At 48.7% G+C, this 142,858-nt stretch overlaps 2 protein-coding genes and 2 long non-coding RNA genes across 7 annotated transcripts in view; 2 read left to right on the plus strand and 2 right to left on the minus strand.

Moving 5' to 3' along the window:
- LOC140696730 (uncharacterized) overlaps positions 1-894 on the minus strand; it is a 4,226-nt gene extending 3,332 nt beyond the window's left edge. Inside the window, exon 1 of the long non-coding RNA XR_012073215.1 lies at positions 728-894. This is a non-coding gene — a long non-coding RNA (uncharacterized lncRNA). The remainder of the gene's footprint in view (positions 1-727) is intronic.
- EPHB3 (EPH receptor B3) overlaps positions 1-2,871 on the plus strand; it is a 19,818-nt gene extending 16,947 nt beyond the window's left edge. Inside the window, exons 10-16 of the mRNA XM_031682395.2 lie at positions 1-37; positions 150-397; positions 875-1,090; positions 1,202-1,351; positions 1,444-1,637; positions 1,731-1,886; positions 1,995-2,871. The exon at positions 1-37 is cut by the window's left edge and continues 86 nt beyond it. Coding sequence (XP_031538255.2) covers positions 1-37; positions 150-397; positions 875-1,090; positions 1,202-1,351; positions 1,444-1,637; positions 1,731-1,886; positions 1,995-2,103 — 1,110 coding nt within the window. The 3' untranslated portion in view covers positions 2,104-2,871. The remainder of the gene's footprint in view (positions 38-149; positions 398-874; positions 1,091-1,201; positions 1,352-1,443; positions 1,638-1,730; positions 1,887-1,994) is intronic.
- A 12,201-nt stretch (positions 2,872-15,072) lies between these two features.
- Positions 15,073-76,608, plus strand: LOC116282414 (uncharacterized). 4 transcript variants are annotated; one of them, XR_004191914.2, is made up of 3 exons: positions 15,073-15,200; positions 47,540-47,712; positions 76,478-76,608. It is a non-coding gene; the product is annotated as an uncharacterized lncRNA (long non-coding RNA). The 4 variants fall into 4 exon arrangements; XR_012073734.1 differs by having other exon boundaries at positions 15,132-15,200; positions 47,529-47,712; XR_012073722.1 differs by lacking the exon at positions 15,073-15,200 and adding an exon at positions 35,070-35,231.
- Positions 76,609-105,939: 29,331 nt separating this feature from the next.
- Positions 105,940-107,711, minus strand: MAGEF1 (MAGE family member F1). Its single transcript, XM_015236516.3, is given in 3 exon segments — positions 105,940-106,708; positions 106,710-107,279; positions 107,282-107,711. Coding segments are annotated over 3 exon segments (1,095 nt in total). The 5' UTR covers positions 107,567-107,711; the 3' UTR covers positions 105,940-106,468.
- Between the last annotated feature and the right edge of the window lie 35,147 nt (positions 107,712-142,858).

Here is a 142,858-nt window from a genome sequence, read left to right on the forward strand (position 1 = left end):
GTGTCCTGCGTCAAGATTGAGGAGGTGATTGGAGCTGGTAAGTACCCCTCGGGCACAGTGGGGAGGAGAGCCAGTGGTTATCCTTGGGGAGGGCCAAGGTCAGTTGGGTACAGAAGTTGCTTATTACCTGTGTGCCCTGTGCCCTGCAGGGGAGTTTGGGGAAGTGTGCCGGGGGCGGCTGAAACAGCCTGGCCGCCGGGAGGTGTTTGTGGCCATCAAGACACTGAAGGTGGGCTACACGGAGAGGCAGCGGCGGGACTTTCTAAGCGAGGCCTCCATCATGGGTCAGTTTGACCACCCCAACATAATCCGGCTGGAGGGTGTGGTCACCAAGAGTCGGCCAGTCATGATCCTCACTGAGTTCATGGAGAACTGTGCCCTGGACTCCTTCCTCCGGGTAAGAGCCAACCCCCAGCTCCTTCCCCTCCCCTAGAGAGCTGGGTTGGGCAACCTACCTTCTCCCATAAGTCAGACAGACCCTGTTCAAGTCCAAATATTTCCTTAGGTGGCATGGTGCAGGGAAACAGCCAGGCCTTCAGAGCCAGAAAAACCAGTGTTCTCATCCTGACTCTGCCCCCTGCTGCGTGTGTGACCTCAGGCTTTACTTAACCTCTCTGAGTCTCAGTTGCCTTGGCTGTAAAATGGGAGTGGAAGAGCTATTTGGGTCCTGGGGTTAGTTGGGATGATGTACACAGATGCCTGCCACACAAGAGGGCATCTTGCTTACTCTTGGTGCACTCTGCACATGGTAGATGAGTCATGATCTTGGAGGACTTGAAGAGGGTGGGCAGGTGAGCAGGAACGAAGTTCTTGGACAGGCCCTGGGCCAGGCAAGAGGTGATGGACACCCCCTGAGGCTTCTCATTGCCTCTAGCTCAACGATGGACAGTTCACAGTCATCCAGCTGGTGGGCATGTTGCGGGGCATTGCTGCCGGCATGAAGTACCTGTCTGAGATGAACTACGTGCACCGTGACCTGGCTGCCCGCAACATCCTTGTCAACAGCAACCTGGTCTGCAAAGTCTCGGACTTCGGCCTCTCCCGCTTCCTGGAGGATGATCCCTCTGATCCTACCTACACCAGCTCCCTGGTACAGGAAGCAGCTGGGAGGGAGACTGGGGGAGGGACCAAACAGGTAGGGGCTCAGGGCTGGGAACCAGCCCGGAGACATAAGGTGAAGGGCGTGTGCCCCCCTCACCAGGGCGGGAAGATCCCCATCCGCTGGACCGCCCCAGAGGCCATAGCCTATCGGAAGTTCACCTCTGCTAGTGACGTCTGGAGCTATGGAATCGTCATGTGGGAGGTCATGAGCTATGGCGAGCGGCCATACTGGGACATGAGCAACCAGGATGTGAGTAGGGTCAGCCAGAGCGCTTGGGTGGGTGGGAGATGGCTGGGGAGCAGAGTAGTGGCTCACTCCAGGTTTCCCTGCTGTTGGCTCAGGTCATCAATGCCGTGGAGCAGGATTACCGGCTGCCCCCACCCATGGACTGCCCCACAGCACTGCACCAGCTCATGCTAGATTGCTGGGTGCGGGACCGGAACCTTAGGCCCAAATTCTCCCAGATTGTGAACACCCTGGACAAGCTCATCCGCAATGCCGCCAGCCTTAAGGTCATCGCCAGTGCCCAGTCTGGGTCAGTACCTCTGCTCCTATTCTGCTCTCAAGCCAGCAGCCCTACCCCTTCCCTGACATCAGGACTCAACAAGTCCCTCTCTTCTCCCCACAGCATGTCACAGCCCCTCCTGGACCGCACAGTACCAGACTATACAACCTTCACGACAGTTGGTGACTGGCTGGATGCCATCAAGATGGGTCGGTACAAGGAGAGTTTTGTCAGCGCAGGGTTTGCATCCTTTGACCTGGTGGCCCAGATGACCGCAGAGTGAGTGTGCCTCACATTTGGAGGGGCAGGACAGGAGGGGGCTCTGAGCTGGGCTCAGAGTGGTGGGTAGGAGGGGAGGGACTGATCCTGCCCTTGGCCCATTTGCAGAGACCTGCTCCGGATCGGGGTCACCTTGGCTGGCCACCAGAAGAAGATCCTCAGCAGTATCCAGGACATGCGGCTGCAGATGAACCAGACACTGCCGGTGCAGGTCTGACACCCAGCTCCCACTGGGTGGGTGCCCCCTCAAGGACTGTGCAGGGACTTTGACCAGCCGGCTGGACTCTTGGACTTTTGGATGCCTGGCCTTAGGCTGTGGCCCAGAAGATGGAAGTTTGGGGAGAGCCCAAGCTGGGACTTCTCCTCCAGGCCTATGCTCCCTCCCCAGGAAGTGTGCCCCAAACCTCTTCATATTGAAGATGGATTAGGAGAGGGGGTGATGACCCCCCAAGCCCCTCGGGGCCTTCCTGCTCTCCAGTGGGGGACCCCCACCACCTCAGACTTGGCTGTTCTTCAGTGCCAGAGGTCTTGGCACGGTCAGGTGGGGGATCAGCCTGGGTTCCATAGGGCCCAGCCCTGGCAGGGGTCTGGCCCCCCAGGTAGGCAGAGAACAGTCCCTCCCTCAGGAACTGGAGGAGGGGACTCCAGGAATGGGAAAATGTGATACCCCCATCCTGAAGCCAGCTGGCACCTCCAGTTTGCACAGGGACTTGTTCTGGGGGCTGAGGGCCCTGCCCCACCCCCGCCCTTGGTGCTGTCATAAAAGGGCAGGCAGGGGCAGGCTGAGGAGCAGCCCCTTGCCCCCAGAGACTGACTCTCAGAGCCAGAGGTCCGATGTGTGTGTGAGTGAGTGTGTGTGTTTGTGTGTGTGTGTGTGTGCACGCACTGGCCTGCACAGAGAGCATGGGTGAGTGTGTAAAAGCTTGGCCTTGTGCCCTACAGTGGGGCCAGCTGGGCCATCAGTGAAATAAAGGCAATAAGACGATTCTCTTGCCCCATCTTATTCCACCTCCCAAGGCAGGATTCCCTGATACCTTCAAGTTCACAGTTCCTCAGCGCTGGCCCTTCAGAATTCCCAGGAGTCATTGGGAGGCCAGATCCAGGCCTCTCCAGGCTCAACTTCCCTTCTGTGCTTCGGCCTTGTTGCATCTAACTTCTTGAAAGTGGGGCAGTAACGATAAGAGAGGAAACTACCCCAGAGCTCCTTCCTTCTAAGGCTCAGGTGTTCCCTGGGGCAGACACTTGAGTCTGGATGGTGTTTTGCAAACAGAGTCCTTTCACACCCATTGCCTCTGAGAGAGCTGGGGGTAGAGGGAGTTGGTCAGCTCCCAGGGTCACATGGCCTAGGACCAAGGGGATGAGGGCCCCATGGGGTTCAGATGCAGAGGCCAGCTCCTTTCAGCAAGTGTCAGACTGGAAGTGTGGCTACTCTTTACTGAACTGTTACTGTGCTCTGAGTGCTGGGCTAAAATGCTCCGTTTATACATGGATCTTACTTAATCTCACACCAACCCAGCCAGGGAAGGAAGTATTTTTATCTTTTACAGAGGAGGAAAGGGAGAGGTTAAGTAAAACTTGCCCAAAGTCGCTGATCCAGTAAGTGAGGCCCGAGGCTGGGATTCCCACCCAGAGACTGCCTGCACACATGAAAGGTTCAGAGGATAAATAACCAGAATGAGGGAGAGGGTTAGGAAAACAGCTTCTGGAAATGTCGAAGGAGAAAGGGGGCAGGGTAGAGGGGCTCAGAGGTCCCTTAGATGCAGAAACATGTGGGTAGCGGGTAAGGGAGAATGTGCACTTTCCCAGTGTCAGGAGGAGGGAACCTTAGGCGGTAAACCTTTGCCGGGCTTGGAATAGGTTTCCAAGGAACCCGCACAACCTAAGTTAGAGTCTGGCTGGACCTGGGAAGGGGAGGGGCATGGACAAAGCCTCAGAGATCTCTGGGTTCACGGGTCGCAGCCCCGCACACCTTTCCAGGCAGGGCAGAGCTCCGTAGGGGAAATCAAGTAGGGGCGGTAGCAAGGGGTTGGCGATGCTGCAGGTCTTGAAAGCACCGGGCAGCTATTTCAGGTGCAGGGGACCAGGGCCCTAGAGGCAGGCCAGGCCGGCGAGGGGAGTTGGGCCAAGGCAGAGGCTGAGGGTTTCAGCCCGCCGGCAGAAGCGGCAGCTGCCCGGAGAGGAGAAGGGGCAGGGGTGCTTTGGTCTCGCAGCGCTCGGCTCCCGAGCCGCTCCTGCCTCTCTGCCTCTGGCCGCTCCTTAGTATTCTCCCGCTGCGGTGCAGTGGCTGCCCCGGGAAGGCCGCCCCGGAAGAATCGGGGTCTTGGCGTCCCTGGGGATCCCCGGGTGGGATGGAGCTCCTTCACGAGCCCTCCTTCCTTCCCTGGTTGAGGATTCTGCCGAGGGCGGGAGCTGAAGAGAATGATGCAGAGGCCTGAGGCCCCTTTGGACCTAGGCGCCGCGGCTGTCAACTGCACGAGGTGTTGCTGGCGGCCGAGGGAGGGGACGCGGTACTGAGTGGCGTCCTGCACACTCCGCGCCGCATTCGCGGGCTAAGGGCTCAGATGAAGAGGAGAGGGCATTCCAAACTCCTGCTCAAGTGCTCACTTCCTACTCCTGAGGCTCCGGGACTGGGGAGGGTCCGTGGCCTGCATCTCCTGTGGTGATCCCCCTCACCTATCCCTTACTCTTTTCTTAGCGGGAGTCTTGGATGGGGGCTTCGCCCGAAGAGTTAAGGCTTCGCCCCCTACTGGGTCGACAGAAAGGGTGGGATAGTGAACTTTCAGCGCTGGGGGAAGGATGGGGGTTGGCAGCCACACAGTTGAGGGGACACTTGGTGAGTGCGCTCCAAGCCGAAGATTTCAAGGGACGTCTGGAACCCAGAAATCCGAGGTACATAAGTTACTCTGTTAGATGTGCCCTGTGCAGCACACCGCACATACCTCCTTTCTCCTGTGTCCAAATTTGTACTCTCCTGCATGCACACCCTGTCCCAAGTCACCTCCCTTACTCAGGTTCTCACGTCTTGTTACAAGACCCTTCCTGGCCCCACCTCCCAACCCACACACCCTAAGAGCTTCCCACGACTGAGAAGAAGTGGGGGAAGGGATGCAAAGAAGGAAGGACAAAAGCCATTCCTTTCCTTGAAGGCTCCTCCCCAGTGCATTCCTACCTGGGCCGCCTAACCCTGCTAACCTGCGTCTTATTAGGGGCTAGGATGAGTCCTGAGATCCCAAGCAGGGTTATAAACAGGGAGGAGGCGTGGTTAGGGCATTAGAAGAATGAGGGTACTCAGAAGGGGGTCTGGCTTTCCTGGGGGTAGATGAAGAATAAGAGGTAGTGATTTCTTAATCTGGTTAGAGTCTTGGTTAATTAACTACACACTCCTGGGGGCAGAAAATTAGATTTCCCAAGTTAGTGCTTAAAAAAAGAAGCCAGTGGGATGTGGGAAGGGGAGCATGTTTAGCCTAGGGGAGGGGCAGCTTCCCCTCCTCTCTCATCCCATCTGAGGGCAGTTGCAGCCCCAAATAATACTCTGTGCTGAACTCAGGGAGTAGGGACAGGTAGAGAGAGTAAGCTGTTCTACGCAGTACTCAGCCCCTGACAGTATCCCCCTCCTCCAGAATTGCCCCAGGGATAGGGCACTGGACAGCAGCTGTTAGATCTAAGCCTGGCTAGCTAGACCCTGGTCTAGAACCTGGAAATCGGGCAGCTGGGGTAGTGCAGTGGGAAGCCCCTAGGAAAGCCAGACCTCCCTTGCAGCCTTAGAGTATAGGCAGACCTGGAGTCAAAGTCCAGCTTCCTAGTCTTGACCTAGGGCAGGTTGTTCTCTCTCTGCCTTGATTGCCTCATCTATAAAAAGGTGTGTAGTAATCATTCCTACCTCATGAGATTGTTACAAAAGTTAGTTAATACATGTAAAGTATGTGCGGAGATCATAGTAAGTACTCAAAAATGTCAGGTACTATTTTTATTAGTATGATGTTTGAATAAAATATAGGAACACACAGGAAAATGCTGAGTAGTGCTTGGTGCAGAGCAGGGGTCAAAGAAACCAAGGCACTGGGGGAAATCACCAACCCTATTTCACCCACAGGGATGCTGGGCATTTTGCTGCTGGCTTAAGCCAGGTGCTGGCCCACTTCCTGAGATAGGGCTGGTGGGGCCTGGATGGTTTGGAGACAATAAGGGTGAGGGCCCTGAAGCTCATTAAGGGGTAGAAAATGCACCAAGTCGCTGAGGGACCGTGATTCCTGCATTTCCTCCTTAAGTGCACTGTTCCTGGGTCTGTTTGGGGGCAGGGGAGTATTGGATATCTGCTACGTGTCAGGCACTGTGCTGGGCACTAGGGATCTTGTAATGAATAAGCTCAGAGACAGATGCTACTTCAAAGAACTTAGTCTAATAGAGATATAGATGCCTTCAAATAATCATATAAAAATGTATATAATTATAAGTCAAGGTAAATGTTACAGGTGTCAGATCAAATCACAGCTCCAGTGACCTCAGCTTGTCTAGGGGCAAGGCCAGGGGTCCTCTAGCCAGTTATCTGATGCCCAGCAGAGGGAGCTGGGGCCCCCATTACTATCCAGGTCTCTTTATTTAGCCTTTTGGTGTCTGACCCTAAGTATATCTTCATTCCCTCCCTCCCTCCCTCATTCATTTATTCAACATACCTTCATTGGATCTTCTATGTGCCAATCCCAGTGTATGGAGCTGACGATATGGGGATGAACTGGTTACAGCTCCCACTCCCTGGAGGTGCACATAGCTCAGAGGGGGACACTGATATGTAAATCGGCTCATACAATGTAATAAGTGCTACAGCTCAATAAGCACCAGGTGCTGTAAGGAAAGGACTCAGGCTGGGAATTACATCAAAGAAGGTTGCTGCAGAAGGTGACTTGAATTAAGCCTTGTAGGCTGCTTGCAGTTAGCAAGAGGGGAGAAGGGAGCAGTATATGCAAATGTCCTGGGCCAGGTGAGAGCAGAGCAGTCTAAGGGCACACAGGCCATTCCAGCTCAGAATGAAGAAGGAACAGGATCATGGACAAATGACATCGACCAAGTCTTCTTCTTTCTAATAATTCATCCCCAGCTGGGCCATCCACTTCTCACAGCCTGGAGGGAGAGTCTTGGGCACCTGGTCTCAGCAGTTCTACAACTCCACTTGGGCACCCTCTCCATTGCTACTTCTGTAGCCCTCTGCTCTACCTGTACCCTGCTGCAAGGCACATTTGACTACAGGCATTTCTGAGCACACGATACCTTCTATCCCTATTTCTACAAAAGAGCTCAGAGAAATGACATGGCTTGCCTGAGGTCACAGAGCCAGCCAATGGCAAAGCCAAGATCTGAATCAGACCTAATTCATCCATGATTCTGTGTTCTTCCCACTACATCAGGATGCCTTGGAAGGGGAACTGAGGGGACCTGAGGGGACGTAGAAGTGCTGCACCTGGGCTACTTCAGAGTGACACTCTCCCCACTAGGAGGGGCCTCTGCACACATAGGCAAGGCTACCTCAGCTTTCCTTTTTTAGAGAAGAGCCGGACCCCCAGGTGCTGAAGGCCCTGTTAGGAGTACAGTCCAGGAATGGTATACGGTTCCCATTGGGGCGGGGGGCGGGGGCACAGGTCTGACAGGCAAGCAACTCTGTCCTTCCATTTGCCTTCCTGCCCTTCTCTGTTTCTCATTAATTATTCCCATCTCATGGAGCAGGAATGAAAACAGACTCGGGATCTGGCTGGAGGCCTGCTGTGACATCAGCCCAGAGGTGGCTGCCCTGACCCTGACTATAGGGGGCTGGGGAAGACCCCCTTCCGCACTTTGTCTTGGCCTGACAGGGAGAAGCAGAAAGGAAGGAGCATCTCTCCCTAAACCCCTCTCCCTTCCCCGGGCATTGAACTTGGGGAACGTGACAGACGTGGCCCTTGCCTGAGGGGACCAGGAAGGGCGTGTCTGCAGGAATGTGGGGGGTACTGAAACCTGCTTTCCTCAGACACCACCGCCCTGCCACTCCTTCCCCTCAGCCACCCCCAGCACTGCTCCCAGGCACCATTCTCCCACTATCCTCTCCATGTACTTTTGAAGCCACCATTAAACTATTCACTTGCTCTCCCTTCCTCTGAGCCTCAAGCTCACAGTCAGGCTTCTTCTGGGACTTGGTAGCTGGCCAACCAGAGCTTCTGGGCTCCAGCCTCTTTTCTTTAACACCCACATGCTGACCTCTCACCTCCAGTGACCTCCTCCTTCATTCCTAATTGGCCTCCATTTAGTGCAGCACATTGGGCTACACTTTGATCCTGGTTATCACTTAGCCATCTCCTCTAAGATTGCAAATCTGATATCCCAGGCTCCCCTCCCACCACTTCCTCTTGTCTGCCCAGTTTCAAAATCTCTGGTCCCCAAACCCCTTTTTCTCTCCACCTGGAGGCCTTCCAGGGTACACTTCTCTTCCTGCCCAACCTGGACAATTCCCACTCCCAAAAGGGGAATACCATGATCTCTCTGAGCAACCCTTTTCTTGTTTTGCTATTTTTTAATAAAATTCTCTCTGCAGCAGCTGATGCAGACTTTTCTACATGACTCGAGCCTCCACTTGCACCTTATTCCATTCTCACCTTCTACTTCACTAAAATAACACATCCTTTCCACAAGCACATGCTGAGACCTCCTCTTTGCCAGAAACTAGCCTCAGGCAATGGAGATATGTGAGCTGTCCTCAAGAAGCCTCCAGTCCACTGGAGGAGAAAGACAAGTGACAGGGTGATATTGGAATATCTTAGGTGTCACTGATGGATTCTGAAGAGGAGAGTGACATTATGAGACCAGTATTTTGGAAGTAGAGTGAGGCAGGTATGGGATGGATTGGAGGACATAAAGATGGTGGCTGGAAGACACAGTCTAGGTGAAGGGTAATAAGCTCCTGGATAAAGATGGGGTGAGGAGGAGGTGTTGTAGAAAGGGCAAGGAAAAAACAGGTGTGAGTGATTTTGCAAAAGTAAGTAGCAACATGCTTAGTGACTGACTGGATGTGGGAGAGGAGAGATAGTAAACGTCTGAGCCTGGGTGATTCTGGGGACTGGGCATTTGGGTGTACTTTGGCACCATTTATGGATTCAGAAGGTACAGGAAGAAGAACAGGATGTGTGAAGGAGAACAATGGGCTCAGTTTGAAGCTTTCAAGGAGAGATGTCCAGTAAGGCATCGGATACATGGATCCAGAGCACAGGAGTGAGGTCTGAGTTGGAGTATCAGACACAGCATGGAGACCAGGGATGAAGTTCAGATAGTGAGTAAGATTGCTCATGAGAGTTGTAGAGAGAAGAGAAGAGGCTGAGGTGGGTAGGTGGGGAATGCCCCCTCACTACTCCCACAGGCATCCTTCATACCTCTCTGAGAGTTTAGCACATGCATTATAAGTGTTCCTCTTTGTCATCTCTGCCTGAAGCTGTGCTCCTTGAAGAAGGCACCACACCTTTATGATGCATATTTCCTAGGAAGATATATGTGGGTCTGGCACAAGATAGGAAGCTCAGTAATGCCTGAGGGATGGATGGATGATAATAGTAAACTGTTGAGGGCTTATTTTGTGCCAGGCACAACTCTAAGTACTTTATGTTTAGTAATTCATCTACCTTCAGGATAACTCTACATTTCCAACTCTCAATGGAAATGTACTCTTGCCATTTCCATTTTACATACGGGAAAACTTGGCTAACAGAAGTTAAGTAACTTGTCCAAGGTCACTGAAATAGTAAGCAGAGGAGCCAAGATTTGAATTCAGAGTTGATGCTTTTTACTCCCACCCTATTCTGCTTCTCAAATAAAATCTTGGAATAAAATCAACTAATATGATTACCATTACTGAATGCTTACTGTGCCAGGTACTAGGCTAGAACTTTATTAGATTATTTAATTTAATTCTGTATAAACGAATTAATAGATAAATGTACTGATGGATGGAGTAAAATATGTATGTATGTATGGACAAGTGGATAAATGATGGATGAATGAATGAATAGGTAGATGAAAAAGTAAATGGCAGAATGGATAGAGGGATAAAGGGACAGACAAGTGAATGTATGTATGAATGATTATAGTTGAATAACTGGATGACAGGTAGGTGAATGTATAGATGAATGGATACATGGATGGATGAATAGTAGGATGGATGAAAGAATAGGCAAGTAGGTGTATAGAAGAGAGAATGCATGGACAGATGGATGGATGGATGGATAAATAGGTGAAGAGATGAAAGAATAGGTGAATGGATGAGTGGATAGAAGGATGGATGGAGGGATGGAAATGAGTGGCTACACATAAACAAATGAGAAGATAGTTAAGTAGATGAATGAGTGAATGGATGAATGAGTAGATACATGGATGTGGATAGAAAGATGGATGAATGGTAGGGTGGATGAATGAATAAAACAATGGGTATATGGATGAAAGGATAAATGAAAGGACGGATAATTAGATAATTAGATCTGATAATTAGATAGCTGGATGATTGGGTTAGTGGATGGTTGAATGGATGAGTGGATGTTTAGATAGTTGGCTGGATAAAGAAATGAATTCCTATATTTAGGGCTGTAAAAGAGAATAAGAAAACCCACAAATTATAGTTTCTATCCTTTCCCCCAGATATATCTATGACTTCTCTTGGCCATTTCTTCCACATTGGTATATAGAATCTGTCCTGCCCTACCTACCCCCCACAAACCCACAACCAGGCACCAAAGCTTGTTCCTAAACACCTCCCCACCCTCAAGTACACAGACATCCTGGAATAGATTCCAGCCATCCTGATTCCTTTCCTGCTCTCCTGCCCTGATGTCCAGGGAAACCACCTTCCAAACAACCAGCCTAGGAATCAGGTGAGTGGTGACTGGGGGGACTCCTCCCTCTGTCCCCTGGGTGGTCTGTTTAATAGGCCTAACCCTGGAGCACCAGGACACAAGCAGCTACAGGGTTGGAAGACTGTGATTAGAGTGGGAAACTAATAGGCATCATAGATGATGTCAGGGGCACAGTGTCGAGGGAGAGGGGTGTTCTCTGGGGCTGGCAGGGCAGCCATATCTATTCTCAGGTAGAGAAGGGGTTTTAGGAAGTAGCAGTCAGGCAGACTGGAAGGAATGAGACCTTGCTCAGTTAGAAGACAGGATCCATCTCTGAAGTTATCCAATTATAAGTCCTCAGCTCTACTGCATGGGAGCTATGTGGCTTTGGACAATTCACTTAACTTTTCTGAGTTTTCTTAGCTGTAAAATGAACTAATGGCATCACCTGGTTACCAAAAAAATGAAACAAGAGAATGCAAAGGAAGTGTGTGGCACGTAGTAGGCCATTAACAAATGCTTTCAAGAAGCAATAAAGTATATAGGTTTCATTTTTTTTCTGGGAGGAGATAAGCTAAGGACTCTCTGCTATGTGTCTGTTAAGGAAGAAGTGTAAGTGATCATGTTATGGGTCTAGGGTCCCCATGGCATCTGGGGACCAGCACATCCTCATGGGAATCTCCTGGAGAAGCCTTCTCCTGCTTTCAGTTCCCCCAGCATCAGGTCCTTGGGACTCTCCCAGGGTGTGAGGGTTCAAGTGGGAGTGGGTTCCTAGCTATGGAGCCTCTGAGGAGGCCAGACCCTCGCCACAGCCGCTGACCCTCCCTCTTTGGGCCAGGCACCAGCAGGCAGGACAGCCCACTCCATGCTAAACAAAAAAGAGCTGCTTGTTGTGGAGGATGAATCAGGAAGACCAAAGAACGGCCCTGGGAGGAAAGAGGAGAGGGTTCCTCCTCGGACCCAGGAACAGGCCTTCTTCCACAGTGTGAGCGTGTGTGGAGCATGTGGGTTAAAGGAAGCCAGAAACTGGGATTTGTACCTTTTCCCCTTTCCCACTGCTCTTATTTTTACCTCTCTTGTCTCATCTTATCTCCACCATGTTGATATGTTTTCGAGGTGGAAGAACGGAGGCTAGGCATCTTGCCCCGGGTTTCACAGATATCTCTAATACTGGGTAGCGGGACTTTTGACTCTGCTGGAGGCACTTTCTCTTCCTAAACGGCTTACACTGGGCTTGAACACAGGATATATGAAGGGAGGAGAAGGGAATGACTGTCTTGTCCTAGACTTTTTATGTAGCTTCATCTCCACAGAACTCTATGAGGTTGTGAGGAAGATGTTATTACTCCATTTTACAGATAAGGAAATTGAGGCACAGGGAAATGACTTACCCAAGGTCACACGCCCAGTGAAGGTTATAGCCTGTATTTGAACCCAGGTTATCTGACACTTGACAAGAGTGGTAACTTAGAGAGGGGGCCTTGAAGCAGGGAACCCACAGGGTCTGGAAGAGGAGACAAGAGGCTTTAGTGGCATGGGGAAGACTAGGGTGATGTTCTGTTTGACTCAGCCCCAGGGCTTCTGGCTTCACATGCTGCTCTATGCTGGAAGCCTAGATCTGCGTGTGCAAAATGAAGATGCTGAATCAGTGCTAACAGGGCCATGTCCAACCCCAGCCCCAACTCGAGGGCTCAGGAAATGACACACCTGAACTGTAGAACAGATTGTTGGACCTGTCTCTATGATCACCTCCCAGAAGAGGGGTTTGCAGTTGGTTGCTCAGCAGCCCCTAAGAGGGAGGAGGACCAAGCGTCCTGAGCTGAAGAGTGCCCTCCAGGCTGACCCAGACCCAGCAGCAGTAGGGATGGTGGACACCTCAGCCTGTGGGTCAGGTGGCCAGGGCTCAGGTTCTGCTGTGTGATCTTAGACAATTTATAGAGATCTCTGGGCCCCATATTCCTTTTTTTGTAAACAAAGGTAGAAATTTTTTTCTACCTACCTTCTGGGCGTAGATTCTGGAGAAAGCGACCTTCTACCCCATGGATCTGACTCTGGGTCAGAACAGTCTTGGGAAGGAGGTGGGAGAATGGGACCTCTGCCCGATCTTTCTGTTGGTATGAAGTGTTAGGAAGCATGAATCAACACCCTGGGGGGTGCCTGTAATTTTTTCACAAGTCTGGCTGTGCACAGGGGCAGTACCCTTGTTATGGTATCTGAAACAGAGATTTTCTTGCTCCTGGGAACTAGAGAATGTGTTCAGGGGCGGGGGCAGGGTGGCTAGCACACGATGGGGATTTGCTCCAGTTTGACAGCTAAACTCTACTGTGGGAAGAGCTGGGCTCTTGGCTCAGCTCTAGAATATCATCTGCTCCCAGCACAGGTAGGGCCACTGAGGCCCCAGAAGGGACAGCCAGCGGAGCCCAAGATTCCACCTTCTCAGGCCTGAGACAGAGCTTGGAGTGGCCAGCCTGCAGGGCTTCCCCTTTAGGGTGCAAGCTGTGTGGAGGCCCCACTCAGAGATGGGGGATGGCCCCTCTCGCATGTCAGCATCATGTCGAGTGTTTATGGGGAGTGGTCATCCCTTCTCCTTCCACACCAGCCTTGGCTGAGGCAGCAGCTCTGGCAGAAGGGAGGCTGGGGGAGGGGAAGGCAGAGCTTTGCAAAGGAGGAGGCAGGAATTCTGCTTGGAAATAATTCAAATGAGGCTATGAAACCAGAACCCTGTCTCAGAACAAATTGGCCAGATTTGGCCTGGGGGAAAGGGGGGTTATAAGGGGAGTGGAGGAGGTTGGGCCCTGGCTGAGGGGGGAGGGGCTGGATAGGACTTTGATGAGCGTTTCCAAGAGGAGCCCAGGCCTGAACTGCCTTAGGTAGAAGGGGGCAGCAGTCCCCTGGGCTGCCTTCTGTGACACAGGAGGGAGAAGTCAGGTGCCCCAAGCACCCATCTGGCCTTCCTGAAGGGAACAGGGCTAGACCATCATTGACACTCTAAGACTGCCCAGCTGTGACCCTGCCACATCCCTCCCCCGTCCCTGTTCCTGTTCGACTTCTGAAGCAAAGCAGCCCCTGTGTCTCTCCATCTTACCAAGAATTCATTCATAATTTCTGTTTCCCTTTTAAGTCTCCTGCTCTGTGCTGAGCCTGAGGGTACAAGGATGAACTTGGTCAGCCAAGGGCCCAGGGCCGGGTGGGGAGTAATCCATTGCTAAGGCTTTGAGGTATGACTTAAAAAATGAATTCTCATTCCTTGTCCTAACGGGGGAGGTGTCTGGAGGGGCCCGTCACAGAGCAGAGCTGACCTGGGCAGCCTGGGGAATGCCTCTCCTCCTCAGTCAGAGCCAGGGCTGGGCTTGGGTCTGAAAGGAGGGGAGGGGTGGGCAGTGGGGGGTTCACTGCGGGGCCAGGCAGGGGCACACAGCGGAGGAAAACCAAGGCCTTCAGAGACTCATCAAAGGAGCTGCTGTGTGAAAGAGGCAACCTTGGAGGGGTCACCCGGGTTCACACCGCCTGGAGAGGCATGTAGGCCTCGTCTGATGGGGGTGGGGGTGGGGTGGAGCGGCTAGGGGACGGGCTGAGGGAGGGACTGGCCGGGCGGGACAGCAGGCTGCTCTTCTAGCGCCGGCTTCCTGTCCCGCTGGCCGGCCCGCCGGCCGCAGGCGGAGCTCCAGGGAGCTCTTTTCTAAGGAGAAGTTCTGTCAGTCCGCCTGCCGTGGTCTGGGTCTCCCTCTCAGGGAGGAAGCAAGTTTCCTCAGCCACCTCACTTCCATACCTCCCGGACTAGATTCAGGGGCCAAAATCAAGTCTGAGGACCGGATGGAAGGAGGACTCAGACACAAGCCACGACCCCGCCCCCTTTCTGACCTGACCCTCCCCTACCCGGGTCTCCGCGCGGGGGTCTGCCTGGCTTGCAGCTCCTTCGACACCGCCCCCATCACGCAGGATTCTGCCCTGTCCTACTTACTGCCCCTGCCTACTTTCTCCCTGGAGAGGGAACCAGAGACTGATTGGGACCCCCTTGCTCACTCCTTCCTAAGCCCACTAACCCTCTGGAGCCCTTGCTCCCCACCCCCTCCAGTGTGAGGGTCTCAGAAGCCTCTGCTCGTCCCTCTCGCAGAGCCAATAGAGGCTCCCAGGATCCTTTCTGCTTTGCCCCTAATGTAGATTTCCCGGGCTTCACTGACCTGCTCCCTCAGAGTGTGGGTCTCGAGACTTGTTCACCGCTCTTGACAACCCCCACCCCACTTCAGCGAGCTCTCAGAATTCTGTTTTCCCCCACCCGTGTGGACTTCCAGAGTCCTCTGTGCACTCGCCAGCGCGAGCCCTGGAAGAAAGGCACTTCTGAGGGAATGAAGCGGAGGGCAGCCATGGCTCAAGATGGGAGGGGCCTCGGCTTCTGGCCCCTCCTCGGGGCTCAGGCTGGGCCCGGACCTCTCCTCTCAACCCCTCCTCTCAACTGAGGGGGCCGCTGTGGCGGGTGAGTGAGCTGGAGGGGGATGGGAGGGGCAGGGGAGGTGGGGGAACCGGTCTTGTGTTGTTCTTGGCTTGGAGCCCCCAGCCCCAGGGAAATCCTGACTCTGTGGAAAACTGAGCAGGCAGTCAGGCAGGGGAGGAGGAGTTGGAAGAGGAAGAGGAGGAGAAGGAGGAGGAGGACCAAGGGCTCAGGGTGAGGTGGGGGTAGGGGCTCCTCTCATAAATCAATCCCACCAACTCTCAGACCTGACAAAAACCAGAGACCCAGGGTCCCTTGGGGGCTGAGGCCAGGGAGGGGGAGGTGTGCAAGCCATCCGATGGGCTGTGAGGGGAGGAAGGTCTGAAATGAGGGGGCAGCATCCTGTTCAAAGGGCCCTGCCTCAAGACCCCCAAAACAACAGGTGTGTTTGGGGGAGGGGGTCTGAGAAAACAACTTACAACTACAGGAGCTGAATCAGGGTGGCTATGACAGATTGATGGGGGCGGGGGCGGGGGTGTGCAGAGTTTCCATCTGGTCAGCAATTCAGAACATTTTTATTGTCCTGAATTCTGCCCTGGTTCAACTCCTGAGGAACTGTGTGATTTCAGACAAGCTGCTTCACCTCTCTAGGTACCTCAGGCTCCTCAGATGTAAGGGGGTGTGTGTGTAATGGGCGAGGGAGGTGGTCCAGCTCCAATCTGGCAACCCCTGAACATTCTATCCCTCAGTGCTGTACTGCAGGGGAAAGAATATTGCCCTGGAGTGGGCATGACAACAGTTAAGAGTCTAGGTTCTGCTACTTAATAGTAGTAGCAGAACTGTAGTCTTGGGCTGGACACATAGTCTCTCAGATCCTCAGTTTCTGCATCTCTCAAATGGGCATAATAATGCCTCCCTGGCAGGGCTGGTATGCCAGTGAGTGAGACAGTGTATGTTAAGCGCTCTGCATGGCAGGTTCTTAGGCAAAGGCTGTTGTTTATTTTGTATCTACCTCTTGGATGTCTGCAAGTTTTAGCCTTCCAAAGATCACCTTTTTCCTTTAATACTTAAGTGTTAATAATAATAAAGTTGCCCTAGTGACACACAAACCCTCACAGACCTCAGTATTTCCAAGGACTCTCAACATGTGTGTGCTTCTCCTCACCCTTCCACCTGGGACACAGGAACTCTGGTCTGTACCTTATAGGCCATCACCAAAGGTCTGGGCTGTGGCAGGAGGATGCCGCCTACCACGTGAACTTGAACATCAGCTGTCCTAAGCCCTAGTCTTGCCCACCACTGGCCTCTTCCTGCAAAAGTCCAACAGCACTGTTTCTCAGCCCTTCCCTTCTAGGTGTTCTTCCCAAGGCCCTGTTCCTGTCCCTTGCTCCAACCCCATTCAGATTCCTGGGGCTACTGACAGAGCGCCTCAGGACCTCTTTGGGCTGCTGTCCAGTCCCTGCTGGACCTGGGCCTCACCTGGTTCAACCAGATACTCATTATGATACATGGAGATATTTCAACCAGCAAAAGGGGCTTGGCTGATTTTTGAGATGCAGTCTGTACCTCTGTGAGAATGCTGACAGGCAGCAGTGTGTTTATTTCCTAGAAAATAGTATTTTCTTTGCAACTACATTATATGATAATTTAAAAAAAAAACCCAAAACAAAAACTGACCAACCCATCCTCTGCCCTCAGCTCCCCTCCCCACCCTCAGGCTCACCTTCTTCTCTAGGTGTCAGGACACTTTCTTTGAGGGGAACCTGTAGAGTGTATATGTGGGTGGTTAGGGAATGGGGAGGCATTGGCCCAGGTCACTCCAGGTCCCTACTCTTGAGCTAGAACAGACCTACTGGGCTGGGCCATGCTGAGGGCATAGCTTGGGGAGAATTGGGATGGGGTTGGGGTTCCCCTTTTCCAGAAGGCATTGTTTTCCTCTGGGATCTCATACCCTGATAACAGCCTCAAGGGTCTGTGCCCCAAGATGCAGGGGACAATGGAATCAGAGGCCTAAGAAGGCCTGGACTTCTTTGGGTGGCTCCTGTGGGGACCTCTGACAAAACCTCTGTTGTCTGAAGATGTGGGCTCCCTGTGGTGAAGGAAGCATGAGAAGCCTGGAGGCCAGGGGGTGGCTTATAGGGTCTCAGAGAGAACCTTTACGAATCTTTCTTCTCCCCTCGTGGGAGGATGGACGGGGTCAGTATGCACATGCTGTGGTGGCTCTTTGGCCCTCTGGCCTACTGTTCTTGGGAGGCTCTTCTTCTCTTAGGTTGTCCCAGGGTTGTGAGGAGTCTAGGCGTGTCAGCTGGGAACGTCTAGAGAGACCGTTTTTCAGACAGCAGGATCCCCACTTGGCAACTTCCATGACAAGCAGGCAACTAGCCACTGCTTGACCACTCCCACGGACTGGGCAATCCCCGCCTCACAAGACAGCGCCTTCCAGGTTGGGTAGCTGAGATGACTGAAAAGATAGACATGGAGGGTCCAACCATAATGCTGGTCCCTCTGTGGAAGTGAAGAGGGGGTCAGAGAGCACAGCTGTGGATGTCTCCAGGAAGGAGGGAGGGAGGTAAGGCAGGCTGCCTGTTTAGGGTGAGGCCCAGATCCTGGGGAAAAGGTTTAGGCCTCAGAAGCAATGGTCTGGGTTTTTGCTCTGCCATTAACTCACTGTGTGGCCTTGAGGGAGTCCTTCCTTTCCCTGGGCCTCAGTTTCCTTAACTGTAAACTTTATGGGCTGGGCCTGGGGACGTCTAAGGGCCCTGCCCCTGGCAACGGATGCTCTTCCGTGAGTCTATGAATAGCTGGCGAAGAGGGATCAGGTCCCTCCATGGGGGCTGGGCTGGCTCGAGATGCTCAGAGAATGGGCCCTGTGTGGGACTGGACAAGGTTCCCTTTCATTTCGTGAGGCCTTGGCAGCAGCCCAGGGCCCACAAACTCTCCCTCCTGCCAAGGTCAACCTGACCGTGACCTGGGGGGCACAACTGCCTGGGGCAGTTGAGGTCAGGAGCTGGCAACTTGGGAGAAGGAGCCCAGTGCAGAGGTTCAGACTCCTGTCCTTTGGCGGGGGTGAGGGTCTCAGCAACTGTACTTGTGTGTGTCTCGAGTTCCTGACAGTGACACAGGGCTCTGCCCCACCCCACTGCAGTCTTGATGGTCCCTGGAAAGACCTCCACTGGCCTTGGCATCAGACAAGCTTGGTATGGAATCCAGATCTGCCACACACTAGCCCAGTGACCTTGGGCAAGTCACTGCCTCTCCTCATCCAGAAGTCAGGGACTCTTAATTTTTACCCTGCATGGTTGCTGGGAGGTAGGACACATATGTAAGCATCATGCCCACAGCATGCACTCCATGGAGTGTGGCTGTGATGATCCTCACCCAGCTAAGCAGTCAGTGACAAGTAACCGGAACCAGACTGGACTCTTCCTGCTGCCTCAGCCCTCTGTCTTCTTAGTCTGTTTGTCCATCAGGGCATTGGGGGCTTCCAATTCTCAGGCCCTAAAATCTGCACAATTTAAAGTAGTCAAAACAAACCCTTCACTCTATTTATGCTGAGAGGGAACAAGCTCCTGGCCAGGCCTAATGGGTTCCAGGTGTGCACTGTGCCCTGCAGCGGCTGGAGCAGGCGCGGTGGCCATGGCTGGGACTCTGCCTGGCTGGCTGGGAAGGCTCATCTAGGCCAGACCTCTCCAGCCTGGTGCTTTGCCTATGAAGAGTGTAGAGCTGGGCCAGGCGCTACCCAGTATGGTGGGGCAGCCCGCCTGGGGCTCAGAGAGCCTGGGGTTTGGAGCCAGGAGGCACTGCCCCTAGCAGCATACTTGTGCGTCTCCCAGACTCTAACTTCCCACCTCTTCCCAACTACCCAGTCAATGCTGAGCACCTACTGTGTGTCCTGCCTTGACCTCAAGAGGTTCTGCAGTTGCTAAGATGATTTTCATGGAGCTGTAAAACTCTTTCTCACAGGAGGTTGACTGTGGGAGTGACCTCCCAGAGGGGCTCAGGGAACCAGGTGGGAGCCCAGAGGGCATGAGTGAGGTTTCTTTTATTATCATTATATATTAATTATCCTGTTATATAATCAGAGCGACAGCTGTCATTTATTAATGGTGAACCATGGGGCCAGACACTATATTTGGTGCTTTCCATGCCTGAGCTCATCAATTCCTCACAGCCATACATGGCCAGGCTCTTTTTCTCTCTCTCCAAGAACAGAGAAGGGACAGGAAGCTCAAGGACACCAAGAGCTTGCTGGAGGTCACACAGTCAGGAACTGGCTGAAGTGGGGTTTGAGCCCAAGGTTGCCTGACCTCAAGGCAGGGCCTGTCTAGCTCTATTACACTTTTCACAGTCTTGTCCAGCTCTTCCCTAAAGAGCGGAGGAGAGTGCCAGAGTAAGTGTTAGTGCCAATAGAAGGCAGAGCAGGGAGGGGTTTCTCCCTGGAGTGATGTCAGAGGCTCACACACCCATCAGCTGGGCACATGGTCTGTTCCTCCAGACCCAGCCCAGAGGTGCCCCCAGCCTCCTCACCACCTCTGAACTGGGCACCGCTTCATCCCAAGCTGGGTAGCAGAGGGGACTGTCAGCATTGGGGCCACCATCTAATCATCTCACTCTCACCCATGTCAGCTGGGCCCTCCGGGACAGACTGGGTTGTGACCTACCCTAGAATTGCAGGTGGTATGTGGACATGATTGCCTCAGCCCTCCAGTTTGGGTAATTATAAGTAATAATAATCTTTAGTCTCTATTGTCTCAATAATCATCTCATACATACAGACCTCTTATTGTTATAACTTCTCAAAACTCCTGGTACTTTGCTTCCTAACACCAATTTGCAATTATATATTTATTTACATATTTGTTTGATTAATTCTGCATTCTTGCTAGACTGCAAGCGCCAAAAGGGCAGTCTACTTCCTGCTGTATCCCCAGTGCTTGGCCTAGTGCCTTGACACATAGTCCATACATGACAAATTTTTGTGGAATGTATTTATGGATGAATGAGTGAAATGGAGTCAGTGAGAAGCTAAGAAGAGGTGGGGCAGGGCCATAGAAGGAAGCTGAGAAGGGGGAGAGGTATCAGGATGAAGCTTTTGGAGTCTGTCTATGGAGCTGGGGTGAGATGGCATTGATGGTGCCCCTTGAGAAGCCAGGTGTGGGTTGGGGATGAAACAGCCAAGCTGTAGGGCCTAGACCTGAATGGCAGCCTCCCCTAGGCAGGAAATCAGAGGGAGCCTGTAAATTTAAGCCTCTCCTGCAACTCCATACCCTCACAATCCAGAAGGGTCACGAGCCAATTCTACCCTCCCCACCACTGACACACAAAAGGGAATTCTGGAAGCACCTCAGTATTTGGTCCACTCAGGGAAGCCATGGAGGGTCAATCTAAAGTTGCAGGAAAGGACTTTTCCCAGCCTGTGTCCTCTTTCCCTTGTGTCTCCAGAGCTGTTGAGCTCATGATACCCTCTCCATCCCTCAATCCCTACTCCTTAGCCCCAGTATCCTGGGGGCATGGAAAGGGAAGTTTTTAGGACGGTCTGGGTTCGAAACCAGCTCTATCACGTTCTAAATGGGAGACCTGGGGTACCCTTAGCTTCTCCACACTTTAGTTTCCTCATGTCTAGAACACAGATGATAATCTTCACCTTGTAGTGTTGCTGAAGGGCTAAACAAGATCAGGTGTGCAGAGCTATTTCCGTGTGAGACACCAAGGCACTCAGTCAAGGGCACTTCTTGGGCTGTTATTCCTGCTCTGCCACCAACTAGCTGTGTGATCTTGGGGAGGACACATCACCTCTCTGGGGCTCAGCTTTATCTGTCAAACAAGAGGGCTGGATCAGTTCATCTCCAAGGCCCCTTCCAGCTCTGACTTGCTCAGTTCTATTCTGAGCAGGGAGCTCCACCTCTGGGGCAGGGGCAGCATGAACATTCTTTCAGCTCAGATTCAACCCAGGCACATGTTTGCCCAGCCCCATCCCGCACATTTAGCCTGTAGGTGTTGCCACATTGGCCGCGCCCTTGGCACAAGCTGTACCCCCACTCCACCCCACTTGTCAGGGCCACAGGTGGGTGGCTCCCTTCTTGGGGGCTGAAGGATTCTGGGAGGACAGTGCAGGAGGATAGGATGGGAGAGAAGAGGTAAGGATAGAAGGGCTAGAGGAGAGTAGTGAGGGGTAAGGGCAAGGCAGGGCCTTGAGCCCTGTGGAATTAATTTTTGCCCTGCCACTTCCTAAAGATGTGTGTCCTTGGGCAAGTGGCTTTAACCTCTCGACGCCTATTTCCTCACTTATGAACCAATAATAATAATTTTTAAAACCCCATTAGATTATTGTGATAAGTAAGTGAAAGAATATATGTCAAGTGTCTGGCATTCTGGAGTTTTGTTCTCTGGAGGTGGGAAGGACACACACCCTTCCCTCAGCCCCCGGGGAGGGGGAAGTTCCAAGAAGGCACTGTGGGGGCGCTTGGCCGGCTTTCCCGTGGGCCTGCGGTCCTCACCCTGCAGCCGGAGCCCCTTCCCCCTGGGCTGGCAGCCTGGGGTCCTGGGCCAGGAGACCCAGCCCATGGGGTTGAGGGGAGGGCTGCGGCCAGAGCCAGCTCCCGCCCCCCACCCGCACCGCCTCTGCTTCTGCGCTAGCGCCTTTGATCTGCAACCTTCAGGGGGATTAAGCCTGAGAGCCCCTCTCCCCGGGGTCCCCCGCTCCCCGCCGCCCTCCCTCCGGGCTGACCTCCCAGTCGGCGGCCCCGACTGGGGGCTGGCTCCGCCGCCGGTGGTCCCGGCTCCTGCCCGCCGCGCCTCCGAGCAGGCCACTGGGATTACAGGGGCAGCGGCCGCGGCTGGCGGCTTCCGGGAGCCCGGGGGCCTGGGGCCCTGGGGAGTGGGACGGGGGGAGTGGGCTGGGGGTGGGGTGGGTGCGGGCCCCGGCGCCTCCCGGCCATTTTGGCTGGGGAATCTGTGTAAAGTGTTTAAAAAGAAAAACTCTCCGGAGGAGGACGTAACCTTTTCTTAACATCTGGGGCTCAATTAGCTAATGACAGCAAAGCCTTCTCCGGTGTCGCTGACCCCTAGGCAGCAGCCCCACTCTCCCACCCTCGATATTTATACAGCTGCGGCCCCTCGCTGGGACGCGGGGCAGGGGGCTTGGCTGGGTTATCTCGGCAGAGATCCGCCGCCCACCCCCAAAAAGAGAAAGAAAAAGCTTAGCACACGGTCCCACCCTCCGGCCCCACAGCCCTCCTCGTCGCCGCTAGCTCTATCCCCTCCCTCTCCCAGTTCTTGTCACTGCCTCTTCCCTCCTCCCCCTGGTCCTCTCGGCTCTCCCCCTTTTCCTCCTCTACCCTCCTTCTCTCCTTCCTTTCTTCTCCTCTCCTCTTCTCTTTCCTTCGTGCCTCTCCCTTTCTCGCTACTCTGCTTTGCCTCTTCTCCACTCTCTCCCTCTCTGCTCTGTCTCCCCTCCTCCCGCTCCCCCCCCCGCCCCTTGCCTGATTGTTTCTTTTTTCTCCCCTTTTCCTCTGTCTTTTCTTTCTCTCCCCAGCGGCCTCCCCTCTCTAACTCTGAATAGCTCCCTTGTTCCCCTCTGGGTTCCTGTCTCTCCTTCTTATTCTAGTGCTTCCTCCCCACCTTTTCTCTCCTGTCTCAATCTCTGAATGCCTCTCTGTCTGTCCTCCCAGAGGTGTGTACTGCCCTGGCTGCCAGGAAGCTACCCCCGAGGCAAGCAGCCTAGTGCTGGGCCACCTCTGGGCCAAGCATCCTTCTTACCACAGAGCTGGGCAGGCCTGGGGCCGGGCACTTACAGCCCTACCTGGATCCCTAGTGTGGGAAGCGTGGGAGGACTGTTTTTCAGGCACCAACTCTTCATGGTTAGAACCAGAGGGGCTCCTTAGGGGCTTCCCAAGATGCCCTGCTGCTCCAGCTCCTGGAATCTCACCATCCCTGCCACTTGATCACTGCCACCCCACCCCAACACCCTGCTTGGTATTTTGAATCTGGAAGCAAGTGCAAACACACACTTTCCTCTTTGTCTTCCTTCAGTGCAGTTAAAACAGGCTGGAATCTTTAAAAAAAAAATCACCAATACTAAGAAAAAAAGTGATAAATGCAGAAACTATAAACAGTACAAAATAGTATTGTCCAAAGGCAGTGTGGGGTAGCAAAGAAGAGAACAGGATTTGGAATTGGAGAAGCTGGGTTCAACTTGGAACCTTGCTGTTTAAACAATTCTGCAATCCTTGAGGAATCACTTGAGCTACAGTTCCCTTGTCTGTGAAATGGGGATAATAATAGTTATTAAACAATAACGAAATTCATAGCCTACATGACTGCAGTCAGTGTTAGGCCAAGTTCTTGCGTTAGGACATTTGCTTTTTATTTTCCTGGAGTCTATGATTTTTCCAGGATAGCGTCATGTTCCAGAATTCTACCTCTTGCTCTTCCAAATATACTTGAAACTCTTGTACCCCTTGCAGACTTCTCTAAGAGTGAAAGCTTCAGATCGTTTTCACAGAAAAACGAAGGTGGAAACGTTTGCAAACAATAGGGTGGGAGGAGTTCCCAGAGTTCCTGAAGCTCTAGGGTCATGCTGGGTAGGACCTTTGGCTTACTGTGTCTTGGGAACCTGTGGCGGGTTCTTGGCATATAGGATCATGAATGCCCACGAGAGCCAACCAAAAAGTACTGTCACCCCCTTTTAACACCTGGAGAAACAGAGAAGCAATCGTCCAAGTACCCTGCTGTCTCGAGGCAGAAACTGGATTGGACCCCAGGGGTCTCTCCTCTAGGGCCCAGGAGGGTGTCTCCCCACCGGTAAGCGGTAGAAGGGGGAGAGGTGCGTGGCCACTTTGGGCAGCCCGAGTCGGGCAGAGGGGCACGCCTGGCACTCTCTCTGGGAGGCCTTGGTAGTTGGGCTCTACCCTCCGACCCTGAGCCGGCCAACCATGGGTGCAGGCGGGAAGGATGGGGACACAGGGAGGGGTGCTGAGCCCTCTCTGCCGCTGCTGCGCCCGCGCTGCCCCCAGGACTGGCTCCCCGAGCGCCGGGCTCGCCGCCGGCACCGGATGAAGAGTCCCGAGAAGGCTTAATTTGCAGGAAGACATTCTCATCAGATCTCGTCTCCGGCAGCGGAGCGCTGCTGCCGAGGGTCGAAGTGGGCTCCTGCCAGCTCCCCTCCCCCGGGCCCCGGCCAGGCGAGAAACAGAGATGGTGGGGGCAGAAACTGGAGCCCCGGCGCCGAGCGGCCGCAAGGGGCCGAGGCCTTTGAGAGCTTGGCTGCCTCTTGCCAAGGTCAATCAAACCCTCCCACGCTCGGGAGGCGCGCGCTGCGTGCGCCGGGCGGCGAAGGAAAAAGGACCGTAGCTGGGGTCCCTGGAGGGCTGGCCAGGGTGGGGCAGGGGCCCGGCCTCAGCGTACGCTTCCTGCCCCGTCTCGGGGCAGGTGCCCGGGATGCCCGCGGCCGAGGAATAAGGGGGTGGGGGTGCGCGGGCCAGAGGCTGGGACCCAGGCAGCGGTGTATGACCCACCCGGCGGAAATGGAGACTAATTACGGACGTCTTTATGCTAACATGCACCTGGCTGGGCTTTTCTAGGGCGGAGAAAGTGTGCAGAGTAGAAAGGAAGAAGTTCCGGAGAGCGGGAAAGTTCCGGAAGCACTTGATTCCGTGATAAAAAAAAAACTGCAGGCCTCTGCTCACGCGCTGTGTGGCCTTGGGGAAGTTACTTGAGGATGTTATTGGGCTTAAGTGTTCTACTCTGAAGAAGAGAGAACACGGGTCAAGTTTTCTTCCCAAGCTCGGTCACTCTGTCAGCAACAAGATGGAAGTCTGACCCTCAGGTTGATCTCAGAAGATAGAGAGGGGCCAGGTTGCGGGAGGTGTGAGGGGTGTGTCACAGGGCAGAATCCTGGGCGTTGCAGAGCATCCAAGTCGCAAAAACCAGGAGCGCGATTCCAAGGGCCTGTGGCTGTCTCCACTGTTGCCCAGAAGTCAAAGTGAGGGCCCCAAGGAAGGAGGCCAAACAAAGGTCCCCGGATTTGTGGCAGGAAGGTAGGAAGGAGGTGGTTTGGTGGTAAAAGAAGATGGGAGATGGGGTGGGCAGCAGGTTGGAAAAGTGGGTGTTTTACCATGGGACCCATCTGAGCTTTATTATAAGGTTGGGGGTGGAGGGCAGGGATGGGTTGAAGATGCCAAGGAGAGAAAGGGGAGATGACTGATGGGATTATGTCCTGAAGAAGGCCTAAGGGTGGGAGCTAGAGCACAGGTGGGAAGGAAAAGGAAATACACTGGGGAGGTGGGTGGGGCGAGGAGGAGAGGATGTTTTTACCCAGAGAGAACTCTCTTCATGAGTCTTACTCAACTCAGTGGTGGAGGAGATCTCAGTGTGGTCACCTAGTGAGGAGTGAAAATGGACCTGGGAAGAAACCACCATGGAGACCAAATCAGGGTTAGGGTGGGGAGGATGGAAGGGCTGATGAGTAGGAGTGCTGTTGAGGTTGAATTACAGGAATTTGAAAGCAAAGTAAAAGAAATCTTTGAGGGGCTGTGAGAGGCTGGCATTTATGAGATTGTCTTGTACCCTTCCATACATTGTCTCTTTTAATTCCCCACCAGTAGGTATTATTAATCCCATTTTATCGTTGGGGAAATGGAGGCTCAGAGTGCTGAGGAACTTTGTCCAAGGTCACTCAGCTGGTAAGAGATGAAGTCCTGATTCGAACCCACGTCTGTCTGCCTCAGAATGGAGGCTGCTACCATTTTGTTCCACTGGGCAGGAGTCCTGACCCTGGGGCCTCAATAGTCCTTCCTTCCCCAGGTGTGGCCATCCTGGGGTGCTGACCCACTTGGCTGGAAGGAAGGGGCTGGGCTTTCGACCCAGTGCAGGCTGTCCTGAGCCAGCCTGAACTTGCAGGAAGCCTCCACCCAGCTGAGATGTGGGGGGAAAGAGTGGGCTTTTTTTCCCTAAATGAGATCAAAACATATATATTTTTCTGCAACGTACCATTTTTAGCTTAATATTTCCATATATGTGTGTGTATACACACACACGCACGCACCTTTTAAAGTTGTGTTGTCCTCCTTTGTATAGTTATTCTGTTTATTATTTACTTTTTCCCCTACAAGTTTTGCAGTCATAGTGCTTTAGTGCACATCCATCTTTGTGAGAATATCTTTGAGCAGATAGAGATACTTCTACATGATAGAGTCCTAGAAGTGGCATCAGTGGGTCAAGGATATGCTTATTTTCAGTTCTTATGGATAGTCCTAAACCTTCCTCCAAAGAGGCTGTTCCCTCCATCAAAGTATGAGTGTACCCATTCTTTCACAGCCTGGCCTCTGGGTATCATACAATGTATACATATTGTCCAATCTATATGGCCAAAAAAGAGTTTTTCACTTTTGTTTTGTAAAGACTTGAAAAAGAGTTCAAGAATGAGAAGCAGAAATTTAGGGCAGCTCTGAGGAAGAACTTAAGGTCAGTGAATGCTATCAGGACCTAGATAAGAGAGGCAGCATAATTCCTTTCTCTGAGCACATTGCGATGCTTGTAGTGGATCAGACAGCCCCGGAGCTCTGCGTAAGGGCTGACTACCTTGGCACATACAGGCTGTGTGCAGTCTAGCTCCGCAGAGGTTACAGGAACAAGCTAACAGGCTGCAGGGGGCAGAGGAGGGCAGTTTCAGGGAGGGCATAGGAATGAGTTGGGCTTCCTGAAAGAGCCAGGGAAGATGAGGGTCACCAGGCTCTGAGTGCTAGATGAAAACTGGTCGGTCCATAGGCTGTGGAGGTGAATGATGGAAAGAGAATAGGACTTCAGATTCAGCTTAGCAAAAGTGGAGGTGGGAGAAGATGGAGAGTGGTGAGAGCACCCCCACCCACACACCCACCCACAAACCTCCCCCTAGGCTATTCATGACACAGTTGATATTTTTGAGTACTTATTATATGACATTGCCTCAAGTGTTTGATTTATTGAATAATTTTGCCCTTGCAGCAATTCTATGAGATAAGTATAATGATTATTCCCATTTTAGAGATGAGGACATGGAAGTATAGAGTTAAGTTGCTTATGCAAGGTGACAACGATAGAACGTGGCCAAACTAGAATTCAGACTCAGGCTGTGGGACTTCCAGGTCCCTGCTTTCAGCCACTACACACATGGCTTTTCACAGCTTTCCTTAGCCAATATACTAATAACTACCATTAACTGAGAGCAAACTAGGCACACTATGTTTTTTGTCTCTAATGCTTTCAACAAGTCTATGTAATAGAAGATATTATCCTTAATTTAAATTTGAGAAAAGTGAAGTTCAGAGAAGCTGGGTACCTTGGCTAAGATGACCCAGCTAAAAAGAACTTGAGTAGAATTTGCACGCACATTTGTATGAATCAGAAGCCCCTGCCACTTCCACATCACCACAGGACCTTTCGTGACATAAGGAGAGGAGAACTAGCATAGCAGAGTGGTCAGGGCTGGAAGTGACCTCTGAAACCGTCTAATCCAAATTTCTTGTTATAGACGAAGAAAGGAAGGTACAGAGAAGGTACATGCCCAACGTTACACAGCAAGTCTCAGAACCAGGCACATCTCCTGGGTTCCTGGTCTTCTATGGGAATTGAATGCTTTACCTCATCTCTGCAGAGAAGAGAGTGTGTGAGAGCAGCCTAGAGGAAGAATCTATGTGTATCTGGGGTGGGGGGGGGTGGGGGAGGGTGGGGAGCCTGTCTGCATCGCTGGGGAGAGCCCAGCCTCATCAGCAGGGCTGACTAGGAAGCAGACTGACAATTTGGAAGGGAAATCTGGGGAAGCCATCCTTTTTCTGGAACAGAGACCTGGAACCTCCCCGCTCCAACCCTCCCTTACACGCCTCCTGCCCTGGCCTTCCGAGTGTGTGCAGTCTACTCCCATCTTAAGCACAGCATGAGCTGATGTCCTGGACAGAGCTTCTTTTGAAGGGTTTCAAGAGTCTCTCACCATCCTGGGTGACCCAAGGACTGCCATTTCATCTTATAATGCGTCCTGGTAAGTTATGCATGGTCCTTTCCAAGGGTACATTTAAAAATGCAAATTACCCTGGGACCTAGCAACACAGTGAAAAGCAGATATCAGTCATTCACGCCTTCCTGTGAATTCGTTTGTGAGCTAGGATGGTACCTATTCTCAGAGTTCCTGGATTCTCTGAATACTTTAAAAATTTGGATTCAAATTTCAATAGTATTAAAATAGTTATAAAGACAGAAGTCTCTGCAGTTAAACATTTTCATGTACTAAGACTTCAGTTCCTTAAGTTGGTATTGGACAAATCGGGTCTGTGAACTGCTCAGAGCTCACAGATAGGAGCTATGAGAATTGCTTTTCTTTCAAAAGGTCCATTCATGCACAAGTCTGGGAGACTTTAAGTAAGGATGACACAGGTGCAAAGTCTGTTACAATAGGTCTTTCCGGCCCTGGCACCATGCGCCAATGCATAGGGGGCCCAGAGATCTGGGCTCTAGTCTTAGCCTCTTGACTACTTGGGGCCTCAGTTTCTCCAGGTGTAAAATTCACTCCCACTTCACTTCACCTCTGCCAGGCCTATGTCGATTGCCAAGAGGGATAAGATGTGAATGAGATTCAAGCCTATGAGGTCCAAACAAAGTGATGAGGGCACCGAATCTGGCACCTTCCTGTCTGACAGTTCAATCCAGAGGGTAGACAAAGGCTATGGGAGTCTAGTGGAGGAAGAAGTCACTTCTGCCTGCCAAGCACAGGTGGGCTTTGTAGCTGAACTAGCTTTGAGACTGGGCCTTGAACCAAGGCCATTGCAGGTGAGGGTGCTGGTCCTATAGGCAGAGAGGATGGTTGAAGCGGGCTGGGTGTGGTGGGCTTATGGACAGAGCTGGGGTGTGAAGTACTTTGACGAGACTGGACCTATAGCTGGAGGACCTCAGAGACTGTCTCATCCAACTCTCTAGGATGCAAGGGAACATCATGAGGCCCAAATTGGTTTAAGAACCTCTCCCCTAGTCACACAGCCAGTTGGGACTGTGCAGACAGCAAGGAAGTGGGCAAGAATTCTTCAACTTGGAGCTGAGTTCCCAGCCTCAGGAATGTTTTCAGCCCAAGCTGGCAACCCCCTCTTCTACCACACACTTCACAAAGCCTACTGCGGGCTCCAGCAACCCACCTCTCTCCCACCCTTAGAGCTCCTGAGACGCACTGGCCCACACACCTGGGGGGCGTTTTAGTTTTATGTCCGCTCAACAAAACAGCCACATCCTGGCGGAAACCAAGGTGGAGGGAAGCTTTTAGCCCACCCTTCCCTTCCCCTCGTCCTTGGGCTGCAGTAACAGAACCCAGGCTGGAGAGAGGTGTAAAAACCAGAACCCGCAAAAGGCCTCCCCAGGTCCCAGCCTGCATAACTGCCCAAGCTGGGAATAGCCTTCAGCTAACAGGGGCTCTTGAGCACGGACAGCCTGTCTCCACTTGGCTCTGGGAGCCTTTCCCTCTCCTTGGCTGGGGAGACTCTCAGACTGTGCCCACCCCTTTGGACTGGGAGATATCCTCCCCTCACACAGGTCTCTTGGGGTTCACAGCCACCCAGCCCATCTGGGCAGAGAAGGGGTTCATTGCCCCAGAACTAACAGGATAGTGGTGAGGTGGTCAGAAATGGCCCCAAATGGCTTAAAGTCTTTTGCCCACTTCTCTCAGCAAAGATGTGGAAAGAAGAAGCTAGTGTGGGTGTCCATCATAGATGTCCAAAAGGATGGCTGTGAAACCTAGATTTACCATGTCTAAGTCTATGACCGCCATGACCACCACATCTGTCACTGTTTCCATTTCTACCACTATCACTGTTTATGTTTTCACCATCACTGGTACCAACACCTCTATCACAACCACCACCTCTACCTCCACCATTACCGCTGTCTCCATTTCTACCACTGTCACCACCTCCATCTCCAACACAACCACCACCTCTGTCTCTACCACTATAACCACCACCACCTCCACACCCACCATTTTCAACATCTCTGTCACTCATCCCCATCATCTCCACCTTGATCATGACCTCCATCTCCACCACTGTTGTCACCTCTACCATCACCACCTCCACTAGTATCACTACCTTTATCACCAGTACCATCTCTATCATTATCACTGTCTCCATCTCCACCACAGCCACCACCTCTATCTTTATCACCATAACCACAACCACCGTCACACCCATCACTATCAACATCTCCATCACACATCACCATCATCTCCACTATAACCACCAACTCCACCTCTACCACTATTAACATTTCCATCACCATCTCAACATGACCGCCACCTCCACCACCATCCCTACATTCATAGCCACCACATCTACCACAGCCATCACTTCCATCTCCACTGCCATCATCAACTCCAACTCCTCTACCATTACCATCATCACCTTCACAGGATCACTACTTTTATCACTAGTACCACCACCATCACCATTTCCACCACTGCCATCACCACCTCCACCACCACTACCACTACCCCTCTCATCTCCCCTAACACTTCTGTTACCTGCTTCCACCAACACATTATGCTGCCCACCCCTACCTCTGCCCATTTGAAACCATCCACACTACATAGAATGTAAAGAACTGCTCTTTGGGTTAATCTTTCAACCTCTTTATTTGCCCAACCTGAGAAAGGCCAACCATAGACCCCATTTCCCTAGTTTTTCTTCTGAGACTTCTCATGGAAGATGAAATTAAATGCTGTGCTCTTTAAGTTAAGGAAGATTATGTGTCTCTTGCCGTTCCTGATTTACCAGGCCCATCATTTTGTCCTGGAAGGAAATTGGATTACTCTGACAGAATGTGTTCTTTGGAAAGCAGTACTAGTTATTACCTAATTCCCTATGACCTAGTGTTTGCAGATTGATTTTTTGACGACGTGTCCCAGTAGTTTTCTATTATAGCAGCTCGGTTGATGGGCCCAACACTTCCAGAGGCATCTGCTTTCCCCCAGGTTTAAAGAGAGGCAGGGACATGCTGCCTGGGTCTCCCTCCTGTCTCCAGGTCCCTCACCAGTTCCCCATAAATCCCCCCAGCGTGAGAGCTAGTGATCTGATTCCACCTTGGGCCAATTCCTTAAGTACCTAAGCATGTAAGTCATCAGGACCGTGGATGTGAATACACAAGTTCCTCCCTCGTTCCCGCTTGGCTTCCTGCCTTCTCATGATCCCATGCGGTGCCTCTTTCAGCGTTCAGATCACAGCTGACCTTTTTAGGCTAAGAAAAAACTAAAAGCCTCTGCTTTTTAGTGTCATTGCTTATAGGCTCTCTCTCCCCAACTCAAAACGAGCCAGCAGTCTCCTTATCCCCCTTTGTTGGCCTGTTAGAGTCAGAAAATGTTTTTCTCATTCTTTTGCTGCCTTGTACAAGTTATATCTCATTTCTTTTTCTGAACGACTCTTCTGATTTTATCTCCACAGCCTTTTGTGATTTTCTGTATGTACTCCTCCTTCGTAACCTGGCCTGCTTTCCACTCTCTTTGGCACAGCCATTATCATTTTAGTTCTTGGAGAAGCTTTCTGCATAACTAACAAGTAATCTCTGGGTCCCTTTTAGCTGTTTTATGCATCAGGAGAGTTTCATTCTCTTCTCCTAATTTTGTTGCCTTATGTGGAAATGTCCTATTCTCCTTGGAGAGTGCCTTTGGTTCTTAAACTCAGCGTTTGTGCTTTTCAACTTGGTTCCCAAAGCTTGGTGCTGAAAGCTTTTAGAAAAGGCCAGTTTCTGAATCTTGTTTCAGTTTCTGCTTTTCTTCCTTTCTCTCAGGTGGTGGTCTCCTTTCTCAAGACTCCCTTCCTTCTCCAGTGACTTTAGTGTGTGACTGTCACACCTAGTCAGCCTCTGCTCCCCAGGACATATATTCGTCCCTCCCACCTGGGAGGGAAGTAGCACCTGGGTCTGGTCACTGGTGCCCACACTAGAGTGTGGATGGGGACACTCACCAGGAGTGTTTGGTTACTGTGGCAGGCTCTCTCCATGCCCAGGCCCATTTGCTCATTCTTGGAGTCCCTCATTTCCTCTAGAACCTCTGATTTTGTTTGGGGCCCTGGCAGCTGTGGGCTCACAGGATCGATGAGTCTTCCTGAAAGTCAGGTTGATAATAGCCTGGGGGAGAACACCAGCTAGTAAGGTAGCAGACCTGAAATCAGGTTAATTACATAAAAGGTGGCAATTGCAAGGCATGAAGACAGTGGTGAATGAGTGATGTGCTCTGTCCTGAAGGAGGCTTCTCCAAGGAAGCTGCACTTGAGCAGAGTCTTTAAAGTTAGGTAGGTGTTTGCCAGAAAGAGGGATGTGGAAAGGCATTCCAGGCAGAACAGGATATGCAGGGGCAGAGAGGGCTAAGTGGGGCAAGCTGAGCCCCCAGACTCCAGGAAGGCCCATGGTCTTCCCAACCCTCCACTGGTCTGGATGAATCATGTCAAGATGATCCTGCCAAGGCCTCTTTCACGGCCTCCACAGAAGGTCCCAGTGCTCCCGGTCATCTACTGTCATCTCCAAATGTGGCTTCTCAGTGAAGACTTTCTTCATCCAACCTGGCCAACCAGTGTCCCTTCACCCCAGGGAGGAGGCTCGGGCCCTCATCCCTTTTCTTTCTTAATGACTGTGACAGGAGGAACTCCATGACCCATTCTTGAACTCCCCCAAGGCAGGGATCTTCTCTGCTCCCCCAGGATCCATATACGCCTCCTCTATACTCTAGATTAAATTTTCTATGTCTAGAAAAACTAGAAAATACAGATTAGCAAAAGTTTAAAAATAGTTTAAAAAATCACACATAATCCCACTGTTCAGCATTAACCTTGTTGACATTTTGGCAAATATCCTCCCAGAGGTGTAATTTCCTTTAACAAGACATGCAGTCAGCAAAGTGGGCGTCTTTCAGAAGTGCAGATCAGTCTGCCTCATTATTTTAAACAGCTATGTCGTACTTCACTGTTCAGTTGAACTATAATTTATTTAAACTTGGAAGCTTGATGAAAAAATGAGGAAGGGCCTTTGCAGAGTCTCCTGCGTTTTTCATGTTCCTTTGCAGCCCACTGAATCACAGGGTAGAAAGCACTGGTTCTAGACTTAGGAGATGTGAGTTTGAATGCAGCCTCTTTACCCGTATGTGTGGGTCTCGGATCTATCCACAATCTCTCTCAGCCTTTCTGACATCTTGGAAGCATTTAACACAACCGACCACTCTCCCCTTCTTGACCTCCTTCCTTCCTCTAGCCTCTGGGACGACACCCTCCACCCCAGCGCTTCTCTTATGTTTTACCTTTCCTTTGTAGTTTCCTGAGCCGGAATCTTTTTTTCTGACCAGTACTGAGCTGTTGGTACTCCCCAAGGCTCTCTCCCCTCCTACCTCTGCCCACCTCTTCCCACTCAGTTTTTTCCCCTTGGATGACCCATCTAGCTCCGTACATTTGAGAGCCAGCGTCTCTCCAGCCCGTTTCTCTTTCCTGAGGTCTGGATCCACATGTTCAATATCCCAAAGAACATCTCCATCACAAACTCAATGTGTCCATGTCTGAGCTCATTTCTTCTTCCTCTCAACCTGTACCTCCTCCCCTTAGAGTCTCTGTCTCAGTTTCTGATGCCATTCATCCCAGCTGGAAGCCAGAAGTCAACTTGAGTCCTCTTTCCCTCCCACTTCCCTCCCAAATCCAGTGCCTCAAATAGCCTTTTTCCTTCTCCAGCCCAGTCCCTCCTCTGCTGCCACATCCTGCCTCAATTCAGGCTGAGGGATCTTCTTCTGGGATTATGCCTGCAGTATTCTCCCTGGTTCCTCACCTCTGGATTCTTCTACAATCCACTCACCAGGATACTTTTTACCAATACTTAAAAAAAATTTGAGGTATAATTTGCATACAAAGAAGCACATATTTTAAGTATACAATTTGATAAATTTTAATAACTATATTGCATCCATGTAACCACCACTGCAGTGAAGATTTAGAATATTTCCATCATCCCTTAATGTTCCTCATGATCCTTTTTAGTCAATCCCCATTCCCATGGGCAATTACTGCTCTGGCATCTTCATCATAGATTAGTTTTGCCTATTCTGTAGAACTCCACATAAATGAAATCATATAGTTTGTACTCTTTTGCTTGGCAAAGTGTTTTTGAGATTCCTTCATGTTGTCATGTTATAATCATTTAAAAGTGAATATTTATTTAAGCCAATCTCCTGCTTAAAACTTTTCAATAGCTCCTCATTATCCAATTCCTGGCCCCTGCATGGCCTCATCTAACTTCAGCCTTTCAGAATACTGAACCATTTGTTCACCTGCACAAACATAGCTTTTCATGGGTGAGTCTGCTCATCTCCCAAACAGTTTGCCTAGTGAACTCCTACTCATCTGGCAGCACTCTGTTCAGACATAGATTCTGTGAGTTTCTCTGACCTGTTCCCACCCTCAGGACAAAGAGTCTGTCAGCTCCACTATAATGGACTATGTCCACTATTCTGAACCTCCACCCTTCATGGATTGAATGGATTTCTTTCTTAGTCTGACTCCTGTGTCTTATACATTATTTATTGTTGTTCCCACTACACTGTATGGGTTTATGTACTTGTGCAACCCCTTAGCTATGCTCAGAGGATGGAAAAATTCATCCTGTTTTCAGAAATTCTTCCTGTGGAAGATGCTCTTGTTGCCTTCTCAAGAAACATTCCTGCAGTCTTCTTTGCTAACAGACCTTGATCTTGCTCAAGCAGCCATGTGCCTAGCAATAAATTTGCCAGTGGTTGGTTGAGGAGTGGTCTGGTTCTGGTCAATGAGACAAAGGGGACAAGTCTTCAGGGGGCCTCTGGGAAAGGTTTTTCTCCCTGAAAAGGAAAAATGAGAGGTACATACCCCCTTTTATACCTTTCTCTTTCCTCTAGTTTGGGATTCTATTGTATGAGGGTGTGATGTTTGGAGCTATGGCATCCATCTTGTGATCATGAGGCAAAGGCCAAGAGACATATGGAGACATGGATCCAGCAACCAGGTGTTATTGAGAAACTAAACTGACCCCAGATTCCACCTACCTTCAAGCTTCTTATTATATGAGGTAATTAAGTGATTTTACGGCTTAAGTCACAATTAGTTGAGATTTCTTCTTCTTTGTTTCTTTAATTTTTTTTGGTGGGGGGAAGTAATTAGGTTTGTTTATTTGTTTGCTTGTTTGTTTATAATGGAGGTGCTGGGGATTGAATGTAGGACCTCGTGTGTGCTAGGCACATGCCTTACCACAGACCTATACTCTCCCCCACACCATTAGTTAAGTTTTCTGATATTTGAAGCTGAAGACATTCTTAACTGATAAATTTTGTGAATAAATTTTTATTCACAACATTTTTTGAGATAATTGTAGGACCTATACATTTTTATGAGATTAGGAAGCACTTAAATCCAGGTGGTGCAAAACAATCTGTACTTTTCCTTTCAAGTAACCATACCACATCTACGTCTACCTTGAGTAGGCCTCAGGGCGCTTTCTTTTTATCCATGTTTCTCAGTCTTCTAATCTCTCGACTTTCCCCTTGGAAAAAGGAAAGAGCTTCCTCCTTTGGGCCTTTGACCCAAGCTCTCAACCAATCAGCTCCATCTAGTTTTTACCCATTGGAGGTGGAGGAGGGGTTTTCATGTGCTAAATTATCTTCTTAGCAACCCATGGAAAGGTTCTGTTACCCCATTTTGTATGAAAATTGAAAGTCATGTTAGTGAAAATCCTAACTGAGATCACACAGGTAGTAAGCAGAGGTGCCTCACAGTAAGGTCTGCCCAAACTTGTCTTTACCTTAATATCTAGCCTTTCTTGGGCTATCAAATAGGTGCCTTGGGTGGCAGCCATGAAAATGCACTGCTCAGATCTCCTACTGCAGGGAGTGTAATTGGCCAAGGGTTGTCACTGCTGTTGTGCACTGGTCTGGGACCACACTTCTTGTGGGCTGCTCCTTCTGCAGAATAGTGAGCAGGGCAGAGGTCCTAAGACAAGCCAATTCCTGAGAGATGCTGGCCTCCTCTGAGAATGACTTTAGCTCACAAATTTCCTGAAACCTCCTTAGAACTACACTGAGACTCTACCCATCCTACCCACCTTCCCTCCATCTCCCCTTCACAGGGGTCAGACCCACATTACAGACTGATGGTTCTGTGCTCCTCTGGATCACTTCCCTTTTTCTTTCACAGATGTTTCAGCAAATAAATCTCTTGCATGTCTAATCCCTTCTTGGGGTCTGGCTTCTCAGAGGACCTGAACTAATGTGCTTTGGTTTTTTAAAGCCCCAAAGTCAACCTGGCATCCTGTCAACAGAGAACCTGGCACATACTGGGTTGTTCCTCTTCTCTTTTCCTTTTGGAGTGCATGAAGGGGTTAACAGTGGCCACACCATGAGGCTGTTTCTGTCTCCAGTGGGAGCAAGACGGACCACCCCGTAACCAGAAGAGTATGTGCATACCTGGAAACTTTTTTTTAAATTGAAGTATAGTCAGTTATAATGTGTCAATTTCTGGTGTACATCATAATGTCCCAGTCATATATATATATATATATATATATATATATATATATATATATATATATATATGTATTTGTTTTAATATTCTTTTTCATTAAAGGTTATCACAAGATATTGAATATAGTTCCCTGTGCTATACAGAAAAAAATTGTTTTTATTTATTTTTTTACATAGTGGTTAACATTTACAAATCTCAAACACCCAAATTTATCCCTTCCCATCCCCTTTCCCCTGGTAACCATAAGACTGTTCACTACGTCTGCAAGTCTGTTTCTGTTTTGTGGATGAGTTCTTTACTGTCCTCTTTTTTCTTTTCTTTTTTTTTTTAGATTACACATATGAGTGATATCATATGGCATTTTTCCTTCTCTTTCTGACTTGCTTCACATAAAATGATGATCTCAAGGTCCATCCATGTTGCTGCAAATGGCATTATTTTATTCTTTTTTATGGCTGAGTAGTATTCCAGTGTATAAATATACCAGAGCTTCTTTGTCCAGTCATCTGTTGATGGACATTTAGGTTGCTTCCATGTCTTGGCTATTATATATAGTGCTGCTATGAACATTGGGGTGCATGTATCTTTTCAATTTAGAGTTCCCTCCAGATATATGCCCACATACCTGGAAACTTATCTCCTGAGTTCAGAGAGGCTGAGGCACTCATCTAAGGGCCAACACATATGCGCTCACATATAGAGCATCACAACATAGATGCTCACACATATGCGCACTGATGCATGCAGTGGGGAGACAAAGTCAGAGTGAAGAGACACGGTCAGGCTGCAGTGTGGGGCGGGCAAAGAGCATGAGGAAAGCAGCCCCTTCCTGCCCCTCCCAGCCAACTTCCCACAGCTGGTCTGTGTGTTTTGGTGCCATGGCAACTGGCTGTGAGAGCTGCTCATGGAAAGTGAAGCTTAACCTTAGGACACTGTGGGAAGCTAAGCTAGATGGGCCTAGAAGACACCAGGTCCATGACCTTCTGGCCTTCCAGCCTTGCTGCAGCCTGGAGACTCCGCGCCCAGCCAAGCCTTCAGTCATCAAGAAATGCCTTTCTCTGTTCACACTCACTGCCTGTCCAGCCAGCTGGCTCACCTGTTTGGCCATACTAACTCAGATTCTAGAATGCTCTGTCTCTTATGTTTGTCTGAATCCTCTCCATCTTTCAGGGCCAAGTTCCCATCTCACGGCCACCTGGAAGCTTTCTTTGATTTCCCTAGTCCACTGGGCCCTTTTCTTCCTCTGAGCTTGTCTAGCAATTACTGTACTATCTGTAGCATTCACCTTATGGCATTTGGCCTTGGTCCTGATCTAATTCAACAAGCTCCTGATATGCGCAAGACCCTGTGCTAAGTGCCGAATGCTCATGTGATATCTTGGGGCTAATCTGCCCTAGGTTCATTAGACTTAAGACAGGAGAGCAGCAGACCATCTAGAAGCTCCAGCTTTATAAGCAGGAGAGGCCTCCACTGGCTTCCCAACTAGGCCTGACAGAGGGCATAGGCTGTCGTTTATTAGAGCCTTGCATCCGAGTGCAGACATGTCACAGTCTCATTTTTCTCAGCTGTAAAAAGGGGATGATAGGACTACCTCGCAGGCTTGTTTTGAGGACAAATGAGGTAACATGTGTAAAGTACTTCACACAGTGATGGGCCCATTCCCACCCTTCACCCTCTGAATCTGCCTGAATGAAAGCAGTGCGTGCTTCCCTTTCCCTGGGGCTGTTCAGACAGCTGACTGTCCTGATTGTGGGGTTACATGAGGCAGAGGCCTGCCCTCTGGGAGCTCGGCATCTGGTGCTTTCACACACTTGCTCTGGTTTAACCCTCCGTCAGTCAGGGAAAGGATGTGCTATTCCTACATCAGAGATAACGAAGGAGCCAGGGCTCAGAGAGGCTGAGCCCCACCCTAGATCCCAGAGCTAGTAAGGGGTAGAGTTGGCTTCAGAGTCAGGCCTGAGACAGAAGAGAAGCCCTAAGTAAACACAGAGCCCTTGGGTGAGAACACTTGATGCTGTTGAAGATATGGCTTCTGCCTGCAGAATTCTATAAATTCAACATAATGCCAATCAGAATTGCAACAGGGTGTGTGTATGCGGGTGTGAAATTTAACAAGCCCATTCTAAAACTAACCTGGAATAATAACTGTGTTGGGACAGCCAAGAAATGTTTGAAGAAGTACAAAGAAGGGGAACTTGCCCTATCAGATTATAAAACACCACCATGCTATACTAATTAAGATGGTGGTGTGCTGGCACAGAACAAGACGAGTGGATCAAGGTCACAGGACAGGAGTTTTAAAAGGGTTCTTGTATAAAGAGGACTTCTGTATACGACAAAGTAGCATTTAGAAGCAGTACAGGAAGGATGAACTCTTGAAAAACTTGTGTAGAGACAACTGGCTATCCTTGTGAAAAAACACGAAGTTGATTCCTGCTTCATGCCATCCGCTAAATACATTCCAGATGGATTAGAGAGCCAAGTGTAAAAAAACAAAGCTATGAAACTATTAAAAGAAAATATAAGAGAATTTGTTTATAACTTGGGGGTAGGAAAGGCTTTCTTTAGCAAGACATAAAACACAGAAACCATAAAGGAAAAGATTACTAATGTTGATTCCATCCAAATCCAAAACTGCGGTATGACAAAAGAAACCATAAATATTGTTAAAAGACAAGTAACAGACAGGAAGAAGGTATCAGCAACATGTGCAAACGAACAGGATTAATATTCAGGATATATAATGATTTCCTACAAATAGTAAGTGAAAGATAAACCACTTGAAAGAAAGACCAAGTGATAGTTCAGAACAGACAGTTCACCTCTGAGGAGCCGCAGATGGCCGGTAACAATGACAACAACTCAGCCTCAGTAGTCATCAAGGAAATGCAAGTCATACAACACTGAGCTAACATTTTTCACCCACCAGATCTGTAAAATTTTAAAGATTCATAATAGCTACTGTTCGCAGGAATTCAAGGGCAACAAACCCCTCTTCACTGCTGGTAAGAATGGAATTTGTCACAGTGTTTGTAGAAGGATCTGGCAGTGCCTGTGGAAATTTGGATGGCCAGGGACTCTCCATCACAGCAAGTCCATATCTCTGCCCGGAGAAATGCTCCACGTGCATAAAGAGGCCCGGCCATGGCGCCAGGGTGGCAGGGCCAGAAACGTGAACAATCAGGAACAACCCAAATGCTCATTAATAGAGAAAGGGCTAAATACATTTCTGAATATCCACATTAGTCATGGTTTTCTGAAGTCCAGACAAATGCGGTAGCCCTCTGCATCCTGAAGTGAGAAGGTCTCGTTACCAGAGAGAAGCAAGACACGGGACAATCTGGCTTTACATATGTAAATACGGATGCTCACTTTGAAACCATGTGCATGAGGAAGAACTTTCTCGAAGGGTATTTAGCAAACTGGCAATCCCTGGGGAGGGGGACTGTGTAGGAGCCAAGGTGTACTTTATCTAAACTATAGGGGTTTTTTTTTTTACAGTGAGTATGTATGCATGTATTACTTATATAATAACAATAATACATTTAAAATAACTAGAAAGTCCAGCTTTTACTAAGTGTCCAACAGTTTATGCCCCTAGTTTCCAAGCCCTGCATCTGCTGGTGCCCTGGACCTGTTGCTTAGATCCCATCACTGGGTCCTGACTGCACACATCCCTCACCCTTCACCGTCTCCACTGCAATGGGCTCCTTTTCTGGGTTCTTGACCTGTGACCCCTGGCCTATCATGGATCAGGAACAAAGGGGAATTGCTCATGGCCCTAGCCCCAGAACAGCACATGGTCCAGTAAAATAAGAATGAACTTCAGAAAAAATATGGTTGGAAAAACCAAAAAAGGCTTCCTAGAGGAGGTGGCATTTGAGTTGAGGCTTGAAAGATGGATCATTTTTATCCTAACCTCCTTCCCCCCAAATTATGTTAAAAAGTATATAATGCCATTGCAAAAATTTGGATAGTAAAGAGGAAAACAATCACCCCCACAATTCCATCACCCTAAGCCAATACTTTTGTGAATTCCCTTCCAGTCTCTGTCCATAAGGCAGACATACATTTATTTATTTATTTGTTTGTTTGTTTATTTATTTATTTTTAGATTCCACATATGAGCGATCTCATATGGTATTTTTCTTTCTCTTTCTGGTTTACTTCACTTAGAATGACATTCTCCAGGAACATCCTTCTTGCATTATGTTGTCGGTTTTTAATGGCTGAATAGTATTCCATTGTATAAATATACCATGTCTTCTTTATTCACAGACATATATTTAAATATGCTAAGTTGTGTTCCACCAAAATTCATATGTTGAAGCCCTAACTTAATGTGATTGATAGTATTTGGGGATGGGGGCCTTTGGAAGAGAATTAGATTTAGATGAGGTCATGAAGTTAGGGCACTCATGGTGGGATCAGTGCCCTTATAAGAAGAGACACCAGAACTCTGTGTCCACACACCTAGGGAAGACCAGATGAGAACACAGAGAGGAGTCAGTGGTCTGCAACCCACAGAGAGGGCCCTTACAAGGCATGGACCCTGCTGGCACTTTCATCTTGGACTTCTAGTCTCCAGAACTGTAAGAAATAAATTTCAGTTGTTTAAGCCACCCCATCTATGGTATTTTGTTACAGCAGCCCAACCTGACCAAGACAGCTATGTAATCTAAATAATGCATGGTGATATGTTTTGTTTTTTGATGTAACATTATATCACAGCCTTTTTTTTTTACATTACTAAGCAAAATTTATAATGATCACTTTTAATGTCTATGCAATATGCTATTCAGTGAGTGTACTATGACTTAATTACCCATTTCCCTATTGTTGGATTTTTAGGTTGTTTCTCATTTCTAAAGCTGTAATGAACATCTTTGAGCATGTAGGGGCTTTTTTCCCCTTTGGGGTTATTTCCTTGGAACAAATACATTCTCAGAAGTGGAACTACTGGGTCAAAATTTATGAACGCTTTTATGGCCCTTGAAACATGTTGCCAAATTGCTTCTAAAAGTATAGTTCCAGAATACACTGAAGGCTTTGTTATACAAATATGAGAGGTATAGGAATGGGATGGGGGTCCCAATAACAGGAATCAGCATGTGTAAAGGTGCATTGACCAGGACAGACTTCTGTGATTTATCCCTTGAAAGCCACAACATGGCCACGACCTAGAATTCTATGGCAGATTACACAGTTACAGATTTACGTAGTAGATAAACTTAGTTAGCTGTACAATCTCGAACTAGTTATTTAAAATGTTTGCCCCTTGGTGTCCTAATCGATAAAATGTAGATAATAAAGCTTTCTGAAAGGGTTGTGGAAAGGATTAACTTTTTAAAAAATACTAGCATGGTGTCTACCATATAGTAGAAACTCAGTGTCCTAAGGTTGAGTCTAGTTTGGATTTTCCTTTGGTGTGAATAGCTGTACTTGCTGCCTGACAGGATAGCGAATGACCATCTAAAACTAATTGAGAGGCATGACACATAGAAACAATTGTAGCAACAGACAGACAGTATTTATTGAGCACCTTCTGTGAACTATATATGTTAAACACCTTATAGTTTTTGAAAAGAAAAAAAGAATTCTATAGCAGATTCTGTGTTGGCAAACTCAGTAGCCATTCTCTGTCTCCTTCTCTCTTATTACTCTCTCACCATAGACAGTAAAAGCCCAATAATCTGCGTCCCGGCTTCTTTTGCAGCTAAAAGTGGCCACATGACTCCATTCTGTCAAAAAAGATATGAGGATGCTCTGGGAAGAATTCCTTCCTTCTTGTTTTTCGTTTCTTGTGTTTTTTGGGGGGTTGGGTGGGTAATCAGGTTTATTTACTTATTTATAATAGAGGTGCTGGGGATTGAACCCAGGACCTCATGCATGCTAATAAGCACACACTCTACCACTGAGCTATACCCGCACCCTTGAATTCCTTCTGTCTTTCCTCTCTCTTGAGTGTTCCCTTTCATTCACATTTTCAACCTGTTTATTCAGTCTTTCGACTGGGAATTGAAGGTCTTTGATTTCCTGATTAAAGGGGAAAATGTCATCAGCACCATGTCTCCTTCCTTCTTTGTGCTTTGAATGCAGATGTAATGCCTGGAGCCGCAGCAGCCACATTAAAATCATAAGGTTGGACAAGCATGAGGACAAAAAGCCAGCATAGTGAGGGTGGCAGAAAGGCAGGACAGAAAGAAACTGGATCCTTGAGAGAACCATTTGAGCAGCTAAATCAACATCACCAACCCCCCACCTCTAACTTCTTGTCTTAGGGGGAGAAGCAAACCCTTATTTGATTAAACCATTGTTAGTCAAAATTTTTGTTATTTGCAATGCTTCCTAATAGGTACAGGACTCTACCATCTTGCCTTGTCTCCCCTCAGACAGCACCCAGGATTCAGATTCTAGTTCTGTTATGCCAGAGTTTGATCCTATCTCTTGGAACTGGTGACTTGAATCTCTGCAGCTGGGAACATTTATTGCCTGCTCGCCCACAGTCTGGTATCCCGTTCCTGGCTCTGGGTGCTCCTACCAGGCCTGGAGGTCTGCGGCCAGCTCCTGCAGTTTCCGAACCCTGTCTGTTTTCTCAGGAGCAGCCAGGACCTTGGGTTTAGGGTGTGCTCATCACTGACTCCCTTTGAGGTCTCAAGAGGACCCTAAGTCAAAAGTATTGGCTTTGTTTCTGGACCTTTCCCTTACTAGTCATATGGTCTTGGTCAAGTCACTGAATCTCTGAGCCACAATCTCCTCATTGGTAAAATAGGGACGGGGGTGGGTTTGCTGGCAAGATTTAGAACTGCAAATCGGGTAACATAGTAGGTACCCAAGCAATGTCTTCCTTTGAAGACAACTGTGGCTCAGAGAGGTGCAGCAAGGACCCCCACATTATCACGTCGCAGAACTGGGGATAGACTGGGCACAAGCCTCCATTGGGTTGCATCCCAGTGGGCATGTGGCCTCCCCTGGAGACCTGGGGCCTAGAGTGTTGCACACTCCTCCCAAGTCACTCAGAATGGAAACTACAGCTGAGGGTTGGCCCTGGGCAGCAGCATGGCGTGTGCCCAGCCTGGGGTTACCACATTCCGCAGCAGGCCCCCGAGGGAGGGGAGCAGCCTCTGCGGGGGCTACCGAGACCTTGGCAGCTGCCAAGGTCCCCAGGGCTGGGCAGAGCCAGAGCTCCCCTGCCTCCCTCCAAGCGGCCAGGGTCAGGCTGGCATGCTCACCTCCTTTGCACAAAGTCTGCAAAATTGGCCTCAGGTCTCCTCTGCACATTCCCAGCTGGCAACTTGTGGGCCAGATTCCCCAGGCCAAAATTAGGACATGGGCTGGCTCAAAGGATTCTTTCCATGGCTGAATGTATTTATTTGAAAGTTCTTATTGAGGAATAGAAATGAACTTCACCAGAGGTTTAATGACGCACTTTAATTGGAAGGCACACAGATATGTGCAAACAGGGCTGTCTTGGGCGCACTAACGATGTCGGGGGAAGTTCCCTTCTCCACAGCTGAGGCAGTGACGTCTAGGGCCCAAGGACAGAAGTGGAGAGATGCAAGGGGTAGCCGTGGGCAGGAATGACTTGCTTTGAACAAATCTCCCAAACTAGCAACTTTTCAAAAAATTTTAAAGGGAATAAAGAGGCATGATGATGAGTGAAACTGGAATGAAAAGATGTAAATGGATGCAGGGTGAGCAAATCCAGGGATCACAGTGAGCAAGTGATCAGAGGGTTGTCATTGTCATTTTACTTACCGACTGCCCCCTCCACGGCTCCCCCACCACACACACACAAACTACTTGCTAGCCAAGTAGGTCCTGTACCCACCCCCACCTGGAGTTACCCAGGCCAGACTGGCCTCTGCACCTGGGGGAGACCAGTCTCCCACCCTCTATAGACAGAGTTTCCTTCAAAGTGGCCTACAGCCTAGGGGAGGGAGAGAGAGAGGGGAAGAGAGGGAGGGGTGTGAGGCCCAGGATGAGGGCTGTTCTCACTGGAGCACAGCAAAGTTATCCTGATGGAGTTTCCACCATTGCAGAATAAGGTTGGAATCCCCTGTAAGGCTGCTCATCATCACACCTGCCTTGGGGGACAACCCCAGTCTTATCCCCCTACCCCAGTCTCCTCTGAGCACCAGCCTCTCTGAGACAATCACGTGCTTGGATGGGAGAGACCTGCATTCTTGTTCTGACCATGCCCTGATATCCAGGGGGAGGAGCCCATCAAGGGATAGCTTGTCACCTGAGGCCAGAGGAAGACAGGGGGCCCTGGCTGCAAATCCTTGTTCTGCATCTTGTTCTCCATCTGTAATCTGGACCTAATGACCCCTATCTTATAGGCCTAATCAAATATGCAGAGTGCCTATTTCATTGTCTGGCACATAGTAGGCCATTGATAAATAGTGACTATTAAATATTCTAAAACCCATTAAGACACAGGAAAGTATAAGGGATACCAACGTTAATAATAATTATAGTAATTATCCCATTCTCCTCGTCCCCCCAGGCACAAGGAAGCAAGGAGAGTGGTTCTTCCAGCCCTGCTGCCCGACTTCTCATGGGGCCACTTGATTGCTCTTGGGGAGATGGGTTCTGGCTAATTTGTGGTGACTTTCCTCTTCCATGAGGCTCTTCAGGCCCAGGGATCTGGAATTACCTGTTCTTAGTTGGATAGGGTCACTCCCACCCGCTCCATAAGAGTCAAGGCCAAGACCAGGGGTATTCTCTGCAGCAGCCACCCTCTTGCCACTCTTTATGGGGGCCCCAGGAAGGTCCCTCTGCAGTTCTTTCCATGCCCCTGGCTCCCACAACCCTTGGGCATAACCCCTCCTCATCCCTCCTCTGCCTGTTCAGCCAGCCCGCTGGTGTTGGCACTGCAGTCAGTGACCACAGGGGAGATGCAGAGAAATGCAGAGAAACACCCTGCCTCCTGCTCCTTGTCTGCCTGTCTCCACATGTGTCGGGTTGGGCCGCCCAGACCCCTACTCTGTAGATGTCCTCAGTCTGGCCTAGCCTCGCAGCTGGATCCCCCTCTCCTCCCCCCACCTCCTCCAGCCTGTTGAGGTGGGTGGTGAGGGGGAGATCTGAATTTCTCCCGCTTCTAATCAGCACAGCTGGGAGAACCAGCAGGCAAGGGCAGGAGGAGGTGAAAGGCCACGGGCCTAATCCACAAGCCACCCAGTCACCAGAACCCAGCCTCCCTCCTAACAAGCCATGCAGCAAACAAATTATCTTTGTTGTTCCTGGGAAATCTGCAAGTACTTACCCGTGTAATTAGCATCTGCGCCTCGTGCCGGCAGTTCAGGTGAACAGGCCACGGCTACCCGGTGCCAGGCTGCCTGTAATCAAAACCAAAGCACCCGTCAGGGTGCTCTCGGATAAAGACGATGTCAAACTCAATCGGGGCCTCACCTGGGATGGTGACCTCAGGAGCTGACGCGTTGGGGCCTTGCTAGCTCTGCAAGAAGGATGGGAGGCCAGCAATGCACAGACTTTTTCACAAACTTCCCTGGCACTTAGAAGCCTGTCAGACAGAGGACCTGGGCCCGGGAATCAGCTTCTCAGATGTCTGATACACACTAAAGTTTGGATATTCTTCAAGATCCCCTTGGTTGGTGGAGTGGTAATAGCGATAAGTTTTGTTTACTGAATGCGTACTAGGTCCTGGGCCTTTATATATGAATTCATGATTTCACTTAGTTTCTCCTAAGTGCAAGAGATGCATGAGTACACTCCATTTATTGAGAGAGTAACTAACTTGCCCAGAGTCACACAGGGACTAGGCTCGGCATCAGACTGAGGTGTGCCTGTCCCTAAGACCTGCTCTTTAAAAAAAATTTTTTTAATTGAAGTATAGTCAGTTTCTAAAGTGTCAATTTCTGGTGTACAGCATAATGTTTCAGTCATACATGTACATATATATATTTGTTTTCATAATCTTTTTCATTATAGGTTAATACAAGATATCAAATATAATTTTAATTTTTTAAAAATTGAAGTCTAGCCAGTTTACGTTGTTGTGTTAATTTCTGGTGTGTCCAGGCCCTGCTCTGGGCCCCTCCCCAGAGTTATTTCCCACTTGAAGCTACTTGTTCCATGCAACGTGGAGGTTAAGTGGAATCTGTGACATTGCATATGGAATGACAGCTCCTTCTGCCAGAGGGGACAGCGAGGGTACAACACGGGAAGCCTCGAGGTGTCTTGTTCCTGCCTGATGGAGGCTGTTCTCAGCTTCCTGCTCAAAGCAGGGAATAACATACAGTTCCCTTTATCCCACTGGGGCAGAAGGTGGCACCCCTCTGTGGAGCAGGAAGGACAGGCCAGAACGGGCAAACATTTGGCTCTGGGAACAAGATGCAGAGCAGAGGATCAGCAGGGCACCCACAGAGGGAGGTCCTCCCTGGAGACAGCAGGCCTGGCATTTTCAGAGAGAATGGCCCACGAAGCAGCTCTCCTTAACAACACCAACAGAAGTTGCACTTAAATGAACCCTGAGTGTGTGTAGCCTTGGAGACTGAGGGTCAAGGCAAGCTCTGGAGCAGCCGGTGTGGAACTGGAGGGAGGGCGACATGGAGCTGGGAGTGAGAAACAGCAGGGTTTGGATGGACAGTGAACGGGGATGTTGATTCTAGCCCGGATAGCACAGAGCCTGGGTTTTCATCAGTTCCTCAGTGAAGAGGAAATTGGAAATTAATATCAAAATCCCACTGAGTAGCGTCCATAGTTTCCATATGTAATCACGCTTGGCTTAGCTAGGTAGTAAAATGTTTATGATTTTCTTTCCAAGGTTGAGTTTAGTCATTCTCAACGAACCATTTAGTTGGCTTCATAAAGTCCTGATTTAAAGAACCCCTCTAGGTGATGTGGATGGATGGATACCTGTGCGAGGTGGACCCTCCCAGCTGTTGAAGTCAGGGCCTGGGGCCCAGATGGCGCAAGTCCGGGAAAGAAGCCGTCCTCCCAGACAGCTGCCTTGACGGGGCCAGGGTGCCACATGCCATACGGAGCGCCAGCTTGAGCAAGAAGGCACCGTAAGTCTGTTCTGAGCACCTCCCATGGCATCTGTGATTTACATACAGAAATTCAAATTGTGTGTCCCCTCCCCCAACACGTGCTTTCAGTAAACTGAGGCATTGCGACCCTGCCAGCTGACGACTGGGCTGGAGGTGGGTGGGTACGTTCGCTGTGGTCAGGCAGACACTGATGCCAGTTCTTTCTGCTCCCTCTAGGAAGGCGTGCTCCCTGCCCCAAGCTTTGGTTCACTCTTCATGGAAATTTGGAGACAGATTTAAGACTGACATGCACGATTCCCTCAACATCTGCTGGGGGCTGGAGGCAGCAAGGGCAGCAGGGCAGGCTGAGGGCCTGAGTGTCCATCATCTGTCTACACACACACCACACACAGACTCACACACAGGCAAACACATTCATACACACGGACACACACATCCATGTGCCCACACGTGAACCCTCCCACAGACACACATTCATTCACGGACTCAGACAGACCACACATACACCCTGAAGTAGATTCATACACACCTTCACACAGAGACACATTTTCTAGCACACACCCTTATACACAGACACATGGTCACACAGTCACTAACACATCTAAGACACACCCTTACGTGCAACACACAGCCTCCACACCCTCACACGCACCGTGTGCCCATATGTTCCCTCCTCAGTTGCCCCTCTGACAGGAGAAGGCCTCATGGCCCCAGGCAGAGCGAGGCCTCCTGCCAGGCCCTCCCCTGCAGCCCCCACCTTGGCCACTCACGAAAGCTCTGGTGATGACCGCGCACTCAGACCCAGCCTACCCCTGCCTGTCTGGGCCTCTCTCACACATCTGCAGCCTCGCTCACAACAGTAAGCCTCCTACAGCCTCTCTCTCTCATACACACACACACACACACTCACTCAAGCACACAGAGCATGCGCTGTGTCTCCAAAGCTCTCGTCTCCCTCCCTCGCTGTCTCACTGTCACACAGGGCTGCTCTCTCTCCAGCCTCTACCAGTCACATCCACGCCATTTGCCTGTCAGCCTCCCCCCTACCCCCACCCTGCCTTGGGTCTTTGTCTCACACACAAATACACATGGCTCCATGCAGACACCCTGTATCTGTCTGTCTCCCGCACACACGGAACAACTTGAGCGATGGCAAGTGGGAGAGGGTGTCAGGCCTGATGGAAGCTGTTATTCTTAGCCCTGTCACTGGACGCTTCCACCCCGTCTCCAACTCCGTCCTTGCCCTCCCCATCACCCTCCCCACGAGACAGAGCCAAACCTGAGGCAGGGCTAATCCCCCATCTGTGGAGAGGGAGGGGAGGCAGTAGGGGGTTGCAGCCCAGCACTGAAAAGGAGCAGAAAATGGGATTTATTTTTGCTGCCCCCCCCACCACCAACTCTGCCTCCAGCTGCTCAGAGAGCAGTTGTGTGGGGGACCTGATGGAAGCGAGGGAATTTGCATTTGAAAATACTTGTTGGTTGGCCTGAAACATTTGGCGCCATTGCTGATCCAGTTGTGTGTGTGTGTGTGTGTGTGTGTAGGGTGCTGGCACGTCATGGGGTGTGGATGAGAAGACATCAAGGAAGCAGAACTCAGGAGAGGGTACCAGGCAGTGTCTTTCCTAGGCCATTTCTTATCCCTTTCTTGCTTCGGGCTGGAACCAGCCATAAAGAGATTAGACCCAGCTCAGCTGCTCAGCCCCAGGGACTGCCACCCCCCCAGACCTCTGTTTGCCACCGGGCCCTCCCTAGGCCTCCACACCTGCCCCAAGTTGGAGGGGAGGGAGTCCTACCCCCAGGAAGTCCCACAGACACCTCAAACGCCAAGTGCTTGGTCTTTTCCTCTAAAAGTCTCCTGTTCCCTTGTGTTCCCTAAGTTGGAAACCTCAGACATTGCACCTCTTCCCTTTTTTTGGTTGGGCTTCGAACCTGCCATCATGGATTGTGCCTCCCCACCCCAACCACCCCGGTCAGTCCTGGCCACCAGTCCTTCACTCTTGCCAGGACCAGTGCAGTAGCTCTTAGCTGGTCCCCTCACCTTCAGTCTCCCCTCCTGCCAGTCCATCCTGCAAACAGCTGCCAGTGATTTATTAAAAAGTAAAATCAATAAACCCCAATGATGCCACGCTCCTGCTCAGAGCCCTTCCCTGGCTGCCAGCGGATAGACGTGAGAGCCCTGAGGGGGTGCACAGGCTTCTCGCCCTGTCCCTGTCCCACGTACTTGCTCCGCACCACATGAAGCCAGTGCCTCCCCAGCACGGCAGGTCTTTCTGTGCCTTCTGCCTTGGAACATGCTGGTTCCTGAGTCTGCAGAGTCTTTCCCTTCATCTTCACCTTGGGTGAATTAAATCCAATTCAGATGTCACAGTCCCTTGCAAAAACTTCTGCCTCACCTCACTTACCCTTGCATGGCTAGCTTTAATCTTCTCTGTTCTCAAGCGCTTACACAAACCTTAATTCTAGCCCTTAAACCAATTGTTCCTCAAGGTCTCTTAATTACTCCTCTCTCCAAGCCTTTGCCAGTTCAGGTCCTCTTATCTGAATGTCCTCTCCTGCTCTCTCCATTCCGCTCAGTCCCATCCATCTCGAGCCTAACTTCTCTGTCTGATCTCCTTCCCTTCCTTTGGGATTTTCCATTCTGTGGTCCACACTGGGCCCCAGATTCTTCTGTCCTGTGTTGTCCATACTGCTTTCTATATGCGTGTGTGGGGTCACCCAGCTGGCCTGTGAGCTCCTGAAGGGTGTGGGGCGGAGTTCTGCCCAGAATGCCCCCCTCCTGCCCCTCCAGGAGCTCCAGTGGTGCTGGGCTCACAGCCAGGGCTCATGGACCTCAGGGAGTCGGGTGGGGCACTGAGTTTGCGTCTGGGAGGGAAGGAGGGGAGGAAGGAAAGGAGTCTCAGCAGGTGCTGGGTGAACACTGGCTGCAGCCCCCTGGGCCTCTGGCACAGGAGCAGGGCTGGGGACACGAGGCCTGCAATCTCCTGGCAGCTGTTGGCAAAGCCTGTCCCCAGCGATGAATTAGAGTTGGGACCACAGGCAAGCTCTGCTCTGACACTGGCAGGCTGAGTGTCCAGGGGAGAGAGGCTTAGAGCAGGAGAGGCAGAGAGACCAACAAGGAGAGAACCAGAGATAGAGACTGCGAGGCCCAGGCAGGGCCAGTGAGTGAGACAGACAGGGTCACCGTGATAGCGAGAAGGACAGAGAAAGAGAGGAGGAGATCAAGACACAGACACCAGAAGAGACTGACGGATTCAGAAACAGACCGAGAGAGACTTAGAGACACAGAAGAAGGTAAAAATGGACTCATAGAAAGGAAAAGTCAAAGACAGACAAATTGAAGACAAAAAGGAAGGGAGCAGAGAGGACAGGAAGAGGCAGAGAGGAGAGAGGCAGATGTCAGGAGAGAGAGGGATGGACAGACCCACAGACCTAGGGGGATGGGATGCCTGAGAGAAGGGCAATGAACACATGCATGGAGGAAGCCAGGAAACCACCTAAAGAGACAGGCAAGGCATCAAGGGGAGGAGAAGGCCCAGGCCTGCTGCTTGGAGGGGACAGGCACACCTGGGGTGGGGCGGCAGGAGGCCAGGGCCTCTCTGCTGGGCTCTTCTCCCTGGCTGTGAGCTGGGGACGGAGGGCAGGCCTGAAAGTCGGCTGGGTGGAAGGGCTCTACGAGTCAGCATCTCCAGCCGCCCCCCCACAACCCGCCACCAGGAGCCCCAGGATACCACCTGGACCAGAGAATGGCAGGTGGTGAGAGGCCCACGCCAAGCCTAGAATGGGGATGGCCCTGCCACTACTGGGTGCAGGGGAGCTTCCTGAGCCTCTCAGCTCAGCAGGGAGAGGAGCTGCGAGGGAACCACAGGGCCAAGCCCTTGGGAGCCCCTCCCTGGGATGGTGCCCTACATCTGTGCCTAAGCCCCTGGGAGACTCCCCAGGGCCTTTGAAAATCATTTCATTGTTCCACCACCCCACAAAGAGACCCCACTGGAAGTCCTCCCTGCTGTCTAATTCAGATACCTCCCTTTGCAAGTACGGCCCACTCAACTCTTTAGGAGGTTTAAAAAAAAAAACAAAACCTCCCTGAAATCTGAAATGCCACAGAGTGCTCAGACAAAGACCCCTTTCTGTACGGTTCCACCCCCTCCCACACCTCTCCCCCTCCCCCTCTTCCTTACTGCAGGCTAAATTGGCAGTAGAGAGGTTTTGAGTCAACAAATGCAGTGGGCTGGGGAAGGGAGCCCTGAAGGGGATTCCTGTCTGGGAGACATTTGCTGACAGCAGTTACTGTGACAACAGGGAAGCAGGGAAGGCCTGCCACAGTCCCACAGGCAGCCCCTGCCCCACCCAGTGCTAGCTTTCCCCACATCACCCCCACCCACTGCCCTAGTACATTCACTACTCATTCCTAAATTCCATCATTTACTCAACAATCTTTGGGCACCAACCATGTGGCCAGCCCCTGCTTGACATATTTATATTTACTGCCTCATGCTGCCTTCACAACAACCCAGTAAGTTATCTACTGTTCTCCCTTTAACCAAGTAGAAAGCTGAGACCTTGTACACAGAAGTAACTTTTCCCAAGGTCACGCAGATGATGAAGCTGGGATTTGAACCCAGGTCTGTTTGGCTTCCCAAATCCACTTGTGGGCCTGGGGCCTGTGTCAGGAAGCCAGGTCCCAGGTGGTGAGCTCTTTGAAGGTTGAGGCTTCACTCTCCTTAGCTCTGCATTTCTAGAGCTGTGCCCAAAGCCTGCACCCTGTAGGTGCTTGGGACCTGCAGGAACGTTAGCTTACTGAGGGGAGGGCAGGAGTCAACAAAGAAGGGAGCCCGCAGAAGAGAGAGCCTTCCTGCTTGGCAGTAGTCCCGCAATCCAAGCAATCAAGGGCATGTATAGAGTGTCACTGGTGTGCCAGGCACTGTGTTAGGACCTCTGAACACAAAGATTTAAAAATTACTTTTGTACTTTGCTCTAAAGGAGGTCTTTGTTTAGATAAGGAGACAGATACAGAAACAGATGGAGTTCGCAGTGCTCTAGAAATTGGTCCTAAGTGCTGTGGAATTCCAGGGGGAGCATGGACCTACCTGTGAAAAGCAAAACAATAAAGCTTTTATTAGATATCATAGAAAAACATCTCCATGACCTCAGGGTAGGGAAAGGTTTCTTAAACAATACACAAAAATAATACTAACCATAAAGGAAAAGATTGATAAATCTGAGTACCTTAAAATCAGGAAGTTCTGTCCTTCAAAAGACGCTGTTATGAGAGTAAAAAGGGAACTCAGAGTGGGATGCATGCAACCAACAAAGGACTCATGTCCAGAACGTGTGAAGCACTCCTACAAATGAGGGTGCAGGAGACGGACAGCCCAGTGGAAGAACTGAACTGAACCAAAGCACTGAACATACAGAAATTCAAATGGCCAAAAATATACAAGGTGCAGATTACTAATTAGTAATCAAGGGAATGCTAACGAAACTCCCCATGAGGTACTACTACGTACTCACCAGGTAACAACAGTGTAAAAGTCTGATAAAAACAAGTGTCGGTGAAGACGTGGAACAGGAGTTCTCAGATACGTCTTTGGAAGCAGCCCATCAATACGTAAGCAGTCAGGCCACAAATATGCACACCCCAAAGGTGGATTCATGGACATGAATGTTCATGGCAGGCCTTGTTCACGAAGGTCCCAAACCGGAACCAACAGATAGTGTAGATTCGGCAAACTAAGTGCAGGGGAACAGAGCCAAGAGCACATTGAATTCTGCCTAAGGGGCTGGGGGAACTGGGAAGATGACTTTTGAATTAGTTCTTGGAGGATGAAGTTTCCCAGTCAAGAAGGAGGGATGGAGGGCGTCCTAGACAGAAGGTCAGCAAATGCACTGGCGGAGAGGAATAAGCACTTCCCAGGAGGCAGTGGGTTGGGGGTGTCAGGAAGAGAAGCAAGAAAGGAGAGCAGAGAGGGGCTGGGACCTGTAGGATGTGAAGGCCTTTGTGGGTCATTGTAGGAAGTTTGGTTTAAATACAAAAGTGGGAGAGAGTTGGGAACAAGGAGCCATTGGAGGGAGGGAGACCAGTTAGAGGCCATTGCAAAAGATGAGAAGGACTGGAAGAAGAGCAGCAGCATGATGGAAGGGATAGGGCAGATCTGGGAATCATCTCAGACACAGAACAGACAGGCTGTGGTGGTGGGGGTGGGGATGGGGGGCGAGAAGGAGCTGAGGAGACTCCCAGGTCTCTAGCTCGGGGAACTGGGTGCACGATGATGCTATAACATCAGAGACTGAGGAAGGAGAGAGGGAGAGGTCTGGGGAAGGAGCTAAGAAGCCCAGCTGGGGACACACTGCTTTGATGTTGCCTACGGGATAGACAGGCGAACATCCAGGACATCAGGACAGGCTCGGACCGAGAGCCACAGATCAGAGTTATCAGAGCAAGAAGCCATGGGCTTAGGTGAGAACATTTGGGGTGCAGGAGCAGGGCAAGACTAAAAGAAGTCATAGATGGAGCCCTGGGAACCAAACATAGATGCACTGGGCAGAGGAGAAGTAAGCAAAAGAGACAGAGAAGGAACAGCAAGTAAGAGGAGCTCTGGGAGGGGGCGGCAGTGCTATAGCATCTGAGAGAGGAAGAGCTTTCACAGGGACTGGGTGGTCTGCAGAGTGAAGACAGGGCATTGGAAACTGGCGAGTAGGGATAAGTAGGGAGGCGGAGTGGAGGGAAGTTGGGGGAGTTCTGGTCTGAGGATCTCTATTTTCTCTGTCAGTTATACAGGAGGGACGGGGCAGGCCAGAAGCTGAAAGGGTGGCAAAGGTTTAGAACAGGAGCTGACCACCCGGGGCCTAGTGGCCTGAGGGCTGGGCTGACGTCAGGGGCCATAAATCTGGAGTGGCACCAGTCTGCACGGTTGGGTGGTTTTCCTATGCCTTCTGTAGCCTGGGAATCATGATGGGGAAAGCAGATGACTGGAATCCTCCGGGGCTGGGAAAGGCGGGGCAAGAGGGTGTGGGAATCGAGGGTGCCAGGGAGAATGAATGATGTGGCCAATCACGGGCAGGTCGATAGGGGAGGAAGTCAAGCCAGGAAGGAGCTGACAGCTGGCAGAGTGCCTTGGCCAAAGCCGGCACTCCGGTACTGTAGCTGAATGAGCAAGACAGAATGGGTGAATTGGAGAAAGCTCTGTGAAAGGAGACCAGGTTTTATGGGAGGAAAGGAAAGAAGTTGTGGCCCAAGAGGGGGATACTGGAGTTTAAGATTTTACAGGAGACATTCCAGGCAGTGTGTGGGTGGCTGAGGTGGAGAGAAGGTCACTGGAGATGGGGAAGCAGAGGAGCCAAGAAGTGAGGGTATTGGGATGCCTATGATGACACTCAAGTTGCCTAGGATGTGGGGTGCAGAGGAAGACCGTGAGCCAGGGGTCCAAGTCCTCAAAAGATGATAGGTGGATAGGTGATACTGGCCAGGTTGGGTAAAGGGGATCATGGCTGGATGGTGGGGACCTGGAGGTCTGAATTTGAGTGGGAGAGAAATGGCCTGAGGTGGCAGAAGGGGGTGGGAGAATGCTGACTCTCTAGCCTGGCCAGGTGCCCCCTCCTGCAGGCTCACCCCAGCACTTTCTTCTAGGTCTTCACTATCCTTTGAATCTGAAAGACTCCACTTAATCCTTGGGTATGCACACCCCTGAAACTTGCTTTTCTCCCCTCTAGACTATAGGGCAGGACTTTACCTCTGGAGTGGACTGTGGCCCCTATGATATATTGTGGACCCAGTGTATCCTGAGAAATGGGCCATGGGCACAGGACAGTGGCCTGAACTGTGGCCTGGGATAGTGAAAAGTGTGGGGCTACTCAGGGGCTACCACGTTGCCTGCTTGCCTTCTCTGCCCCTTCCCCATCTCCGTGGGACAGACAGAGCTTTCTCTACCCTTTAACTCCCATGTGGAAAATTAAGCCAACATAAAGAGATGCCAGGCATGAGCATCTCTTTAGGCACAGTGGTCTCCAGTATCGTGGTGACTCACGTATCTGAAATACCTCAGCTGCTTCATCCACTATCAGAATCCTTTAAGGCCTAGCCAAGGAGGTGTCACTTCCTTTTTGATCTACCTTTCTCAATATCAATTACTTTGATAGCAAGATTCTTGGGTCCCTCCATTCAACATTTGTTTTCGCCAGTCTTAGAGTTGGTTGCTAAGGGTTTGTGTTTCCTATGAGACTTCATTCTTAAAGGTGAGACCTCTGAAGGGGCCATGGTGGGGGACAAATAAGACATGGCCCTTGTCAGTAGGGAGCTTGCGTTCCGGTCATAGTGTCAGTGAATTCCAACTGATTTCTACATCGAAGGGCTAGGTTTTGCAAAATGAAGGCCAGTGGATCCCCAGGGACACAGGTGAGAGTTGCCCTGAAACCACCTGGAGAACCTTGCAAGGTTACAGAGGCCACACACAGGGGTCCTGAAGGTGAGGGGAAGGGTCAGGAGTTCTGGATTTTTAGAAATCTCAGCTGGTTCTGAATCTTTCTTCTAGTGGAAAACCACCATTGGGGAAATACAGTTGAGCACACTGGGGACTAACAAACAAAGGAGAGAACGACACATGGTGGTCATACCAATGACAGTCATTTTTGCCCCCAGCTTACAACCAGAACTCATCCCTGTGAGGCACAATAGCACAATAGGCACAATATCGAGTGGGCATGTCATTAAAAGGTGCCAGATCTTTTTTTTTTTTTTTTTTTGGTAGACAACACTAGATTATAACACTAAACTTCTCAGGACTGGCCAGGCTGCTCTTGATCAAGGCACCAAGTGCTAATCACAGTATCTCTCTCAGTGTCTCCCTTTCTCCCCTCCATCTTTGAATCTTTTGGTTCCAGAGCTAGATACCCCAAAAGAAGAAAATTAACAGATATGCCAGACACTTGAAGTATTAATTTCATTTAATCCTCCAAACTTCCACATGTTGGGGAGCAATGTGGAGAAAAATTGGTTCAGGGCAAGTCACCTCTGCTGACAGAGTTTCAAGTTATGGCCCTATAGCTCCCTTGTACAAACTTGGGACAGACTCTTAACCTCCACAGCGTCAGTGTCCTTATCTGTAAAATGGAGCAAAGATGATTTCCCCTATCAGGCACACGGTAAAGTTTTAACACATTAAGAGCTGTTCATTGCCATCATCCCCATTTAATAGATGAGCAAACTAAAGCCCAGTGGTAGGTATTTGTATTCAGGTCTGCTGGATGATCCAGGTTCTCTCCACCACTCCACCTCAGGCAGCCTGGTCTTGGCGAGGGGAGTGTGTACCATGGGAGGCCCTGGCAGAGGCTGTGGGTCTCCCTGGGGGGCTGGGGGCCAGGGGGTGGGGAGAAGCACCTGTGGCCGTTAGGAATGGCTTTTATGAGCTTGTTCCACCAACTGGCTCCCTCCCCCAGGTCTGCAGCACATTGAAGCTCTTCCTGTTTGCTCCCAAGCAGATGGTGCTGGAATCTCTCTACACCAACTCCCATTCATAAATCACGGCCTTTCCTCTGCTGCTGGAGCAACCATTATAATTACAGTGGGGGAAGTGTGTGTGTGAGTGTGTGTGAGTGTATGTGAAGAGACATGGTCCCTGCTGGCCAGAAGATGCCACCTCTTTCCCCTGGGGACAGAGCCTCTCCTGTCAGCAACCCTCACAGCCCACTCTGCTTTATAAAGGGAAGCCTGGGAGTCCTAGGCCTGAGGAGGGAGTTCCTGTGGGAGTGTTTCCTGCTTCATAGGACACCCTTCCCTCCCCTCTCTGACAACCAGAAGTGACCCTGGCCCCAGGTTCTCTGCATGGTGGTAAGGGGATGAGGAGGGGTGGATAATATTAACAGAGCCCCTAGTGTGTCACTGGCGCCCGGATGCTTAGTGGAAGGGCTGTAAGGGGACGGGCGTTGGAGATAGGGATGGAGACCTGGTCCAGTGAGGTCAACTCTTATCTGCTGGAGGTGAGCTCGGGGAAGAGAATGACAAGCTTGAGGGAAGCCAGGCTGGGTGACCCTCGCTGGACACCTCAGCTTAGACTCCAGAGCTCTCTGGGTCCCTTATCTCAGGCCCACTGAGCTGTGTGTGTGAACCTTGTTTCCATACGTATTCATGTACCCGACTGTCTGAGTGAATTGGGATTCGTTTGTGTGGGTGCTGTGCTTATTGTGTATATAAGCCATTTGGAAACTAAATCCTTGTGTGCATTGTCCATACTCGTGTATGAGTGGGCTCGTATGGGTAGGGGAGGGACCGATTGTGGGTTTGGGTGTTTGTGAGAGGACCTTTGGGCGGCGTCTGTGTTTAAGGTGGGAGTCGGGCGGTGTGTGTGTTGGAGTCTGGGTGGGCAGGTAGGAGGCTGCCTGAGTTCAGGACAGTGTGACGCTGTACTGCTGGGTGTACCTGTGGCCCCTCTCCCCTCCACCCCCTCCTTGCTGAGCACCTGACTGTGGAGGTGTGTCCAGGGGTTCCGATTCTCTCCCTGGCCCCTGGGGCTTCACTTACAAGTCTGAGGCCTGGACTGGCCCCTTGCGATGGAAGGTGGGAGGGAAGAAGGGTGTCTCCCCTGGCTCAGGCAAGCCAGAAGGGGTGCTTAGTCCCCCAACAACCCCATCTGGGGACAATGGCTGCTCTGGGGTCCCATGGTAGATCCTCAGTCTCCTTCCTCCTAAATCCCTCCCTCTGTCAGGAGAGCGCTGTAAATGAGCTTCTACCTGGGACACTTCGCCAGCTTAAGTCTTTCAGGAGGCCCTTCTTTTCCTTCCCCTGCTCCCAGAGAAATCTGAGGCTTTACCTGCTTGTGTCCCCTCACCTGCCTCTAGCCCTCACCCAGGTATTAGGTGGCACCCTAGGGGGAGTAGGGTGCTGCTGACAGGGAACACCTGCTTCCCTGCCCCTCCCTTCCCACTGCTTGCCTTCAACCTTCAGCCATTCCCCAAGCAGCTCCGAGCTGTCCTGGGGAAAGGGTCCTGGCTTTAAACACAAGCTCCACATTTGCCACTTGCTAGCTGTGCCTCTGGCCGCCAGTCATTGGACTTCTCTAAGACTCAGTTTCTTCATCTGCAAAATGGATATTAAAGTACCCACCCTGCCTACCTCAGTTTTATTGTGAGGCTCATGGGAGGTAATGCATATGAAAGTAGCTAGTAGCTAATGATGAAAGACTGAACACGTGGCAGCTATTATTATTTCGTGGTTTTCTTTAACTAACCAATATTACATCTGTCTCATAGTTAGAAAGACTGAGCCCTGGAGAAACTTGACCCTGTATTGTTCCTCTGGCTTTTTGCCAGAATCCTGGCCCCTGGTACCCAAGCCTCACTTCTGTTCGTTAGCAAACAGGAGACTTAGACTTTTGGTTTTCCTTCCTCCACCTGCCCACCTTGCTGGCTTTGAAAACTCTTAAGCATCCTTCAGGGAACAGTGCAGAGGGCACCTCCCCCAGGGAGACCTCCCTGATCCTGAACAGAGCTAGAGTCTCTTTTCTTGGCTCTCTGAGCTCACCTCCTGGCAGCTCTTATCAGGCTGCTCTGTAATTGTTTGTTTTTCCAACACTGTTTCACAATTACCGTGCAGTTTACAAACACTGACAGTGCAGTGTGATCCAGCTACTGCTGCTACTGCGAGGTGCCGCCCAGGTGCTAGTTCCTACAGGACCAGCCCTTCCAAGGCAGAACCACCCCCTACCCCAGCTCTTACCTGGGGCCACCTTCACCTTGGGGCCCAACCCAGAACCTGGCTCCAGGAGGCGCTTGGTAAACGGTGACTGACTGAAAACAAAACACATGAATGAGGGAAGGAGTGGAGTTTCTGGGAACCAGACAGAAGGGAAGAGATGCTTCCCGTTAACATCTCTTCATAAAAGGCAGCAAGTTCCTACATCCAGCTGGTGTCTGAATTGGGGCCAGTCATAAAACAGGGAGGCCCCTGAGGCTGAGGGCAGCTGGCTGGCCAGTGGGCTTTATAAGGCGGTTTTATGGACTCAGCTGAGATGTGGTGATGAGAAGCCAAACTTTAAACATCCTCTTAAAGTTTGCTTTCACTCCCTCAGGCCTCCAAGCTGAACAGAATTGAGGAGAGGTCCTACTGAGGAGGTGCCAGTTGGAGGAGTGATGAGGATAGCATCATCCACATGGATCAAAAGGAAGTAGGCAGGAATTGCAGCAGGAAGGATATAAGTTAGATATGAGGAAGGACTTCCTTCTGGGGCTGGGACGTGACAGGGAGTGACCAGGCGGGAAGCAGATGGACTGACTTGCCCCCCATTACTCTGTGACTTAAGGGGGTCATTTCGTGTTTATTTACCGCAGCCTCCACTGATCTTTGTTTCGGGACAGGGGGATTACCACCTCTGCTCCCCATCTCTCCCTGCTCTCTCCTGACCTCTCCCATTCCTGGCCAGGCAGAAGCCTCCAGGAGGGAGAAGAGATAGAGGAGCTGAGGTTAGTACCAGGATCTGCTCAGGAGCTGGGAGGCTCAGGCCTCAGGCCTGTGAGCGCAGGGTCTCTCCGTGGTCTGAGATGCGAAGCTTGCCCTCCAGCCTCCCCACTTCTTCGATTTGACCTGTGGAAAGGAGAAAAGCAAGTAGCCTGAGGAGCTGAAAAAAGTGCTGAGGAGAGATTTAGAGGTGAAGAAAGGTCAAAGGGATAAAGAAAGAGAAAAATCAAAGAGAGGAAAAAGCAGAAAAGAAATGCGGGAAGGGGCTTAACATGCATGGAGCCTACACTGCAGACATGGGAGGATGATCTCAGCAATCTTCACAAGTCTTCAAGGTGGTGTTAGCATATTACAGATGGGGAGCTCGCACTCAGAGGGATCCATGGCCCATGAACCCAAGACCGTCTGACTGCAGCCCCTGGCAGTTTCTAGGCCCTGAGAAAGCAAGTCTTTCACAGGCTGGCATCCGGGCAGAGGCCTGGCTTGGTCTGTGAGAGCGCTAGCTGCCCAGGATGCTCTGAAGTGGGGTGTCCTTGTGGCTGGCCAGCAGCAGATCCCCCTGGGTCCCCTGGGCCAGAGGCCAGCCTGGGCCTGCTCTCTGAAACTGGACTTGTGGCTGGCCTGTCTACTGGGAGGATTGACGACTCTGCTCTCGGGGAATGGAGAAGTCGGAACACAATTAAATGCTTTTCAACTCAGGCCAGAGTCCCCAGCCTAGGAGAGGGTGCCCTTGGCTTTAGGGGCCTGCGGCTCATTCTCTGGAAGCCTCCAGTCTAAGCAGGGTTCAGCCCTCAGAGTCACAGCTCCTGCTGGCTAAGAGTGGTCAAGGTCAGGAGGGGCCCACCTGGCCCTGGGACCTGACTCCTGCAGGGGCTGGAGGGACAAGGGAAGTGGGACCCTGCAGCAAGGCCCCACCCCACCCAGACCCAGCTGTGCAAGTTTGGGGTGGGGGGAGCGAGGGGGCTGGGAGTGGGGCTGAATGTTGGGTGGGGGGTGGCTCATGCTCCCTGGGTTTGGCCTCTGGGTGAGCGTGGCCCAGCCCCTTCTTGATTCCCTAAGTTAGGGAAGTGAAAAAGGGGGAAAGGGAAAGAACATTGAGCACCTGTCACGTGCTGGGAGCTCTGCGTACATTAGCACATTCAGTTCCCCCAGCAACCCTGAAGGGAGGACTATTATACACATTTTCCAGCAACAGAAACTAAGTTCAGAGAGGTGAAAAATCTCACTCAGGCCCACACAGCCAGTAAACAGTGGAGCTGGGATTCAGACTCGGGTGTGCCTAACTCCCAGCAATGCCCTCACATTCTGGGAGCGGGTGACTTGACCACCCTTCCAGAACTTCCAGGACAGGGGCATTCTCAGGCACGCTCCTTGTGTACATCTGGCCTCTGGGGGCCCAGGCCTCCCAACTCTAACAAACACCCTTCAGACGTTTCCGGATACTTCCCACCCCTGCTCTGTGGTCCTTGGGAAAACCAGGTTGCCTTTGAAGGGGCCCCCCAGGCCCGTCAGCATCTCTACTATTTCACACTTTCCCTTCAGGATCATCAGATGAGGAACAGCTGGGCCTGCAGATTTATTAGGGTTTTGCAAGTGATTCCATCCGCTCTTCCAGCTAAGCCCCGCCCCTGCTCCCATTAGTAGCCTCTGGAAAGCAAAGGGAGTTTCTTTGTCAGTGCCCCAAACCCACTTAGCTGGTGTGATTTTTGCCTGTCCCACTCCTCACAGCAATTGGGATCCAGCTATCCATCTCCCCAGAAACACCAGAGACAAAGAGAAAGAGAGAGAGAGAGAATGAGAGAGAGAGAGAGGGAGAGGAAGAGTGAGTTTTACTTTTCTGTTTGAGAAAACAAAACACAGAAAACCTCCGGCAGAAGGAACAGAAGACCCAGATTTCCCTCCTGGTTCCATCAGCCTGTGGCTGGAGGCAAGTCATGTAATCTCTGTAGGCCTCAGTTTCCACATCTGTAAAATGGGGTGAGTATCCACCCTGAGTACCTCCCAGGGAGGAAGTGAGCATCAGAGCCAACACCCTGCACCTAGAAATGGTTAGTGGGTATGCTAATATGGTAGCCCGCCTAGATGGCCCACCCTGAGACCCACTAACAGCCTTCAGACCCATTGAGCATTTCCCACTTTTTCCCCTTTGTTTTTCAGAGGTCACCCTTTGACCTAAACTTGTGTGGTATGTGTGGGTAGAAACTTGTAATGTTCATGTGACATCAGGAGAGCCAAGGGGAAGAGGCACAGGAAGCAGTGGGTGCTAGGGTACAATATGAACATTCAGTGCCAAACAAGAAACACAAGCCCCCAGCCACCCAGGGGTCAGAGTTCCACGTGTGACCAGTTGTCGCAGGTGCCAGTTGTAAGAGCTGGGCAAAGCCCTGAGGGAGTTGAGTGGAGGGCCCAGACTGATGATGCTATTTTATTAATGAATCATTATTAATCATTCTAATGATTAGACAAGATGTGTTAATATTTGGTTAACTATTTAATTACTAATGATGGTACTTACGAATTAATAGCTTAGAATGATTAAGCTGGTTCTTGTAATAATGCTATGCTGAAGGATTTTTTTTTCTTTGCAGTAGACAAATGAGAAAGCAATTGAGGAATGTAACTGTGATATGCAATGACAACAAAAAAGTCTGCAAGTGCCCAAATATGTATACAGGTGGCAAAATGCCAAAGGTCAGCCTTAACCACCAAGCTTGGCGGAAGGGCTCTGTCACAAAGAGGCCTTGTGCAGCGATGGCTCGGGCACAGGCAAGGGCAGTAAGGCAGCCTGGGCCTGAAGAGGTCTGAGTCCAACCGGAGCCTTGAGAGTGGACCCTGAGGACCGCAGAAACTTGGGGGAGTAAAGCCAGCATGGTGACTGGAGGGAGCAGAAGCACAAGCCAGCAGAGGGTGATGTGATGAGAGATGGGAGGGCAGGGGGTTGAGAAGCACGCTGAGAATTGGCAGCAGAAAGGCTGTCGTGAGCTTTGTGCCAATCTTGCAGCCAAGCATTGCAATACAGTCACCAGGTACTAAGAAAATAGAAATAGGGTCTCCAGATGCCTGGGAACATGGGCAGGTGACGAAGACAGGAACTGACAACACGGAGGGATGACTGAGGTCCCGGGAAAGCATGAGGCTCACCTACCCCTGCCTGGAGGAGCAGGGATGGGCTGCTGGAACCAGAAAGACAACCATGCCTTACACCTGTAATTAGGCAAAATGCTTACTTTAGTTCTAAGCACAAAGTTGGAGTTGACTCCTTCTGTGATTTGGCTATTTGCCAGAAATTCAGTAATTTCTTTGTTTGAAAGTCCCCACTTAAGAACTTCAATGGCGACGGACCTGTCTCAACTCCCAGGCGGAACCATTTACATTCTAGAGTCCAGAAAGGGACATCCTGACCAATAGCCTCTGACCATGGACCTTGCTGAGTTCAGAATTCCCCCACAGGGGGTGGGCAACTCAATTTATAAAGACGTGAGAAAGGTCTTGCTGTCTCCCCAACGGGCCAGAGAAGCAGAGATAGAATCGGATAGTTACCCAGCCAAGAAAGAGCTCACCATGTTTGTCAATAGGCTAGGAGATAATCATGGGAGAGGAAGGTTTGGGGCAGTGGCCTCCAATTCCCCCACTGGAGAAGGCCTTCAGGACTTACTTAAATCTGCTTTGAATTCTTCCAAGATCCAATTTGTCCAGGCCCTTAATCAACTGGAAATGGCAGTCATCTTGGATGCAGGCAAGGGAGCTGCAACTAGGCTGGACTGGAAATAGAAGTGCATTTTCAAATACTTAGACATTTCCTTTCGAGGGAGGGGGCTGGAGTTGGGGCTCACAGTCTTCTTGGCTTGAATCCCCAGAAACCTATGGAAGGCTTCACCCTGTCTTTTTGTAATCATGCTCACCATGTACATAGTATTAGAAGAAAGTTGAGTGTGTTAAAGAGTCAGCCATTCTGTGCTGTAAATTAGGAAAATTCCAGCAACTTAAAAATCTCACAATGCCCTGAGTCTTTCAGTGAGTGCTAGTGTCACCCTTCTCTGGTGGCCAGCTTGCCATGGGAATATACACACAGTAGGTTCTCATGAGCACTGGTGCCCCTCCTCCTGGATTGCGTCCGAAACACTTAAGGTTATTATGAACAGGTCAAGTCTCATGCCAATTTATTTAACCTCACACCACGTTGGATATAAATTCCTTAATCTAAATAACGGTCACTCATTTTCCCCCTGCCTTGAAACAACAGGCATTTCATTCACCCCAGCTAGCAGCGCCTGGCAGACTGGCTAACTGGCTCTTGTGGGCTGAAACGTGCTGCGGCTTGCTCCTGCTCCATCTCTCCTCCTCCTCAGCTTTTCTACAAGCCACATGCAAAAATCTGCCCCATTACTCGATTATCACATTTCATATGAAATTAGGTATTGCAGGTCTCATGTTATTCAATTAGCTTGGCACAGGCTGAGGGCATGACTCAGAGGCACTCCCAGTTTCACCTCCTTCCAGTCGTGGCCTCCTCCTTTATCCTGACCCCTGGGAGACCCTGTCTTGCCAAGACACCCTTCTTCCTCCTGAGGCTTAGGTTAGACTACACTCTTAGGTCCCTTAGCAGGACAAAGGGCCTTTTATGACCAGCTTCAGTTACACCCCCTTGAATACTGACTCGCCAGTGTCTCCTAGAAGTACCCAGATGTATGACCTCCATTTGCCTCCCTGTTAGTGTGGCCCGCAGCCCTGCGGATCAGCTCTGTGCTTAGCCTGGTCCTGGCAGCTTTTTCATTCTTCTCCCTGTCACTAAACTAATGGTTTCTCTAAAAAGCTTCAGGCCTCCAGGCTGCAGTGTCAGCAGCTCTGGGTGGCCCAGCACACACTTCCTCCAGGTACACGTGAGCGTGCTAAAAATCCTGGTCCCACCCACACATCCTGGCCTGGTAACTTTCCCCTGTTCCACTTTGCAGCCTTCACATTCTCAACTCCCACGTTTACATTTCATCAGAGTCAACCTCAGGCTCTCTGCGATCCCCCCATCAATCCACAGTGATGTTTTTGGCTATACCCCCTGCCCCTGGAAATGATTTCCCGCCACTCCAGGGGCAGACACACGTGGACTTCCTTTTCTTCCTGGCACAATTTCCCTTCTGTGCCCAACTGTCTCCAGAGGTGTCAGGAAATGCATCTGGGGTTCATTTGCTCATTCAGCAAAGTTGTCTCAGTACCTACTATGTATAAGACTAGATTCCTTACTTTCAGGATTTATAACCTGGAAGAAGAAGTGAGAAAAAAAATACAACTAGTAATAACATGAGAGAAAGTGCCCCTATGAGAGTGGTAGAGGAAGACAGGACACTGGTAAGGCTTAATCTGCATATTCACTCTGGGAATTCTGGGTTATCATGTGTGAATGCCAAGGACTTTCAATGAATCAGCTGTGGTTCTGCCCTGTGGATCTAGACTAACCTTTAGCTAGAAAAGAGTGAAGGAACATTGAAAGATGCAGGTTTTGTTTTCTAACAATGAGCTGAATCAGCTTCCTAAGAAAGGCTTTCCCTGATTTTGGGGTTCTCTTTGGCAATAAGCCCTCTTAATTGCTCTAAAATTCACATGACTGAAGCAGAATTATAACATTGTCTTGTGGGTTTTATAATATATGTAGATGAAATGCATATGATAACTGTAGCATAAAGGATGGGGGCAGGGGGTAATGAAATTCTGTGGTTGTGAGGTTTCTACATTTTATTTGAAATAGTAACTCTAAGTGGACTGTGAAGAGTTAAGGGTATACGTTGTAATCCCTGGGGCAATCATTAAAAAATTAATGCAAAGAGGTATAACTAGAAATCCAATAGATAAATTTAAGTGGAATTCTAAAAATCCAAAAGAAGGCAGGGAAGGAGGAACAGAGAAATAGAAAACAGAGGGGGCAAATGAAACTAAATTCAACCATATCAATAATTACATTAAATGTTAATGGACTAAACATTGCAATTAAAAGGCAGAGATTGTCAGAATAGACTTAAAAAAAAGACCTAACTATTTGCAGTCTGCAAGAGAAGTACTTTAAAGTCACAGATAAATTTTTTTTAAATGGATGAAAAAGTATACACATTCAAAAGCTAAAGAGACTACATTGTCAGAGAAAATAGACTTCAAGACAAAGAGTATTACCAGAGGTAAAGAGGAACATTTTATAATGGTAGAAGGGTCAATTCATCAGGAAGGGAAAATACTTACAAATATATATGCAACCTATAACAAACAGCTTCAAACACATGAAGCCAAAAAAAAAAAAAAAAAGACAGAATTAAAGGAAGAAATAGGCAACTATAATCACAGATGGAGATTTCATTAGTGAGGGTGGAGTTGTCTGATTTCACCTCCAGGACAAACGGATTTGGGAGGCCATCCCCTCAACCAGTACTGGGCTGGGGGTTGGGGGCTGTAGGCTGTGGTGAGACACAAGGAAGAAACCGGGAGGGGGCCAAGCAGCAGTTCAGCAATGAAACCTGATAAAGTTCTTGGAGGCTGGCACACAGATGGCCCCAGGTGACAGCCCCAGGTGATTTTCATGGACAGCCTACTACTCAGACTGCCCCTGAGGTGGGGAGGCAGTGGTTGAGCGTACTGAAGCTGGTTCTGAAGATAGTGGTGATAATGCCCACGTGGCAGTGGTCAATTTTGTTGGCTGTGCTGGAACAGGATGCCAAGTAGTGGAGAGGAAAACACCAGTGGAGGCCAGAAAAGCTTTACCCACTTCATTATTAGCCGCTCAGGATCCCTTTATAATATACCTGATGAGTGGGCTCAGGTGTCAAGACCACAACAAGAGCTAACCTTACCCTTAATTGTCATCAAGACTGATGTTGTTTAAGGAGGGAAGAGGTAGCCCAATGGTTCTCGAACTTGAGTGTGCAGCAGAATGACCTGGAGGGCTTGTTAAAGCAGATTACTGGGCTCCATGCCCAGAGTTTCTGATTCAGCAGGGATGAGGTGGGATCAGATGCTGACGCTGCTGATTTGGAGATACACTTGGAGAACCACTAAGGTAAACAAGTGCCAAGGGGACCCAGAAGAGGGAAGAGCCTTTTTTGACACACTGAGTCCATGTGGAGGGTCATAGCTGGGGGTCAGGCTGAGGGCCATGCCAAGTACAGGAGACAGAAAAATACAAGGTGCATTTATGGAGCTGAACCCTAATATCCATATAAGGAGCAGAGCAGAGAAGCTATGCTTCTCTGGACCAGAATCCCAGTCAGGCTTGGTCTAACTTAGGGATGAAGAGCACAGGCTCAGAAATCGGAGAGGTGGGTTCAAAACCTGGTTCTGCCGCTTAGCAGTTGTGTAACTTAAAAGAAGTTACCTAAACTCTCAGAGCTTCAGTTTCACAATCTGCAAAATGGAGCTAATGCTAACACCTCCTCGTAGGATTGCTGGTGAGGGAATGCAGGTGAACTCCTGGCACGTAGTAAGCTTTCAGGCAGTCGATGCTATGGTTCTTGCTGAACACAAGGCTAAGGGTTTGCAGGCAGTGCACACATGGCTGACCCATCTGTGGGCCGTGGTTGCTCATATCAGGCCTGGGCTGCAACTTTGGCAACAAGCTAGTCAGATGGTGCTTGTGAAACTCTTCCTGAGGACATGGGCTTCTGTCTCAAAGAGTTCCAGGCCTCCAGCTGAAGGCGATCACTTTCCTGGAAATCAGGTTGCCCCCCGCAGCCCTGCTTTGGTCCTTCCTGAGCCCCTCTGCAACCACAAGGGGTGGCTGAGGCAGCTCCACCAGGGCCAAGGCAGAGGAGCTGCAAGCAACCTTGCCTTAGGATTTATTTGCCGTCTTTTGGAGTTATCAGCTGGCATCCAACAGTGTGAAAGGCAGCAGCTTTTGGATGTCTTTTTTTTTTTTACACTAAGAAGCAAAGGGGATTTAGTCCATCTGCATTAAGGAAAGGGAATTCATCCTCCACCCCCAACTCCCTCCGTGTTCTGAGATAAATTGGTTCATTTCCATGAAAATTGAAACTCAGAGAAGAATCCTTGCTGCAGTGCCTTTTGGACTGTAAGCTAAATGGGTAGGGGGGAGCTGTATGCCCAGGATAGAGAAGCTGTGCCTGTTCCCCATCCTTTCCTGGTGCCACACTGAACCCCAGGATATGGGCACCAGCTCCTGAGTGGTTCTGTGTGGTTCTGAATCTGTGCCTGCAGCCCTACAGGAATGTGGGTGCTGGCTTAGATTAGACTGGGGGTTCCATAACTCCTTGGAAATCATAATCTGGCTCCTGTTCCCCACCTTCCTTGGGAGCCAGCCTTTCACCAAGGCCACTACCCCTCGCTTCAATCTGATATAATTTGAGTTCTCTTCTTACCAACTAAGGCTTTATCATGTCCTGCAGCCATATTCTTTCAGGACCTTACCATGGAGAACGGGCAGGCATGGGATGAGAGACACTGGTCCCACAGACTGGAGTCTCCTCTGGCAGTTTCCTCACTCTAGGGCTTGTCCACAGCCAATTCTGACCGCTCAGTTAGGGTGCCTTGCCCCCATTACCATCTCAGTTAATCCTCATCCCCACCCCCTGTACTCTGCCTTTGTGGTTTGGTTTGAATGGAGCTCAGGATAAAGCCAAGCCTGGTCATCTTGGAGAAGCATTGTTTGTGGTTGGAAATCATAAGTAAAATTTGAAAAATAGTCAAAGAAAATCCTGCTTAGAGAAGCAAGTTTCCCAGCAGGGGGAAAAAAGCCAATTGGCAAAGTCCAACAGGAATAATCAGAAATAGTCTCTGGATTATTCACTTTTGGTATCACCCACCCCCTCCCTATCCTTCCCTGCAGCATGGGTAACCGAGAGATACCCACATTAAGGTGATTGTCTAGGAAGAATCAACTTAGACACAAAGCCAAATTCCTGAGCAGTTTCCACTGCAATCCAGATTCCCTCACGCTGCCTCCTCCAACTCTGCCTTCATCCAAATGCAGCTCACATTATGTATCTGCTCCCTGGGGGCGCTTGGCCCGGGCAGATGTTTGTGGCAGAACCCTGGGACCCATCCAAGGGTTACACCTTCTGGGCCCTGCGTGGGGAGTAGGTACAGCTTAAAGGTGTAGGTGGATTTATCTCATCGGCCAAGTATTGCCTGAGTGAGTGTCTGCATGAACAAAAGGACAGTGAACTCTAACTTAGCCTTGCAAATCAGTCCCCCAGCTTTCCCAGCCCAGGTTGGAGTATTTCCTCCCAGGGGACTGAGTAGAATAAATAAGGCAGCAGCCCAGGTGGGAGGTGGGGTACCTGGTTCTGAACCAGCTGAGTCATCCCTCCAGTCCTTTCCCTCCTCCCCACCCTCCTCTATAGCTTTAATTCAGCCTCCATCTTCCCTTGCCCCCAGTAGGCATCAGCCTCCCTGCCTCCACTCACCACAGAGTGAACTTCTTACAAAGTAAATTGTGAGTATGTGAATGGCTCAGGGGTTTACCCACAGGGACAACCAGCTCTGCAGAGGCCTGGAAGGGAAATGGGCTCAGTCTAGGTTAGGCCTGAGCTCTTAGCCCCACGAGGTCAGGGGGTTTTGGTTGGTCCTTCTGGTCCAGTTCGGGGTCAGGGGACTCATCTCCCTTGAAGAATGTTATCACCAGGACAACCATAGGTACTTAAGCCCTCCCACTTGTTTAACAAACCTGGGGGAGGAAAGTGCTCCTCTCAGAACCCCCCTCTGTGCCCTCTCTGTTCTTCGAGGCATGGGCCTCTGCGGAGGTTTGTGGAATGACTCTGAGGCATCTGGGAATGCAGCTTTGGAGTGGGGATGAAGATGGATCATGTTTCTCTCCCAGGCCCTCCCCTGACTCCCTGGGACCCAGGAGCAGCAGGAGTCTGGCCTCTGAGAATTGACTGGCCTATTTTTAGTTTGGATTCCAGTTCATAAACCCGACTGTTTTTTGTTTTTTGCCGAATTTGGGCCAGGTCCTAGTGGTTTCCTAGGACCCTGGCTTGGGTTGTTGAAGGTCTGTGGGACATGAGCTGCTAGGGCAGGGAAGTCCCACCAGCTTCCTGTCCCAGGGCCCTGGTAGAACACAGACAGCCTACCAAAGCTGCTGGGGCCCGGACCGGCCACCCCAGTTGGAAGAGGAAGGAACCTGGGCCTCCCAGCGCTGAGCCTTTGGTGATTTGGGGTAGGAGGGGTGTAGACTTAACATCCTGTTTAAATTTGGCACTAGTCAAATTTTTTAACAGGGGTTAAAACTCCCTGCTCCTCCCTCTCCCAGGCCTTCCTCACATAGCCCTCTAATCAATCTTTCACTTTTGGCTCTAATTCTGCCTTTCACCTTGGAGCTTGGGGCCTGGCTAAGGGAGGAGCAGTGTGATCACTGTGATTTCTTGAATGCTGTCTCTGAACAGAGCTGACCACCGACAGGCTGCCGGGAAGCCCAGCAGCAGCCAGGGGACCAAAGATGGGAAAGAGGAGAGGAGAGACGGAGGGGTGTGTGCGCATGCGTGTGTGTGTGTGTGTGCTGTCACATGTAAGCATGTTAGGGCTAGAAGTGGTGGTGCAGGAGGTCTGAGAGGAAAGGCAAGAAAGAAGGAAAAATGCCTAATTACAGCCAGGCACAAGTGCCCTCGAGCCCAGTCCCTGGCCGGCCGGCCATGTGAGTAGAGGCTCTGTGAGCGAACACCCAGCCCCTCTGTGATTCCCGGGCGGAGGAGCCCACATTCCTGCCCGGCAAAGGCCGCTTTAATCAAGGCTCCAGATCCTTCCTGCAGCCGCCCGGGGGGGACTGTAACGCTAAACACATTAGTGTGTGAGATTGAAAGGTAACACATTCTCATGGAAGCCCCCGAAACAATGGGCCTCGGGTCTGGGTTTCATTTGGAGGAACTGTGCGGTGGGAATTTCTCTAATCAAATAAAAGGAAAATGAAAAACTCTATCGTTTGCAAACTTTAATGCTCTTAATTGCATTAATCTGAAAAACATACAAGGTCTTTCTGAATGTGGTGTTGGAGCCTGATAGGAGAGGAAGCTGGGGGCCCAGCTGTGCAGCAGCGGGAGTCCGATGGCAGCAAAGGGTGCCCTGGAGAGGAGCCCATGTGGCCGGGACTTGAAGAATGGCCTGGCAGAGACCCAAGTGATAGGAGGTTAGGCCTCTGTCCCCCTGTCGCCCCTCCCAGCCCTGGTATTTCCGGGGCCTCCATGGTGGCTGAAGAGGCCTGAGAGCCCCATCAGGCCACTTGACTTGGACCTGCTGCTGTCACTCACCCTCATCTGCCCGAACCTGAGAGGGAGGGGCAGGTTCTCGCTGCTCCGTCAGCACCCACAGCCCAGGGCCAGCTGCTCATCTTACGACACAGCCCACCCTGGACGACTCCAGGGGTCCAAATCCCAGTCTGCTCCTTCGTTCTCATTCCGCCATATTGAACCTGCAAGAGTTCTCCAGCCTTTTCCTGCCCCGAACTCTGTCTCCATGGAGGATGGAGCAGAAAGAAACAACCTGCTTTGGGGTGTTGAGTCTGGCGGGATGGGATCTGAGCTCCCTGAAGCCTAAAGGATTATGTCCGTCTCACCGCCCTTTGCTGCAGGGCCTGGGACCAGGAAGTGCTCAGGTCTCCCCTGAGTCAGGGCTGAGGACAGTGGACCCGGCCCTACAGGGAGCTGTGGAGGCTAGAATTTCCTAACTCACTGAGGCACAGCCCTCCTGGAAAGTCCGGTGAGAGCTGGAGGCCACTCCGCAGAAAAGTGCAGATCTGCACATGTGTGTGCATGAGTGAGTGTGCTCGCACACACACACACACACACACACCACACACACACACAGGCTTGCACATGAGTTCAGAGGTTTCACAAGACCTGTAATCCATGTTTGAGGAGCCAGGTTAAGTCCTGCTCCTCAGTCTTGCAAGGCATTGACCAGCTGGAAGTCTTCTAGGGGAGTGGGGTTCTGGGCACTGAGGTGGGGTGCAAGACAGGGGTGCGGACAGCTCTCTGGGGCTGAAGAGGACTGAAAGACGGAAATTCGAGGCTGTGACTCAGATGTGCCAGGCACCAGACACATTGGTGTTTAACCCCAGCTCCTCTACTCTCAACCTGCGTGACCCTGAGGCAATCAACCTTCTTCTGTAGGAGTAATGTAAACCCCATCGGGGCTGTAAATGTTGGTTCCCCTCGGGGGCCTCTAGTCCTTGGGAGACCACAGGGGAGTGAAGGTTGGCCATGTATACACAGGAGCTTCAGGCCTTTGGTTTTAGTGGCCACACCAAGGGCTCTCTTCCTCCATCCCATAGTTTCCTCCCTGAATCACTGTTGTCTGGTGGCTCCCTCAACCTGGAATTACTGTCTCATCCTTGAACTTGGAAGCTCTTCTCATCTCTCAAGTGTCACCTCTGTGATGGCCTGTGACATCCGTGGGAGAACTGAGTCCCCTGGGTGGTAGGCTGGGGCTTGTTATTGTTCCTATTCTCTGGAAAACTGAGGCTCTGAGAGGTTTGTTGAATTGCCCAAGATCACACAGCAGCAGAATCAGGACTAATATTCCTGATAATGGCCTTCATTTTCTAGCATCTGCCGTGAGCCCAGCACTGTCGCTCACTTTGTATACGTGAGCTTGCTGCATTTACAGAACCTTTGGCTTCAGGGCCGCATTCTTTCCCAACACCACAGTGCCTCCCAAAGACAGGACAGAAAACCAGGAGGCTTCCAGCGCTCTTCTTAAATCTTTCCTCGTGAAGAATTTTGTCAACCATCAGCCAACACCACTTACTTAGAGCTCCAGGCGTGGACAGATGAGGGACACAGTTCTTGCTCGGGTGGAATGCAGGCTCCTAGGGCAGCCAGACTGTACCCTCCAGGGGGAAATGGGAAAGAGGGGACAATCTGCATCTCATGCTGGTTCTGCCAGCAGCTCTGTGCCCTTGAGTAAGTGATAAAGCGCCCAGCCTCAGTTTCTGCATTTGTACCACAGAAAGCTAGAGGCTTAAGGCCTCTAAGGGCATCACTGGCCCTAGGAGTCTAGAATTCTGTGACTTCTGAGAGTGCCATAGGCTAGCTATGCCTGGGCGCAGTGAAATAGGTAATGATCAGCAGGGGTTCTCATGACAGTGCCTCAGTTTGCTCTAATCTTGCAGCTTCATTGTCTGCCACAGCTCAGAACTCATGGGTGGGTGCTCATCTGGGATTCGGGGAGCCCTGGTTAAGATGATTTACAAAAGCAGAATGTGCTCAGGTTAGCGGGGCCTGATGGTGTGCTGGGGAGCAGGCAGATGTGCTCCCTAAGCTGGCAGATGTTATTTTTTAAGAACTTCTGAAGGCATAGTCCTGAGGGAGGCAATCTCCTGGCCTTGTCTCTCCTGTGCCCCAGCAAATGCTCAGCAAATTATGAACATGACCTGATTTAATCTTCCCATCTGATCTATTGGGGAAGAACATTGCCTCCCACTCCGTCCCAGATCTAGAGGCAAAAGCAGCCCGTAAGGTGTGTAAGGTTACCTGGCTGGGAAGTGGTAGAGCAGATGCAAACCCAGGCCCAGGTGGTGCCAATGCCCAGGGGCTGTCCACTCCACCTGCACCTCGTCTCCATCGGGGGAGGGTGCAAATGACAGAGCTGACAGGTGAGTTCCAACAATCGGGATACTCAAAGAAGGTCACCTCCAATGAAATAGCTGCAAACTGAGTACCGGTGTGCCTCCATTTAAGCAAATCCAGTGTACCCAAATCTAAAAATAGTTCCTTCTATTGGGACTCTTTCCCATATGAATTCATTCCCATATGAAAAAGAATCACTGGTTCTTTTCTTTAAAAAGCCAATTCCATTAGTGCATTAAAAATACTACTCAAGTTGCCAAATGTGATTTCATATGCAACCCCCTCTCTCCACTCCCAGCCCCAACATACTTCTCACTCCTGAACCCAAAGGAATACTCTGCCTTGCCTAAAGAGAGGTTTGCCCACAGTGAGTTGGGGGGAGCTGGTGATCAACATGGCAAACACATGTCCTGGATTTTCTGAGACTGTTCACTTTCTAATATTAGGTTTCCATTGTCCCATGAGAATTCTTAAAACTATCAGGCCTTGGGGTCTGATGCTTTAGTTTGCACAGTGTGGTCACCATGGAGAGGAGGACACCATCCTGTCAGACCTGACAGGGCTGAAGGGTCTTCCTGGTCAGAGAGGGGAGCTCAGAGCCGAGCCTCTGATGTGGGGTGGGGGTGCTGGGGTGTGGGGTGAGTTGGCTGAGTGGCAGCCCCCTGGGTTCCTGGGATCTATTAGCCAGCATGCCATGCAAAGCAGGCAAGCTGCAGAGATCCAGGGCTCCCTCCCGGCGCTCCTCTGCATGGGAAGTGGGCGGGCAGGCCCTGGAGGGTGGCCAGGGAAGAGCAGCTCCATGATTAAAGGCTTGGAGACCAAGGCTTTTGAAGCGAGACCCGGACGGCTGGTTATTTATGCATTCGGCTCTGGGCCCGGCCTCTACCCGACCCCACCACCCAGCTACTCTGACCCTTAGCCCAGCCCTGGGCCAAGGATTTCCAAACTTTGCCTGAGGACCTGGGGTGTGCTGGCAGGGGCTTTAACCCACAGCATCCTGAATCTGCCTGATGAGCCTATGGGCTGAGAGTTACTAGCCCCATTTTACAGGTGAGGACACTGGGTTGAAATATTTTGCTCAAGGTCAACATGGCCAAGTGGAACAAAGACCCAGTTCTGATTCCATCTCATTACAGCAAAAACAGACATGACGAAAGGTGCAAGAAGGAAATCTGACTGAACCCCTCTGATGACAGGGTTGTTTCCCCCCGGGCTATTTATATGTGAAATGAGAGTTCTTTTTTCGGTGGGTGTGGGGCGGGGAGGGGAGGGGAGGGAGTTACTTTGGTTGGTTTGTTTGTTTAAATAGAAGTACTGGGGATTGAACCCAGGACCTCATGCATGCTTAGCATGCACTCTACCACTGAACTATACCCTCCCTCAACCCAGAGAGTTCTTAAAATAGTAATAATAATGAGATAGCTGCTCCATACCACTTACTGAACAGTTACTACATGCTCAAGGTTACTGCAGGTAATCCTTCCCACGATTTCCCGAGGTAGATATTACAATCCTCGTTTTACAAAGGAGGACACTGACACTCAGAGACTTTACCTGACTTGCTCATGGTCACAGAAGCAGGGTTTCAAGTTTGGATGGTTCTGTCTTCAGAGCCCACGGTCCTTCCATCACCCCATGCCCTGTGCAGCACCCACATTGTGGCTCCTGGAACTGCTCCATCTCTGGGAAGGACATTTGGGGAATGACTCGGGAGCCATCCTGGGAGCAGTTGTAGAGCACAGGAGAGTTGCCCCAGGAGGCTGCTGGCTAGTTAGCTATTTTCCAGGGCCTTACACTAGCCTGCCTCCATGCATTGGCTTGTGCTATTTCCTTTCTGCATTAAAAACTTTTTTTTGTCACATGTCAAATCCTACCCAACCATTAGGACTGAGCTCAGGTGGCTCGTCTTCCATAACTCCTCCCTGACCTCCCAATCACAGTGTGTACTCCCTCTGCCAACTCTCTCTCTGCCTCTTGTGTAGCAGGTAGGACCCTGGGCCTTTCCTGTTTATTTGGCTCAAACGGTTGGAGGGGAGATCTTGATTTATGTTTAAGGAAGGGCTTCCTGGCTGAAACTCCAGAGAGGGGATTATGGAGTTCCAATCTGAGAAGCTTGAGTCATAGAGAACGGTTTCTCTTGGTGAATTGGGTGATGAGGCAGCGAGGCTCACCCGCTTCACAGCCTCAGGCACAGATGCAGCTCCGGTCCTGCCTCTGCTTCCCTCACCGGTCCGCGTTGCTCCTTCACATTTGGAAGTCTGGGGTTTCCTGGCAAGTGCATGACAGCCCTTCCTCTTATGAGCTGCTTGGTTCCATCATGATGTTGGAGAAAGAACTCAGGACCAGAGGTCCCACAGGCCTGGGGTTTGGTGGCCTTAGCCTGTGTGTGCCTGTGTGAACTTGCACAAGACAGCTCCCCTCTCTGGGCCTCAGAACTGGCCAGTGGGCTTTCCACTGGATTCAGGAAATACAAAGATCCATAACAAAGGGTCACTGTTCTCAAGAAGCTCCCAGTCTAGAGAGGGATAGAGTCAGGTAAGATGGACAGAGACATCTTCTGCGGTAGAAGGATGGACAATACTGAGGGGAAATGGGGATGGTCAGAGGATACAGTGACCATCCTGTCAGGGGGAATTAGGGGTCCTCACAGAAGAGGTGACATCTGAATAAGGATTTGAAGGATAATGGGAGTTTGTCAGGCAGAGAAGTGGGTGGGGGTACCCCAACTTGGTGTTTACCTGACCCCTGTTCCTGACTTCTGATAATGATATGTCTTGGCTTTCAGAGAGAGTCCTGGCAACCCTAGTGAAACCTCAACTCAGCCACCATTTACATCCTGGCAAGACTCAGTGAAAGAGTGGCTCGCCGAGGAAATGGGTGGAAGGATTGGAGCAGAAACCAGCCAGAGGAAGGAGATTTGAGAGGTAAATAAATATCCAATAGCATTAAGTGCTACAGGGATCAGGAGAGATGAGAATGGTGAAAAGGAAGAAAATGATTGGAATTAGGAAAAAAGACTGGAAGGAAGTATGCCCAAATGCTCACCGTACTTGCCTCAGAGCAGTGTGATTATGTACGGGTAATTCTCTCATCTGCTCCTACGCACTACTCTGCACTTGCCAGTTTTTCTACAATGAAGCATTTATTTGATAATCAAGAAGCAGAACAATTGGAACTTGTTTAGAAAAGAAGTCACTGGTGACCTTGGCAAGAGCGGCTCCGGTAGAGTTGTTCAGCCAAGCCAGATTGCAGGGCATTAAGAACGTGGCAGGGGGTGAGGAGGCGGAAGTGTGTGTGCAACACTCGGAGAGGTTTGGCAGTAAATGGAAGGACAGAGATGATACCTGGAGGCAGCAAGGCCAAGCAAAGATGTTTGTGTTTTATTGAAGGGGGGAGGGACTTTTAAAAGTGATGAAATTTCCTGAATTAAAAAAATCAAGATCTTAGAAGGACTTTGTGTCTCTTCTGGGTTGTAAGACACAGAAGGAGGAAATTTATTGGAATTTTGGGGACTTTTCTGTGGCTCTGGGGGACAAGTCAAAAAAAATGATATGAAACTGGGACTGTCCTGGAAAATCCAGGCTTTATGGCTGTGGAATATTGTGTGGGCTGCCAATCAGAGAGGATGAACAAATAAAGGGGAATATAAAGAGGATGCTGAGAAGTAGGAGACACCCATGTTCACAGCAGCATCATTCACAATAGACAAAAGCTAGAAGCCACCCAAGGGTCCATTGAGAGATGAATGGACAAACCAAATGCTGTATATACACACAATGGAATATTATTCAACCTTAAAAAGGAAGGAAATTCTGATACATGTTACAACACGGATGAACCTTGAAGACATCATGCTGAGTGAATGAAGCCAGTCACAAAAGAACACATCCTGTATGATTCCACTTATATGAGGCACCTGGAGTAGACAAACCCATAGAGACAGGAAGGAGGGTGATGGTTGCCAGGGGCTGAGGGGAGGGAGGAAGGAGGTATTATTGTTTAATGGCTATAGAGTTAGAGTCTCACTTTGGGAAGATGAAAGAAGTTCTGGAGATGGATGGTGGTGATGGTTGCCAAACGATGCGAATGTACTTCATGCCACTGAACTGGACACATTAAAATGGTAAATATTGTGTATATTTTACCACAATAAATAAATAAAAGACATCAGGAAAGGAAGGAAGAGGGAGTCGGGGAGAAGTGGGAGAGCAAGGACTCCTGGGAGGCAGAACTGCGAAGGCCTGGGTGTCCCAATGGGGATGGTTTTGGAAAAATGGAAAGAACACTTTCTACTCAGAGTACAGAGCGACAGAGAGACAGAAGTATGATGGAGCAGCGGGTGGGGTCAGATCAGGCACCCAGAAGGAGAGTCTGCCCCCATCTGCTATGGCTAAGATTCAGAGAGCAGGTTGGAATTATTCATTCATTCATTTGTCCCACAAGATAGGACTTCAGCACCAGCAAGACCATCAGCATATACACAGTACCTCATGTGAAGTAGAGAAAAAGCCTCTCCCCCTCTTCCCAACCTTGAAGGTGCAGGCTGAGTACACGGACAGGACCTCTGTGGGAGTGGAGATTTCCTCCCCACCCAGCCACTGGATTGAGTGCCTCTGTGTTGTAAACAACATACCCAAATGTGCCCATTGGTTCTTTGTACCAGGTTCTGTGCTAGACCCGGTAGCATTTCCTGAGCTGTATGTAGAAGACCCAAAGTACCCAATGTTGCCAGGATTGAGGGAGCAGAGGGAAGAGAGAAGAGGCAATCAGTTGGACAGCATGAGACTGAACCCTGTGCACTTTGCTTCTGCAGGGCCCCTGAGCCAGGAAGCAGGGATGAAAAGATGGTGGGAGTGATTGTGTGGGCACTGGCATTGCAGACATAAGCAGGTCAAGGGGTCAGGGGCACAGGGAGGACCATACTGAAGTGGCTGGTCTAGGGTCCAGGCTGGAGAGGGAGCCTGGCTTGGCTGCAGAAGAAGGAGCCTGAGGAAAGCAAATATGCATAAGGTGCTAGTCAGCTTACCGCCTGGAGGAATTGGCTGGTAATACCGGGTACCGTTAGGCGGTGATGCCTCTCTGCACTAACCCTGGTATACAGAGCTCTATGGAAAGCACTGACTACTTCTCGATCATCCCTAGGGCAGGATGCCTACAACTAATTTTATCTAGAGGTTATCTGACCTGCCCACTGCATCTGGTATGTGCTGCCTTCTCCACTGTCAGCACAAGATCATTATCTTTGGCCTACATGTGACTTAAGGTAACATTTTGGCACTGGGGAGACCAGAGTTCAAATCCTTAACTCTATGATGTATAAGCTATGTGACCCTGGATAAATCTCAAGTTTCTTTGTCTATAAAATAAATCCAATTATACCATTACCCCCCCAGGAGTTTATTAAGATTGAGTGTGCTAATATGTATAAAGCACCTAGTGCAATGTCTGTAAAAATCAATGGATTTTCAGTAGATGTCACTCCACACACACATACACACACACACACACCCTACTTGTTTAGAATGTCTTCATCAGTAAGGTTTGCCACCTGGCCCATGTCAATGAGGTTGGTGCAAGGTGGTTGGGCAAGTTCAAGCTTCTACCTGTGGATGCACAGAGATACATTCTGTTTGCTTCGTCCCAGGTCTCTCTTCTTCCCGCAGGCTCCTCTCTCACGTCTAGTGGATTAGAGAGAGGGTGGCCTCTGCTGACCATGGCAGGGCCTTATAGAGCTTCAGTGCCAGACATTGCATCTCTATGATATTTGTGGAGAAGTATGATGTAGTATGCTGTGTGGTACCCTGTGATAAGGGGGAGCAGACGGGTAGACTGAGGCCCACCGTGATGAGGGGAGACGCACTGGTAAGGAATAGTGTTATCCTCCACTTCATAGCCCTTTCTTGCCTTCCCACTTCACTCTTAAGTTAGACTTTTCCTGGACAAGATCCCTTCCCTAATGGACCTAAACATGCCCCTCTCTTACGGCACCATCCTAGAGCAGCCCAGTGACCTCCTACCTGGCTTCCTTCCTGCCAGCGCCCCTCGCTGCAGGGCAATAGTTACTTCATGCAGAGACCACTTACCACGTATCGCTCTGGGTACCTAACATGACCCAATGGATGGATGTGGTGCACTGGAGTCAATTCTGCACATACTTACTAAAGTCTTCCAGGTATCATGCTCTGTGCTAGTCTCTGGAGATTCAGACCTGAATGAAAACTGGCCTCTGCTGTCAAGGAACACAAAGTGGCTGAGGACATAGACCCCTAGATTCTCCTGGGCTTAGACCACGCCCAAGGTATGAACCACACACTCATTCAGACCAGAAAGCATGCAACTAGCTCTACCTAAGTAAGTGTGGTAAGGTTTCCCATAGGTGGTGACCTCTGAGGTGGGTTTTGAAGGAGGAATAGGAGTGGAGATCCAGGGACCAGTGGCTCCAGAAAGTTCTGACTGGAGGAAGATGTGTTCTATAGAGGTTCTCCAGGGATCTACAGTTCCATCCTGATTGTCTAAAACCCACAGGGACCTCAACAGGGTGATAGGATCTATGATGGGGCTATAGCTGTTTCTATGTAGAGGGAGGTGGGAGGGGGTGGGCAGAGCACCTGGCCCACCAGTTCTCCCAGTCATAATTTACTCATTTCCAGTCAAGGAAGGAGGGAAGCATGGAGAGGGAGGAACTGGGTGGGGTGGACTGGACTGGCCTGGCACTGGAGGGACTGGCTGTGGGGCGGGAGGATGCTGTTTATTTGACTGTGCTGTATATTTAAAGGTCTCAGTTACAACGGGCCCCAGGCGCTCTTTAACAAGCTGCAGCTGTCTGGTCGCTCATTAGCTTTCCTGACATCTTCTCCGGGCTGGTCCTGGGGGAGCGGCCCCCAAGCCCCTCCCTGTGGGCCGGGGCCCTGGAAGGCTGACTTCTTACCCCCAGCGCCGGAGCCACCATGATGAATGGCGCTGCTGCCCCATGCAGACAACGCCTTCCTGGAACAAGCCCTGTTTGTTTAAGACGAACCCTCCCAATTACTCTGGTGAAAGCCCCTTGAAGAAGGCCCCAGCCTCACCTGCCACCGCCTGCCCCTCTGTCTCTGGGCATTGGGAAAAGACACATCTGGGGACCGGGCAGCCTTGGGCACTGTCCTCAGAGTGCGGGCAGAGTGGGGTCCCCAAGGACAGCAGGGCCTGGATGTCTTTGGAGGTGACTTGAGAGAGACTAAGCCTCCGCAGGGAAGTGGGGAAGCAGGGGCATCGTGGGGAAGGAGGGTCTTCGGAGGCCCAGCACCTGTTCTCTGCCCTCCCTTCCTGTGTCTCTTGGCCTCAAGTCCCTCAGCATAGACTAGACCAGTTTTTTAGGTCAATGGTTCTCAATCCTAGCTGTGCTCTGGGGTCACCTGAGGAGCTCTTAAGAAATCCTAAAGCCCAGACCTCATTCCCAGAGATCGGATTCAGTTGGATTTCAGAAACTGCCATTTTCCCCCCTAAAGCCCTCAAGTGATTCTAATGTGCAGCCAAGGTTGAGAACCATTGATTTGGGTGGTTTCCAAGGTCAGACTCTATGGCTTATTAAGTCTTCCTTGACAATTCCTGGTTCCTTAGCCAACACCCCCAGGAAGTCATTAATTTGCAGAATGTGGGCCCAGAAGTTCCTCTACTAGGAGTTCCTCCTAAACAAAACCCACCTGGCCTGGAGCAGGAAGGGACCTCAGAACTCATCTGGTCCAAATCAGTTTTAGGGATGGTAAGCTGAGGAATCTTCTCCACACAGGAACCCCAGCGCACATGGAAAGAGCTGTGATGATGTAAGCATCAACAATGTGGGAAGCTACTGCTATTACAGGTGGAATAACTGAGGATGGGGAGCAGGATTGGAGCTTGGAGCCCTGGATTATAACTACTCTCTGTCTTCCCAACTAGATTGTAAGCTCCTTAAAAGCAAGGACTAGGTCTCCATTTTTTTTGAATCCTTTTCCAGACTTGGCAATAAATGACTGTGTGGGTGGATGAATGGGATGAATGGATGGGCACCTATCTCTGGATTTGGCTGCAGGTCACCTGGGTTGCCATTACCATTGTCACTGCTGTGAATAATGGAGGGGAAGAGGCTAAGGGAGGCACTGAGAGAAACTGGTAGCCTTGGGACTAGAGGGAGGGCCATTAATAGGAGTAAGTGCTCAAAGCTGGTCTTAATAGATTTGCTGTGAATGGCAGGCAAGGCCAGAGTCCTCTGCCTAGGACTCACATCTCCCAAAGTCTGTCACACAGTGGAACCAGGAAGTTTATGTCCTCGAAGGTCCTGTCCTCAAAAGGCCATTTTTGCCAAAAGATGGATGTGGGCTTGCAGGCATGGGGGAGGGCAGGAAGGAGAGGGGCCCCACGCTGGGCGAGGGTGGGAGCTAGTGCCCTGGACTGGGTCTGTGTGACTCTCACCAGCTCAGTTCCTCAAAGTACTGCCCAGCACTCAACCAGCCACTGTTTCCTGATCTCCCCCTGGGGTAGACACTCTGCCTGGCTGAAAGTACAGAGGTAAAGACCCTGCCCTCTAGAAACCTACAGCTGAGGAGGAAGGCACCTTGGGCAGAGGAGCTGGGGAGCTGGTGCTTCTCGCCCGTGACAGTGGAGAAGCCAGCCACAGGCAAAGGAAGGGAGGCAGGTGGGCGGAAGGCACACAGGATATGGCCAACAGTCAAATGTGTCTGGAAATGCTTCTTTGGGGAAAAGAAGGAGATATGACTAGGGTGGGAGGATGGACTCGAAATGGCTTTTTGTTAGGATCATTTCAAATAATTCCCCCAGGAAGCAATAATCCATTTCAGTCCTCTGCACGCGGTACTGATTTGCCCGAGTTGTGGGGAGATCTGGTGCCGATTACCAGGTTTCGGTGCATTAAGTAATGCAACAATAAAATTTGGGTCATTGCAGTGCAAAGTCCCCTTTATTTTGACAAGTGTAGTTTTTACTCTGAAGTGTTATCATAAATAATGAAATTAAACCGGCAAATAGCTTGTAGTATGCTTTGCTGCAGTAACAAAGTCTCTGTAACCCCAGACACTAAGCCATTCCTTTGGGGGATTCTTGGCTCAGAACTATTTGGGAAGTTTTCAGAGTTCAAGAGTATTTGAACTAGTCAAGGGAGAGGGTAGAGAGGAAGGCTCATCTCGTTCTCCTGCTGTCTGCTTCCCATTGGTGTGTCTTGTCCTGTCATCTGATGTGTGGTCTCTTGAATCTGTAAAGGGATTGCTCCCCAGCCCCGGGCCGGGCTGGGGTGGAGGAGTCCGGGGCCCAGTGCACATACTGCACAGTCTTTTTTTCCCATAACACCTGCCCAGGCACAAGCCAAGTGCTTCGGATCTTAGGACAGTGGAGCTTGCAGGGACTCTCGAGACCACCCAGCACTCCACGTCTACTCGCTGCTCCCATCATTTTTCAGACAGGGAAACCAAGGCTCAGGGAAGTGAGGTTCCTTGCCCTGGTGCTTGTTGGCTGAAGGACAGGGACAAGAAATAGGCGGAGTGTGAGTGGAGAAGATGCAGAGACTCACCGGCAGGATGTACACAGGGACAGGGCTGCAGGACAGGAAAAGGAGTAGTGGGGAGGACAGAGGGAAGGGGAAACAGGCAAAGGGGCAGGAGTGAGATTTGCTGGAGGGTGGGGAGTTTTGAAGCAGGCTCTCAGGGGACATCCAGGAGGAGGCCCTGAGGAATAATCATCAGAGTCCTCAAGCGTCCAGACCACTGCCCGCTGCATCTAGACAGTTCTTAAAATAAGCAAGAGAGAAGAAGGGAGATCTTTCCAGTGGAGGGGGGGGGAGGGGGCTGAAGAGAATCCCCAGAGGCAGAACATGCTGGTTAAAAGCAGGGAGGAGAAGTCAGTCCCAACTCAAGGTGAGAGTCCCAACTCTCCCGTCCATTCCACCCCCCACCCATCCTTTCCCATCATTCTGCCCACTGGACATCCAAGCATCAGCTTCCCTCATCCTCTTGGAGCCTTCAGCTAAGGTGGCAGCTGGTAACTGGGTTGGAGAGGGGTGCGTTCCCGTTATCCCCTCTTTGGGAGGTCTGTGGGACTCCATGCAGGGACAGATCCATTCTTAGAGCTGAAATTCCCAGCAAGAATTCCAGAATCTGGGCTCCCTCAGAGTCCTAGGCTACTTCCAGGAACTCCCAGAGCCTCCAGGTTGAGCCAGCTCTGGGGAGAGCATACTGGATGAAGAAGCCCATCGGACTGAGGAGCCTGACAGCACACATGGCCTCTGCCCGTCCCCACGGACTGGGTGTTTTTCATGTCACTTTCAGTGGAAAGGAAAGCATGTTGTTCTAACTCCAAGGAACTCTGAGCTATGTAAACAATAGACATGGAGCTTGGAACAAAAATCACCTACAGGGCAGACAGAGCTGCACCAAAACTTCCAGAGAGGTGGCAGCAGAGACTCTAATGTAACAAGTGTTTAATAGTCTGCACATTCAGGTGCTGGGGAGGCGTCAGGTGGCATGGGTTTTTGGCCTGGGGCCATTGGTCTTCCACCGGAGGGTGGTGGAGGGCTGATGGCCCCTTATCTCTCTCTGTCATCCAGTGCATCCTACATAGGGAGTGTGCACAGGGGGTAGTGGGTGAGCCCAGCTGACCTGGAAAACCCATCCCAGGAGGCCTGTGCCAACAGAGAAGCCAGCTCACTAGTCCTCTCCACCTCCCAAAGACCTATGGGTTCAAGGCCACCCCTTGGGTAGTAGTGGGAGGGCAGGGGTGAGAGGAAGAGGGGACCCACACGCCATGAGGGATCTGAAACTGTTCCCAGAGATCCACCCCTAAACTGCATGCTCAGGGAGCTCCTCTGAGCTGACCCGCCCTCCTTGCTGGCCTCTCCCACCTCTGAGGTACCATCTACTCCAGGAAGCTCTCTCTGAGCCCCAAGGCTGACCTGGGTAACCTCCCCTGTGGTATCTGTGCCCTGTCACTCTCAAACCTTATCATGTGAAGTCTACCTCCTACCTGCCTCTGTGCCCGCTTCCATATACAGCAGGTGCTCAATACATGCTTGTTGAACAGAACAGGCCATCTCTAGACAAGGCCTGATATTTTGGGCCTTTTCAAGGCTGACAGCTTTAGTGTGAGGTCAGGTCCCCTGGCCGCAGCTGCACTTGACCTGGAGGGACCAGTTGAGGGAGAGGCCTGGGAGTCAGAGCCATGCGCACTGCCCTCAGTCCAGCCACCAGTCTGTTCCCTGTCACAGCCGGAGTCTGTCTCCTCTGCACCAAGCAGGTCTGTGGCTACTGCTTTCCCTCCCTGTCAAGCACTGTGGGGATGTGTGTGTGGCCAGGTTGGGGGGAGGGGACTTTAAACAAACAGCCCTGGCCCTAGTCAGTGCCAAGGCTCACTGCACCCCTCAACCGCCCCCCGCCCCCAGACAGAGGTGGCTCGCTGGACCGTGTGACAAGGAGCCAGCAGAATTCATTTAGCAAAAAAGGATTGCATGCTCTGCCTCCCACTCCCCCAGCCAGGTCAGATAGTGCCTGGGTGCCCCTCCTGCTCTCCCTCCCCCTTGGGCTTTTCACCCCCTAATCCACCGCGTGGGGAGCGGTCACGTGGGCCCCCAGCTCTCGACAGGAAGCTGTCGGCACCGCTGGCTCGCAGGGCCGGCTCCCTCACCGCCGGGAAGGCAGGCTGCCTTCCCCCAGCCCAGCTCGCTGAAACCCAACCCCTCTTTCCAGCTGCAACACGAAAGAGCCCCAGGCCCGGCCTTCCCCGGGGACCCTGCAGCCTGCAGATCTCACGGTCAGGGAATTTTCCCTGCGCAGTGTTCCAAGTCGGCAGAACCTTCAGAACAAAGGATGGGGAGAGACAGCGACCATCTCCCCCTCTGCACTGAACTCTCACCAACCCAGGGGAGGGGAGACCCAGAGGACAGAGACCATCCGTCCTGGGGAGGCCCATGCCTTGGGAAGCAATCCCTGGAGGATCCAGGTCCAGATCAGTTTGGAGCAGTCAGTCCCATTTCTTCCAGCTTTCTCCCCCGAGGGAGGAAGCTCACCTGTGCTGGCCCTGACATCCCAGGCCATGCGTGGTAAGTGACTTGTGACAGAGTCAGGCTTGCTCAGAAGGGCCTCCCATGCCCGGCAGAGGTGGGGACTGCGGCTGGGTAGTGAGGAGGCTCAGGTTCCAGAACTAACTCCTTTACCTGGGGAAAAAGTCTATTTACAAAAAAAAAAAAGTCCTTTGTTCCTAAAAACAGACTGTTCCTCAAATTCAGCTAATAAACTGTTGTCAAGCAGTAGTCCTAATAACAGCATAATAGGATGGAAAGATCCAGGAATGGTTCAAACCTCAATTTCTCCACTTACTAGCCATTCAGTTTCTCCACTTACTGGCTGGTCCAGCTGGAGGGATCCTGAGATAAGTTATAAACAACTCCCAGCCTTATTTTTCTCACCTGTAATATGGGACTATTATTTGCCATGCCCACCTCCATTCATTTAGCAACCATTAAGCACCTACTATGTGTTGGCATTAAGTTAGTTGCTGGAGACTAAAAAATAACAGCATCTCCACCAGAAGTGTCACATCCAACAGTGTGTATGAAGGAGCTTGGAAAGCCGAAATGCTGAAATAAATAGATAAGGACCAGCTGTAATGATCTCATTAACTTCCTGCAAATGGAGCTGTTAAAGTGATTTTTAAAGTTCTTAAAAACAGTTTTAAGTAAGCCAGACCTGTCTCTGTAATTTGGCCTGCACTATTTATTTGCTTAGCAAACTGTTTCTTCATAGATAGAGCAAAAGGAAAGACTTCAGACCTGCCCGAGGCAGAATGTATCCCAAATTCAGAGTTAGTAAAGTTGGTCTGAATTAATTAGGTCTTTCTGTAGCTTAATGCATAAACCTGGGCTCAGGAAATTTGGCCTTTAAAGCAGGTGCCCTTTCAAATGAGGTGGGTTTCATGTGACTATTTTAACTTCAGCTCCATTACCCTTTATGGGCTACAGGGGTGGTGGGGGGAATGGGAGGGGAGGGATCTGGTGCAGGCCTGCTTCCGTGAGTGGGGAGCCAAAGGAACCGTAAAACAGCCTTCTCTCAACCGGGCAATTTCACACTTTCAGCCCCTGAGCTGGGGTCTCTTCCAGGCGGGATGAGGGCAGGTGCCAAGTCTCCCGGAGGTACTTGTGGGGCTGGTCACCTGCTGGGGTTTCATTCTTCAACCTTTCATTCACCCCTCATTGTCTTTGGACTTTTCCCTCCACAGCATTCTTCAGGTATAATTGACAACATTATATATTCTTAAAGTGTACAATGTGATGATTTGATATACATATACATTGTGAAGTGATTACCACAAGCTAATTAACACATCCATCACGTCACATAGAATACTTACGGTCTCTTAGCAGATTTCAAGTATATATATATACAATACAGTGTTATTTACTATACTCACCATGCCATACAGTAGGTCCTCAGAACATAGTCATCTTATGACTGAAAGTTTCTACACTTTGACCAACATTTCCCCATTCCCCACATCTCCCAACCTTTGGCAACTACCATTCTACTGTTTTTATGAGTTCAACTTTTTTTTTTTTAAAGAGTCTGCCTGTAAGTTTTACCAGAAAATATGTCTTTCTCTGCCTATTTCTCTTAGTATAATGTCCTCCCTTAGTATAATGAATTTCATTCATGTTGTTGCAAATGGTAGGATTTCCTTCTTTTTTATGGCCAGTGTATAAATATATCGCATCTTTATCCATTCATTCTTTGACAGATACAGGTTGTTTCCATATCTTGGCTTTGTAAATAATCGGCTGCAAAGAACATGGGAGTGCAGATGTCTCTTCGACATAATGATTTCATTTCCTTTGAATCTGTACTCAGAAGTGGGCTTGCTGGATCAAATGTTCTATATTTAATTTTTTGAGGAGCATCCATACTGTTTCCAATTTACATTCCCACTAACAGTGTACAAGGGCTCCCTTTTTGCCACATCCTCGCCAATACCTGTTATCTCTTGTATTTTTAATAATGTCTGTCCTAATAGGTGTGGAATGATAGCTCACTGTGGTTTTGATTTGCATTTCCCTGATGATTAGTGATGTTGAGTACCTTTGCATATACTTGTTGGCCATTTGTACGTCTTTGGGAAAATGTCTATTCAGGTTCCTTAGCCCTTTTTGTTTGTTTGTTTGTTTGTTTTGGTGGGGGGAGGTAATTAGGTTTGTATATTTATTTGCTTGTTTATTTAAGTGGAGGCACTGGGGATTGAACCCAGGACCTCCTGCATACTAAACATGCCCTCCACCACTGAGCTGAACCTTCCCCTAGCCCATTTTTTTATAGAGTTATTTTATTTATCTATCTATTTATTTAGCAGGTTGGGGAGTTGGAAGAATTCCTATGTATTTTGGGTATTAGCTCATTTTTGGATACATGGTTTGGAAATATTCTCTCCTATTCCATATGTTGCCTTTTCATTTTGTTCATTTTTTCTTTTGCTGTGCAGAAACTTTTTAGTTTGATGTAGTCCCACTTGTTTATTTTCTCTTTTGCTGCCTGTGCTTTTGGTGTCAAATCCAAAAAAATAATTGCTGAGAACCAATGTCAAGGAACTCTTCCTCTACATTTTCTTCTAGAAGTTTTTAAGGGCTCAAGTCTTTAATCCATTTTGAGTTGATTTTAGGGTACAGGTTAAGGGTCCAATTTCCTTCTTTTGCATATGGCTATCCAGTTGGACTTCTTGTTCTGGCTTGTGGGTGGCCCCCAGACTTCCTAACCAATGGAGTGCTGTCTGGGCACCAGGGCAATCTCTCACTTAAGAACTTCTTGGCTAATTCTGAAATTCCTCACCTCTCATCCATGGATCTTTCCCACCTGCTCTTATTACCTGCCCAGTGTGATTCCAGGTCAGCTATCCTTTTAGCCAGTCCAATCTCATAACCACCAGCCACATGTGACTAGTCTGAATTGAGCACTTGTGGCAACTCCAAGTTTAGATGTGCTCTATGTGTAAAATATACAGCAGATTTTGAAGACTCAGTATGAAAAAAGTAATGTAAATCTCATTAATAATTTTTACATTGATTTCACATTGAAATAATATTATGAATACATGGGGTTAAGCTAAGTCTAGCTTTAAAATTAATTTCACCTGTTTCTTTTTAACTTTTTAATGTGGCTACTAGAAAATCTGAAATTGCACCTGTGGCTCCCGTTGGTGGCTAACATCACATTTCTATTGGATGGAGCTGGCTAGAGCATCAAGCAGCACAAAAGTGCTTGGGCTGGGGGGTGGGCAGATGTCAGTGACCTTCCTTTTGTTTCCAATAGGATTAAAAGTACCTGCTTCAGATGATTGTTGCAAGAACTTAGATGAGCTAACAGTTGTGAGAGCAACTAGCATGTACAAGTTAACACAGTACATGTTGGTTTCCTTTTCAAATCACATTTCAAAACACCTCCTAGAGCAGTGGGTCTCAATTTGGGATGCACTCAGGTTCACCAGGGCGGCTTTTAAAAATATGCCCAGGCCTATGTCCCATTCTGGTTTAACTGGTCTGTGGGGCTTGAGTATTAGCATAATTTCAAAGCTCCCAAGTGATTCTAATGGCTAGCCAGCCTTGGGAGCCCCCCACCCCCACTCTGTTTGCTCTTTACTCCCTCAATGCTCTGACCTCCTAACTTTGCAGGGGTCCCTTTAGCATTTTACATGTGTTTTGTGCTACTTTAATCATAACCAACATTTCTGAAAGCCTACCAAATGCCTGGCACTTTACATATATTGTCTCTAATCCTTCCCACAAGCCTTCGAGTAAATTAGATTAACCCCATTCTGCAGATGAGGAAGCTGGGGCTTAGAAAGGTTAAAGTAACTGACTGGTTCAATAAGTGGAGGGGAGTCGGGGGGAAGCACTCAATCCAGCTTAGTCTGACTCCAGAGTGTGAGCCATTGACCATTAGACTACACTGCTTTTGTTTAAAATTCTTCAGTAACTAATAAGGGCTTCCAGGGGTAGGGACAGTTTCTTCTTGTTTGCAGGAGGACTCAAACAATGCATTCAGTAGCCCCTTGATAAATACCTAATAAACCTCGGAGTGTCTGAGAGCATCCCTGAGCAGGCTGATGGGCTGGAGGCCCACCTGGGGATGAGGAACGATTAGTGTCTGTGCCGTGGGCTGGGATTTCAGGGCTGCCCTCCCCAGGCAGGCTGCTAACAAGTGCAGGAAGGCTCTGGAAAGGACATCAGATATCTGACAGAGGCTCTTTGGTTTCCAACCTAACATTCTTCTATAGTCAGTCTCTCCCAGCAGCTCTCTGGTCCAGAAGCAATGCTGAGAATCTAGGTCCTGCAGGGCCAAGAAAACAAGGGGCCTGGTTTGTGTGGCTCCTGGGTTGGTGGCAGGTGCTCCAACCCCACCCCAGCTATGCCTCCCCCACTGGCAGGTCCTCTTCTCAATCTGCTGCAACCAAGGGCCACATGGATTTTCTGGACCAGCTCTGAGTCCATATAATTTTATTCTTTTCAAAATAAGTTTATTAAAGGTTGACTAAATGTGATTCAAGTTTTCTACTTTTGTAAGACTTTAAATACAAACATTCTTAAATCAGAGAGTGGAAGCCTTTGCCTGTGCCCACATAGTGGACTCCTCAACAGCCATCCAAAAGGACAGGCCAACTGCACAGTGACAGGGGAAGATGGTTTGACATCATGACAAGTGGTGGCAAAATCCATCTACATTCTGGAAATGGCATAATTACAATTATTTAAAAATTTTTTTACATAAAAAAGGTGGGAGAGCTGGGAAGGAGCTACAGGAGATTGTTACCAGTGGTTGTGCTATGTGTGTATGTAATGGTGGTACAATTACAGATAATTCTTTTTCTTCTATTTGCCAACTCTTCTGCAATGTGTCTATATGACTTTTGCAATAAATAGAAAGAAAGACTCCTTTGGGATGATCCATCCCGACAAAGACCATAGGATTTTCATTCATTCTCTGCCTCAGTGCAGGCCACCTTGCCTCACCCCTTCCTGGGAGATGATAAGAGCAGAGTGGGGAAGCCAGCCAGCCCCCGGCCTGGGGGTGAGGACTCAGGCATTTTTTCCCACTGCCAGTCTAGGAGTGGAAGACTGGAGGGCTGCATCTCCTCACCCTGACCTGCTCCAGGAGCAGGGTCCTTTGGCCTCCATAATCAGGCCCCTGTTGCTCTGCAGGGGGCAGGAAGAGAAATGAGGAGACCTCCTTCTGGGGCTCCCTGGTGCATCCCCCAGTCTTAGAGCAGGTCAGTCTTGATACCCGTCCCAGCCAGGCACAAGGGCAGGGCAGCCCTGTGGTTTAGTCTGGTGTGTGCAGGCCTGGCAGGTGTCCAGACATGCAGTTACTAAGAGTAAACAATTTCCCCTTTCCTGTTAGGCTCTCTCCTCTCCCTGGTGTGGCCGGGGACTCCATTCAGAAGCTAACCCAGCCTACCCTGCCATTTGGGGCCGATAGGTCAAGCAGGCAGTGGGTAGAGTAAACTCTGAGCTTTGGACCTAAACAGACCCTGGTTCAAATCTTATCCAGCTTTGCCACTAACTAGATGAGCAACCTCGGGAAAATGACATCTGGTCAGAGCCTCATCTGAAAAGGGGCACAATAACCCCCGTGTGGCAGGGCTGTGATTAGGGTCAAATGAGAGAAATCGGACGGACAGCACCTAGCACAGGCTCAGCAGACAACAACAGTTATTGTTGGAGCCAGCAAGCTTCTGTCTCCCTGGCCCCTCCTGGGCCAGGCTCTTGCGGCTGGGGGAGGACCCTGGATTTGACTCTAGGGATCAGTCCTTTTAGTGCTTTGCCCTTCTGGCCCTGCCTGCAAGGCTGGCTTTGGGACAGTCATGTGACTTCAGGCTGCCCACTTAGCCATCCCTCCTCTTCCCTTTCTTTACATCTGCTTGGCTCTGGAGGAGTGAGGTGATCCTTGGGAAAGAACCTCGCTTCTCCTTGGGGGAGGGGGTGTAATCACTGTCCTCTGGCTGGAGGTTGGATGACGATGGTGAGAGGTCTGACCTTACCCTGGCCCTCCGGTCCCCCTGTACCCCAGGACAGGATCGGCCAGGAGACAGAGACTCCATCTAGAAGGCTCTGGTGGTGTTCCCCTGAAAAGCATCCACAAGCTTGGGGGGGATTTCTCAGGGACAGTGGCTGTTTTTAGGGTCCTTGCAGCACTATAACAATAATATTAATCATCGGAATTATTATGTGTAGCTCTCTGCAGTTTGCAAAGCCCTTCTTCATATTTCATCTTATTTACTCCTCTCAACAAACAACCTCGTGGGGTGATAGTGTTATTATCTCCATTTCACAAATAAGGCCATAGAGGCCCAAAGAGTAAATGATGACCATACGCAGGTGATAAGTGATGTCTCCTGACCGCAAATCCTGGAGAGGAAACATGAGCTCAATGCCAAGACTCCTGGGGGCTTCTCCCTTTGTTTTGAGCCCCTGCACACACCAAAAGGAGATCATTTCTGTTCTCCCTTCAGTAGAGAAGGAGAGAATCTGATTAAAATGAAGGTGGGGGAAACAGAGAGGTGGAGGGGAAGGAGGTTTCCCCAGGTGCTGGGTGTGAAATTAACAAGCTGTGACGGCAGATGCCTCGGTGCCATGGGTGGTGTGTCAAGTGTAGGAGGGTTAGCTGGCCTCACACCTGGGGCCTGTTAGGTGGCCCCCACCAGGACACAGCCCAGTCCTTCCCACAACCTTGGAGAAGAGAACAAAGTTCACTTTTCTGGTGCACCCCTGGCCGTTGGAGGAAAAGAAATTTCTGGAAAGGCTTTCCAGGGAGCAAGACCCTTCCACCACACACAGTGCTCAGAGGGGCAGGAAAGGAATCCTTTCACTTGCTCTGCACTTGGGTCAAGTGCCTGTATCACCTACCTGCTAGAACAACAGGAGGCATGGGGGCAGGCTTGTGACGCCCTCCCACTCTCCACTTCCCCATGTGTGGAGAGGGTGTGGTGGTCCAGGATTCTACCACCTCCCCACCTGTGAGGCCCAAACCCAGTGACAAAACCCCAGTCTTCTAGGGGGAAGAAACGAGCCTTTGACTTCCAAATTGCTGCGGCATGATATGGGGAAGTCCTGACTAAGCGTCCTGAAGCCAGCTGTCAATTTAGTTTGGCCACTGCCTGTCCCTCTGCCTTTGTGGCCAGCTGTGTGGTGGTGCTATTTTCAGCATGAGCGGCAGAGCACAAATGTCCTCCCCGCAGTCAGTCAGCTTCCCCACCCGGTGGTCCCGGGGCCCCTCCGCAGGCCGGACGGGGAGGCAGGGCCTCAGACTACTTCCTGGAAACTTTATGACTTTTCTCCCTGCTCTGCTCAGTGCCTCTCCCAGGGACTGCTCAGATAATAAAATAAGGCATTATAATAATGGTGACGAAATACTGATCACCCACCTACCATAGGCCAGGCACTGTGCGCGGCATTACATTTACATTTTCTCATTCACTCCCGCTTGGTTCTGACTGCTCTATGCCCTGCTTTGGAAAGACGTCTGCTACGTAGAGAACAGGTATATTGCTTCTCGTTCATTAAACTTGTTGCTGATAGATTCATCTCTAGAAAAAAAAAAACACATGGGAAAAATAGACTTCATTTATATTGTTTTGCTTTGCAGGAAAACTTCCAGAAACCTCAGGCTGACCTAGGCCTGGGACTGCTAGTGTCCACAGTGGGCATGCCCTCTGAGGACATGTCATCTAAAATTCACAAGCATCTTTCTAGTCCCAGCTGCTCTTCCCATCAGGGAGGCTGTATTTTAGAGTCGGGTTCTCTGGTTTTTCCCACCCTGGCTCAGCAACTGAGGCCTTTCCTGTCAGAATTGGAAGGGCAGAGGTTCTGTGTCCAGCTATGGACTGGTGGGCCATGATGCTCCTTGGCAAGCCTCCCTCCCAGCCACGGAGGCCCTGGGACACTGCCCCTGCAGGAGCTGCCAGGAGAGGGGAGGGTTTGTGGGGAGGGCTGTGGGTGGAGGGTGGGAAAGGAGAACATTCCTCCAGCTGGTGGCAGGAGCTGGCCAGCCAGAGACCTTGTTCACGGCCCAGTGCAGTACAGCTCTTGTGTTTATGAGCTTTGTGAGATTTAGAGTGCTCTGTATTATCCACAGGTTTTTTGGGGTCACATCAAAGGTTAGAAAGCCATGGAAAGAATTCTTTTTCCATGAATCACACTTCTCCAAAATGTAATTCTCTGAGAGGAGCCGACTTGCTTTATAGAGCTGGCAGGAGAAAGGGGATAATAGGGGTTCCTGTGGAGTTTTCCCAAAGAAACCTTCTCTGGAAGTCTGGACAAAGAAATTCTCAGAGCAGAGAGGAACCAGAGGAGAAGGACCCACTGGGACCAGGTTGATGGACGAGGGTTTGGGGATTAGAATGAGGTGGCATCTGGGCTTCAGATGCTGATGGCCTGGAAGAATTGGTCCCTTGTATTGCACAACTCCAAGGAGCACTTTACCTTGTGCAGTGCACGACCTGCACAGTCATACATAGCGACCCTTTCCTTGCTCCCCTCAAATGGATCTGCTATCTCTTTAATGGCTTCCACAGAGTCCCATAGATGGTCCAAGAATATGATTATCCATGTGCCTATCTGCACCCTATTCCTAGCCACTTCATAGTTGCACCTTTGCGAACCTTTGGGACCTTCTCTTCTTAGCTTTTGTTTTCCAGCCTGGCACATAGTTTAAACTCAGTAAATGTTTGTGGAATGAATGAATAAACATTGTCAAGAGAATTCTTCCAGCATTTGGAAACTGGTATGACTAACTCAAGTACTAGGAGCCAAGAAGAGCTTTGATTTCTTTGAAGAGAGTTCTACCCAAATACACCAACTCCTTTAAGACCCAGATAGACCACTGTCTGCTTTTAGGAAGTCCCCCAGATGAATTTTTTTACACTTAGTGCCTCCATTTCTCAAATACTTAACTAGTCTCTGTCTCAGACACCATGATGGGGTGCCCTGGAGAAGCCCACAGTCCTGACGGGGTGACAGACACACACGCTGGTCATTACAATGGAGTGGTCAGAACCATCAAAACTAAAGGCACATGTGAAGCATGGGAAGGGGCTACAGGGTTCTAGGAACGGAGTGGCTCAGTCATGGCCAGAATAGCAGACTTCACAGAGGCAGGCTGACGTGGAGGGAAACTGTCTTTGCTCTGCTCTTATCTCGGCTTTGGCTCTCTTAAGCACAGAGAGGTTAAGTGTCTACTCCAAGGTCACATGAGTAGGAAGTAGGTCTCAGACCGGGTTCTTCAACTCCACATCCTGTGACACACTACCAGCTCTCTCTCTGTGATCCAGCCCAGGCCTTAATAACCTGCCCATCCAAATCCCCTGCGGCCCCACAGAGCATCTGATGTTAGAGGAGGCCTCAGCCACGGCTATGGAGTTTATTCCTGAGCCATCCTGTCCACCTGTCTGGGCCTCCTTTTATCTGTGGTTGTCCCGTTAACAATCCAGCTTGTTCCCAGCTCTGCACCTATCTCACGCAGCAGTCTGATGCTCTGCTGACCTACTTGGCAGCTCTCATGCTCTTTGCTTGGTTCCCCAGGCTCTGCCTGGCAGTCGCCCTCATGGTGGATTATAGCGCCTTAGCACCTTTGGGCACCTGGCCTCCAGGTTGTCATGAGGCACTGGGGGCCTCAGTTCCTCCAGGTCTGGGCACACTTCACTCTGCCAAGCCTCTGGCGCAAGCCAAGCCCAAACCAAGTCCCTGTCCCCTGCTGCCGGACACCCACAGTCAGTCTTCTCTGCTAGGACTTCATCTCAGCTCACCAGCCGGGACGCTGCCCATCCTAGTGCTGGGCTACACGAGGAGAGAGGGCATGCGCTCTGAAGTCAGACAGACTGGGTTCAACTTCTACATCTGTATGTTTTCAGAAGTTCCTTACCTTCCCTGGGCCTTATTTTCCCATGTATAAAATGGGAATAATAATACCAACCTCACACAAATATATGCACAATCTGTACCTGGTACCTGGCTGAGGAAGTGGGAGCTGATAGTTCTTCAAAAGCTTTTCACGTGGCTTTGGCTTTCTTGAGCAGAGAGGTTAAGTGTCAACTCCAAGGTCACATGGCTGGTAAGTAGGTCTCAAACCTGATTCTTTTTTCTTATTTTGGGGGGGTTCGTGAATTAAAAAAGAAAGTTTGTTATTGTTGTTGGAGTATAGTCAGTTTACAATGTTGTGTCAATTTCTGGTATCAAACCCAATTCTTCAACTCCACATCCTGTGACACATCCCCATCTTGCTTTCTGTGCTGAAGCCCCAGCTTTGATAGGTTGTCCATCCTCTGGGTCTTGTCTGAGCCTGAGATGCACAGAGAAAGCCTGAGTTTGCCCATTTACAGTGAGGGGATTTGGGCTTAGTGTGAATAAGTGAATTGCCCAAGGTCACACTGTTCATCAGGAGGGAGCTGTGTGAGAACCTCCCGATTCAGCATTCTGTGGCCTCAAAATAAATCCTTTCCACATCTTCCTCTCCACTGTCAGAGCACCAAGCCCTATTCTGATAAAGCCTTCTCTCCCCAGGGTCAGAATGCCTCTGAGTCTAGGCATCATTCTGGCTCTTTCCATGGTCCCAAGTAGACCTTTCCAGTGGGGAGTGGTGAAATGGACTCTCTGGATAGTCTTGGGAGCTGAAGAACACAGTGCCTGGAGCCCTGGGAAGGAGGATGCTGCTGGCTGAGACCGACACCTCATACCCCTACGTCAACCCAGACTCTGCTCTCCCCATCCCCCAGCCCCTGGCCAGAGCAGCCTTGTGGCTGGTTGGCGGCGGCCACCGGGCCCCGTCCCCGGGCTGCCAAGGTTGGCAACCTCGCGGCCACGCTGCACAATTCTGTGCCTCTCCTCCTCAGTTTATTTCTTCCAGATATGCAGTTGCTGCTTTTTATTTGGATCACTTTTCTGTGTTATGGTATTTCAGTTGTTTTTCCACTCCGTCCCTCCACCCTCTGCCTTTCCCCCATGGCAGGATTCCTAAGAAGACCAGTTTTTGGAGAGAGGCTGCAGGCACATCTGCTCTCTGGATGCGGCATTCCAGGAGGGCCCAGTCAGGGGCTCAGGTCTCAGGGAGCCAGGACACGCTGGGCAGCGGAGGCTGGGGGCAGGGCTCAGGGTTCAGTGGAGGCTGGTGGTGGGCAGACTCCCTGCAGCAGGCTGAGCCTCAGGGCCCGGGACAGCTGCCAAAGTCCTGGGGCCGCAGCTCACCAGCTCCCTGGCCCTGCTGGCTGTGGCTGCTGGCTCTCTCGGCTCAGATCTGCATTTGCCAGACTTGGGGTGAGAGGGAAACCAGGAGCCTTGGAAAACACCCTGGCCCTCTGTCTCCTCTTTTGTCAGCAGTTCTGAGGGGGTGGGGATCCTGTGTGTGGTCAGTACAGGAGTCAGTGTAGGGGTGCAGTTATGTGTGCTAGAGACTCAGAAGTCACAGGGCCCGGGTTCGATTCCTAACTTTCCCACCAACGGCTGTGTGAACCTGGGCAAGTTACCATGAAGTGGGCGCGATAACATGCCTCCCTCACAGCATTGTTGTGAGGGTTCACTGAGTCGATTTGTGAAAATACTTCCTGGCACATAGTAAGTGCTCAATAAATGTTTTAGCTGTTATTATATGTGCATGGGGGTATGTGTGGAATTTAGTAGATTTGGGGTGGTGCTTCTTGGACTTTGGAGTGTGAGAGTCGCCTGGGAAGCTTGTTAAAAGTGCTGGCACCTGGGCCAGACCTGCAGCGATTCTGATCCAGCAGGTCTTGGGTGTGCTGAGGGATTTACATTTTCATCCAGAGGTCCCAGCGACACTAATGCCCTGGCCCAGGGACTGACGGGGTGACAGACACACACCTGTCTGAGGTGTCTGGGTGAACAGATCCTTGGGATCCTGGGCTCTGGTATCTCAATCAGAATGGCTTTGCAAATGTAGCTGGAGACCAGGTGAAGGGGTGGAATGGGATGTGGCGAGAGGTGGGCAGGAGTAACCCCAGGCTGATCCTTGAGACTCTAGGGAGTAATTAAGGTTGTTGGCCTTTTACGCATGGGGTTGACACAGTCCTACTGAGTGACTGGGGTTGGACCAGCCTGGTTTACAAGCCCAGGACACAGCAGATAGCAAAGGGGGTAGAAAATTGCAGTTAGCTCAAGGCCAGAATGGCAGAAGGGTCTGCGCCTGGACAGAAGCCGTGGCAGTATCTGGAGGATAGGAGAATCGCCCAGATTGAGCAGTGGTGCCAACCCCCTACTCCCTCAGGCTGCCGGCCTCACCAGCCAAGCCAGGCCATGGCCAGACTTGAGGGCATGGCTTAGGATAAGAATCTGGCTCTGTCAACTTACGCCCTTAAGAGCTTATAGTTTCTTGATTTATTTTTCTCTACTTTTTCTCTTAGTAAAGATCTTTTAGAAAAAGTCTTTGTTTTGACTGAGCTAAGAAAAGAAGGAGGTGGGATGTGCTGAGGCTGGGGAGAGGGCTGGTTGCCGGCTGTGGGGAGGGGTCTGGGGAGTCCAGCAGTGCTGCCCATCATGCAGAATTCACCCATCAGGAGCAGGCCTATGGGTCCAGTGCTGAGAGCTGGGGCCTCACCTGGGGTCTCCTTTCAGACAGTGAACTTTTTTTTAATGAAAATTTTTTTTTTAATTGAAGTATAGTCAATTACAATGTGTCAATTTCTGATGTACAGCATAATGTCTCAGGCAGTGAATTTGATGTATCTATTAAGCGTATATGAAGGTGAGTGTGCGAATGCATGTATGTATAGATGTACATGTACACAGGTGAGTGTTGCATGCATGTGTATTCATTCAGTTCATTTAATGACAATCAAAAAATATTTATTGATTGTGTAGTATGTGCCAGACACTGTTCTAGAAGCCTGGGATTTATTAATGAACAAAATGAAATCCTTGCCCTCAAGGAGCTTACTTTCTATGGGGATTTTGTGTGTGTAGAGGGGCTGGATATGTTTGTGTGTGTAAGTCTAGGGTGCACACATATGTGAAGAAAGAAGAATAGTAACACGTGAGTGCACAGGCAGATCTGGGTCAGGCATCATCTGCCATTTTCTAGGCGTGTGATCCTGGGAAAAATAGTTAACTTTTCTGAGCCTTGTTTTTTTTTAAAAATGGGAAAATGATTCCTTTCTCTCACAATTGTTATGAGCCTAAATGTAAAAATATTTGGAACGCTCCATGCAAATTACCTGATATATGATAGCTGCCAAGTGACATTTTTTCCTAGTGTCTCCTGTGGAGTTGGAGGAGATATTTCTGTATGTGTATACCAAGTGTGCATTTGCATCTGGGCGACATGTTCTGTGTGCCCAAGAAGTTGAAAGTGTAGATTCTCCCTGAGTGAGAACCTCCCCATCTTGGGATGTGTCCTGCACAGTGCAGATATCTCAGGTTTGATCAAACGTAAGATGTTGCCTGGAAAGTTCCATTCCAAGACAGAAGGTCTATTAGAAAGTGGGGAGAGAAAGGCTCTAAGTTTGGAATCCCATGGGTTGGCCCATTTAAGCCTTGGGTTAGCTCTGTCCAGCTGCAGTGTGATTGTGTGTTTGCAGTTCTCTTTTTAGTGAATACAAAGAATCTTGGCCCCCCTTAGCTTACACTCACCTACAACAACTTGCCACTTTTCTTTTCCCAGTTCCATGACTCCCTGGCCATGCTGCTCCCTAGACCTTCTTCTTAGCCCCTAGGTCATTTGTAGAAGTAAGTTCAGAAGATGGACCCAGAAGGCAACTATGCGGGCAGGACTGCATTTCTGTGTAATCTGCTTGTGACTGCCAAGATCATTGCTTGTAGCAAGAAGAGAGATGGGTCAGGTTCCTGCTTTCTTCCCCCTAGACTCTCTCCCAAGGAGAAAGTCCATGGTTTTGGCTATGTCCTCTAAGAAGAAGACTCAGACTCTGATACCTCAGCATCCCTCCAGTTCTAAGAGTTCATGGGACTTTCAACTCAGCAACTGAGACTCAGTATGACTGATGACATATCCATCTCCTTGACCACAAACCGGCTCCCCCTGTACACCCAGCTGTTCTAATGAGTGACGCCAGCATTCTTCCAGACACGCCAGCTTGAAGTTGCTGAGTCATACCTCACATGCCCCACAGCTGACCAATTACCAAATCATTTCAAGTTATTCCCCCAACCAGTCCTTTCTCACCCCCATTCCTGCTGCACCATTCCTTTGGTCAGGCTGTCATTGACTCCAGTTTGGAGTGGCATGGTCTCCCATGTGGCCTCCCTGCCTCCAGCCTCCCCTTTCACAACCAGCCAGTCCACTGTCCATGTGCTCATCACTCTCCCTCAGCCACTACCCCTAGCTGTTCTCTCTCCATCCACAGCACCCTCTCCTCTTCTCCACAAACTCTGCTCTAACTTAACCAGTCCCCTCATGGTTCCCGGGACACTGCACACTCTTGCTACCTGACCTTTGCTGAAGTGTTTTCCCTTACCTAGAATCCTTCTCTCCATTCCAACTTTGTACCTAAATTCTAGCCATCTCTCACAGTATATAACATCCCTGGCTAAGATGCACCATAAGCTTTTGAAAACATGATTGTAGGAAAGGTTGGGGGAAAGGAGCTATAGTTGCTAGCAGTTTGCTAGAGGAGGAGGATTCAGTTCAACTTTGGGGCAGACTTTCGCTTTGTTTTGGGAAAATTAGCACCAATCTAAAACTGTGTCATCACTGTCAGCATGAATGCACATGTTCACCGTTCTAGTTCAGCGGTGTAAATAGCTATGTCTTGGGAGACAGGGACTGCCTTTCGGTCTCTTTTCCCCCTAAGGTTTGAGGAAAAGAGTTGTGGAGGAAGGGAGCCTGGACTGGTCCTTGTGAAGGTGACTATTTGCAGCTGAAGTTTGGAGAGTTGCTTGCAAGAAATCACAAGCAGAGTCAAGCAGGCTTCCTGAGGAGGCTGGAGAGGCCCTGGCACTGCTGCTTTGGGACCCAGGTGATGTTTCTTGACACAGAGCTCGGGAGAAGGACACTCTGTTCATCTCTGCACAGAACCACTGCCCCCGTCTAGAACACTGGGGGCATCAGAGGAGGCAGCATTCATGGATGCTGAGGACCCCACAAGGACCATCTGCAGTAGAGGCTCCTTTCCCAGGCCTCCACGAGCCCTGCCTGGTGACTGCTGTGGATAGATGGGTTTGTGACATCATTTGAGATGCCCCATTGGGAGCTCCCAGAAGTATTAGAGGGAAATATTGCATGGAGTGAGGCTCAGTGTCATTGTAACTCATTGTTAAAGTAGCAACAAATCATTATTCCCTTGATGGGTGAAAACTAAATATACTAGTGATGGATATAAAACCATACTACACTGCTAATCATGGTTGCCTCTGGGTGCCAGTATTCTAGAGAATTCATTTTCTTCTTTATATTTTCATGGACCTCTCCAAATTTTCTACTATAAGCATTTGTAATTGGAAAACAAAAGCTATGAATAATGAATCTTTTCTGTTTTCTTCCCCTCTGGGCGCAGCAGAAGCCTCTGTGCTGCCTAAGGCTGTTATGGTTTCTCCCCGCCGCTGAACTACTATGGTAACTCTTGGGTGCAGATCCGTGTGTATTTCTCGTTTTGGGTACTTGTGCCAGCTGTGCAGGCTCCTTCAGGAGAGGGAACACGTCTCCTTCCTCCCTCTCAGCTCACTCTGCTTGCAGGGGCTACTTCTCAGAACCCACCTGGCTTGTTTCCACCCTGGGCCTTCATCCTCTCTGTTCCATCTGCTGGCACCTCTGCTACCCCACCCTCCCACCCCCCCAAGACAGTTTCTGGGCTTCCTGCTTATCACCTTCAGTTTTGACTCAAATGTCACTTCTCAGTGAGGCTTTCCCTGACCAGAGTATTAAATTTGCATACCCTCCGGGAGCTCTTTCCCTCTTCCTGCTTCATTTTGCATTGCAACATAGATCTCCACCCTACATGCTACTTATTATGCCCCTTTATTATCTATCTTAAATAAGCTCTAGAAGAAGGATTTTTGCATATATTCTTCTCTGCTGTAATCTCACCACCAAGATGTATGTCTGCTATGTGTAGAAGATGCTCAATAAGTATTTACTGAATGAGTGAATACAGTTTACCAGATTTTGTGCTAGGTGCTTAGTAATTCCCTCATTCAGTCTTTTTTTTTTAATTGTTGGAGGCACTGAGGATTGAACCCAGGACCTCGTGCATGCTAAGCATGTGGTCTACCACTGAGCTACTACCCTCCCTGCCTCATTCAGCCTTCACAGTGTTTTGAGGTAGAGTAGCATTATCTCTATTTTAAAGATGAGGAAACCAAAGCTCAGAGAGGTTGGGTAACTCAGCTGAAGGCACGTGCTATCACGTGTGGGCAGAGTGGGACTGGAATGCAGATCCGTCTGCTCTGGGGGCAGGAGCTCTCCCTTGCAGGAGACACCTCCATCCTCACAGCTGTCCGGCACTGTGCTGACAGCCCGCTGCATCTCGAGCACTGGTTCCCTCACTGCGGGAACCACAGCGCTGCTGCCCACAGCTATCATTCCTGCAGACAGGCTCCTCTCCCAAATCAGGTCTGTTCTGGTGACAGAAGACCCACGACCTTGCAATCAGAGAAGCCAACTTGCTCCTCCCCTCCCTCACTGTCTCTACTCTGGGTGCTCAAGTTTAGATACAACTGAGCAGGCCCACAGGTTTTCTCTTCTTCTCCCTCAGCCCCATTTTCCCAAAGGAGGTTGGTTGTTCCCTGAGAACCTCCTGCAGACTGGCAGGGTGGAATAACAGCAAAAACCCAGGAGATCTAGGTTCAAGCTCTGGATCCGCTGCTCACGAGCGATGCTAGGACCTTGGGCAGGTCATTTAACTTGTGCGTTGACAGAATGGAAGGAATTATTCTTTCCTTGTTGTTTGCCTACAGTATTGTGATGTTGGCACACGCAGGACCTGCCTTGTGGAGCTGTTGTGTAGTTTCAGGAGACAATTTGGTTCTCATACTTAATACCATGCCCGACACATAAGGCTTAATAATTGTTGGCTGCTGTTGCTATCAGTCATGAGTAGACTGGGAGCTGGGAAGGGTCTGCAATCTGCTGGTAGGATGGGTTGTGTGCTAACTCCAGTCACCCACTCAGCTTTCCTAGAGCTTCAGTCCTCAGAGTTTGGAATTCCTGGTTCAAGGTCACACAGTCATGATTTTAAAAGGCTTTGATTGGGACCCTTTTCAGACTACCTAACCTCTTTAGTCAGAACACTGTATTTCTGCTGGGAGGTAATTGTTGCCATCTCTGCTGGGCTGCACAATTTGAGGAATAATTTGCACAAGCATCAATTGCCACCATGACTGAGGCATGAAGCATAATTATCTCAAAAGGAAACTGTGATTGAGCTTGTGAATTGAGGCCTGATTTGCAGGGGCTGCAAATGAGCTGCCCCCTCTGGAGCACTATGTGCCTCCTAGATGTTGGGGCTGTAATCAACCTGAGCCTGTTTCCAAACACCCATTCTCCAAGTACCAGTGGGTCAAAAGTGCCGACTCTGGTGAATATCAAGATCCCTGCAGAGTCTGCGGCTGAACTGAGAACTTCCCATTGTCTAGGGCCAGATTCCTAGTTTCCAAGGGCATTTCCTTCACTGGCTTTGCTTCCTAGTTGTAGCAGAGGAAGTATGACTTGGAGTCATCATCTGCCACCACTGCCCCAACAACATCCCTCTGCTCTCCCACCCACAGTGGTTCAGAGGGAAGATCTAGTTCTGTTTGTGTCTGGAGGGGAAGGAGACCAGGGATCCAGGCCTTCCTCCTCCCTCATCTGAATGACCCTAAGCAGCAGGAGAATCCATCTCTTGCCCTTACCGTGGCCAATGTCTGCTCTACACATGGGCCCAGAGGCCACACTTTTAATACTCTGAGAAGTTGATGGTGGCATGTGTGACACAGAAGGTCTTTCATCCTGAGGCAAGGGTACGAGTTCTGCCAGCCCTTTGTGCCATCTGGAAACAACACTGGGAATCATATTTGCAGGACCACAAATGTTATCTGATTGTTCCCTGGCATGAAAGACTTGAGGCTTAGTGGAGAGAGCAGACTAAAGAAGACTGAGGAAACATGGCCTCTAGGGGCAAAACATGCTGAGTTCAAGCGAAAATATACATTCTCCATGTAGTAAGCAGTCTGAGAACACTGGGGGTGAGCAGATCCGGGACCGATGTTCACAGATAATTCTCCAACTTGACTTTAGCCTCCTTTTTACCCTCCTGCAGGCCAGTGTCTGTCATAGTTACCTTGGCTACACGACCCTTGTCTGTATCTCCAGAGAGAGAGCCATGTTTGGAAGAAAGAACATGAGGCCCCATGCCTGAAAGGAGTCCCAAGAAGAAGGAAATGTAAAATAGTGAACAATGTGGGATTTTGACTTGGTCAGACTTCAGTTCCAATCCTTGTTATGTCATACACTATCTACCAGAACTTTACAGCTTCTCCGAGTTTCAGTTTGCATAGTTCAAAATGGAACCGATAATATCTATCCTGCTGGATTCTTGTAAAAAATCATTAAAACTTCTGTAAAGCATAAAAAGCTTAGGTATTGAATAAATGGCAAGTATTAATATCTGTAAAATGGAGGTGCCTTCATAATACCCACTTTGCAATGTGGTTATGAAAAGTAGGGGGAAAATGCCTTTGGCCTATAGCAGATGTTTAATAAATGGTAGTTGTTAGTCTCACTTGCCATGAGCTATATGTTACTGTATGTCTGACCTTAAGAAAAGCCACTTCTGCTGCCAGTGAAATGGGGAGTTTTTCTACTCTGCTCAATCCCGTAAGGACTGCAGTGGCAACTGGGGATAATTACACATGCCTCGCTTGACTTTTGGAATTGTGATAAATAAAATCACATATAATATATTGGAAGCCAGATGCAGGGAACAATGTACTAGAATGAAACACATTGGATTGGGAGGCAAAGGACTCGGGATCTAGCCTTGGTACTGTCTTTTGCCAGGTGACCATAGGCAAATCACCAGGAAATCAGATTCTCAGGTGCACACGCTGCTGACCTCTCAGCAGCTGTGAGAAAATACAAATGTGAGAAATTATCACTATTGCTTCTTGAGGGCAAAGCTGGTTTTTACATCTTAATCTTTGGAACCCAGCAAAGTCCTTGGCATGTAGCAGGCACTCAGTATTTTTGTTTAATGAATTATAAACTGCTCAGAAGTCATATTTTTAATCATTAGTCAATTTTTTTTTTACCTATAAGCTTATAGCTTTTGATCTTATTCTGATTTGTTGGATCCCTGGGCCTGTGTCCTAGAGTATTCATATTCCACGCTAACCTTAACAGACTCAGAAATGTTATTCAGACACAACTGAGAGCAGGAAAAAAAGCTGGCAGTAAAGGGAAGAAAGTGGCTCTTCTGTGTATGGCAGCTACGGGGGGACAGTTTCACAGTCCCCTCTATACTCCTCTTTGGTTTGGTCACCACCACTCCTATAGGTTCCTTAATATTCTGTGTACCCATTCTACAGGATTTATCCCCCGTGTGGAGGTGGTAGGCACTGCAGAGGTTCTAGCTGCTTACATAGATGCCTTTTCATGGGTAGTTAAGAATGTGGGATGCCTTACAGTTCTCCAAATGAGAGACGGCGGGTAGAAAGCACAAGCAGAAACACGGATGAGGATGCTGGGCTTCCTGGTGCCAAGGGAGAGATCTTGAAGCAGAGCTTCTTGGTGGTAGGGAACATCACATGTACCCTCCACCCACACTACATACTGTTCCAGAATTAGTAAAATATTTGGTCTCCGCATAGACTGAGAGAAGGGAGATGGAGAGGACCAAAATGCTAACAGACCCCATCACTATTTGTGCACTGTGATAAACAGCCCTGGAACAAGCATACTGGCAAGGGTAGGGTGTTTTCCAGATCTGCCACGTATCACGTCTTCCCATGTTATTGAAGAGCATCTATGATCTTAAGTCACTTTTAATACCATCTCCCACCCCTAACTTCTTCCTCTTCTCATTTCCCTCTGCTCTACTCACCCTGTCATTTCCCCCTCCCTACCCCCAAGTCTGACAAAAGGTAACCTCAGACAAGTCTCACCTATTCACCCCAGTGGGGATGGGTGTCCCTCTGTAGCCTTCAACTCACCACACCCTAATTTCTGGTTTATTTACTTACTGTCCAGTTCTGAAAAGTAGGACCTTTATCTCGTTCAGCATTCTATCCCCAAATACCCCCAATAGTACATCACACAAAAGAAGATGCTTAACAAACGTTTATTAGGTATACCAGGTTATTCTTTTAATTTATTGCATTTCCCCCCTAGATACCGTAGTAACTAAGCAAACAGAGTTACATTCAATCTTTTTTCTTTATACAATAGACAAAAAGTGTTGGGAAGCTGGATACCAATCAGCTATTTTTTCCAGTACTAGATCATCACATTGCTGAGTTCCTTCAAATGATTAACGTGCAGCATTCAATGCTGCATAATCTGTCCAAGATCACAGAATAAAATGTTAAGTTTTTCATTTCATTTTACAAAACCAGCAAAACTCTACAAAAAAATCCTACAAGAAAATGTAGACCAATCTCATTTATAAACATCAATTTAACAGTATACTAAATGTAACAAAACGTAGCAAGATACAAACCCTAAATCCTAGTTACAGAAATGCAAGTGCTACAGAAATAATGACCCTCCCCGCACCTATTCTACTTACGACTCAGTAGCTTTTATACCTACTCATCCCCATCCCCTCTGGCTGGCCACTCTTCCATCAGCCCTCACCAGGGGTGGATGCCGGCCCTAGCACTGGCCCTGGCCCTAGTCCTCGCCCTCATTGTGGCCTCATCTCTGGCTCTGTCAGCATCGTCTGCCAGGGCCTCACGGTACTGCACTGGCCTGTGGTGGGGTTCTTTCTTATGGAGCTTGGGCAGGAACCCCAAGACTTTCACTTTGCTGGTTTCCAGGTTGCTTCGGGGACCTCAGGAGAATTCACATTCCGGTGGATTGGTGTGAGGCATAACGCCTGTTACTGAGGTATCTCAGCTTATATAATAAATCTTATATAATAAGCCTCTTCGGATACCCAGAGAAGAAGTGATACTTTGAGGGACGCACCCGCAACAGACGCAGCATCTCCGAGACCTGTGCCTCCCTGGCGCTATTACCTTTCATGTAGATAAGGCCCAAGATCATCATTTAGAGACCCAATCTGGGGCCATCTCCCAAATCCTCCTCCTCCTCCAGAGGTTTTAGTTTGTTGATCAGGATGTAAGTGTGGTGCTTACAGTCAAGCTTTTTCAGCTCGGAACCAAAGACATGCCGCAGACTCTCTGAGGCCCTTGCAATAATCTCAGGGAACAGATCCTTCAAGTCTCCTATAACATGTTTCACCACCTCGGAGCGAGTGATGGGACTCTTCTGGTCCTTCACCAGCAGAAACTGCACCAACTCGGCCACCGTCTGATCCACATGGCGGCGGACCCTGCGCCGGGCCAAGGTTTTGGCTGCCAAGGCCCTAGCAGCTTTCGGGGTGAGGGCGGGATGTGCAGCCCCCTCCTCCCTTACGGCGCCAATATCCCCCTGGGGCTGCCCCGCAGGAGGGAGCTCGGGGCCTCCTCCTGCGAGGCGGTCAGGGTCTGGGTCTCACCGTCAAGGCCGCTATTCTCCCCCTCGGTCTGAAGGATGGGGAGACCCTCGGTCTCGGGTTTCGGCAGCATGTTTTCAGGCAGGCAGGTGCAAAGCGCGTACACGAGCCGAGGGTTGTGCGAGCCGCTGCACAAACCCCGGCGGAGGGGTTGGACAGCGGCTGGGGAGGCTGGAGTAGGACTAGGAAAGATGGCAGAAGGGGGTTTTGTGCCTGCTGGGCGACGCCGCATAAGGCTCGGGACGGTTGCCCCAAAGCTGCCGGCGCCGAAGACCTGCGGCGCGGCCACCGCGCAGCCTCAGTGCGCGCCCGCGAGCCGACTAGCTGGACCACTTCCGGCCAACTCAGCCAAAATGGCGGCCCCGAGGCCGCGCGAAGCCCCTCCTCTTCCAGCCCCCGCTGGGTTGGGAGTGCGCACAGGCTTCTCGGGATGCTGGGGCTGCGGGGGAGCGCGCAGGCAGCGCTGCTCTTTAGACTCGCTGCTTGGAGAGGGGACGGTAACCAGGGCTTTCTCAAGGTTTCAATGTACAAATGAAATAAGGATGGAATTCTAGCCGTGTCCTTTCAGCAGGTGCTTATTTCCACGTGTGTGTATCAAAGACTTTGATTTACTGCGAGTCAAGTGCAGAGTGTGTGGAGGTTAAGGTGGGCGGTAAGGCTGTGCGGGACAATTAGTGAAAGGCGGTGAATAGGATGCTAGGGCGACTGAAATTATCTGTACACGATGGGAATATACTACAGGGGGATTTAAGCAAGGAGTACCCGGACCAGATCTGTAACTTTCCAGTCTCTCTGGCTTCAGTGTGGAGAATGGCTCAGAGTAGGGCTGACGAAAAGCTGGGAATCCGGCTTCGAGTATTGGAGTACTATTGTAGAGCAGAATAGGAACTGAGACTTGGCCTGTCTTGTTCATTGGTGTATCCCAGGTGCCTAGAACAGTGCCTGGCACATAGAGGCTCTACATAAATGTTATAAAATGACTAATGAGGGGTTAAGGATAGCAGATTCCACAGGGTTCGTGAAAGGAAGATGATAAACGATATACTGAAGTACAGCTGGCAGAAATAGTAACTGATTGGAGGAAAGGAATCTTTTTAAAAACCTATTCAAACTTAACTGCTCCTATTTTTTTTTCTTTTTGCTGACTCTATTCTGAACTTTATCCCTCTGCCTATCTGTCACTCCTCCCCGCCTCCCCAACTCTTCTTCCTCCTTCCCTCTCCTCCCCTTCCCCTTCCTCTTCCTCTCTTCTCCTCTGCCTCTCCTCCACTCCCCTCCCTCTTTTGTAGGCTCAGCTTACATGTCACCTTTCCAAAGCCATCCTTAGTCTCCATGCATGGAAGTTATTTGCTGCCATTTCTGTATCACCATAGCAATTAGTATTTGTTTAACAATCTACTTACATAGACCTTACTGTGTGCTAGGCTCTGCTCTAACCATTTTTCAAATATTAATTTGTTTAGTTCTTATTAAGGTAAGTACTATTGTCATTATCACCATTTTATAGATTTGTCTTTCCTATGGAATTTGCTATTTACTAGCTATGTAATCTTGGGCAAGTTACCTAAACTTCCTGCCCCTCAGTTGCCTTATCAGTAAAATGAGTATAATAGTAGAAACAACATTGTGGAGATTATGTGAAGTAATGCATATAAGCCATTTAACACAGTGCTTGGCACATAGTGTTCAATAAATGTTGGCTGTTATTTATTGCATATTTTAAATGTGCTGATACTGTGCTAATTTTTTACATGTATTAACTCATCAAGTAACTCATCTACTTCTCATAACAGCCCTGCTAGATAAGTGGTATTATTTTATAAGGGAAGTAACACACAAAGAGGTTAAGTAACTTCCCCAACATCACATGACTGAACCACTATTTCAATCATATGGTATAACTTTAGAGATCATGCTCTTAACCACTATATTAATAGGTGTTAATTATTGTTATTATTATTGACCATACACTGCTTTGTATTATAGTTATTTTTGTGCTTATCTTATTACCCTCCAAAACCAAATATCCTAAAAGCTGGGGCTATGTCCTTAACTCCTTTTTTTATTCTTTTTTTTTTTTTAGACTTGTTTGGTTTCTTTGGGGAGGTTATTAGGTTTATTTATCCATTTGTTTATTTATTTAATGGAGGTGCTGGGGACTGAACCCAGGACCTTGTGCATGCTAAGCACACACTATACCACTGAGCTGTACCCCTACCCCACCTTCCTTAACTCTTTTGAAGAGCCCCTCAGCATCAGCACTCTGTATGTAATTGTCACTGAATAAATGATGGAAGACTTTTTTCCATAGGAAATAATATTTATTTTAAATAAATATCTGACAGTTAGACTTTTATAGATGTAATCATGAGCTCTTTCTTTTCAAAAACTCCTGAAGATGTATACCCATTTATACTATATGACTTACAAAAACTGAAAGTGTGTGAATGAAGCAGGAGGATGTTTATTATAGTTTAGCTTGAGGCTATTATTAGTTTCTATTATGCCAGACATTTTATATACAATATAATTTAGTCCTCACAAATCCCTATTAGGAAGGTATTATTATCCTCATTTTACAAATGGGAAAACAGTCACTGAAAGGTTAAATCACTTATCCCCAGCCACCCATCTAAGTGCTAGACTGGAAATGAAGGCCTAGATCTGTCTGTTCTGAAGACTGTTCTCATGACCACTGTGCTGGACTACCTGGTTGTCTGTTTTCTTCTGAAGGTAGAACCACTCCTACCTAAAAGGGCATCACTAGAGAGAAAATACTCTACTTGCAGATCTTTCTCACTTTAAGCATTGCCGAGGAGATATGGAGGAGAGAGATGCATGGAAAGGAGCATGCAGGAGATACACTGAATGGAGAGAATTTTGAGGGGCACATTAGCAGTAATATGACTGAATTTTGAAAACTGAATGAAGAATGTAATACTACTCTTCAAAAAAAAAAAAAAGGAACAAACTACTGGTATAAGATGGATGAGTCCAGCTGACATTATATTGAGTGAAAGAAGAAAGATACAGAAGATTATATATAATATGATTCTAGTTAATCTGATGTCCAGGGCAGGTTCAGCTAATTGATGGTGACAAAAATGAAAACAGTGGAGGCCTGGAATAGGGTTGACTAGAAAGGGGTATGCCTGAGCTGTCTGGGGGTGATGGAAATGATTTATATCACAATTTGGATGTGGGTATGTATACATTTGTCAAAACTTTTCAAACTGTACATTTAATATCTATGAATCTCACACTATATAAATTTTACTTTAAGATTATAAAAATAAAAGGATTTTAAACTGAAGTATAATTGATAGATAACGTTAGTTCATGTGTACAACATAATGAACTGATATTCACACATATTGTGAAATGATCACCACAAGAAGTCTAGTGAACTTCTGTTACCATACATAATTACAAGTTTTTTTTTTCTTGTGATGAAGACTTTTAAGATCTATTCTCTTAGGAACTTTCAAATATGCAATACAGTATTAGTAACTATAATCTTGTAACAAAGTTTTTAAAAAATTAAGTGAATAGGACTTTAGGTAGAGGAGTTGATGAGGGGTATGAAAGGTGAATGACTTTGCTTTGCTACTTGCCAACCCCTGGACACTACAATGTTATATACTGGAGGGGACCTAGACAATCATTTTCCAGTTCTGATTGTCCTGACCTCATACTGAACAGGCAGACTTTTAAAACAATCCTTACTGAAGCTGTTAAAAGGGAGGAAAGGTATAGCTCTTTGGTGGGCGGGGAGGAGGGGAGGGCGACAAAACTCTGATGACTATTAGATTGAAACCTTCCTGAAGGATGAACCTTGTAGCCTAGACTACAGTCTTTGAGAGCCTACAGCGCTTAGCCCACTTTAGTATGTGGAAAAGGATAAGGGAGTTACACTGGAAAAGCAGAACTGCAGGATGAATTATCCTGGAACTGTCTAGCACTCTGTGGGTGTAAAAAAGGTGTGTCCTAGAACAAAGCACTGAACCAGGTCAAAAGACCTGAGTTCTGGTGTCCCTCCCCATTCACTCATCCTGTGACCTTACACAGCATACTTAACCTCTCTGGGCCATTGTTTCCTCATCTTTTTGTCTGACAGCCTTAACTTTGACAGTTCCCACAGTTATTTTGAGGTTCAAGTAAGATTATAAATGTAAACATACATTTAAAATGCTCTACCATTAAGAAACAAATATAAAATGTTACAAGCCTTTTTTTTTAAGAGACGCAGTAGAAAGCCTCAGTAATGAGTGTGACTGGCCTCTCAAGCAGACATTTTGGAATGAGCTTACAAATTCCTGGCTGAAAAAACTGTCTGGCCAAAAAAGATTAAATAGAGAAATGTCAAGCCCTGACACTCCATCTAAGGCTAGTGAATGCTTTGGTGGGGAGCCAGGGTTATCTTGTTGGATTCCTTCTAAACTTGTCAATAGAGTCCTCCAAACTCCTGAGTGCCTTCTTCACACGGATGCTGAGCAATGTCTCACCCCAGGTCTGAATGAGCCCCGAACCGCGAAGGTGCTTGTGTCTTCTCTATTTCTCCTGACAGTTTTGACAGCCGTGCAGCTGAGCTGGCTCAAAGAAGGGATCAGAGGAAGAGCTTTGTCCCATATCGCTGGGCCAGGGGCAAAATGGAGCCCAGTTTTGTCACAGCAGAATGGGCAGAGTGTGAAGCCGTGGGTCCTGCATATGTGGCTGGTATTGAGGCAGGATGGCCAGGCGGATGATTCGATCTGACTTGGGTAATGAAAATTGTTTGTTACTGTTTGAAGAGCAATTGTGTAAGCAACAGTACTTCTGTGTTTGGCTGCCTGTGTCCCACCAGTGTCTGTAACATAACACCCAGCCCAGAGGAGGAACAGACCGTAGCCGGCGGGGGAGGGGAGACATGCAGGGGGCATGAGGCCCCCTTCTCCTGCCTCCCCTCCACTGTCCCACCCGCTCCCTAAACCTCGAAGGAGAGTTGGCGAGAAGGCATTTGCCACCTGGACACAATGAGGCCCAGTGCGAAGGGCAGGCGCGAGGCTGGCCAGCATCCAGGGCCCTGGTCTGAATGGCCGTCGCCCAGGGGCTGCCAACAGCCCATCTCTATCCCCCAGAGGCCGGGCCAGGCCAGGACGGGGGCCCCTCTACCCCCACCTCTGAGGCCCAACTCACGCCATTCGCTGGCCGTGACCAGAATGCGTGGGACACAGGGCCTTTGAGCAGCTGAACAGAGCCGTTTCCCCTTCGCTGGCCGCCAGTTCACTTGGATTAGAGCAGGCTCTCCGGAGTCCCTTTGTTGGCTGCTTGTTATTCCGCACGCACCGAGCACTGTGCATTCATCTTTATTAGTTCTAATTGCTTCCCTATTCTAATGGGATCTTGATATTCCCATACAATTGAAAGGAAATGTATTCATTAAAATAATTCTTCTCCTAACTGCCGCTTCAAGCTGCTCCTCTAAGTGACATTGTCTCTCCAGCCACAGCCTGCTGAGGCCTCTTATTAAGACTCTAGTCAAAAGCCAACTTTGGGCAGCAAACTTTCCTTGCAGGAGTTTCCAGACACTGAAGAGAGGGCGCTTTTTAATCGGCTCACACACTGAAGTTGGAGGCCAGCTGGTGGAACTGGGGGTGCTGCCCTGGGCGAGTGGGAGGGGAAGGGCTCGCCTCCAGGGCTGCCTCCCATAACAATGCCCCCTTTCTGCACACCAACTGGCTAGTTTAGACAGGGATCGCCCCCCCCATCTTCTGGGTGAAACGTTTTGTTTATGCCACAAGCAGTTACTAGGTGTGTTCTTAGAGTGAGGCTCTGAGTAAGGTGCTAGGGAAGTGTGGAGACAGAGCTGCAGTCTCAAGGTGTTTATGGTCTCTGTGGGTGGCTCCGGACTCTGAGCTCCTAAAGTGAGGCGGGAGAGAGGCTGGGAGCAGTCTCAGTGCTCAGAAAGCTTCATAGGCTAGAGAACTTAGAAAAGTGGGGTGCTCTTCCATAAATGCGTTTGATTTAATAACCCACATCTTTCAAGCCATGGGCTTTTGGGGATAATACAAGAAGCTTCTCTGGGACATTGGGAACCACTGATCTATTTGGAGGAAATAAGCCATTATAAAAAAGCATGCCTGTGTGAACACATGCTCTTTACACGAGTGGTTCAAAGAAGGTTATAGGAGTTTGGAGGAGAGGAAGGGAGCACATACTGGGCACTATGCTGTTGCCTGAATCTTACTTAATCCCTAAAACAGCCCTGTGAGGGAAGCATTCCCCATTTCACCAATGAGCTGTAAGAGAATTTAGCTCATTTGTCCTGGATCAAGGGTTGGGAGCCAGGATTTGAACGCTGGCCTTCTGATCCCAAAGTACAGGCTGCTTTCACAGCATCATGCTTCCTCTCATGTTGTATCTGTCAGGGGCCATCAGAGGAGGTTTCACGTGGAAGGTGGTATTTGATTCCCCTTGAGGCCTTTAGGGATGGTAGCTTATCAGCAGGTAGAGAGTGGGACCCACAGGAAGGAAGAGCCTGAGCAAAAATGCAGGGGCTGGGAAGAACCCGGCAAATCAGGGCATGACAGGAGTCCCGGTGGCCCGGTGACTGGAGAGCATGCAGAGGAGTAGTGGGAGGAAGGCAGGAAGGTTTGTGGGGGCCAAATTTTATAGAGCCTTGCCTGTCAGGAGTTTGGATTTTATGCTATAGGTAATTCTCCAAGGAGGATATTTGAGCCCTGGGATAAACACAGTATTTCTTTCAGGAGCATCAATTTTCCTTGAGGTGAATAATTTTAAACATCTTCATATTAAAAGAAATTCAGATATATCATGGAATAGAATGCAAAATTCTCATGAATTTTTAAGAGAAAACAGAAGACTTCAAAGAGCTCGGGTGTGCTGGCAGGAGCTTCAGGCTGTGCGGTCCCCTGGGGGGACTGAAGGCATTTCTTTTGTCTGCTGTTGATGCACTTCAGCAGGAAAGTTTGAGAAGTATTGATTTTGGATAAAATGTTTTGATCCTAGGAATAAAATAATTAGGTATATTTCAAGAAGGGTGGTGGGGGCTTGGAAGACAGGCTGGATGGGGGAGGGACTAAGAGCAGGAGACTGGATAGGAGATGGTTGCAATAATGTCTCAGTAGACGCGAAGGGCCTTGGAGGGCTGCCTCGGCCTCAGACCCCACCTTTCTGCCCTCGCCTTTTTGGAAGAGGACTGCCTAAGAGGTCCCCGCCCCAGAGTCGCTCTTTCCTTTTAAAGGGCTCCATGATTAGAAGAGGGAGGCTGTAGCAGAAGCAGTTAAGGGAGGGCCTGGGCCTGGGCCAAAAACTGGTCCCCACAGAAAACCTTTGTGCCCTGGTCACCTCAGCCACCATGCTGCCTGCTCCCAGCAGGTGAATAGCTTACCAGCTGGGAGGTACCAGAAGGCAAATGACTGGACCAGTGATTCTCTAGGGTGGGGGCTGGGGGAGGTCCTGTCTTGGTGCAGTGTCCTTGGACCCAGCATGGTGGCCAACACCCTGTGGTCAAGAAAGACACATGGGGAGGAAGGAGGGATAAGACATCTGCTTAGGATCAAGGCTGCACTCTACTTCTTAGCATCAGTAGATGGAGATAGCCCACCTTACTTGGCCAGACTCTCCTTTCAGATGAGCCTTTTTTAAAGATAGCTTAGAATTTATCTCTTGAAGCATCATTTTTTAAAAAGCATTAAACAATTCCTTAGTGCTTAATTTTTTTTCTCATTTTGGAAGGGATTGTTTATTGGAGAGCAATGAGAAAATCCTATCAACAAGAGAAAAAAACCCAAAACACCTATAATTCTACCCGGGGGTTACCAAAATTAACAAATACCCTGGCGTGTCTCCTCCCCCAATTGTTCTAAACTTGCGCTTTTCAAAAAAAAATGGTGTTATTTTGTATACTCTGCTTTATATACACAATATATATATTTCTTCACATATTGTGAATCTCTTACACTAATAAATATTTTTCTATAATGTAGTCATTTGTGCTTGAAAATATTCCCCATATCCCATGTTACATTCAATGCCTATTGTTATATATTTAGGTTGTTTTCAGATTTTCCTTATTAAATACAATGTGATTAACTTGCTTGTAGCTATCTTTCACAAGGCAGTATTACAATAATTCCTTTTATTTTATATTTTACAAATAACCATTTCATTGCAGAAAAACAGAAATTAAGATAAGAAAAATATTAAGCACCTGTAATCGTACCATCCAAAAATCATATTTACCATTCAGGGACTATCCTTACAGTTTTTTTCTGTACACATATTTATAGCTATACACAAATGCATGTACCAGATAAAATCTATAAGACTGGTATGAATAAATTTTTATTAAAATAACACTACTTACCAACCTGCTTTTCCTTGTTAATATATAATGGCTATCCTTGTCATTAAACAGTGTTTAATACTGTAATTGTATTGCTTTCTAATAATACATTGTATAATTGTACAAACATTGATTTATCCTATTGTTATTTGAGTTTTTCCTGGAGCTTTCTTCTTTTCTCATTTTGTAAGAGTTCTTTAAATATTATGGATATTAAATTCTTTGTCACGTTGCAAATATCTTTTCTGGGTTATTTTTCTTCGAGGCTTAATTAAGGTATATTTTTTCCTCTTTATTTTGTAATTATAGAAATTAAACATGATCAACTGTACAAAAATTAGAAAGTATAGGTAAAAAGAAAAATAATTAAAATTAAATGACCCTAAATCTCCCCCACTGTAGATAACTGCTATTAAGTTTTAGATTTTCTTATTTCCCAAGATGTATAAGAATATGACCAGAGAGATACATGATTTTTTTAAAAAACAAAAGTGAGATTAATCTATATGTATTTCTGTGACCTACTTTATGCACTAAATCCATTTTGAAAATCTTCCCTGTCAACACAAGTGAATCTGCACCATTATGTATTAATTTTACTTAAAAAATAGATAATACTTTCACATAGTTCAAAAATCAAAATGATACAAAAAAATATACATTGAGAATTTTTGCTTGCACCCAAGTCCTTCTTCACATGGTTTCCTGATTTCCCCTGCCACAGGTCACTGCTTTTAATAATTACAGTGTCCCTTTTTGAAAATACAATCAAATGCAATTATATACACCCCACCCTTTCTTACAAAGAAGTTAGCACATTATGTATATTATTATACACCTTGCTTTTTTTAAAAAAACTTGATAATATGTAGTGGAGACTTTTTTATATCAGCACATCTTTGTGACATATTATGGTGTGAATGGACAGTAATATCTAACCAATTCCATGTAACTGGACATTTGGGTTATTTCAAACTTTTACAAGCAATATTATAATACGTATGTCATTTCCGTATGTGTGCTAATACATTTGCAGGAAAAATTCAGAGAGCAGGGTTGATGAACCAAGGGGTAAATATATTAGTAATGTTAATAGAAAATGCCAAATTGCCCTTCAAAAGGGTGTAGCATTTTATATTCCTATCAGCAGTGGATGAGGGTGACTTTTTCCCTACAACTCCTAGTCAAGTGTATTTTGGATACCTACACTTCTGATAGGTAAAAACTGGGACTATCATTGCAAGTATAACTTGCACTCATTATTACTAATGAAGTCAAATATTCTTTCATATGCTTTAAAGTCATGAGTATTTCTCTTTTCTTAAAAAAAAGTGTTTTTCCTATTGAGTTATTCGTCTCCTTGATTTATAGAAACAAATTACGCATTTGAGCGATTGACCCTTTGTGAAATGAGTTGCAGTTTTTTTATATAGTTAGTCTTTTGTTTTTGTCTTCACTTTGCTTATGGTACTTTGTCCCTGCAGGAGTTTTAAGATTTTTGTTTAGGTGTATTTATCAGTCTATTCTTTCATGACTTCTGGATTTTGAACCAATTAGAATGATTTTCATTACCATTCTAATTATAGAATTATAAAGGAGTTCTATTATTCTTCTGGTAATTTTATGGTTTTATTTTGTGCATTTAAATCTTTGATCCAATTGACACTTATCCTGGTTTATTGTATGAAATACTGGTCCAGCATCTGTCTTTTTCCAGTTAGTTGGGTGCCATTTATTACAAAGTCTGTCTTGGGGAAGGATAAATTAGGGATTGTGGATTAAGAGACAAACATTACTATATATAAAATAGATAAACAACAAGGACCTATACATAACACAGGAAACTATATTCAATTCCTTGTAATAATATATAATGGAAAAGAATCTGAAAAGAAAAAACATATGTGTGCATATGTATATTTGAGTCACTTTGCTGTACACCTGAAACTAACACTGTAAATCAACTACACTTCAATAAAAAATTTTTTTTAAGTCTATCTTTACCTCACTGATTTGGTATTTATCATGTACCAAAATCTCATATATATTTGATCTGTCTCTGGGCTTTATTCTATTCCATTGGCCTATATGTCTACACAGCATCAGTTTTGGTAGCTGTATAGTATTTTTTAAAATTTTCCTTCATTGAAGTATAGTTGATTTATGTTTTGCACTTTTTTTGGTTTGTTTTGGGGGGACATAATTAGGTTTGCTTACTTTTTTCTTTATTTCTTAATCGAAGTACTGGGGCTTGAACCCAGGACGTCATGCATGCTAAGCTCTACCCCTGAACTGTACTCTCCCCCCAGTAGCTGTATAGTATTGCTTTTTCTATATATAGCATAATTTATTTGACGAATTCATTCCTGGTAAACATCTAGGTTGCTTCCAATTTTTCAACATTCCAAAGAGTGCCTCAGTGCATTTTATGTGTGTGTGTATAGAGTAGATCAGTTTTTTCTTTTGGATAAAATTTTATATGTGGAATTACTAGGTCAAAAGCTATGTGCCTTCTTAGGCTATTTTCATCCACATTGCCAAAATAACTTCCAGAAAGATTGTACCAATTTACACTCCCTCCAACAGTGTACCAGTGCTGATTTCCCCCCACCCACACCAGCTCCCAGTGTTATCATTCTTTTTAATCATTGCCAATCTGATCAGGGGGAAAAAAAAAGTTTCTCATTGCTGTTTTAATTTGCCTTTGTTTGAATGCTAGTGAGGTTGAACATTTTTTCAATTTATGGTGGCTTTTGATGTACAGAAGTTTTTAATTTTTAATGTAGTCAAATCTATCAATCTTTTCCTCTATGGTTTCTGCTTTTGTTGACATGTTTAGAAAGTCCTTCCCCATCCGAAGATTATAAAATATCCACTTATATTTTCTTCTAGTACCTTTATGGTTTCAGTTCCATCTTTCTCCATCTGGTATTCATTTTGATGAACGGTGTGAGCCGGGAAAGACAGTGTATGATTTATTTATTTATTTATTTCTCGAATGGATACCCCGTTCTTTCATCACTGTTAAGAAGCATAAATTTGTATTTGTGTTTGTGTAACTGTTCCTAGAATGAACATCTTGAATGGCTGGATACTGAGTGTGACTGAGCTCTAGACTTTGCGTCATCATTAGACATATCAGTCGTACTAAACAGGCAAATGTGGCACCTTCCAACATATGTGGGCTTTTAAGGACCGACTGACATTTGACACTCAGATCTCAGCATTGCAGCTCAGTGCTTCTGCAACTTCAAGTGAGCCCATCTATAATCCTCCTTGAGTCTTGGTTTCTTCATCTGTAAAATGGGGCAGTAATAGTTATTCCCTTGGGACTGAAGCCCACACTCCTCCCTCCTCCTTCCTCCCTCTAGTGATGGCCTCAGGCCCTTCCCATAAATAGGATATGCTGGTGAGGGGAAGGGTTGAGTGCTGTGTTTTCTTTTTATAGGCCTTCTATCTTTACACTTGTGCTCAGACCCTCATTTGTTACGTCCTGCTGCTTTTAGTGTCTTTTCATTAGCAGCCTTTCTCTCTCCTTCTAAATAGGCCACTTTAAATTGTATACCAGCTAGGAAACTAGACAACTGGATTGTTACAAGTGTATATAAATTAAGAGTAACTGGGATCTGAGTGAGGGCCTCAGGGCCTCTCCCTGTTGTATAAAGTAGTGGTTCTCAGCCCTGGCTGTACATTAGAATCACCTGGGGAGATTTAAAGAGTATCCACACCTGAGTCCACCCCGACCAATGAAATCAGAATCCCTGGCAGTGGGGCCTGGGCACGTGATGAAGCTTGGCAGGTGATTCTCATGTGCATGCAGGGCTGAGTGCGCTGGCTTTGTGAGATCTGTATTCACACTCAGTGATCTCCCTCTCTGGTTCGCTCCTAAAATATGCCCCAAGGTGTACGGAACAGAAGGCCAGATAGCAAAGATGTCAGGGACGTTCTGGAGGCTGTGGGCTTGCTGAAGAGAGCAGCCCCAACCCTCAGCCCTCTGTCGCCGTGGAAGTCACAGACCTCTGGACGTTTGGAAATGGTGTTGGCAGTTTCTCTTCAAAAAAACCAGAACCATCCCAGTCTCCTCCCTGAGGCTGCCCCTCCTGCCTCTGGGGGCTCTTCCCAGCAGCGTGAGAGGTGGTAAGAAACAAACCTTGAGAAAATAGCTTTAGTTATTTCTGCTTTATTTGTGTATTTGTTCTCTTTTTCTCTTGTGCCTTTCTCTGTCCCCTAAAACATATGTCAAGTTTTGGTGAATCTGTTCTATTCCATGGATGGAACCACTATCTCCCAAAGGTAGGCTTACCCCCACCAACTACTGGTGGACCTACTTTGTCACTTGGCAGTATAGATACAGCCCGCAGGATGCGTCCCAACATCAGGTCTCTTTGCTACAAGATCAACCTTCTTGTTCTTCAGTTTTGATAACCTGACTGTGGGCTTAGCCCATGAGCTTGCACCTCCTTCTAGGTGTCTCACCTGGTTCATCTAAGACTAGGGCCTCCCTGGTTCTATCAGACCCTGTGGGGAAAAGCTACTACTGTTACCAATGAATTAAAACTGACTCCTCCAAGCTTACCGATGAGGGGAGAGTCCCTGTGGAGAGAGGTGACTGGAGTTTTCCCTTGGGATGTCTTACTCATCACTGACACTAGGCAGTGTCCTTACCCTCCAACACACACACCTACACAGGGCAGCTGAGACAAGGCTTGATCCTTCAGAGCAGCCCTTACTGCAGGTTGGGAATAACAAGGGAAATAAACAGAAGTGTAACATGACTTCATATAATCTCATCTACAAGACATAAATTGATCATGAGGGCTCAGGGCCCACCTTATCCTAGTGTGCGGTTGCCTCTGTGTAGTCAGGATCATCTCAGCTGCCCTGAGAAGCCTGAACAGCTGCCTTCTTGAAAGTTCTGATGGATTCACCAAAATAATGAAGTCAAGAAGGAGACAAATGTTCCCCTTCTGTCTGGTGTCACCATCTAAATTCCAGTTTCCTGTCTGAGGAGCTGCCTTCTCCTGGGATGACTGAAATGATAGCTCCTTTTTATGGGAAATAGGAACTTGGATTCAGGTAAGTTTTTGGTGGTCATTAAGGCTGCATACAGAAGGGAAAGGGGTCGGCGCACACCAGCTCACCTCAATGGCATGGTTTTGCCAGAGATACGGTTTATACCCACAAAAGACAATGGCTTTTCTTTAGTTACGTTCCGTTGAGAGACACACAACGTTGTGAAATCCCCTGGTGTTGATTCACAACGGAGTTACAGGTGAGCAAACTGAGGGTTATTTATAGAGTGCTGATATTTATATGAGGCGCTTTTCAAAAAGGTCCCAATAGTTGTCCAGGGGGAGAGAAATACAAGGGTCTGTCAGTTTGCTGAGACTTTGTCTCTACCTCGAAGTCTATGTGACATAGTTCTGCTTATGTTGGTGATTTCTTCTTCATACTCTTTAAGAGAGACCTCACTCCCTATGCATCGAGGAAGGGCCTTACCCTATGGCCCCAAATAAACAAGAGTGTAGCAGGGCACAACAAAACACTGGGGGCTGAGTGCAAAAGGCTGATAATTTCCCTAGTGCTGTCTGTCTGGTGTGTGCTCCTGGAGGACGCGTGGCTATCTTCCTGCATTCCTTTTTGGTTGGGTAACCCCTTGAACTCTGGCCCACTGACTCTCAATGGAGGCAGTGCTGCCCCCTAGAGGCATTTTAGAAATTCGTGGCATATTTAAGTTCGTTCTGTTGGTTGCTGGGGCACTGCTTGCAGGAGTCAGAGGGGGCCAGATTCTTGCCTTACTTGTGGCAGTTTTGTTGAAAGATTTGTCCTGCACTTCATGTGACCTTTGAATGCCCCCCTCCACATTCATACAGGTAGAAAATACCTTTATTTTGGTCTGAGCCTAGAAACGAATTCCCTTTCGTATATCAACACAAAATACTTTTTGCATAGTTTTAATGTACATTAAAGTTTTCATGAATGCTACTATCTTACAAATTGAGAGAATACTGTATTTTATCTTTACCAGGAATTGTTCACCATTTCAGAAAACCACAATACCAACAGCAAAATTCTCACTATATTTGAGTTGCTAAAACACACCTCCATTCATCTGCGTTCGTACATGTCTGTGTGAATATATAGCACTTGTTTAGTCCTGTTTCAGAACATCAGATATAAAGAAGTACCCTCATGTTCCAGTCAATAAAGTTTTACTGCTCTTAAATTCAAACTTATTATAAGTAGGTACAGTTGTCTTGTGTAATTATGCTGAAACATTTATAGATTAAAAAGCATATTATTTTATTCTAAATTATTTCCTTTTAGTTCTTTATCTTACAATTAGGGCAGTATATTGATTCTTTAAAAGATTATGTGTGTAGGTGGGTCATATTGTCTATAAATTTCATTTCAGAAGAGTAAAAGTGGTCTTACAAAATACTTCCTATAAGAAAAGGAGCATTGGGTTTGATAGAATCGGGATCCACTGCTCTTGGCAACCTCCTGGAGGATGTTTTGTCTTAACTAATTTTCACGACAGCTCTGTGAGCTAAGTCTTATTATGACCACCATTTTGCACAGGAGGAAACTGAGACGTGGAGACATGAGGCAACTTGCCCAAGGTCACATATCTGGAAAAGAAGGGGGCCAGGATTCCAGAGGCCAGGTCATGAATCTGCCTTCCACCCATCATGTTTGGTCCCATCTCTCATGATTTGTTCAAGTGCCCCGGGTCTTTTTACCTGGAAGCCCACCTTCTGGCCCCGTTAGACCTTTTGTAGGGCCCAGCTGGGACTCAGACTGAAAGAAAAAATGACTTTTTGCTTTTGGATAAAATTTCAGTGGAGTAAATCAAAGGGAAGTGCTTTGCATAGAGCAGAGCCTCAATAAACTTTGTTGAATGAATGAATGAATGATTTGGTTGAGTGGTGCTCAGTCCTTTGGAACAGCCCCTGGATTTTAGTAATTTATTTTGGTAAGTTGATGTGAATTTCCCAGCAGTTCACACTAGGTTCACGGGGCTCCCAGCTCGAGGATGGAGACTTCCATTGTCTCCCTGGGGCTGAGAAAGGCTGGCTACTCTTTTTTCCCAGGAAGCATAGCTGTTGAAACAGGAACCTGCACACCCCACTCACTCTTTCCCCATGCTCACTGACATGGGCCTCAGGCCCTGGATGTGGGGTGTTCTTTAAATAATAGCCTTTCTTCAAGCCCTTTCCTGTGATCTAACTGATCCTGCAGTGGGTACTACAAAGAGATGCTGTGGATGAAGTGTCTCCTATGTCTTTGGCAGGGTCTCACTCTGGGCTCCTGCTTCTTTCCTTCTTTCAGCAAATGTTTCCCGAGGGCTTGCTTTGTGCCAGGTACTGGGGTTCAGGGAAGAGCGACAACACATGGTCCCCACCTTCCTGAGACTCAGATTTAGGAGAGAGGACTGGCTTTTGCAATAAAGTGTGAAAAGAGCTGTGACATACGAATATATAGAAGCTCTGGGAGCCCCAGGGGTGGAGCAGCTGACCCATACTGGGGAGAATAGGGAAGCCTTCTTGGAGGAGGTGTTGCCTGAGCTTAGTCCCAAGGAAAACTTATGACTTAGCAAAGACAAAGGATGATTCTATTAGTCAGGATCCCAATAGGGAATGATGACATACTAAGTTAGGATAATTTGAGGAGAGTTTATGTACAAAGTGGTTATTTGCAAAGGTGTGCGTAGGGGATGGGGGAACATTACAAGCTGTCAGAGAAACCCAGGCTAGCAGCAGCGCTATCTCTGCCCCTAGGCCAGAAGAAGTCGGGGGCGGGGGGCGCTACTGTACTCTGGAAGGAGAGAAAGTCCTGTAGAACAGGCTAACTTGATAGAAGGAGTGACCCTCCATCTGTGAGCAGCCAGCCTGAAACCAGTACACAGGACCTGAGTAAATACCCTGGCTTCTCTTTCTCCCATCCTCCCATCATTCCCCACTGGCTAAACTCAACCAGAGGCCATAGGGACCTGGAGTTTGTTAATGTGATCCATCTAGCACACTGGGTTAGGGAAGACTAGGAGATGTGGGAGAGCATGTAAATTGGGGAAATTTATTTATTTTTTGGAAGTAGAGTTGATTTACAATGTTGTGTTATTTTCTGGTGTATAGCAAACTGATTCAGTTACACACACACACACAATTATATGTATGTATTCTTTTTCATTATAGGTTATTACAAGGTATTGAATATAGTTCCCTATGCTATATAGTAGGACCTCATTGTTTATCTGTTTTATATATAGCAGTATCTGCAAATCCCAAATTCCTAATTTATTTCTCCCCCACCTTTCCCCTTTGGTCACCATAAGTTTGTTTTCTATGTCTGCAAGTCTGTTTCTATTTTGTAATTAAATTCATCTGTGTCTTTTTTTAGGATTCCACATATAAGTGATATCATACGATATTTCTCTTTCTTTTTCTGACTTAGCATGATAACCTCCAGGTCCATTCATGTTGCTGCAATTGGCATGATTCCATTCTTTTTTATGGCTGAGTAATATTCCATTGTGTATATTTATCACATTTTCTTTATCCATTAATCTGTTGATGGACACTTAGCTTGCTTCCATGTCTTGGCTATCGTAAATAGTGCTGCTTTGAACATTGGGGTGCATTTATCTTTTCGAGTTACATTCACCTCTGGCTATATGCCCAGGAGTGGGATTGCTGGATCATATGGTAATTTTTTAGGGAATATCCATACTGTTTTCCATAATGTCCGGGGAAATGTATTCTTAATGACTGGCATGTGGAGAAAACAGGGCTGAGAGCTGTCTGTCATGAAAGGCCTTACATGTCTTTCTGAGGTATTTGAAAATGTATCCTAAAGGCAGGGGAGCACTGAAGGATTTTTAGGCAGGAGGTAAGATGATTAGATATGTGTGTTTAAACGGCCCCCCTAGCCCTGGTGTGCAGATGATTTCGTGGTACTGTTTCAGACTAGAGATGGTGAGGCCTAAATCAAGACAATGACCATGGAGAAAGAAGTGGGTGGATCTGAGGACTTTTTAGGAAGTAGACTCAAAATATGATAAAGGATTGGGTAGATAGATGTCAGGGAAGGCCCTGGATTTTGGCTTGAAGCTCAGGCAGGGGAGGGAACTTTGAAAGAGCAGGTTGGTCGTCTGACTGTCGCCTCCTGGCTTTGCTTTCTGGATTCAGGAGGAGACTTAGATTGGCCCTCATTAGCAGGCCCTTAAGCTTTCAAGGGCGCTTTGGAGGGGCTTCTTGGTCATGCAGCAGGTTGGTCTCACCTTGGCTGTTCCAAGAGCAAACCCAAGTAGAGAGCAGAAGAAGGCACCTTTTGCTGCCCCCACCCCCCCACCCCAGGATCTCCCGAACCAGGACCTGCTCCCCTCCAAATCGCTGCCCCTTTCCATATGGAGAGAGGATGTGTTTTCTTTTTACGTGCTTCACTGCAGGGGCAAATGAGGCCCAGCTGAGGGGAGAGCGCCAGCAGTGACGGCAGAGCACGGGCTCCGAGTGCTGGGGCGAGCGCTGGGGTGCTGTCATCCCCAGTTTCCTTCCCCAGCTTTTCTGAAGGCCCCAGTCCCCGTAGACTCGTTTTTCATCACTTGCAACTCTGAAGAACCTGCTATCCAGTAACAGGTCCCATTCCTCGGAGTTCTCTGCCCAGAAACCTGGAATAATTTTCTTTTGTTATAGAGGGAAACGCTGAGGTAGTTCTTTCAAGTCCTAAGAACTTGGGTAGTCATGGCAACCCATAAGGGTGGGGTGGGTAAGGTGGGGGCTTCTTAGCAGCATTTCGTTTCAAATGCCAGATTAAAGGAAAAGCTCCTTTGGAGTTTGCCTCATTAAGACATAGCTGCATGCAGGCTTGCTGGATGGTTTTCTGGTTCATCACTTTACACATTATATTTTGCCTACATTTTCTCACATGATGGACAGTCTTCTGGGACTTCTCCCTGAGAATTTTGGCTCACTGACATCTCTGAAAATTTCAGTTCATTCCTGGCAAAAGGGTTGGTGGGAGTGTTTCCTTTGTTCTATCTGGGGCCTTGCCTGGTAAGCCCCTTAACTTACAATGGGACTGCCACTAAAAAAAAAAAAAAAGGTAACACGCTTATTGAAGTTTTGTTCAGTCTATGGAGGGAAAGATGTTCGTTGAGCAGCCATTTCACTTCACACTATACTTTTGGTCCAGGATTTTTCTCCCAGTTTCACCTGGGCCAAGGACCGGGGAAGTCCAACTCTGACTCTGGCTCTAGGGATATCTTCCACCTGCTGTTGGGAGAATCTAGGAGAAAATAAAGGTGGAAATGTTTAACCCAGGAGGCCGAACTCAAGTAATTTTTTCCCTGAACTGAACCATCTCTCCTGGTTGTAAGTGACTTCAGAATTCTCCTTTAGCTGGGACTGGCTTCTCCACTCCATCTCCATCCAAACTGTCTTTCCCAGCAGGGAATTCCAATTCAGACCCATAAAAGATATTCAATCACCTTACAATCGCTCAGGTGTCAACTAAAATATTTTCCACACTCAGTCACTAAGGCTTGTCATTTATTCCTTCAATGTGACTCCTAGATTCACCCCATTATTTAAACAAAAGCCCCCACTTATTGAACATTACTGAGAGCCAAGATTTCTATGCATCACCTAATTTAATAGTCACCAAAATCCCATGAGGCAGGTACCATTATTCTCATCTTTCAGAGAAGGGAACTGAAGACCCCAAAAGCTAACTCGTCCAGAGCCAAAAAGCTGGTCAGAGGCAGAGCCGGGGCAGTCCGCTGCTCTTCCCGCCATGACACGCCCTGGTGCCATCACCCAGCTCTCATCCCCTCTTACTAGACCTCAGCCAGCACTCCTGCACAGGCTCCTCACCTCCTTTCCTGAATGTGTAATGAATGAGTGAATGAATGATCTTCCTAAAGCTCCCCTTTCATTGCTCCCCTGGTAGGCTCAGTTTTGGGGGTGCAGAGACCATGCTGTCTTGGTCACCATGGTGTCTATGGGACTTAGCCCACAGAAAGTGCCCAGTAAATGTTTACTTATTTACTTACTGAATCAATGAAAAAGATCTCTTTCCTCCACAAGTCCCTCCTTTATTCTCTTTCCTTGGGTCCCTCCAAGCTGGAGCCACTGCTGCCCTCCACCATCAAACATGGCTCCCCTGGCTCCTGAGCCAATCCTGTCCAGGAAGGTAGACTGATCAGAGTATGTGAGTGTGTTTACAGCGTACATGCCCATGGAGCTCCCAGAGCTCTGGCTGCTTCTGCTGCTGCAGGGAGAAAGTATTTCTGCCCCAGATCCAAGATCAGGGGGTGAGTCCTGGGCCCCCAGGTGCCCAGTGGGTCCCATCCTCACTCATCCATAGAGTAGCTATTTACTGAGCACCTGCTAGATTAAGTACTTCATGTCTGTGATCTCATTTAATTGTCACAACAACCTCCAAAGGCAGATACAGTGTCTCCATTTTACAGATGAGGAAACTGAGGCTTAAAGAGATTAAGTCCTTGCTAAAGGATACTGGTGGAGGAGGGATTTGAGCAGGGCCTTATCTGTGGTCGGAGTCTGTGATTTTTCCTTTACTGCCCTTTCTCACAGGGCACAGGCTTCTGCCATGTTCTTCCCATCAAACCACTAAATCCCTCCTCATTTTCTGGGAACCTGATAATCTCAGGGGCTAATAACCTTCGTAAGAACAGGTACAGTTATGTGAGCATCTGTACATGCCAGAAGCTCCACAAATGACCTCATTTAATCTCCGCTCCTCTGAAGTAGGTGCTAGGATTATCTCTATAGATAAGAAAACTGAGAGATGAAAGTTAGCTACTCAGGGGAGGAAGCTAGGCTTCAAACCAGGTGTGTCTGAGTCCAAAGCTTATATTTCTTACTACTCTTGCCAAAGCCATCTGACTAAGAATGAGGTCCTGACAGTTCTCTACTCCCCTCGCTGTTCCCCACTTCTAGCTGAGGTCCAGCCCCCCAGAACCAGGTGGCCACTGCCTTCTGGCCTCTGGACCTCTGCTACTCTACCCCACGAGCCTGATGGACCAGCCGTCCTGGCTGATATGAACTGAGCTACGTTCTCCTGCCCCTCTAGTGGCTGTGCTTGACACCCTGACAGCCAAGTCAGTTCCTTTGGCCTAGCGCCCTCCACGTCCCAACTCCTGCCCTCACCTGTGCGTGGAAGTCCCTGCATTATTCTTACCACCCGCCATCCCGCCACAAGCTTAATGGGCTATGACACCCTGCCCTTGTGTCTTCATGGGTTTCTAAGGTGGCCCATGTGAGTCTCAACTCTTCTGCCTGGCTCCCCGGGCATCATGAAGCTCCCCTGCTTCTCTCCTCCAGTGACAGTCTCTTCTCTGTGGCCCTAAGACCTCCACATTCTGGGACCAGTCCCTGTGCTTGACTGAGCCTGGCTTGGGGCCTCCTTGGCACTGTGGCTAATGCTTCTTACTGGCTCCCCAGCTCCTTGCTGACCTGCCAGATGGTTCTGCTCTGTCCTGCCATTCGATGCCTGCCTGAGTCTATCTGCACTGACTCCCGCCTATTGTCTCTGACCCCTGAGGAGTGCATGTTCCCAAGCCTCAATGTGTCCCCACAAGCCCCAGGTCCTGTCTTGCAACCTTGACCAGTCACCTCTCTCACCCAACTTGATGGGACATTATCCAGCCTTTTCCCAACATCTCCCAACTTGGACTCTGCTCCACTTAGAGCAGAATCAATCACTCAACTAAGCATAAATGCTGGTAAGACATAGCAGGAGGCACTAAGACCTCTCAGGTTCCCCTCCTCCCCAGACCCCCTGTCCCACACCCACACCCTTTGTGCCTGGTTTTTCTGTTCTATTTGATCCCTACTACAAGCAGACCTCCTCCCCTCTTCCCACCTCACCAAAGGCTTCGTGTGCTCTGAAGCCAGCTCCAACTCTGAGGACCGTAAGCCAGGGCTTTCCAATGTTCTTTTGCACACAGAGAAAGGGAAAACAGGGGTAAGTGGAGTGATGGCTGGCAGCCAAGGAAGAGCCTGCCAGGAGGCCCAGACACCCCAGGCTGGGCCCCAGGGGCTAAAGGGATGGATGAGTCTCCGCTCACCTGGAACCCATTCTGCCGAGCAGCTCTGCTCTAAGCTGCAGCAATAAACAGTGATAGCTCCCTTTTATTAAATAATTAAAACATGCCAGGTGGTGTATTAGGTACTTAGATGCATCTTGTTTGGTCCTCTAAGGCAGGTAATCATTATCCCATTTTACAGATGAGGACCAAGGCTCAGAGGCATTCAGCAGCTTGTCCAAGGCTCTGCCTCTCTGAGCTTCTATTGTCAGCCTGCAGCCTGTGACTAACCCTCTGGCATTCTTTGTTTCCTCTGTGCCCAATTTGTAATGAAATGGTGGGGGGTGGGGTGGTCTTTGAGAGCAGAGCTGTATCTGCTTCCTGTCTGCATCCCACCCTGCCTGGCACACTGGGGGTGCTGTCTGTTCTCCAGGTCCTTTTAGGAAGCACCAGGATTCTTAGGCCCAGCTATTGCTGCGATCCCAAAGGAATAAACCCAAATGGCTTCCCTGAGGAAGGCCAGACCCCTTCTCTGGGAAGGGTGTTGGGGAAGAGGGGCTGAGCTGCTGCCCAGCGGCTCGGTGACTGTGGCCATAGGGCAGTGAGGTGTTTCCAAGTCAGAGGCTGTAGGAGTCCCTGTCTCTTTGCTCCTCCTGGGCAGGGTACCTGCTCACAATGATGTCCCTGGTCATGGCTTCAGGGGACCTTTCCCACTTCAGGTGTTGAGAAATCTCAGGTATTTCTAGAATAATGATTTATATACAGCCTCTCATTTATATACAGACTCCCGGGCAGTCCTGGAGAGAGGGAGAGGGTCAGGGAATTGAGAAGCAGGTCCTATTTCCACACTCCTGCCTCCATTCAATCATGTGTGATAGACAGTGGTAGGTCAATGTGACCCCAGGAACTGCTAAGCTGGTCCAATCTCTCCATTTATAGATGGGGAAGCCAAGGCCCAAAGAGATGAGTGTTTCCCACAGGGTCACTTGGGGCGGAAGAGGCAGAAGCCCCTGACTCCCTGTCCAGTGCTCTTCCCACAGGTCACATTGCTTCAGCATCAACTCAGTTACCAAGGTGCTGCCACCCAGTTTGGGATTCGGGAGGTCAGCTGACTTTTCTCAGTTGCTTCTTGGTCAGAGGACATTGTGCCTCACCTCTGGGGAGTGGGGACTGGTGGATAAGACTACCGAAGGACAAAAATCACAGGTGCTCACCTGGGCCCTGTTGGCCCCTGCAGCTTCCTCAAATGACAGGCTAGCCCACTAGTGTTCACCCCTGCCCACACTCCCTCTGCTCCCATTGTTCGGAAGCTGAGTGGGAGGGCAGTTGCCTCTATTTTGAGGACTGTGGTTCCATTAGTGGCACAGACTTTCTACCAAGTAGAAGATGCTCTTTGGTCAAGTGAGGGCCTGGTCGTCCTCAGCCTGGGAGGACCAGGAGGGTTAACTGGAAGCTGCCCTCCTCCTCCCTGTCGTCACCATTCCTTCCGAGAGAAGGAGCGAGCTCTCTGCCGTCTACATATTTTCAGCTGAGTTATATTTTGCATAAAGTAAACTTAGCAAACAGAGAACACAGTGAGAATATATTTGGCTTTGAAGCGTCAGTGTTCTGACAGGCATTTCCTATTAGCTATCTCTGAGCCGACCAGCCCGGCTGGGTTTTGCTTAAGTGGCATAATTCTCCTGCCTGGAGACAGCTCATTCATTAGTCATTCCAAAAGCCAAATAAAAAATAGCCTTCTTTAAGCCAACTCCACCAACCAGCCCCGTAGCCCGCAGCCCAGGCAGAACCATGAAACTGTGGGGCTTACTGGCCCGGCCGAGGTCAGCATGGGAGTCACCTTCTGCAGGCCTCGGAGGACGGCTTTGGCTTGAGTCCTTCATTCCTCTGGAGCAGGAAGGATACATCTTCTTCTGGTTGGCAGAAGCCTGGGGAGCCTTTTGGAGGATGGGCTCTATTCCATTTCACTACTGAGTCAGTTGCAACAACTTGAAGCCCTGACTGAATGCATTCCGTTTGGTTTATGTTCTTTTAGGTTCTAGAAGCTAAAGGTACTCGTTCTAAGAGGAAGCAAAAGAATGTGTCCTTTTCTGCTTGGGTCTCTCAGCCCTTCTGTGATTGGCATCCTGCGTAGTATCTCTCGTCTTCAAGATTTTTTTTTTAATTTTTTTGCGGGGGAGGTAATTCAGTTTATTTATTATTATTTCAAGTGGAGGTACCAGGGACCTCATGTATGAACCCAGGACCTCATGCATGCTAAGCATGCACTCTACCACTGAGCTATACCCTCCCTCTTCATGTTATCTCTTTGAATCCCTGTGTGATAAGGGCTGATGTCCACATTTTACAGATGAGGAAATTGGAACTCAAACAAGTGAAGTGATTTGTCAAAGCTCACACAGCCAGGGTTTAAGCCTGTCAGGCTCCAAAATGCACCTTCTGCCCTCTCTGTCAGGAAGCCTTCTTTGGGATGATTACCTGAGTTCAAAAATGAAAATGCAGATGGGCATGAGGATCTCCTTTTCTCAGCTTTGAAAGAACTAAGTAAGAATGCCACTGTATTCCAGGCAGGGTGGGCTGAAAAGCCAGCCAGGAGGAGGCAGGGGAGGCATGCTCTTCTAAAAGGAATGTTGAAAACACCTGGGTTGAGAGTTGGTGGCGGTGGGGGGGTAGTTCTAATGGGGGCAGAGCTTCGTTTGAGGTGGGCCAGGAGCTGGGACCAGAAGAGGGACAGGGAAGGGGCTGTTGTGGTTCCACGGGCCCAGCTGGGCATTCCACACGTGCCCCGCTGAATGGGCCACCCAACAAAGCCTGACCAAGCAGAATGCCATGCGGTAAAAACTCCACTAACACCCAGTCATGAGGGGAACACCAGAGAAGCACGGAGAAAGTTCCTGTGCAGAGGCGAAGAGCTAGAGGCTGTGACCACAGCTGGTGGTTGGCATCAGACTCCCCAGAGGGCCTAATTAGCACTCCAGGCGGACAAACACACTCACAGGTGCCCAGGCCAATAGGAAGGTGGGCAGGGGAAGGGGGAGACAGACCAAATCAGAGGTGGAATATATATACATAACCTAGGAACGGGAATCTCAGAGTCCTTCCCAAGCAGACGTCCAAGGCCAGAACTCTTGAATGGTGCCCTCCTTAGCCTGGCGTTAAGACCTTCCTCAGGCTGGCCTCAACTCATCTCTGCAATGTCATCTTCCATCCTCCCTTTCATCTCTCCACTTGGTCTCAAATTTTGATGTTTCCAAACACACGTAACACTTTTACTCTACAGCTCTTCCACATGTTATTTTTTCTGCATGTATTTCATCTCTCCCATTCATAGCCCCACGGAGAAAACTCTTACTCACCCTTCAAAACCCTGGCTAAATGTATCATGAAGCCTTCTCTGTCTCCCCAGGATACCCCTTTTTATTGCGTCGCTGACCCTTTTTCTATAACTCTAGTAAATCATTGTTTCCAGTGCACTGTCAGGGGCCCTGTCCTGTTTTATCTCTGGATTCCCAGGACCCAGTCGAGAGCTGGCATATAGAAAATGCTGTCAACTGATAAAGCAGCTGAATTTGAAAATACGTGCCACAGAATCATCATGCCTCAGATCTGGAAGAAAACATACAGTTGATCTCAGTGAATCACTTCTCTGATGTTTGAACACCTCATCTGTATTCCCAGCCTGATGTAACGTATGTACTGCCTAATCTAGTAACTAGCATGTGTTAAACTCCCAGTGAATGGCAGCTGACGTTGCTGTTGTTTCTCTGGGACTCAAAATGGACCTAGAAGAGTCCATAGAAGGAACACTGAATCTGGAGTCAGGGCTGAAGCCCTGCATCCACCTACTGCCCAGCTTTCCTTGGATAAGCCACGTCAGCCTCTCTAGACCTCAGTTTCCTCACCTAGAGTGATGAACATAGCTAGATGTCCTATAATTGGGTCCCTTGCAGCTCTAATGAAAACAAACCAAATCAAAACTGAAACAAATATCACCAGTAGATCTTAGGGGATTCCAGCTCTGATCTTTCTGGTGATCAGAAACCAGGGAACTAACTTCAACCTTAATGGCCCTTCTTGGGGTGTATTCTTCCCCCAGGCAGGACCGGTCCCCAGAGAGGCAGAAACTCCTCCTTGCCAAACTGGCGGCCAGTCATACCCACTTTGCCATCCTGGAGAAGGAGGGAGTCAGTCTGTCTTGGAGCTTGTGGCAAAATCCCTCTTCCTCCCCGAACACCAGCTATGATTAGCTGTGTCCTCACCACGAAACTGCAGGGGTGTGTGCGGCTGAGTCACAGATGTTCAGATCACATTTATAGAGTGCTTGAGAGGCGGGGGGTGGGGGGTGGCGAGGGGAGCTTCATGACTGTCAGAAGCACCCCAGTTCCCTTTCCCTACCCGCAGCAGTGGTTGAGATTTTCCAACCCAGGTGTTTGAGATACAGAGTTTAAGAACTATCCTTTGATGCCACCCAGCTTCCAGGCAGTTTCTTAGGCCAGGCCTCTGCCATCCAGAGCAGGCCCCCTGGAGGTGGGTAGGGACTTGCCCTTCACATCATCAGCCCCACCCCACCCCACCCACAAGGGCTGCCGCAGGGACAGCTTTGTCCCAGGTCTGAACTCTCTCTCTCTCAAACCCCTCTCTCCCTGGCCCCTGCCATCCTCAGGGCTCCTCCGAAGGAATCAGGAGATCTCTCCAGGAGTGGTCATTCTGAACCTTACAACCTCCAGAGGTCCCAGGTCCCCTCTCCCATACCCTGGGCTCACTCTGTGGCTGCTGATGTGAGTGAGGCAGGGCTGCAGCCAGTGGTGCAGGAGTCCCAGCCCCTCTGCTGGGCACTCTGTTCCCAAATGTCCCCCTCACGCCCCCATCCCATCTGGTGATGGAGGGCCTTGAGCTACCACTAAAATAGGAGCTGGGAAAGAGGCAGAAGCCTCTTAGGTGGAGGAATCCTGGCAGGCAGGCAAGTTCCAACAGGCGAACCAGGATTGCGGCGTGTAGACAGTGAGTCACCTGGGTCCCCGCTGCTTACTGGACAGAGCCAGAATAATGACAATAATAATAGAGATCCAGGGTGCTGTTATTAACGCCCACCTTTCCTCCCAGGATGGTATCTCTCCTTCATCCATCTGACAACCCTCAGGGGCAGGGAGGAGCTGAGGAAGGAGGTTTTGTTGCCCTGCCTTAAATAGGGGGGAAACTGAGGCCAAAGTTATTCTTCACTGAACCCAGGTAGTCCTGAGAAAAAGACTCTGCTTCCTAATGTCATCCTGATGTCAGGAGAGTCCCGCAGGCCCGCAATTACTGGTCTTCCTCAATGGCGAGCTCTAGACTCAAAGCTGGAAACAATATTTTTTCTTGCTGTTGTGTCTGCCTGCCTGCCTGCCTGCCTGCCTGCCTGCCTGCCTGCCTTCCTTCCTTCCTGCCTTCCTTCCTTCCTTCCTTTCCTTCCTTCCTTCTTTCCTTTCTCGCTCGCTCGCTCTCCCTCTTTCGAGTTCTCATAGCCTTTCTTCTAATCCTTACTTACAACAGCCCTAGGGGGTAGGGGTGATTATTATCCCCATTTTACAGATGAGGAACCTGAAGTTCAGAGAGGTTAGGTTACTTCCCATGGTCACACAGCAAAGGAATGGCAGAGCCAAGATTTAAACCCAACTGGCTTGACTGTGCCTTCTCAGCCTCCTATGTATCCATGTCGTCCACAGTCACGAATCTCAGGATCTCCAAGGCTGGCTTCCTAGGCCTTAGGGCCTGGCCTTTCCCCACTGCCTTCCCCTCCTGGACTCAGGCTATCTCAAGATTAGAGCTCTTCCCAGGGCTCCTTGGAGGCCAGCTTTCATTTTCATCTCTGAGCCGCCGTGGAAAAGTTAAGACTCAACACTTTAATTTTGGGGTCTTAGTAATTATCTGGTATCCACCACCCACTCAACTCTACCCACTAGTTATTATAATAACAACAATAATAATTTAGAGAAGCAATGATGATGATCACAGCACTCACTGATCCCCCGTTGGAGGCTGGACGGAGATAGACATAGCCTCGCCCTTTTAAAAATGTCAAAATGCTCCTGGATTTGGGAGTCAGGAACATTGGATTCTAGTCTTAGTTCTGGCAGGGATGCCACACATCACATGGCTGAGTGAGCCTCTAAATCCCTCTGTACCTCCATTTTCCCCTCAGTAAAATGGGGATAATAATCTTTCAAAATGAAGTGCTTTAAGCCTCTTGAAAGAACATCATAATAAGACCATTTTTTTCGTTAAGCATCATTTTTTTTTCTTTAAGTATTTACCGTTAAAAAGGACCCAGAAGTCTGATGCCTCAATGATGCATTATCTCCTTGCCATGGTCTCCCACTGCGTGGGCTGCCCAGCGCTTGGGGAGGGTGCTGGGTCGGGCCGGGTCTTGGAGGCAGGGTCTGATCTCTTGGTTGCAGTGGGAGTCTTACTTTTCTAGCCCTTATCCTCAACAGCTGCCTCTGCCAAGGCCCTGGAGCTAGAAAAAGCGAGGTCATTGCTTGAATGCAATAAATGCTTTTATTAGTCCTTTTATTAATGATGGTTGGTATTTGTTGAGAAGCTGGGACAATAGTTATTCCAGTAAGAGGATATTAAGCTCCCGCGGACAGACCCTGTATATCTAACAGGCTCCGGCCCCCCACCCTCCCCCGAAGCTGCTTTATTACAATGCAGCACACCCCTGGCCTCCTAGCAACTCCAAGAAGAGAGAGGAGGGGTGGGGGAGGAAGGGATAAGCTGGTGTCATTAAACACATAGCCCTTTTCAGAGGTTACGGTAAACCAATAGCAGGAAGCTTTTGCTTCCCCCCTGAGAGCTTAGGGAGCCTGTGTGATTTTAGCATTCTTCTCCCGCCCTTCCACCCCCCCTCCCCCGCCCCGCAACCACCTCGCCTCTGGGTTCTTGGCTATTTTACAGCCAGAGCTGCTAGTGATGAGTTGGTAAAGGAGAAGGACATCCTTGAACCATTTGTTAAATTTGAGACCATTCCCATTCTTTGTTTTCAGTCATTTTACATTATTTTGAATATAACGACAAATTTATAATACTATATGCTGGCAGTGTTCTGAGTGCTTCTCAAATACTAATTTATTTCATCCTCATAACATCCCTATGAGGCAGATACTATTATCCCTATTTCATAGATGAGGAAATTGAGGCCCAGAGAGGTTAAGTGACTTGCCCAAGGTCACACAGCTAATAAGTAACAGAGCCAGATTTGAACCCAGGCAGTTGTCTTCAGAGTCTGTGCTCTTTACCTGAAATTAAAACTGAGTCTGAAAAGAACTGGGAAATATTTCCAAAATTCAGCAGCTTTATTATTTTACCAAAGGGATTTAGATATATAATGAATAGTAAAATAAGTTATAATAGCAATTCCCAAAATCAGAATATCTCTAAGTTGAAGGCATTCTTAAAGGTCATCTGACCTAACCCTCTGATGAATACAAGAATTCTCTCTGCAGCATCCCTCATGTGTGATCCTCCAGCTTTTATCTGAATACCTCTAGTGATGGGGAACTCATTACCTCAACAGGCAGATCATTCTAGCTTTGCACAGTTCTCAGTTAAAAAAAGAAAGTTGTTCCTTGGTCTGGACTGAAATTTAGCTCCCTGTGACTTATTCTCATGGACCTACTTTTGTCCTCTAGAACTGGGGGACAAAATAAAAAGTTGTATCTCTTTTATATAGGAAATAGCCCTTAAAGTACTTGCAAACAGCTTTCATGCCCCCTTCAATCTTTTTCCTCTTTGGGGTTAAACTCCCTGAGTTCTTTTGTGGTCCTCATTTGTTACAATTTTCCAGATTTTCCATCTTCCTGTTCCCACCCCTCTGATGCATGATAGTTTGTCAGCATTCATTCTAGAGTGGTGTCAGAAGGAAAAAGGACACATCAGATGTGGTCCAGGAGTGCTAAGAATGGGATCATCTCCTTCACCTCCTTCTTGTGTGCTCTGCACTTCCAATATCACAGCCTACTCTCACCTTAGGTGCTTTGAGAGTCACATTATACCTTTGACTCATATTGAGCTTCCAATCCATGTGTAGCTCTTTCAAGTCCATCTTCCAAATTCTGAAACTGTATGGTTGTGCTGGTTTTTTTGTTTTTGTTTGAGCCCAAGGGTAGTACATTTCATCTTGTTAAATTCAGTTCCTTGTCCAACCTATCAAGGTTGACTTGGGACCTTACCCTTTTACCCTATTTAGCGATTCCCTACCTGATTTTGTATCACCTGAAATTTTGATAAATATACTACCTGTGTTCCCATTCAGGCTGTCATCATTTTTTTTTTTTAAGCTGAACAGGAAAATTTCCAAGGTTAGATTTGTGGAGGAAGATGAGGCAAAGTTAGAGTGATTCCAAAAAGACATTTTCTTTTTGGATCAATAGGAGTGACTAAGGTTGTGTACTTTTTGGGACTGTTTCTGGGTAACTGGGTAAAAGACTCGTTCAGCATCACTTCTGCGTCAGAGCCTGTGACCCATAACGAGGCAGGAAGGCAAATATTGATAGCTTGGTTCATAGATCTAAATGTTTCCTATATACCCTCTGCTGACAAGTACTGAGAGTTGAAATGAAGGATGTTATGAGATAGAAACAAGGCCCCCTGTGAGGAGACAAACGGGACTCCCTGGCCAGAACAAGCCAGGTGATTGCTGTAAGCATTAAGATCTCCAGAAATATACAAGATCTTATGGTAGCTCACAGAGAAAACAATGTGACAATGAATATATGTATGTTCATGTATAAGTGAAAAATTGTGCTCTACACTGGAATTTGACACAACATTGTAAAATGATTATAAATCAATAAAAAATAAAGTTTAGTCATTCTTCTCCTTTTCATTTTTAAATAAATTCTTTGTATTAAAAAAAACTCCAGAAATAAAAAAAGAGGACATTCTTGGAGCAAAGACAGAGCTAACAACAAAAAAAGAGGAGCTTTAGCACACTGTGTGGAGTTTGAATAAATTTTTCTCAGCCAAAACAGCCATTCTCTTCTGTCATTCCTTAGAGGTCACACCTAAAAGCCAAAAGAATCAAACTGAGGCTACATCATTGGGGTTCACTGCAGGGGGGTCTCTGTTTATGCCAAAGAGTGTTGGAAATCAATTTAACGTCGCAATCTTGTTCACCAGCGCACTCATACCACGCACCACAGGAGTGTATTTTTAACTCTCTTTCTAATATTTACCCAAACTGTTCTTCTCCTTGCCCATTTTGACACAGGCTTTTTATTCTCTAGTTCCCACCTCTTCTCATCCACGTGCTCTGCTCTGCCTGCACCTCCCCCCCTCAGGAGTCTGGCACGCTGTGGGGTCCCCGGCACCTGAGTTGGATGCAGCTGCAGGCACTGAGGTAGATTTTGGTGCCTGGGGGGTAATTATTGGTGGCTGAGACTTGTGGGATTTCCAAGGCAGTCATGAAGCAGAACTGGAACCAGGTTGCCAGGTTCAGATAGGACAAGCCAGGAAAACTGAACTGGGAGAGAGCCTGGGACCAAGTGGGAGCCGATGTCTGGGTCAGACAGAGAAATAGACACTGAACTGATGGGCAGACAGGGTTTTTAATGTGGCTGCTGTGGCCCAGGCAGAGGCATGCTGCTTGAGGCTAAGGGCCTCGTTATGGGAGAACATCCCCAGCCCTCTGCCTCGCTGCTTCACGCCCCATCTCTGATGCTCACCTCAGACCCTTGCTCCCACAGTGCACTGGGATTCTGGCTTAGCCCACTGAGGCTGCTATAACAAAAACACCAGAGACTGGGTATCTTCAATAGCAAACATTTATTTCCTATACTTCTGGAGGTTGGGAAGTCCAAGATCAAAGTGCCCACTGATCTGGCATCTGGTGAGATCCTGTTTCCTAGTTTAGAGACCGTTGTCATCTTGCTGTGTCCCCACGTGGCAGAAGGGGTGAGAGATCGCTGGGTCTCTTTTATTTATTTATCTATCTATCTATCTATCTATCTATTTATTTATTTATTTATTTATTTATTTATTTATTTATTTAATTGAGTTATATTCAGTTTACAATGTTGTGTCAATTTCCAGTGTCGAGCACAATTTTTCGGTTATATATGAACATACATAAATTCATTGTTGCATTCTTTTTCTCTGTGGTTGGGGTCTCTTTTAGAAGGGCAGAAATCCCACTTATGAGGGCTCCATCCTCTGACCCAGTCACCTCCCAAAGCCCCCACCTCCAGATACCATCACACTGGGGATTTGATTTCAACATACGAATGGTGGGGGAGAGACATTGACCTTCAGTCTATAACAGATCTGCTTCATCAGTCTACCGGACTGGACACACATGGCCCACTCTCAACTCAGCAGTTTCATCCCTTCCACTCGAAGGGCCTGCAGTCAGTGTAAGAGGTACTCCTGCTGCTTGCCTCAGCTCACTGGAGCCCCACTAGGTGGACCACCCCAGCTGGCCTCCCTGCCTGGCCTGGCTGGGGGGCGCTGGACACTCCCAGCATCAGGCACTGTACCCAGTAAGGTCTGAGTCCAAACAGGGGCTGGCCACCCTCAAAAGGATGGAAACCACTTATCTGTATGGAGCCAACATTTCCATTAATTTAATAGACTGAGACCCTTGTTCAGTTAAGTCACAAAAAAGAAGGTAAAGTAAATGGAATCTGTTTTTAGTCATATACATTAAGGGAATACATAAACAAACCAACCCCTGCAGTTTGTCTGGATGGAGTACTTCACTTTAAAATTTACCTTTCAGTCACACCAATCCAGTTTCTGGCAGACCACAGCTGCATGTTAAAGGCCATAGGCCTTACTTATTACTATTATTGTTTTCTATTATTAGGCAAATTCTTATTTGCTTGTGGTCTGATTCAGGTCTAGGCTTGTGGGCCTGTGTTAATTTGTAGAGTTGAAGTACTTATGTTGTATTTCGATCTAGTCTATCAGTTTCCTACACGTTCCCCCTCAAGATGATCGCTAATTCAAAATGAAGTAAAACCCCAAACCCAGGAGGAGGAGGGGCGTGGGCAAGGAGTGAGAATGGGCTTGGAGAAGAATGAAGGATCATCTCTTTGTATTTTGCCCCAGGGTCCTAGACCCAAAGGCAGAAGAAAGCAAGCACTCTCACTCCCCCCACACAGCTCTCAGCTCAAAGGAGAGGGAAGTGGGAAGATATCACAGATAAAAACATCAACTCCACCCGAATGACTCAAGTGAAGGCCGGTCTCAGAGTCCTTGTGTTTTCCTGAAACTCAAAGCCCAAACGTAGGAGAGAACTGTCCAGCTGCCTATGCTCTAGTGAAGACTTCATAAATCTCCAGAAAGCCTCTGACCCTTTCTCTTTTCACTTTGGCTCTGTTTCCTTCTTTGCTGAGGGTCCCTATTTGTCAGAGCAGAAGGGAATTACATCAGTCAGTTTTGAATCAGACAAAACAAAAATGAGTGGACAGCCTTCCTTGGAAGGGAAAAAATAGTGGTGTTTTTTTTTACCCCATCACCTCTGACTTATTAAGCAGCACTAAGTGCATTAGAGGAGGGTGGCCAGGATTTCAGATGCATAAGTGAGAGCAGAAATTTGAACACTAAATGGGGTGGAGGTTGGGTAGGTAAGCAAGGATTTGGATTTAGCCACATGGTTCTCCCTCTCCCCCTGCAGGAGAGAAGAGGCGGAGAGACAGAAGCCGCTCAGCCTGCGGATGAGCAGGTGTGAAGGTGCGCATGCGCGAGAGTGACACCCGCACACACGGATACAAGGAGCAAAAAGCGCAAGGAGTCCGGGAGAGGAAAAGGAAAGGTGACCGAAGTTGAACAAGAAAATACTCTAGGCAATAATGATGATCATGAGAACCACTATGGATGAGAGTGATAGTAGGAACCCTACGCTGCATTCATTGTCTAGTATACGTGTATTCACTGCTGCTCCAGGCAGGGCATGTTCTGGGCGCTGAGGATACAGCAGTAAATGACACCAAGCCACTGCTTTCAGGGAGCTTAGGTTATAGAGTGATACACGTCAGGCATGTAACATATGTTAGCTCATTTATCAACCCTATGAGGTCGTTATTGTTATCCCATTCTACAGATGAGAAAGCTGAGGCACAAAGAAGTTTTTATAACTTGGCCAAGTCTCACAGCTGAGCCAAGATTTGAACTCAGGTCCCTCTGACTCCAGAGCCCCTGGACCGTGATACACAACCCACTCCAACTAGCAAATCCCCAATGAAGCCCAACTGGCCCTTCCTCAGTTGTGAGAACTCATTGGACAGATTATTTTCCCTCCTTCAACCTCAGTCTGTCCATTTGTAAAAAAGAGGGAATGGATTCATTGATCTCAAAAATCCCTTCCAGCTGTAGTATTATGGGGGGAGACATTCTATACTGGTATCCTCCTGCCTCCCAAGGGCTTCTTGTGGGGATGAGCAGGAGCTCAGTGGATGTTCAAAAAGAGATGACCACCCAGAGCAACGTTTCCCACACTGGGTTCCAAGGATTTTTTTCCAGAAGTTTTCTATGAGAATTTTATTTTTGTGAAACAGATTCCTTGAGAACCCTCAGTTCCGGAGAAAGTGGCCCTGGGGTTGCCCTCTGGCCAGAGGAGGGAGAGCGAGTGGGTGGGAGGAGGGTGGGGAGGAGGATCTACTAGGGGTTGGGACGCAGCTAGTCCAGGCAGTGGATTTTCTTCCTGGAGGTACAGGGCTGGGGTGGTCCCAGAATAGCTCCTCCTCCTCCTTTTCCCCCCTCCCCCTTTCTCTTGCTTCCTCCTCTACCCACTCCTCCTCTTTTTTTTGGTGGGGGAGGGGAGATAATTAGGTTTATTTATTTATTTAATGGAGGTACTGGGGATTGAACCTCATGCATGCTAAGCACATGCTCTACCACTGAGCTATACCCTCTCCCCACTCCTCTTCTATTTAATACCAGCATGTCAATCCTTGCTCAGGTGCATCCTGCCTGTGGCTGGGAGAGGTGGAAGACAGCAGGGCTTTGTGGGGCCCACGACTCAGAGCACAGAGGGGCAGGTGCAGTTCAGGCTGCACTCAGGACTCTGAGGATCCAGCTAGAACGTTTGAGGGAGGAGGGACATGTCACCAAATGATAACAGGTGATCAGACAAGGTAAGATGGGTCCCAGCTCTTCACCTTAACCCTGATTCACCTGGCCTGGCTGGTCAACTGCTCTAATGTATAGCGTGAGGCCGACTCACCCAGTGGCTAAATGCAGCCTGGGTCCCCCTGATAAGCTTAGTCAACTTATCAAATTACACAGGAAAAATGGAGATGGAATATTAATTCCCCACACCTCGTCTCTGCCTGGGGAACCTGCCTTCCCAGGTTTCACTTTTCAAAGGCTGAAATAGATAAGGAGATTTTGCACTTAATTAAAGGAGAAGGGCACTCACGTCTAGTCTTTTCAAAACTATTTTTGTTCTGAGTTTAGTGGAGCTGGTGGAGACCCAGTCACCATCTGGCATGAAAGGTGTTAACTTGGAGTCTCCAGTCAACTCTAGACATCAGATTCAGAAACAAAGAGAATTAATTTCGGAGGCCCCCTTAGCCAGCCCCTCCCCTTCAGCCTGTAAGCTGAGAGCCTCTGTATTGACTTGCTAGGTATTAAAAAGTTAAGTGTGAGAGGTCACCTGCAATGCAGAACGCCAGGTGCCAGAGCTCGCCCCACAGGGCAGGATTATCTTATCAGCCAGGCTGATAACACTCGGGAAAGTCTGACTATGAGGAACAAATATTTATAAGCCCAACACTTTTTAGTCCATAAAAGATTAGATGCAGAATGGAAGCAGGAGCAGAGAGGCAAGTTAGCAGTCAACTCTGAGTATTGGAGATTGGTTCCTGATGAGAACTTTCCTGCGCTCCTGCATCTCATTAAGAAGAGTGCATGTTGAATGTTGACCTGTTTAGGAGGTACTTTCACATCTGTCAGTTCACATGACCCTCATGACAGCTGGGAATCCCCATTTTACAGTTGAGGAGACTGAGGTACAGAGAGGTTAACTGATCTGCCCTTTCACACAGCTAGCAAGTGGGATTTGAACTCAGGTTTTCTGACTCCAGAACCTGTTTGATTTCCACACTCCAGTGGTGGCCTTGACTGGTTCTCACTTTAAATTAGCAGCTACC

Source organism: Vicugna pacos, chromosome 1, assembly GCF_048564905.1.
Source record: "Vicugna pacos chromosome 1, VicPac4, whole genome shotgun sequence".
In the NCBI taxonomy this organism is placed as follows: Eukaryota; Metazoa; Chordata; class Mammalia; order Artiodactyla; family Camelidae; genus Vicugna; species Vicugna pacos.